The 104,568-nt window shown below is 36.6% G+C and overlaps 8 protein-coding genes across 16 annotated transcripts; 2 read left to right on the top strand and 6 right to left on the bottom strand.

The window, feature by feature from the left end:
• Positions 1 to 16,690: 16,690 nt before the first annotated feature.
• On the bottom strand, positions 16,691 to 36,187 carry LOC135945409 (uncharacterized). Its single transcript, XM_065493088.1, has 3 exons — positions 35,891 to 36,187; positions 25,708 to 25,958; positions 16,691 to 17,204 (listed from the first exon to the last, which is right to left on the bottom strand). The coding sequence occupies exons 1-3, from the start codon at positions 36,185 to 36,187 to the stop codon at positions 17,075 to 17,077; spliced, it is 678 nt and encodes a 225-aa protein (XP_065349160.1). The 3' UTR covers positions 16,691 to 17,074.
• Positions 36,188 to 43,598: 7,411 nt separating this feature from the next.
• On the bottom strand, positions 43,599 to 48,375 carry LOC135946125 (protein dissatisfaction-like). Its single transcript, XM_065494186.1, has 8 exons — positions 48,266 to 48,375; positions 48,094 to 48,209; positions 45,401 to 45,569; positions 45,240 to 45,346; positions 44,547 to 44,680; positions 44,402 to 44,495; positions 44,196 to 44,351; positions 43,599 to 43,859 (listed from the first exon to the last, which is right to left on the bottom strand). The coding sequence occupies exons 1-8, from the start codon at positions 48,373 to 48,375 to the stop codon at positions 43,600 to 43,602; spliced, it is 1,146 nt and encodes a 381-aa protein (XP_065350258.1). The 3' UTR covers position 43,599.
• Positions 48,376 to 54,873: 6,498 nt separating this feature from the next.
• cindr (CIN85 and CD2AP related) lies at positions 54,874 to 62,389 on the top strand. Of its 9 annotated transcripts, none has more exons than XM_065493076.1 (10): positions 57,734 to 57,877; positions 58,065 to 58,372; positions 58,432 to 58,489; positions 58,546 to 58,623; positions 58,888 to 58,953; positions 59,829 to 60,080; positions 60,490 to 61,010; positions 61,437 to 61,634; positions 61,665 to 61,727; positions 62,030 to 62,389. In XM_065493076.1, the coding sequence occupies exons 1-10, from the start codon at positions 57,874 to 57,876 to the stop codon at positions 62,168 to 62,170; spliced, it is 1,689 nt and encodes a 562-aa protein (XP_065349148.1). In that variant the 5' UTR covers positions 57,734 to 57,873; the 3' UTR covers positions 62,171 to 62,389. The 9 variants fall into 9 exon arrangements, with proteins under 9 accessions (XP_065349150.1, XP_065349148.1, XP_065349147.1 ...); XM_065493075.1 differs by having other exon boundaries at positions 61,665 to 61,739; XM_065493072.1 differs by having other exon boundaries at positions 61,665 to 61,739; positions 62,009 to 62,389.
• Positions 55,947 to 57,332, top strand: LOC135945402 (transmembrane protein 203). Its single transcript, XM_065493080.1, has 3 exons — positions 55,947 to 56,172; positions 56,232 to 56,400; positions 56,783 to 57,332. Exon 3 carries the CDS (start codon positions 56,847 to 56,849, stop codon positions 57,252 to 57,254), a length of 408 nt encoding a protein of 135 aa, XP_065349152.1. The 5' UTR covers positions 55,947 to 56,172; positions 56,232 to 56,400; positions 56,783 to 56,846; the 3' UTR covers positions 57,255 to 57,332.
• A 141-nt stretch (positions 62,390 to 62,530) lies between the features above and the next one.
• LOC135945398 (trichohyalin-like) lies at positions 62,531 to 65,935 on the bottom strand. The gene is made up of 6 exons (XM_065493069.1): positions 65,721 to 65,935; positions 65,501 to 65,556; positions 63,133 to 65,051; positions 62,884 to 63,072; positions 62,799 to 62,824; positions 62,531 to 62,740 (listed from the first exon to the last, which is right to left on the bottom strand). The coding sequence occupies exons 1-6, from the start codon at positions 65,882 to 65,884 to the stop codon at positions 62,674 to 62,676; spliced, it is 2,421 nt and encodes an 806-aa protein (XP_065349141.1). The 5' UTR covers positions 65,885 to 65,935; the 3' UTR covers positions 62,531 to 62,673.
• A 1,092-nt stretch (positions 65,936 to 67,027) lies between these two features.
• On the bottom strand, positions 67,028 to 70,976 carry LOC135946123 (synaptic vesicular amine transporter-like). Its single transcript, XM_065494184.1, has 10 exons — positions 70,824 to 70,976; positions 70,453 to 70,671; positions 70,321 to 70,404; positions 69,619 to 69,804; positions 69,517 to 69,560; positions 68,997 to 69,203; positions 68,784 to 68,927; positions 67,440 to 67,629; positions 67,242 to 67,381; positions 67,028 to 67,179 (listed from the first exon to the last, which is right to left on the bottom strand). The coding sequence occupies exons 1-10, from the start codon at positions 70,909 to 70,911 to the stop codon at positions 67,168 to 67,170; spliced, it is 1,314 nt and encodes a 437-aa protein (XP_065350256.1). The 5' UTR covers positions 70,912 to 70,976; the 3' UTR covers positions 67,028 to 67,167.
• A 732-nt stretch (positions 70,977 to 71,708) lies between these two features.
• Positions 71,709 to 77,052, bottom strand: LOC135946816 (sodium-coupled monocarboxylate transporter 2-like). The gene is made up of 13 exons (XM_065495220.1): positions 76,674 to 77,052; positions 75,836 to 75,995; positions 75,719 to 75,784; positions 75,601 to 75,652; positions 75,471 to 75,538; positions 75,260 to 75,414; positions 74,011 to 74,151; positions 73,855 to 73,963; positions 73,689 to 73,798; positions 72,985 to 73,162; positions 72,846 to 72,932; positions 72,635 to 72,789; positions 71,709 to 72,379 (listed from the first exon to the last, which is right to left on the bottom strand). Exons 1-13 carry the CDS (start codon positions 76,931 to 76,933, stop codon positions 72,073 to 72,075), a joined length of 1,848 nt encoding a protein of 615 aa, XP_065351292.1. The 5' UTR covers positions 76,934 to 77,052; the 3' UTR covers positions 71,709 to 72,072.
• A 2,433-nt stretch (positions 77,053 to 79,485) lies between these two features.
• Positions 79,486 to 93,973, bottom strand: LOC135946623 (uncharacterized). The gene is made up of 6 exons (XM_065494916.1): positions 93,763 to 93,973; positions 84,017 to 84,158; positions 82,295 to 82,437; positions 81,464 to 81,617; positions 81,288 to 81,402; positions 79,486 to 80,291 (listed from the first exon to the last, which is right to left on the bottom strand). The coding sequence occupies exons 1-6, from the start codon at positions 93,824 to 93,826 to the stop codon at positions 80,181 to 80,183; spliced, it is 729 nt and encodes a 242-aa protein (XP_065350988.1). The 5' UTR covers positions 93,827 to 93,973; the 3' UTR covers positions 79,486 to 80,180.
• Between the last annotated feature and the right edge of the window lie 10,595 nt (positions 93,974 to 104,568).

Below are 104,568 nucleotides of genomic sequence, written 5' to 3'. Positions count from 1 at the left end.
AAGACCATCACGTCTGGATGTTTGCGGTGCATGCCATTAAGGCACTCGTGGCAAGGAAATGGCTGCAGAAATGTTTCACCCTCCTGAGGTTTTACCAATCCACAAAGACCGCACATCCTGATTGGAAAGAACCACCTTGGAGAATCTAATTTCTCAAAATCCACTCTTCCGTCCTCAATCAAATCGAGGGTTTTCAAGTAGAACATCGTTACTTCTGTTAGGGCAAAATCGTAGAATACGGTTGAGTCATCTTGAAAGTAGGCCGAAGCAAACTCTCTCAGGGCCCACATTTGACCATCGTTTGCTTTAGTCAGGAAGCTGTGGAAGGCGATGTCGAAGGGACTGAAGGTTGGCGTAAAAATTTGGCACCATTCGACATTTCGATCATTATTCTTTAGAGCTAGATCGAAAGTGATCCGCAGAATTTGCTTGATGGTAATTTTTGCCTCTGCAGTTAACTTACGTAAGCAGTTTGATATGTAAGTATTATTGATTGGGTTTAAAACTGAATTTAAAAGCTCCACAGGGTGCGAGAAGCTGGATTTATAATCATTTGGATTTGCGCTAACCACCCACATGAGTCTGGTAAGCTGAAACATATGATCATCAGTGACTGCAGAATTGAAAGGGTCTTTTAAAATAGATTTGTCCGTTGCGCAGGAGCGTAGCGCCTTTTCCATTTTTCTGAAGAAATCCAAAAGATGCAACATCCAAGGGATGGAAATTTCGCTTGACAAGTCAGTTTTTCGGGATGAGATCTCCAGGACTTCGTACAAAACACCAAACATGTGGTATTTTTTAAAATGCTGCAGGACATCAAAACCGCCTTCCATTTCTGCGAGGAAAGCCCTTTCGATGGTTTGAAAATAACTCGAAAGAAAAGCTGGCTCCTTCATATGGTAAAGGACATACATGGCCGAGCACCCGTCCATCCCGTCCTTAATAACAGCGACGTCATTTAATTCTTGGAATCTGGAGGCCTCGTACTCGGCAATGAGCTCGTGAATGAACAGCATGTACCATCTCTTCACCTTCCTCCTCACCTCTGGATTTTCCTTCAGGTCAAGGAAAGAGGCGACGAAACACGACAGCAAGTAGCCCATCTGCCAATCTCTCCCAACGTCCTTCTCCTTCTCGAACTTTCCAAATTTGTACTGGGCTGATATTGTGTCTATTACCAGCTTTTGTATTCTTTCCTGAAATTGGTATATGCAAAATTGATTTTCTCCTTAAATTTATAATATTGATATAAAGGGATTGTAATTTTGGACAGAAATTATATGTAATTTTAATATTATACGGTTTTGCCCATCTTTCAATGTATTTTTTAAATGCCAGAATCGTTCAATATTATAGAAAAACATTTATCTGAAGAGGTCTCAAAAATGTCAAATAATTTTGCTTTAAATAAAATAAGTGAAAGTTTCAAGATAAATATTAATCCGACTTTTTCTATGTTAAGAATTACAGGGGTCGAGATGAGGGACTGAAATCATATCAAATCGAAAAAAATATTTTCTCATTATAATTTTTCGTCTTTATCAAAAATTAAAAATAAAATTAGCGACCTGGAAGTGCTTTCCCATGCACTCAAGAGGATCTTCGAACACTTCAGGGGGTGATCGATTTGGTTCTCCAATTGATTGGCGCAATTCACGCAAAATATCAATCAAATTAAGAGGTTCGGCGAAATCTGAATATCTCAATGGTTTTCCTATGGACAATTCAGATTGATCGTCAAAAGGTTCAGGGCCCAAAGAATCACACATTTCTTCCTGCAGATCAAATCTAGTTTGCAGATCTTTTTCTTTCTCTGTCAGGTTGACTGCTATTTCTACAAGTTGCAGCCAAGCCAATTTCATATCGTGTTTTGCCATCGCGAAGAAAATGTCTCCCAGTATCCCTCGGTCCTTCTCTTGAATTCTCAGTAGTTTTGCCACTTCTGAAAGTTCAATCTTTAATTCTAAAATGTTTTAAAAATCATTGCAATATTTATTACTTTTCCGGTGATCATACTTCATAGCCCTTTCTTTCCATTCCTTGTTGCATCTCAAAGATTGCATTTCGTCTTCATCTAGAATCAATTTTTTGGAAATGCTTTTCAGCAGTTTTTCAATAGAATGATCATTGGCCGTGAAAGGAAAATAATCCTCAATGTCTCGTTTTTCGGAAGCAATTAGCGAATAGCCGAAAAAATCTCTTTCCTCCTCAGGCATTTTCCACCACAGAAAGTTGTACACAAAGTTCCTGTTGTTCAAAATCAGCCCCGAATAATTCTCGTTCGGTTTCATTTTAATTGATGTGTCATCGATAGCGGTATCGATCTTCAATATTTTCATGTTTTTGGGCCTACGCAAATCAAACCAGAGCTTGAAAAATTTGGTGATTTTTTTGATGACCTCGTTGAGTTCATCGACATCTTCATGTCCAAGTTCCATCTTGCCATTCAATCTTTTTTTAAGCCAGGTGAAACCTTTTTCCAGCCAATCTTGAAGAGAATAGAGCTCTTGGAACAATGCTTCCACAGATGTTTTTTCTTTAAGAGGAAATTTGATAAAGTAAAATTTAATCACTTCCGTCTGAATTTGCAGGACATCGTGGTAAACGGCTACAAGCCACTGGTGCAACAGGACTGGCTTGAAGGGAAGCTGCACGAGAAGGGAAAAATCCAAGAGGAAGTGCGCTGCACTCTCGCATTGTGGAATGGAATCCTGAAATAAAGTTGAATTTTTATTAATTTTCTTTTTCATGCCTGAATTTTTTATTGGCAGGTTTATGATGAAAATTGCGTTAGTAATTCTTACGCCAAAACAAATACACTTTAAATTATTTTTCAAATTTGAAAAATCACATTAGTTGCAATTTCTGCTCGATTTTCTCTTACCGGAAAAACTTCTTGCAGCATTTCGGTAGAAATATTTGGCTTGCATTTTTCCTCAAAATTCGATGCGCTGTCTTGAGTTCCGAATTTCTCCCACGCAAAAAGTGTGTGGGGATTATTGTAGAGCAAAAAAAGGGACGCAAAGGCCCAGTATTGTCCGTTTGGGCACGCTTTCCTCATTGCTCTAGCATCCATGGCATGGAACCTAAATTATAAATGATAGTTAAATTTGGATTTAAATCGTTGGACACCTACCCCGGTGGAATGTAGAAAGGAAACGTAGAATTAAAGAGGAAATATTTCCTGCTAATTTCTTCCACATTGTTGGTTTGATTTTTTAAAATAGCGGATTCCTTCAAGTCCAAAGTAAACGATTTCTCGTTGATGCTCCGGTTCCAAGGAATTCCAGCCAAAATCCGACCTTTAACGCTTTCATTTCGAGGTTAGTTGAATAAAAAGAGGTTTTTAAAGTCTAAATTATAGCTCACCTCATATTCAAGCTGATTGAAGATTATTTCAAGACAGACAGAAGGCTTATCAAATATTTAGCCTTCTCTACGCCTTCTGGAATATCGAGAATTTGCTGCTGGCAATGATTTGAATGCCAACAATTCGAATTATTCTCCAGGCTGTTAAAGAAAAATATTCACTATAGTATTCCTCTTTTTGTCTAACCATTTTATAAATTACAAAAATTCGTTCTTTTTATCTGTTCGAAATTTACTACCATAATAACAAGTTTCAATTTAATTAAATTTTTGTCATAAAAATTCCCGATTTCCAGCGGTTTTGTTGTTTATTTCAAACCAAAAGTACCAAGAAATTCGAAGTCATCACGTACAGAGTTAAAAAAATTCTTAATATTTGGTTGAGAGTGCAATGAATTAATGTTTTCACATCCGCCTTGCAGAATGGAAGAAACTGTTCCGCCGAGCATTTTTTCAGAACAGGTTGCATACCTCTCCTTTCTCTTTTCTCTTTTTTAGCGATTGTTTGATTAACTATTGGTAATTCTTATTGTATTGGGATACAGGTTGTGCTAAACTCTCTGATAGAAGATACATTCCGTTAGTAATTAGATTTTTAACAAAATAAATGTATGTCATCAAACGATACTAGGCTATTCAATTTATTGTAATTGTTTTAATTTGTTCCGGAAATGCCAGGTCTTAATGAAATTGCAAACCTTCCATAATCCACCTCGTCTTCGTGACTGTTGCTTTTTTATGTTATTATTTGTTATAGTTACAAATAAGAAACATATATATACTTGTTATTTAAAAACAAAATTATTTGCAAAGCCATGCAGTAATTTAATTTTGCGTTTTTGGTGAGGACTCGAAATAAAAATTCAAATTTATAGCATGCATATATATTTGGTCAGTTTTTTAATTTTATCTGGTTAAAATGGATAAGATCATTGTTTTACAGTTTAAGTAAACATTTTCATGCTTTTATATTTTGCAAAAGCTCGATGATCTTTGACGTGTGAAGTAAATGCGGTTCCTCTGCACTCATCGGAGCAGAAGACCATCACGTCTGGATGTTTGCGGTGCTTGCCATTAAGGCACTCGTGGCAAGGAAATGGCAGCAGGAATGTCTTACCCTGAGGTTTTACCAATCCACACTGACCGCACATCCTGATTGGAAAGAACCACCTTGGAGAATCTAATTTCCCTAAATCCACTCTTCCGTCCTCTCCAATCAAACTGAGGGCATGACTGTAGCACACGCGTGCTTTGTTTGAGGCGAACTTGTAGGACACGGTTGAGTCATCTTTAAAGAAGGCCGAAGCAAACTCTCTCAGGGCCCACATTTGACCATCGTTCGCTTTGGTCAGGAAGCTGTGGAAGGCGATGTCGAAGGGACTGAAGGTTGGCTTAAAAATTTGGCACCATTCGACATTTCGATCATTATTCTTTAGAGCTAGATCGAAAGCGATCAACAGAAATTGGTTATTGAGAATTTTCTGCTCTAAAATTAAGGTACGTAAGCCTTCTGATATGCAATGAGGATCACTGTTAGGGTTTAAAATTAAATTCACAAGTTCCACAGTATTCGAGACATTTGATAAACTGGTTTTAAAATCATTTGAATTTGCGCTAACCACCCACATCAGTCTGGTTAGCTGAAACATATGATCATCAGTGACTTTAGAACTGAAAGGATCTTTTAAAATTGATTTGTCCGTTGCGCAGGAGCGTAGCGCCTTTTCCATTTTTCTGAAGAAATCCAAAAGCTGCCACATCCAAAGGATGGAAGGTTCGCTTAACAAGTCGGTTTTTTCTCCGGCGAACTCCAGGACTTCGTACAAAACGCCAAACATGTGGTATTTTTTTAAATGCTGCAGGACATCATAGCCGCCTTTCATTTCTGCGAGGAAAGCCCTTTCGATGGTTTGAAAATAACTCGAAAGCAAAGCTGGCTCCTTCATATGGTAAAGGACATATAGGGCCGAGCTTCCGTCCATCCCCTCCTTAACAGCGACGTCATTTAATTCTTGGAATCTGGAGGCCTCGTACTCGGCAATGAGCTCGTGAATGAACAGCATGTACCATCTCTTCACCTTCCTCCTCACCTCTGGATTTTCCTTCAGGTCAAGGAAAGAGGCGACGAAACACGACAGCAAGTAGCCCATCTGCCAATCTCTCCCAACGTCCTTCTCCTTCTCGAACTTTCCAAATTTGTACTGGGCTGATATTGTGTCTATTACCAGCTTTTGTATTCTTTCCTGAAATTGGTATATGCAAGATTGATTTAATATTTTATTTTCTCCTTAAACTTATAATTTTAATAAAAAGATATTGTAATTTTAATATTAGATGGTTTTGCCCATCTCTAAAGTATCGCCAAAATCACATTTTTAATGATTGTATTATAGATTTCATTGTTGCAAAAGGTTTCAATAGGTTTTCTCGGTGAATGTCAACTGTTTACAACCTTTAAACCGACGAGACCATTAATATTGTCTCTAAAAAATAAAATTAGCGACCTGGAAGTGCTTTCCCATGCACTCAAGAGGATCTTCGAACACTTCTGGGGGTGATCGATTTGGTTCTCCAATTGATTGGCGCAATTCACGCAAAATATCAATCAAATTAAGAGGTTCAGCAAAATCTGAATATCTCAATGGTTTTCCTGTGGGCAGTTCAGATTTATCGTCAAAAGGTTCAGGGCCCAAAGCATCACACATTTCTTCCTGCAGATCAAATCTAGTTTTCAGATCCATTTCTTTCTCTGTCAGCTTGACTGTTGTTTCCACAAGTTCCAGCCAAGCCAATTTCATATCGTGTTTGGCCGTCGCGAAGAAAATGTCTCCCAGTATCCCTCGGTCCTTCTCTTGAATTCTCAGTAGTTTTGCCACTTCTGAAAGTTCAATCTTTAATTCTAAAATGTTTTAAAAATCATTGCAATAAATTTAATACCTTTCCGGTGATCATACTTCTTTGCCCTTTCTTTCCATTCCGTGTTGCATCTCAAAGATTGCATTTCGTCTTCATCTAGAATCAATTTTTTGGAAATGCTTTTCAGCAGTTTTTCAATAGAATTATCGTCGGCCGTGAAAGGAAAATAGGCCTCAATGTCCTGTTTTCCGGAAGCAATTAGCGAATAACCGAAAAAATCTCTCTCCTCCTCAGGCATTTTCCACCACAGTAAGTTGTACACAAAGTTCCTGTTGTTCAAAATCAGCCCCGAATAATTCTCGTTCGGTTTCATTTTAATTGATGTGTCATCGATAACGGTATCGATCTTCAATTTTTTCATCTTTCCGGACCAACGTAAATCATACCAGAGCTTGAAAAATTTGGTGATTTTTTTGATGACCTCGTTGAGTTCATCGACATCTTCATGTCCAAGTTCCATCTTGCCATTCAATCTTTTTTTAAGCCAGGTGAACCCTTTTTCCAACCAATCTTGAAGAGAATAGAGCTCTTGGAACAATGCTTCCACAGATGTTTTTTCTTCAAGAGGAAATTTGATAAAGTAAAACTCGATCACTTCCGTCTGAATTTGCAGGACATCGTGGTAAACTGCTACAAGCCACTGGTGCAACAGGGCTGGCTTGAAAGGAAGCTGCACGAGAAGAGAAAAATCCAAGAAAAAGTGCGCTGCACTTTCGCATTGTGGAATGGAGTCCTGAAATAGAGTCGAATTTTTATTAATTTTCTTTTTCATGCCTGAATTTTTTATGAGCAGGTTTACGATGAAAATTGCGTTATTAATTCTTACGCCAAAACAAATACACTTTAAATTATATTTCAAAGTTGAAAAATCACATTAATTGCAATTTTAGCTTGATTTTCTCTTACCGGAAAAACTTCTTGCAGCATTTCGGTGGAAATGCTTGGCATGCATTTTTCCTCTAAATTCGATGCGCTGCCTTGAGTTCCGAATTTCTCCCACGCAAAAAGTGTGTGGGGATTGTTGTAGAGCAAAAAAAGGGACGCAACTGCCCAGTATTGTCCGTTTGGGCACGTTTTCCTCATTGCTCTAGCATCCATGGCATGGAACCTAAATTAAATGCGAATTTTTAAAAATAAATTTCATAAAATTATCACTTACGCCGGAGGAATATAGAATGGAAACGTTGAGTTGAAGAGGAAAAATTTCCGACTGATCTCTCCTATGTTTCTGGTTTCATTTATGAAAATAGCAGAATCCATCAGGTCCAATTCAAAATATTGCTCTTGGAAGCTCCGATTCCAAGGAATTCCAGCCAAAATCCGGTCTTTATCGCTTTCACTTCGAGGTTAGTTGAAGTGGAAGTTTAAAGGTTAAAAAGAGGTTTTTAAAGTCTAAATAATAGCTCACCTCATATTCAAGCTGATTGAAGATTATTTCAAGACAGACAGAAGCATAACCAAATATGTATTTAGCCTTCTCTACACCTTCTGGAATATCGAGAATTTGCTACTGGCAATGACTTGAATGCCAACAATTCGAATTATTCTCCAGGCTGTCAAAGAAAAATATTCACAAATTTTCCTCTTTCTGTGTAGTGATTTTAAAAATTCATTCTTTTTATCTGTTTGATTTTTTGTACAATATAAGAACAAGTTTCAATTTAATTTAATTTTTGTCATAAAAATTCCCAGCGGTTATGTTAATTATTTCAAACCATAAATACAAAAAAATCAAAAATTCTACCAAGAGATTTCACGTACAGAGTTAAATAAATTCTTAATTTTTGGTTGGGAGTGCAATGAACATGCGGAGACACAGACTGAGGATGGAGAGACGCAGAAAATCAGGAAATTGCACTTGTTTTGAGAGGAAGAAATATTCCGTTTTTCGGACAAGACATCGAGAGGTGGTTGGGGGGTGAAGGGGGGTTGGAGAGACGGTTTATTGCGTCACAGGCTGCGAAAGGGGGCGCGCGTCGGACGAAGCGACAAATCCGCGCAGGGATCGGACGCTTCCTCAGCCGGCCCGGCGCGCGTCCCCTCGACCCCCCTGAGAGAATTCTTTTTATTGTTGTTGGTTAGCTCGATTGTTGGTCAGCGGACTCATTGTCTGTAAAAATTTCCGCCAAAAATTACATATTATTTACCGACAATAATTAATGTATTCACATCCGCCTTGCAGAATGGGGAATTTTTTCCATCCAACATTATTTCAGAGCAGGTTGCATATCGTTTTAAGCTATATTTTTTTGCTACTGCATTTGATAAATTCTTGGAATTCTTTAATACGATGAGATACAGGTTTTGTTAAACTTTCTGATAAAAATATATATTCCATTTCAATGAGGAAAATACTGCCTATAATTTTCTTGAATATTTTATAAAATTAATCGGTTAATGTGAGATCTACGGGTAGGTTTTTTAAAAAGTACTGATTTTTCGAAACTGAATAGCTTCGTCCGAAGTGATATTCGTGACTCGAAACATTTAAACAAAATTAATTTAATCGTATTGGTGGCGTTCACAAAAGGAAACAAAAGATTGACATATTGACTAGTGTATAAATTTTATTAAAAGTTAATCGATGAGAAATCAGTTATTATAAGTTTCCAAATATATTTATTAGTTTCGATATGAGTAGAATAAAAAATTAATTCCACTGCTATTTTGTTCAAAACTTACTCCAATGAAACAGAAAACCTATTCGTGCTTTTATATTTTGCAAAAACTCGATGATCTTCAGCGTGTGCACTAACTGCTTTTTTTCTGCACACATAGGAGCAGAAGACATTCACGTCTGGAAGTTTGCGGTGCAGGCCTTTAGTGCACTCGTCGCACGGAATAGGATCGAGGAATTCTTTAGTCCTGTTTTTAGGAATCACCGATCCACACTGACCGCACATCTTGATTGGAAAGGACCACCGTGGACAGACTAAATTCCCAAAATTCACTTTTTTGTCCCGTCCAACCAGAGCGAGGGCATGAGTGAAGCACATAGATGCTTTTTTTAAGGCGAAATCGTAGGGAACGGTCGAGTCTTTTTCGAAATAGGCCGAAGCAAACTCTCTCAGGGCCCACATTTGACCATCGTTCGCTTTGGTCAGGAAGCTGTGGAAGGCGATGTCGAGGGGACTGTAGGTTGGCGTCAAAAATTGGTTCCATTCGACATTTCGATCATTATTTTTAAGAGCTAGATCAAAAGCGATCCGCAGAATTTGTTTGGTGGTCATATTGGTCTGTGGAATAAAGGTGCCGAAGCTGTTTGATAGGAAACAATTATTAAAAGGGTTTAAGAATGCAATTAAAAGTTCCACAGGGTCCGAGACACTGGAATTAAAGGGATTTGGATTTGCGCTAACCACCCACATGAGTCTGGTTAGCTGAAACATATGATGATCAGTGACTGTAGAGCTGAAAGGGTCTTTCAAAATTGATTTGCCCGTTGCGCAGGAGCGTAGAGTTTTTTCCATTTTTCTGAAGAAATCCAAAAGCTGCAACATCCAAGGGATGGAAAATACGCTTGTCAAGTCAGTTTTTTTTCCGGCGAACTCCAGGACTTCGTACAAAACGCCAAACATGTGGTATTTTTTAAATTGCGAAACAAAATCGAGATTAACACTTTCCAACTCAGCGTAGAAAGCGTTTTCGATGATTTTAAAATAACTCACAAGCAAATCTGGCTGCTGCTTATAGTAAAGCACAAACAGGGCTGAGCACTCGTCAATTCCTGCATGAGTAGTTGAGTCGTCTAATTTTACAAATCCGGTTGAACTGTACTCGAGGAAGATCATTTGGACGAACTTGTTGTACCAATCCTTGGCCTTCTCCTCCACATCCGGGATTGCCATCAGGTCGAGAATCGAGGCGGCAAAACACGAAAGCAAATAGCCCATCCGCCAGTCTCTCCCGACGTCATCCTCATTCTCGAACATCCCAAATTTGTACTGGGCTGATATTGTTTTTACTACCATTCTCTTTGGGGCCTCAGGCGCTAATTTCAAGACCGAGTCTTTCAATTTATCCGCAATTTCTTTGAAGGAAAGAGTCTTTGTAGCTCCTGAATATTTTAAAGGATCCTTAGCTGTCTTGGATTCGTCAACAGGCGGCTCGTAACCAAAAACATCGTCTAATTCGTGCTCAAAAATTAATATAATGTTGGCATCCGCCATGTTTATCTTCATCAGTTCGACGGTTTCTTGGAGAAGCTTCAACAGTGACAGTTTCAATTCACGTTTGGCCTGCAGGAAGAAAATGTTTCCCAAGATTCCCCGGTCTTTCTTCTGCAGTTTCAGCGACTTCACCTTGTCTATAAATTATCATTATTTTTTAATTTTTCCATTATTATAAGGAACAAAAAAAATACCTGTCCAAAATTCATATTTCCGGGCGTATTTTTTCCAATTTATATCTCTTGACAGCAATTCGTTTGTGTTAACTTCCGGGAAGTGGTTGGTAAAACGTCTAAGTAGATGAATAATAAAAAAATCATTGGCTGTTTCGTCTGAAAGATCTAAATGCAAATTCTTCTCTTCATCATCTTGCGAGTGACCAAAAAAATGTATTCTCTCCTCAGGAATTGTCCACCATAACAAGTTGCACACGAAATTCCTCCCTTTCAAGATCGGCCCCAAATATTCCGTCGTCGTCAACGTACCTGCAGGCTTAAATTCGTAGCGATTTGGATAGCCATCAGGTAAAGTGAGCCAAATATTGAGAAATTTTTTGATTTCTGTAACGATCACATCTAGTTCATCGACATCCTTGTCTACAATCTTGAATGGCCTCTTGACTACACTTTGAAGCCAATCAAATCCCCGGGTCAAATATTTGTCCAGTTTATGCAGAGTATTCTTTAACGCTTCTTGCTTTGATTGCACGAATGGGAAATAGAGAAATTCAATCATTTGCGTCTCGCATCGTAGGGCTTCGTAGTATGCTGCTACAAGCCACTGGTGCAACAGGAATGGATTGAAAGGAAGCTGCACGAGAACAGAAAAATCCAGAAGGAATTTGGCTGCATCCTTGCATTGCGGAATCGAAGACTGGAATTTGAATTTTTTTTAATTAAACAAACTCTTGGCAACATTAAAATTGTTACTTTTGTTTAGCAGTGTCAAAAAATAACATTAATTGCAATTTTAGATCGATTTTCTGTATATTCTTACCGGAAAAATTTCATTGAGCATTTCGGTGGAAATGCTTGGCCTGCCTTTTTCCTCAGAATTCGATGAGCTGTCTTGAGTTCCGAATTGCTCCCACGCAGAAAGTGTGTTGGGATTGTTATTGTATTGTAAAAAAAGGGACGCAACTGCCCAGTATTGCCCATTTGGGCACGTTTCCCTCATGGTTCTAGCATCCATGGCATGGAACCTAAATTATAAATATGATAATTAAATTTGGATTTAAATCGTTAGACACCTACTCCGGAGGAATGTAGAAAGGAAACGTAGAATTAAAGAAGAAATATTTCCTGCCGATTTCTTCCACATTGTTGGTTTGATTTTTTAAAATAGCGGATTCCTTCAAGTCCAAAGTAAACGATTCCTCGTTGATGCTCCGGTTCCAAGGAATTCCAGCCAAAATCCGGTCTCCAGCGCTTTCATATGAGGTTAGTTGAATAAAAAGATATTATTTTAGTTAAAATTATAGCTCACCTCATTTTAAAGTCAGTAAAAGAATATATTAAAAAGTAAAAATTCGAGCCAACCAAAAATTTGGTCTTGATAAATAGGATTCTCTACAGCTTCTGGCTTACAGAAAATTTGGTGCCGGCAATCATATGAATGCCAATAATTCGGATTGTAAAAAGATTGTACACATATTTAACGCAGCACTGAATTCCTTTTCAAGGAAATGCTAGCAATTTATTTTCATATTAATACCTCAATTTTAAATCCCCTTCTGCAGATGGAAACACTCACTCTCTGTAAAAATGTCCACCAAAAAGAACATAATATCTACAATAATTGATGTTTTCACATTCGCCTTGCAGAACGGAAGAAACTGTTCCGCCGAACCTTTTTTTCAGAGCAGGTTGCATACCTGTCCTTATATTAAATGTTTTTTTTATCTATTTTTTAGCGATGCGTTTGATAAATTATCGGTAATTCTTATTGTATTGGGAGACAGGTTGTGCTAAACTCTCTGATAGAAGGAACATTCCGTTAATAATTCGATTTTTAACAACTTTTGGCAGTTACGGCAACGCTGGGCATAAGGCTTGCATTGCATGCTGTTTCAAGGTCGAGCTACAAACGGTGCCGTAATCCGCCCCATTAAATGTATATTATCAAACGATACTAGGTTATTAAATTTCATGAAAAATTACTTCTTTATTGTAATTGTTTTAATTTGTTCCGGAAAAGCCAGGGCTTAATGAAATTGCAAATCTTCCGTAATCCACCTCGTCTTCGTGACTGTTGCTATTTTTATGGTATTATTTGCTCTAATTACAAATCAGAAACAGATTAATTGTTATATTAAAACAAAATTATTTGCTAATCCGTGCGGTAATTTAATTTTACGTTTTTGGTACGGATTCGAAATAAAAATTCAAATTTATAGCATGCATATTTGTGTTCAGTTTTTTTATTTTCATCTGGTTAAATGGGTAAGATCATTGTTTTAAAACTTAAGCAAACTCAAGCCAATTATTTGCTTTTAAACTGTACAAAAGCTCGATGATCTATGATGTGTGAAGTAAATGCGGTTCCTCTGCACTCATCGGAGCAGAAGACCATCACGTCTGGATGTTTGCGGTGCATGCCATTAAGGCACTCGTGGCAAGGAAATGGCATCAGGAATGTTTCACCCTCCTGAGGTTTTACCAATCCACAAAGACCGCACATCCTGATTGGAAAGAACCACCTTGGAGAATTTAATTTCTCAAAATCCACTATTCCGTCCTCTACAATGAAACTGAGGGCATGACTGTAGCACACGCGTGCTTTGTTTGAGGCGAAATCGTAGTCCACGGTTGAGTCATCTTGAAAGTAGGTCGAAGCAAACTCTCTCAGGGCCCACATTTGACCATCGTTCGCTTTGGTCAGGAAGCTGTGGAAGGCGATGTCGAAGGGACTGAAGGTTGGCTTAAAAATTTGGCACCATTCGACATTTCGATGATTATTTTTAAGAGCTAGATCGAAAGCGATCAACAGAAATTGGTTATCGAGAATTTCCTGCTCTAAAATTAAGGCACGTAAGCCTTCTGATATGCAATGAGGATCACTGTTAGGGTTTAAAATTAAATTCAGAAGTTCCACAGTACTCGAGACATCTGATAAACTGGATTTAAAATCATTTGAATTTGCGCTAACCACCCACATGAGTCTGGTTAGCTGAAACATATGATCATCAGTGACTTTAGAACTGAAAGGATCTTTTAAAATTGATTTGTCCGTTGCGCAGGAGCGTAGCGCCTTTTCCATTTTTCTGAAGAAATCCAAAAGATGCAACATCCAAGGGATGGAAATTTCGCTTGACAAGTCAGTTTTTCGGGATGAGATCTCCAGGACTTCGTACAAAACGCCAAACATGTGGTATTTTTTAAAATGCTGCAGGACATCAAAACCGCCTTCCATTTCTGCGAGGAAAGCCCTTTCGATGGTTTGAAAATAACTCGAAAGAAAAGCTGGCTCCTTCATATGGTAAAGGACATACATGGCCGTGCACCCGTCCATCCTGTCCTTAACAGCGGCGTCATTTAATTCTTGGAATCTGGAGGCCTCGTACTCGGCAATGAGCTCGTGAATGAACTGCATGTACCACTGCTTCAGCTTCTCCTCCACCTTTGGGTTTTCCTTCAGGTCAAGGAACGAGGCGACGAAACACGACAGCAAGTAACCCATCTGCCAGTCTCTTCCAACGTCCTTCTCCTCGAACTTTCCAAATCTGAACTGGGCTGATATTGTGTCTATTACCAGCTTTTGTATTCTTTCCTGAAATAAGTATATGCAAGTTTGATTTAATATTTTTTTTCTCCTTAAACTTATAATTTTGATAAAAAGAGATTGTCATTTTGTAATTTTAATATTAAACGGTTTTGCCCATCTCTAAAGTATCGCCAAAATCACATTTTTAATGATTGTATTATAGATTTCATTGTTGCAAAAGGTTTCAATAGGTTTTCTCGGTGAATGTCAACTGTTTACAACCTTTAAACCAACGAGACCATTAATATTGTCTCTAAAAAAATAAAATTAGTGACCTGGAAGTGCTTTCCCATGCACTCAAGAGGATTGTCGAACACTTCTGGGGGTGATCGATTTGGTTCTCCAATCGATTGGCGCAATTCACGCAAAATATCAATCAAATTAAGAGGTTCGGCGAAATCTGAATATCTCAATGGTTTTCCTGTGGGCAGTTCAGATTTATCGTCAAAAGGTTCAGGGCCCAAAGCATCACACATTTCTTCCTGCAGATCATATCTAGTTTTCAGATCCATTTCTTTCTTTGTCAGATTGACTGCTGTTTCTACAAGTTCCAGCCAAGCCAATTTCATATCGTGTTTGGCCGTCACGAAGAAAATGTCTCCCAGTATCCCTCGGTCCTTCTCTTGAATTCTCAGTAGTTTGGCCACTTCTGAAAGTTAAAATTTTAATTCCAAAATGTTTTAAAAATCATTGCAATAAATTTAATACCTTTCCGATGTTCATACTTCTTTGCCCTTTCTTTCCATTCCGTGTTGCATCTCAAAGATTGCATTTCGTTTTCATCTAGAATCAATTTTTTGGAAATGCTTTTCAGCAGTTTTTCAATGGAATTATCGTCGGCCGTGAAAGGAAAATAAGCCTCAATGTCCTGTTTTCCGGAAGCAATTAGCGAATAACCGATAAAATCTCTTTCCTCCTCAGGCATTTTCCACCACAGAAAGTTGTACACAAAGTTCCTGTTGTTCAAAATCAGCCCCGAATAATTCTCGTTCGGTTCCATTTTAGTTGTGTCCTTGACAGTGGAATCGTACTTCAATTTTTTCATCTTTCCGGACCAACGCAAATCAAACCAGAGCTTGAAAAATTTGGTGATTTTTTTGATGAGCTCGTTGAGTTCATCAATATCTTCATGTCCAAGTTTCTTGCTATTAAATCTTTTTTTAAGCCAGGTGAAGCCTTTTTCCAACCAATCTTGAAGAGAATAGAGCTCTTGGAACAATGCTTCCACAGATGTTTTTTCTTCAAGAGGAAATTTGATAAAGTAAAACTCGATTACTTCCGTCTGAATTTGCAGGACTTCGTGGTAAACTGCTACAAGCCACTGGTGCAACAGGGCTGGCTTGAAAGTAAGCTGCACGAGAAGAGAAAAATCCAAGAGGAAGTGCGCTGCACTCTCGCATTGTGGAATGGAATCCTGAAATAAAGTTGAATTTTTATTAATTTTCTTTTTCATGCCTGAATTTTTTATTGGCAGGTTTATGATGAAAATTGCGTTATTAATTCTTACGCCAAAACAAATACACTTTAAAATGTATTTCAAAGTTAAAAAATTACATTAATTGCAATTCCGGCTCCATTTTCTCTTACCGGAAAAACTTTTTGTAGCATTTTGGTGGAAATTTTTGGCCTGCATTTTTCCTCGTAAATCGATGCGCTGTCTTGAGTTCCAATTTTCTCCAAAGCAAAAATGGTGTTGGGATTGTTATTGTATTGTAAAAAAAGGGACGCAACTGCCCAGTATTGCCCATTTGGGCACGTTTCCCTCATGGTTCTAGCATCCATGGCATGGAACCTAAATTATAAATATGATAATTAAATTTGGATTTAAATCGTTGGACACCTACTCCGGAGGAATGTAGAAAGGAAACGTAGAATTAAAGAGGAAATATTTCCTGCTAATCTCTTCCACATTGTTGGTTTGATTTTTTAAAATAGCGGATTCCTTCAAGTCCAAAGTAAACGATTCCTCGTTGATGCTCCGGTTCCAAGGAATTCCAGCCAAAATCCGACCTTTAACGCTTTCATTTCGAGGTTAGTTGAATAAAAAGAGGTTTTTAAAGTCTAAATTATAGCTCACCTCATATTCAAGCTGATTGAAGATTATTTCAAGACAGACAGAAGCATAACCAACTATTTAGCCTTCTCTACACCTTCTGGAATATCGAGAATTTGCTGCTGGCAATGACTTGAATGCCAACAATTCGAATTATTCTCCAGGCCGTTAAAGAAAAATATTCACAAGTATTCCTCTTTATGTCTAACGATTTTATAAATGTCAAAAATTCGTTCTTTTTATCTGTTGGAATTTTACTACAATATAATCCCAGGTTTCAAATTAATTTAATTTTTGTCATAAAAATTACCAGCGGTTATGTTAATTTTTTAAAACCATAAATACAAAAAATAATAAATTCTACCAAGAGAGTTAAATAAATTGTTAATTTTTGGGTGAGAGTGAAATGAAAGAGCATTGGTGTTAAATAAAGATAAACTGTGCTAGACACTTTTATTGATCGATAAACGAAGCGAACATGCGGAGACACAGACTGAGGATGGAGAGACGCAGAAAATCAGGAAATTGCACTTGTTTTGAGAGGATGAAATATTCCGTTTTGCGGACAAGACATCGAGAGGTGGTTGGGGGGGTGAAGGGGGGTTGGGGAGACGGTTTATTGCGTCACAGGCTGCGAAAGGGGGCGCGCGTCGGACGAAGCGACGGATCCGCGCAGGGATCGGACGCTTCCTCAGCCGGCCCGGCGCGCGTCCCCTCGACCCCCCTGAGAGAATTCTTTTTATTGTTGTTGGTTAGCTCGATTGTTGGTCAGCGGCGGCGGCGACGGGCGGGCGGGCTGCTCCTCTCACTGCTGCTGCATCAGCTCCTCGGCCGACAGCCGCTCGTTGTGGTCGGCGTCCACGAAGCGGCGCAGGATGGCCCGCGCCACCTCAGGGTTCGCGCTCAGCTGCGCCGCCAGCCACTCCACTGGCAACCTGCAACACCAAACGGGACACTGGTTAATTTTTTTCTATAAAGAGACAGGGTTTAAAAACGAGTTTTGCCAAATGAAAATGACTGTGAGGCTGATTCACGGGAGTTTTTTTAATTATTTTATTTTTTATTATTAAAGATTTGATAATTTAGTTTTTTTTTTTCAAAACATAAACTATATCAGCCTTTAATTCCTGATTTTAACAACATACGTTGATAAAAATTTGTCGATGATTTAATATTTAATTTAAAAAAAAATTTATTTTCAATAAAAATTATTAAATTAAATAAATTCAAGTAAAAACTTTCACCTACCAATTTTACTCTGAATAAATTTCATCGCTTTTTTAATAAATATCTATCAGGACATTAATACAAATTCAACTAATCGTAAATATCTGTCAAGAAAATTTGGGGAATTTGCGTATGGATTAACTAATATTCTAGAAAATCTGAAAAAATTTGAATTTGAACTGTAGAAAGTTCCTGTTTTATTATTGCAAATTTTTGAACAAATTTTTGAATCGATCATCTGTTTATTGCGTCCAACAATTCAAATAATTATCAATTGTTGGCCTGTATCAATTCACTTTTTCGTGCTATTGCGTTTATTGTACATAGTTTTAATAGTTTTTCTACTGTTCCCATGCAAAGCGAGTTTTCCATGAAGTCCATTTAGTGAATTATTCCAATCCATTAATTCATTAATTGCAATTGAAAGCGCTTTAATTACATCCGATTGCGTGCCCTTCTATTATCTGCTGATTTGAACCGTATTTTTTTATTTCATTGCAATAATTACCTGTGTCTGTTATTTAATTAATGCTCCACTAACCGTTGAGCAAAACTGTCAATTTTCCTTAAATTATTGCTTTGACAGGCTTTTTAGGAATGAAAAATAAGCATGCCCTAAAAAATATGTGTTAAAAAATATCCCAATATTGCAATGCGGAAAAGCCAACCTATCCGAAAAAGGAAATCCCTTAAACCTTTCGCATTTGAAAGAATCAATGATTAATTAGTCCTTTAAAATTTAAAAAATAAAATGAGATAAAATTCTTAAAACTAAGGGAAATTTCCTTTTTCAATTTCCAAAAATGTTTTGAAATTAAAAAAAAATAACACTGAATATTTAAAAACAATTAAAATATTTCCAAAAATGTATTTAAGAATCTTTTTGCATCATAGAGCCCATGGTCAATTTTTTTCTGGGCCCATATCTTACTACAAATTCGTAAAAATAGGAAAAATTAAAAAATACACATTCCCAAACTCTCTTTTCTACTAATTGTAAGAACCAAGTAGCAGTCTAGCTCGCTTAACAGGCATTTTCCACGTACTTACGCAAGTAACCTAAAAAGCCTCTTTTGCTAAACTATAACAATGTAGCTCTTTAGGTCACAATTTGAAGCCATATCCCACTCAAATGTATAATTAGTAGATCACAAATGCAAAGCAATTGTGATCTACACAATACACAGCAGTTCCCGAAATACAGTTTGCTTTCCTTTGAGCAGCATTGCGTCCGGTGTGGCTATTCAGACTTTTAGAAATGAGGCGGCTGGCATGCAGCACGTGTCGTGTGTCGCTTGATTGAAATGGCAACAAGACCCGCTCGATTGGCTCGTTATAATGCGACCGTGAGCGTTGTGCAAGCACCCATAATCATCCTTTGCCCTTTTATTTCCGTGTCCGACCGCCGGGACGGGACGCGGGGGCCGCAGGTCGCGATCGTCTCGTTATCCAAGCCTTTCACGTTCTTTCTTTCTTTCTTTCGCCCCGCAATCGCCGTTCGACAACTGCCGCGAGCGAGCGAGCGAGCGGCGAATTATAATCGAGTCAAATGGGGCACAAGTCTCGGCGGGAAACTCGATTTGCGAGCGGCTTGAGGTTCAGAGCCGCCAGCTTTTTCGGTCCTTCTGCGCCGGCCCACTTGTTAGCATCATCAATGGACCCGCTCTGTGAATGGAAATGTTTTTTCCAACGTGTTTTCACACACGCACACGGCACAAAAAGTACCACCACTGGCTATTTTTATGCTGCGGCTGATTTTTTGTCGATGAATGGACCATTATTTTGGGGTGCCTGCAGTCGTATTACGTCAAATAGGGCAGTGTGCCATTCCCCACAAAATGAATAGAGGAATGTTTTTTTTTTTTTTTTTTTTTTTTTTTTTGCTCTTTTTATCCCTGTCCGAGGACCGGAGGACCGGGAAGGGCGCGCACTGCACTAGCACGAATGCTGAAACCCGGGTCCCAATAACACCGCGAACGGATAACATGGGCGCACCAGGCCGCACAGGGACCCCGCCCACTCAAGGGCCACTTGCCTCCGCACCGAGGACTGCTTTGAAACGCTAGACATTCGTCCCGTGAAGCCAAATCACGCATGCTGGAAAGGTGCAAACCAGCAAGTAGCGAGTCGGCGCCGGTGCGCCTCCCAGCCCGTTGAGCAATTTGAGCAATTCGAGTCACTAAACTAACCACTTTTTGCCATTTCTGACATTGGGTAGCCAGTATTAGATCTCCGAACTGCTCAAATACCTCACATTGCTTTGACACTCCTGAGAGTGCCTTAACAATGCGAGCCAACGTTTTGTATAAGAAAAATGGGTAATTTTCTGAATAAGCACATATTCTCTACAATATATTGCAATAATGAAAAAAATATGTAGGGGAATTGATTTAGGGCAAGAATTGAAATTATTTTCATGTGTTGATTAAAATTATTTGGCATTTGTTCCAACTATTGAAAGAGGAATGATACTGGAAAAGCCAGGAAAATGCTTGTTGCCAATGCATAAACTCGTCCCTTAGGATTCAGTTAAAGCCTAAATTGACCTAGGAAGCACTGTAATTTTTGGAGAGAATTGACTGGAAAGTTACCGCGCTTTTCAAATGGTAAATGGCTGTCTCCTTACTTGAAATCCGATTTTATTTCAAAACCAAGAGTTTCCCCAATAAGTGGCGTACACCGTTGGACAGATCTCGACGAGAGGAATCGGAATATGCCAAGAAAATATGTTCAAGCATTGTAAATTTTGGAGAAAATTGGCAAAATTTGAATTTTTACTGTAGGAAGTATCATTTTTTTATTATTTCAAATTGTTGAACAAATTGTTTATCGGTCAATTGTTTAAGGCATCCAACAATTTAAATAATTTTCAATTGTTGCCCAGTATCATTCCACTTTGAAATGAAATCAGGGCCAATAAAAAATTAATAATCTCTTTCGTGTTTCTTCCGCTTGATTTCGACTCCCAGCACGAATTCATCGCAATCTATTCAACGGTATGCGAAATTTGATGACAATTTTCTTAATTTTAAAATAAACCGTGATTTTACAATAGGAATTTCTTGAAAATTGAAACGGAAACCTGGAAAAATTGTAGCACTTCCAATTTTCAGAGAATATTTATGGTAATAAGGAAAAAGTTTTAGAATTTCGCAGTTAATATATCCACTTCAAGAATTTTTTAAAGGCCTGGTCTTTATTTAATAAATTTCCGTGTGGATAAAATTGGGATTTAAGCTACATTTTAACATCTTAAAAATGGTCACTGTTCCATTAATTCAATACTCAATCGCTAATTACGACGATGCATTAAAAAATTTAAAACCGCGAATATCACTGTGGTGCCACAATAGAGACTCAATACGTTTATGAAAAAAACAGTCCTAATATAAGAACACCAAATTGAAACATTAAAAAACCAGTTTAATTATATTTTTCTCTTTTCATTATTTCACTACCTAAAATTTTTCTAAATTTAATAAATTTCATTTCATGTCAGCTCCCCAAGGAAAAATAATTTTTTGAGTCTAAATTTTTAAGGCTAAGCAACTATCAAAGCCTTTGGTTTTTCAATCTTTGTACTGGCTCAAAGTTCCCTTTAATCTTTTAATACTGGATTCATACCACCGGACAACTTTTTCTGAGCTCTATATAGATTGTAAAATGTGAGTGAGTTGATCGAAAATTTCAATAGAAAATCGACTTAGTGGTCGAAATACGGACAGTTTTTTTATTTAAAAATCTATAATTTCTCTCAAAGCTGGCAATTTTTTCACAATAGAAACATTTTATACAGGTATTTCAGGTAATTTCAAAGGTCCTTTAAAATTTAATATTTTTTCTTTTAAATATTTATATTTAAATATAATTGCTTAGTTGATTTCTGAATCTCTAAAAATTCCCAATTTTTGTCTAGCAAAGACACAAAAATAAATTTGTTGAAAATGTATGTTTATCTCAATTTTGGTCTCAAATGAAAATTTGAGTGGCCAAAAAATCTTAATAAAGCCCTTATTTATATGTAAGCCGACTGTTTTAGCATGTAGAAAACGACTAGAAAATCCTCAGACAAATGATAAAGTTTTTTTCGTAGATTAATTAACATTGTTTACTCGCTCCTACTCTTTTCCTACACAAGAATGCAATCCAATTTAATTAAAATTCTATTCCTGGGCCGCAGGTTTGCGATTTAATTTATTTGTTCAGCTATTTAGATGATAAATTCCTTGCTAAAATGTGGCCTGAAGTAGACACTGGAGCAAACCAGGAAGTAAGTCTCTCTGTGCCCTTTCAAAATTATACAATTTTGAATATAAAACAATTTTGAAGCAAAGTTCATGTAGAAATTAGTATTCCTGTCAACAAGTGTTCATTTGGATGAAATTTCCAGTTTTTCCACGTCCCTCGGCAGCACACTCGACAGTTGCGCGGGATGAAATTAAGGAAAAGCACACGCGTTTGTTTTGCCAAGCAATTAAGAGCGGTAGAGAGGCGCTGCTTTTGATCCGAAACCCAATTACCACCTCCCCATAGAGCCTTGTAAAACTCGACTTTTCTCCGGTCGAACCAATCTCATGGCCGTAAATTTCTCGTAATTTTAGTTTTTATTGCTCCTCAGATAAATCGGCGTTCTAATCAAGCTTTTAGCGGCCGAGCAAATAAATAGCTGCCCGCACGCATTAACCAGATTGGCTCGTGCTTTTCATCACCGGCGAACCGGAAGAAACGCGTGGAGCTAAATGGTCGTTGCGACGAAATTCATCAATGAGGTCGTGGATTTGACCTTCTACATTAGGCTATAATGCCAAATCATCAAATAATGTCATGCGTTGGATCGAGTTTTGTAGATATTTAAAATAAATAATTTGCAATTAAATTTTCCGTCATTCGCGGTTCGAAAAATGCAAAATTTATTTGAAGAGGATTTTGATACTGCAAAATCCTGATGCATGAACTGTACCCTTAGGATTCATTTGAAGCCAAAATTGACCTAACTAGTACTGTAAATTTTTTAGAACAGTAGCTGCTGCAAAGTTAGCATGCTTTTCAAATGGTTAGGACTGTCTTCCTACTTGAAATCTGATTTTATTTCAAAACAAAGAGTTTCCCTAAAAGGTTTCATACGCTGTTGGACAGATTTCGACGAGAGGAACCGAAATCTGCCGAGAAAATATGGTCAAGGGGCTGTAAATTTTGGAGAAAACCTTGTGATAGTACTATCACAAGGTCATTTTTTGATTGTTGCAAATCGTAGAACAAATTCTTTATCAAACAATTGCTTAATATTTCATCCAACAATTAAAATTATTTTTAATTTTTGCCCCGTATTAAAGTGGAATGATACTGGGCAACAATTGAAAATTATTTAAATTGTTAGATGCCTTAAACAATTGACCGATAAACAATTTGTTCAACAATTTGCAATAATAAAAAAATGACCTTCCTACAGTAAAAATTCAAATTTTGCCAATTTTCTCCAAAATTTACAGTGCTTGAACATATTTTCTTGGCACATTCCGATTCCTCTCGTCGAAATCTGTCCAACGGTGTATGCCACTTATTGGGGAAACTCTTGGTTTTGAAATTATATCGCATTTCAAGTAAGGAGACCGCCTTTACCATTTGAAAAGCACGGTAACTTTCCAGCCAATTTTCTCAAAAAATTACAGCGCTTCTTAGGACAATTTAGGCTTTAACTGAATCCTAAGGGATGAGTTTATGCATTGGCAACAAGCATTTTCCAGGCTTTTCCAGTATCATTCCTCTTTAATCCATTTTAAATCCAGGTATGTATAATTAAGAAAATTTCTGTATCTAGTCATTTGCCTTCAATTTGGAACAAATTTAAAGGAAAGTAAACAATTTAGTTCCTATAATCTTTTATTAAATAGACACTATAAAGAGCCAGATAGATTTTACATTCAATTAATACGAAATGTGGGAGGTGTTGTAACAGTATCTTTTATGACGAAATGGGGTAGCAAATATAAAGTTATTTCAATCGGGAAATGTTTGTCGTACGTAAATCGTGTCCAATTACAATTGCTTACTCCGCGCGGGAAGCACCTACTGAGCACGCATCCTGAGTTGCGAAACAAACAATACCTGCAGGCGCATTATTTTCCTCCTCGCCTTGTCGGAAAGAGACGAAGCATTTCATTACTTCCAGCACTCGCTCTACTTTATTTCGCTTCAGCATCGCTCGAGTGAAATTCGCGACGCAACTTTCTAGGTTTGAAATTTGCTAACTTGGTTTGAAGTTTGTAATTTGTAAGGGTTGACTGATTGCGGGGGAACTAATTTTGCTGCAATTTCAGAATCTCAGATAAATTACAACGTATTTGCTGTAAAATGATTTGGTTTGCAACAACAGTTAACTAATATTTGTTTTGGCAGTTTATTTAATTAACTTTTACAACATTAAAAAGTATTATAATGCGAAAAGCAAGCATTTTTAAAATTTCCTGCATTAAAAAATTATTTAAATACATTTTTATGAATTTATTAATTTATTTTCTTTATTTTATTTCACTGCTTGAATTGTATTTTTCTTAAAATATTGTATAAAGTTGAATAAAAATTAAATAAACTTACCCATGCAGGCTTATTATTAATAGCTTGTATCACCACACAGAAATAAGAGTTACTTTATCAAAGCCTTAAATAATTCTGTTTTAATTTATTAGAATTCCTTGAGACAAAAATTTCAATGAGATACAAGTCAAGCGTGGAGATCCGTCGTTCTCAAGTAACAATCTCGCTCTACGAAAATTACCAACGCACCACAGAAGCAGCAACTAGGCCGTTTAAATGTCAAGTTTCCCCCTCCCCTGCCCAGGCCTTGTTAATTAACAGCGAAAATGACACGATCGGACTGCTTTTTGTTTTGCTGACGAGAAAAGCTCTTATTGTTTCCCCAAGTGGAGAGCAAAAAAGGGTTTTGCGGAAATTCAAAATCGTAATTAGAAAAGGTGTTTTCGCCGTCACCGCGCGCGGAGTCAATTAAGGAAGGGGGGTGGAAATTGCCTCGGCGCTCTTTGTCAGCCGAGGAGAAAAAGGCCGGCGGCCCAAGACAAATAAAAACGAGCGTCGCGCCTGCCACGCCAAACCTAATTTGCGAGCGCGCGCGGCGCCGCCTTTCACGGCGCCGAATTTTCTTATCGGACGTACGCGCGCGTGGATTCAATTCGTTCCTCGTTTTAAAAGAAATATTTCATTAGAGCAGCCGCGCCGCCGAATTTTTATGTTTAACTCGATTATCAGTAAAGGCTTTTTGCCAGGAGGCCAGGAATGGAATAAATAGCTGGGGCTTCTTTCACTGGTTTAAAGCTTTACGTGCTTCGGAAGCCAAAATTTTGTGTTTTTAATTTAATTTTCAACGGAAATAAAATTATCGACACTGAATCGTAAAAATTTCAATAAATATTATAGAGTTAAAGGCAAGGATGAGCTTTTGAATTTAAATTTAATTTTTACGGGCGATATTTTGAAAGTTGCGAGTCGTATTATCTCTTCTCCTCGTGATCTAATTTTAAAAAGTAGGTATGCATTGGATTCTTCTCTTTAAACCCGATTGAATCAACACCGAAAAGGTCAAAAGTTTTAAAAAGGTTCATGTTAGATGTCGTTTGTGTTTTTACAGTATTAAATCTTTTGAAATCCTCATAAAAGTAGATCCAGGGCACAAGTGAGCTTGTGTTTGCTTGGGTTTTTGAGAAATTCCATTTTAAAACTAGAAAAATCCTAATTAAACCCTTTCAAACCACCCCTATGAAAGAATATCGTGATTTTTTAATCCAAAATTTTTCTCTAAACGTACGCCAATAATTTCAAACAAACGCTTATCATAGCCAAAAGGTCTAAAAATGCCTTAGGGTTGATTTAGGGGGTGGTTATGGGTTCAAAGTATCAAATGGTTCCATAAAATAGTCAAGGTGACCAGCTTAATGTTTTAAATAATCAAGAAAATCGGATAAACGTGATGAAAATGAATGAAAACAAGAAATTCATTCTGAGGGTTGGTTTTAAGGGGATGAATTAGGGTTGAAAGAGGAGGATGGTTGAATTTTCATGCATGATACAAATTTAAGGCGAAGAAATGTTACAAATTTCTCTAAACAAAAGACCGCAAAGGCACAAAAATGCTTCAAGGGTTGATTTAGGGGATTGTTAAGGGTTAAAACAATTGTAAAAAATCATTTTGAAACTCACTCTTGCTGTTGCTGCTGCTGCGGGGCCGGGGCGTAGTCGGCATTGGGCGGCGCGCGCTTGCCGAAGCCCCTGGCCGTCGAGAGGGCCATGTTCTTGAAGCCCCTGATGGTGCGTGCCACCTTGGCGTGTCGCTGCAGCAGCGCCGAACCCAGCGGCCCGTTGTCTCCGAGTGGCCGCTGTTGCCCCTCACAGACGACCACCGCCACGGCCACCAACACCACCACCTGCACCAGCACCGCACTACGCATTTCCTACAAAAAAAAATAAAAGAATTTAGGTTTAATTATTTTATAAAGTTTAAAAAAATTGCTAAATATATACAAAGTTTGAATTAAAGAGAAAGTTTCACATAATTTTAATCAGTTTTGTGATTTTGGTAAACAGGAAATATTATTTCATATTTTTGACTAAATAAACTAAAAATGAGTCACTTGTCAGTTTTACTGTGATAGATTTATTTGACAAAAATCATTTAAGATTTAAGAGCGCCATATTGCATATTTTTTAATAATTAATTAATTCAGCTGTCCCAGAATTAAAATTATATGTGATTAATTTTCAATTTCAACTTCCTTGCTAAGTATATATTTATTTTTGACTGTCTGAAAATGACATTTAGGTTGAATTGAATCGATTAAAGGTATTAAAAGAGAATTCTTAATTTGCTACGACAATTTATCGAGCTTTGTGAAGGCTTTAATATCTCAAAAAGGTTTAATTAACTTAAAATTTGGAGATTTGTGCTTACTTAAGAGTTTCGAACTAATAGAAAAAAGGTCTAAATTCCTCATTATATTTTTCCTTTTAACATTGCAAGATAGAAGATGCGACCCGCTTGTCCTGCCTGTTGGACCGGTTGCATACCTAAAAAATTTGCAGGAGCCAATTTCCTATACCAATTAAATTAATGCAGTCGATCCTGCTGAGTAAAATATTTTAATAAAATAATTTTCACCGAATTAGGAAAATTTTCTCAAGTTATTTTTTCCCTTTTTGAAATTCGTTGATTTAGACATAAAGGAAAGTCAATTGAATGGTTAAGTTAAGCAATTTTTTGGTCATTATATTTTCTAGACTTCAATTCACAATTTTCCGTGGTTTGAAATGGAAAAATGTTATAAAAATGATCTAGACTTTTGAAATATACTCAATAATTTACTCTTTTGACCTTTTCAAGCTGACAGTTTATGAAATTGAGAGAAAACTGCCTTCTTTTGCCTGAAGGAACTGCGAAATTTTCCCGCCAGCCCACGCTTATTGTTCTAACAGCTAAAATTCTCTTGGCAAAGAAAAGGAAATATTGTTGTTTGCCCGCGTCCTTTATATATATTTTTGGCACTATATATTATTTGCTCGTAATTGCGCGGCATAAATCATGACTAAAAATGACACTTGATAGATAAAGAGAGTGGAACGTGCGCTGCAGAGCAGTCAGAGAGTCGCGTTTGATCTCGTGGCTGTAATTGAACTGAAATGCTGTTTGCGCCGCTCGTACACACAATATCGCAAAACAAACAAACAAACAAACGAACGAACTGCACTACTTGATGATCGGCGCCAAGTTATTAAGCATGCAGCCCGCTGGAACGAACGACGCTTATTAATGTTTGCCAGCCGCGATTAGCCGCGGTTCGCATAAATCTCACGCTCGAGGTGAGAGAGAGGTCAATCTGCATTACGGCCAATTTAAACAAAGGAATTGAATATTTTTCTGGTGCAATTTTACCTAAAAAGACAGCGCATCGATATTAATTCGAAAATGATGGCGTTTTTCGCTAGCAATCAAGATCGAGTGTTCCGCAATTTGCTAAAAAGCTCTCGTTATTTATGGTTCGCAGGAAATTGATTGAAAATTAGACTGCCATTATTTCTTGAAATTTTTATCATCTTTCTAAGTTTGACAAATCGCTGAATTAAAAAAGCCAAACTCATGCTCCTTAAGTAATCAGTAATTCGCATTATTTGTAATAGTAATTGATTTTATTTATTTTTAATTAGAAACTTTTGTCAATCCAGAATCTAAATTTCAAAATTTTAACCAAATAGCTTTTTCAGTCGTAGAGATACTTCAAAATTCAAGACTCAACCGTCCTTAGCCCAAAAATAACGGAATATTTCCTTTGAAAAATCTATAATTTCAAACTCTATATAAAAAATCCGATTTATTGGCGTGCTATCCTTAAGTGTTTTCCATTGCTTAAAATTTAATAATAATTCGTCTTTATTTTTACTCCAGTTCTCTTTAAAATTTAGTAAAAAAAATTATGCACAACTCTCACTCAGAATGAAGATTTATTGTTATTATTATTAATGGACTCATTTTAAGAAAAAGCTCGCGTAAAATTTAATTAGTCATTTGCGAGGAAATTATTTATCATTCAGGATTTCAGTCAAGGCCGGAAAATGACAAATTTCATCATGAATATCTAACCAGTACCATTAAAACTTAACCTACCGCGATTCCCGATTCAAAATCAATGTGATAATTGACAATTTATATACCTTTTGTGCCAACTGTCTCTTTTGTAATGAAATGAGGCACGCGTGTGTATGTGTTATATTCATTTTTATTAAAATTGACAAACAACCTAGTTTCGAAACACGTCAAAGCAATGCTCTCTGTCATGTTGCTCGGTGAAAATTATGTTTTGCGCGGATAGCGGCTCGTGGCCACGTTCCCTTTGCTCACGTGTTGCTAAAACGGTGAGTGGAAAAATCCGCAAACACTCGGCCTGATTATTTCACTTTGAGTGGCAGCTCCTGTCAATGTTATTTCGCAATCACACGAGTGCTTACTGCTTAGACGTCACTCTCAAATCCGATGAGGGGAAATTTTTTTCTGAATAATATTTTTTTATATTTCTATATTAAGATAGAAAATTAATTGATTGCATAGTTCCACGTATGTTGAAATGTTCGAGAGGTATTAATTAAAAATGATGAAATTTATTAGGATAATTATGCCGCATGCGCAGTTTGTAAAAATTTACAATTTTCTTTTAGCCATGCAATTATTGTTGCACCAAAATTAGCTTAGCTCCTTGTCAAGCCGAGATTTTAAAGAGGAATGATACTGCAAAAGCCTGGAAAATGCTTGTTGCCAATGCATAAACTCATCCCTTAGGATTCAGTTAAAGCCTAAATTGACCTAAGGAGCGCTGTAATTTTTTGAGAAAATTGGCTGGAAAGTTGCCGTGCTTTTCAAATGGTAATGGCTGTCTCCTTACTTGAAATCCGATTTAATTTCAAAACCAAGAGTTTCCCCAATAAGTGGCATACACCGTTGAACAGGTCTCGACGAGATGAATCGGAATATGCCAAGAAAATATGTTCAAGCACTGTAAATTTTGGAGAAAATTGGCAAAATTTGAATTTTATTGTAGGAAGGTCATTTTTTTATTATTGCAAATTGTTGAACAAATTGTTTATCGATCAATTGTTTATGCCATCCAACAATTTAAATATTTTCAATTGTTGCCCTGTATCATTCCACTTTAAGTTGAAAATTTATTTGAATGTGTAAATTTTGAAAATTCATTCGGCAGGAAAATAGCAGACCCAATCATAAATATGCTGAGTTTAATACCATAAAAATATTAAAATAGGTTTAATTTATAACAGGAGGGCTTATCCGATATTTTTTGGTCATCATAGACTTATAGTCTCATGGAAAAACCATCTGAATTCAACTAGTTAAAAAATTTAATCTGATAATTTGTCGAGGAAATCGGCACACGAGTAAATATCGTCTTGATGGAGCCCAAAATCGTCTTTTAAAAAATGTAATGGAATCAAACCAATTTCAATTTATTAATTCTTTTAAAAATAAATCCAACCATCAAGTGACTGAGGCATTTTCACTTATTATGTAACATTATTCAACCTTGGAGACTGGAAATGTCAAGAATTCACCCTGAAGAAGAGTGTTGTGCAAAATCTGTTGCGCTTAGAATTGTCACAGAGTGAGTCCTGGAGGAGTTAACAATATATATGTATGTATGCACAGGAAAGGGGGGAACAAAAGAGTGTTTAAACGAGTAGTAAGAAATGGAGCAGCTGCAGTGCTTCGCTCTCGCGGGTGGCGAGAAGCCAGCGGGCTCGAAATGATTAAAACGGAAACTGCCAGCATTTTTCACTGCGGGCGAGAATTTGCCTTTTGGCCCCGGCTTCTGCTCTGCGCTTTCTTGTTGTTTCTTGCTCTTGCGTCACACGAGCCCGACAACAAAGCGCATACACACAGCAGAATCCTCGAGCCGCGCCGCCGACACGCTTTACCCAGAGGAATGCAAGCTAACGCGCGCGCGAAATCTCTATTCATTTCTTACTAGCACTTTGCAAATTTAAATTATTTATTGTTATATTTAAAATGAGGTTAAAAAGTCGAAAGACCCTGCGTTTTGGGTGGAAGTCTGAACATAAATTAGGTTTGAAAATAAATTTTAAAAATTAGTTGTTAAATTGAAGCAAATTTTCCAATTCATGGGAGGAAGATATGCCCATAGTTAAAATGTTTGGGAATTGCAAAACTTGCCATGATGTTCAGGCCATCAAATTAGCACGTTTCATAGGTTTTAATATGTTTTAAATAAATAAATTAGTTGTGCAAACCATTAAATAGATAAATAAATCAGGGGTTAACCTGAAAATATCCTTTAAAAAGTCAAAATTTACGAATTTCCCGCTCTCTGCGATACTTGCCACGCCTTCTTTTTATTTTTACTGGAAACTACGCCCCCCATTTCAAAATTCATTTTCCTGTGGTCACTTTAAAAAAGAATACACGCTGGACGTGCGTAGCTAAATTTTCACAAATCTCAGTCAATTTTTAAACAGTTTAAAATATGGAACTTACCGAAATAAATAAAATATTTTTTAAAAAAAATTATTACTCTCCACAAAATCGATTATTTTTGCACACATTTTTAGCATTTTAAATATTTTTTCCATATTTAAAAAATAAAAATGCCCATAGGAATGGTGAATACAGTTTGATAACTAACTCCTTCTTTTTCCAGTTTAAACTATAGCAATTTTTATCGGAAAATCATCTAGAGAGTACTTTGAAACCACGTATATAAACACATCCCTGTCTATTTCCCGTGCAAACATTTTCTCACTGACCGCATGCAACAACATTTTTACGATAGAGATTGTCACCGGCATATAATTCAAACTAAACTGCAAGCCTTCACTTTTATAAATGTTAGAATTTACGCCACCATAACTCACGCTCGCAATAGTGGTGGCTTTATGCCTTTTTCCACCCTGTGCGCGTAGTTTAATGTGATTAGTGCGAATAACATCAAAGGAACGCTCTGGAAAATAATTTTTCTGGTATAGTTAAAAATCAATAATTGCACACCAAGAGTTTGAATTAAATGTTTATATTTGTCAAAAAGGTTTTATTGTTTCTCTTGGTACAAACGAAAATATCCATATTACACATCATGCGACTGCTATATAAAAGAATTATTTTTATCGCTCTCTTTATTGTGTTTGGGAGTTAATAATGCGGATGATACGATTATCATGCAATATAATGATATTTTCACTGGGCTTCATTTGTCTTCCCTACCAAAGCCGTATTATCTCCCGAAAACCAATATTTTTAATCCGAAAAAAATTAAAGATATTAAAATAAAAATTTTACCGGCCTTACTTTTAACTTTTTGTTCGAGAAACTAATTTTTTGAAGTCCAGCAAAGTCCAAAAAGATATATTACGTGTGTTACGTTCCATTGAATACAATTAACTTTCTTTAAAATAAAAAAATCACCCAGTTCATCTTTGAAATCGACCAAAACTAAGACTCACTATCAATGATTGTAAAATATACTCCACCAGCATTTACATAAATTTTCCTGCCATTAAAGATCTAATTTACGAAATAATAAATTTATACAGTTTCCCATCAGAGCAGAACAAACAACATTTATATTTCTCAGTGCACGCTTAATGAGGAAAAGTATTAAAATATTCCTCTGCCGCGTGGAAAAGAAATTAATAACTTTCTTTCTTCCTTCCTTCCTTCCGTACAATGCATTTTTAATTAAAAATGGCAACGTTTTTATCAGACAAAGTAAACGTATCGCAATATCAGTTCATTTCACGCTTGTTCGCTCGCTAGACAATCAAGTTCGATTTCTCAAATACCCCCTGCCTTCTACTCTCACTTGTTTTAAATACTTTTTCTGCGTGCTATACTTTCTGTTTCCCTTTAAAATGGTTTGTTTGGATATTTATAATTTTTGTTAGCTAATTTTAGTTTATGTTGAATGGTAAAATTCATAATTTATTTATCGTATTATTTATAAGAAAGCGAGAAAAACATCTTCATTGTTTGGAAGCAATTTTTCAATCAAATTAGTATAACAAGACTGAAGCAAAATTTGACCATTTTAATAAATTTTAAACTAATTTTCAAATTCAACTATCTGTTTCACAATTTTCCCTGAATATAAAAACAGCTTTTGGGGACCATTTTATCGCGCTAAATATTAATTAAAATATTGTTTTTTCATTCTAACACTTATAAATAAAATCACAATGAAATAGTTTGAAAGCAAGAAAAATTCGGAGAAAAGGATTAAAATAGGTAAAAATTTCCCTTCTTGTTATGAATTGTTAATTTTCAATAAAATTATCTCCAGCTGTTAACTATCTCTTTTTTAATGAGCTTCCCTAGAAACGAATTATTAACTAAATTAAATTTTTTTAAAAGCATTTGCTTTGTCAGCAACCTTTTCAAAAATTGCAGCGCATGAATCAAAGCAAAGCAGCAAGTTTGAGATTGATTGCTTCTCGAGGCGTAATAAAATAACGGCTGTGGCATCTATACTCTTGTTAATTACACACTCGCGCGTGCAGTGCTAATCATGATTGATCGCTGCAAACTTTGCCTCGGTTGCATAATTAAACACTAATTATTTTGCAAGTGAAATTCATCTTTTCCAGGCGTGATTAGAAAAAAATCTCCAAATCTAATCTGGCGCGACGGTGAGATTTCATAATTCGAGCGCATCATCGCCGTAATTGCGATCGGCCGTTTTAAGAGGCCTCTCTCATTTTCATTCATGCGCTTGACCCATTTCCGCGGCAAAGAGGGAAAAAATGCCGTTTTAATAAGGTCTCTTGCTGCGGGAGGTTGTGCGCAGCTGTTGCTTTTGTGTGCGGTTAAAAAATTTTCACGCAACAGGTTTCCACACACAATAAAATATATGACATGCATTGTGAAGATGTTTTATAACCTTTATTATTAACTATTTAAAATATGGATACATAAATTCTAACATGTAGGGGAAATTTTCATATAGCTTAAATTTGTTTCAGTTAAAGTTAATTTTCCATTTAAGAACATTAACATTTTTTATTTAATGTCAAGAGTTTAAAAAAATTAAAAGGAATTAATCAAGATTTTTTAAAACGCAACAAAAAAAGACTAAAAATGTAAAAAATAATAATTACAATTAAAAATGCAGTTCAAATTTAGTACAAAAGAGAACAAAATTCTCAAGTTGTTTTTGTTATAATTTCGCAGTTTGAAAGCAAAATAAAAATTATTCTTTATTTATTTTTTATTTTCTTTTATGAGAAAAAGACGTTTTTATTGAACTTGCGATAGTAACGTCAGGTTTTTCAAGAAGTGCAAATTCAATCGAAAAAAATTGTATTTAACTCAATCTTTGAGGCAACAAAAAACCATTTAAAATAATAACCGGACTTGTCATCGTTGTGTTTTCAAAAAAATTCATAATTAGGTGTGTGGAATTTTCCTGTTTTCTTTGAATATATTATTTAAAAAAACGTTTAATCCAGGATTATTTTTATGCAATTTTTTAGTCTTTCGTTTAAAACTACAGGGAGTGGCCAAAACCTGTTAGAGAAGAAATAAATTCGACATATTTGAAAACACGGGGAGAAATTCAGATATTTTCTCTCAAATTCAATTCAAAATACTTTTCTAATTCTATTAGTCCAAAAATTTCAATTGCTGCATTCCTCAAATGAAGAATTCTTTGTGAATTGGCTCAGAAATTGGCTAATTTGCATAAAAAACGGTCTAAAAATAGTCTAACAAATACCTTCGTAGCTCAGATAGAAAAAAAATAGGCAATCGGCTTAAATTCACCAGTCAATTTTTACTTCCAGAAATTTATATAACAAGCTGTTTGAAAATGAACTGTTAGAAGGTCATTCACCTCTTTGAAATTAGTCATAAAATATTACGATATCAATTAATCAAAGCTCCTGCGTGCCCTTCAGTGCTTGCTGGCAGGTTTTATTGAGTTCCGATGCAAGTATAGAAATTCACTCTCGAATTCTCAAAGTGCTCGCTCGCTGTCGTACTTGTGTGCGATTTCTACGTTTTTTTGTTCGTGCGATATTGAGTTTCCCTCGCGTTTCTCCGCTTTCAAAAAAGTGAACCCGGGTTTCAGCTGGCTTCCTTTAACACATTTTGGTTTCTTGCCTACGATTTATCTGGAAAATTCTAGTTGACGGGGGAAATCGATTGGAATCTATTCAAAATAAATAGAGTGAAAAGAGTCTGGGAAAGTAGATTGAAAAATGATCACTATGATCAGTTTCAAGTGCCAATAAAGAAGCACTTGAACATCTATCAACGCGCAAAACAATGCAATGCAATTGGAGACAGAAAGCCTTACATTAAAAATTTCTTAGGTTCCAATTATTACTCTTGCTTCACAAGAAATTTCAATCTTAATTAGCATAACTTGCACCCGGTAATTATGCGAACTGTATTTAATTACGCAAATTAAAAGAGAGTCTGTCCAAATTGTGCAATTAAAAATCAAATTTAAAAGGACTTGACTGACAGAGAACTCCGCGGATATTCGATGATGCAACTTTTCAGAGATTAATTAACCTGCTAACCAAGCAACAATGGGGCGCTTGCTTGTGACACATTGTTTGAATAAAAGCTGGAGGAGGCAACTTTAGAAGTGGCAAAAAGTTTGGGTCATACAGTTTTTAATTAAATTTATAGAGGCAAAATGAGGAAGTACGCGTTTTAAGGAAAAAATGTGGATTAAAATATAGCAAAACTGTTTAAAAATTTTTGCCAGAGAAGTTTTGTTTACTTAAAAGTAGAATAATTTCTGGCTCCAACATGCAAAATACGGTTGGCAATATGAAAATTCTGCTAGCTCGGTTAATTAATGAATTTTTTTGGACATTTTTAAATTTAAAAATGGAAATAGAGCAAAAAATTTTGTTAAAGGTCAGAGAATATTTAATTTAGCTATGAAAGTTTCAACAGTTTATTACATTTTTACCAAAATTTGTGTGTCTGGAGGACAGGCACGCCTAATTCCTAATTCTACAACAATCAGTGAGTGGTTTCGTAAAAAATAATTAATTTAAAATGCCGAATAATTATGTACTAGTATATATAATGTCTCCAACCCTTCAGTTGTACCCGCTGGTACATGCATTTACGCGAAGAAACGTTTTTTCAAGAGAAACTGACGTGAAAGCCGCCTAATACGGCGGATTTGGTAGAGAGCACATCAATTTCAGGTCTGCCGCGCCGGATGTCTCGCCGATTTTCTCGAAATAAAAAAAAAATGTCATCACGAATTTTACAGAAAACATTACCAATGAGCTAGACTTGAGAAGGAATATTTTTTTAAAATGATTTCCTTTAAAAAACATTTTGAATAATTATTTGAAATTCAAAAATCTAAATTAAAAAGTTGCAGAGGAAATCAAATCGCAGATTTAAATATATATATATATTTTTCGAAAAGTGCCAAAACGTGGTAACATTGAATATCTCTGGAAACACCATATTTTAGTATGAAATTTTGGCAAAAAAAACCTAAAACATCTGTGAAATTCAAAAGGATGCTGTTAAAGTTTTAAGGTTTAAAAAGTACATAATATTCCGGCATAAAATATTGTTTTATAGCCCTAGAATCAGAAGTTTTTCACTATTCAGTTAGTTTTAAGTCCAAATTTAATTCTCTTTAATTATTGAAATCAGAAATCAAAATTTAAAAAAGTTTAAAAAAATTAAAAACTTCAGAGAACGCTAAAATATCCATTAATTTTGCTCTATATCAAATGTTTAATTGGTTTTTGAAATATAAAAGTTTTTTAAAATTTAAGGCAAAAGAGTTTTGAAGAACTTCAGACGGAGGTTTGCAAAGCAAATAATACGTACCTGTGTGATGTCGAGTTGGAAGGTAGGGGTTTCAGCGGTGGATTGGGCGAGAGTGAGGTCCTCCAAGTCTGCGGCCCTTTTTGTAGCGGCCGCGTCCGCTCGCCCGCCCGCCCCACCGCCTCCTCCACTGCCGCCCACCAGTCTGCCTGCGCCGGCACGACCCTCTCCGTTCCGCCACAGAGTCGGCGGAAACGGAAAACGAGGCACGCACGCATTGTGCCACACATGCACGCGCGCGTGGCGCCCGCGACGCTGCAAACAAACGCCCTCAGGGTGCGTCTCGAATTTAATCAGCATAATATATGTATATTGATTGAGTCGTCTGTGCAAGTGATTGCTGCTCATTTGTCCGTCAAATTGGCTTGTCTTTGAGGAGGTAAATGTCGAGAACATTCCAATATGCGCGGGTTTGCTCATTTCCGAGAATATCCTAATCCCTTAAATTCCTGATTTATCTTTGAAAGGAAAATAAAAAGGGGGAAAACTGTTTGGATTCAGAGAAATGATAAGAGCAGGAAAAATCATCAACTAATTGCTTTTTTAGTTTAACATGAGAATCGTGGTAAATTTGCACATCATAAATTTAAATTAAACAAATGGGGCAAAATATTCCTGTGGAATAATTATAAGGATGAATTTGAACATACATGACAACATGATGGTTTTAATTGTGTTGTAAATTGAAAATTTGATGTAATTCCTCCTGTAAATTTTATATTTCAATCCAAATCATTTTCTAGGACACAATAATATGTGTACAAATTTCAGCCTGAAATCCCCTAGAGCTTTTAACAACCAGTCTTTCCCAATTCAAACGGTTTTCGAAACAGCCAAACCTACTCAAAGTTGCACAGTACATTCACATTCGCATTATCTCTTCGGATTTCCTATATACAAGGCCCACACACTGTGTGCGTTTTCTCTGGAAAGGATTGAATGTTTACTCAATAAAATTTCAGTATGAAAACTAAGCAGTAATATATCACTGTTATGTAATCATTCCGAAATCTTTAATATTTTCTTTCAATTTGTTTCAAACGACATGAAATCAGTCACGGTTATAAATTCTAATAAGGAATCGTAAATTCGGTCGTTTATTTCCTTATTTAACGGTAAATTTATTTGCCCAGTTATTTCCTCATTATATTTTCCCACCAAACAGTACAACAACTTTAATCACCGCGGTTATTTAGCTATCGCTAGAAATTAAGTGAAAAAATATTTTTTTTTCTTTGAGATTTTATAAATCATCTTGCAATTGATCCGTTAGTTGAAATAAATATTTGATTCCTTTATGAAAATCATTTTTTCATATATAATCAGGATGAAGGGTGGTTAAATTTCCTAAATTTTCAAGGGATGGAGAAAAAGGATAAAAAGGATAAAAATACATATTTCCGAAGTACAAAAATCCAATAAAATACTCTTCTCCCCTAAAAAACGCTTTTCTACTAATATCACTGATTTTAGTGGAGATTTTTTGCGAATTTAGAAGGTTGTTTTATACGGGCTTGAATGTTTTACAATTATGATTGATGTTAAATTGACGGAAAGCTTGCAAAACCAATTACATTCCTGAGCAAGAATTTTTAAGTCTTTATTGCAATTTCAGTTTTGGCTCTGTTAGGTTTAGACTTCGGAATTTTAGTTGATCGTCAGATGATTATCCTAATAACCTGGGTACGTTCCGCTTTAACATACAAATTTTTGCCTGGAACGAGCAGACTATCATGAAATTAGAAGAAAATAACCTCTAGTGCAAGAATTTTCAAAACGAAATTCTAATTTAAAATGACGTCTTAAAAATCTACTGCTTTTTATTTTTGCCAAAAATGAATAAATCAGCCTTATTAATGCTAATTTATTTTTGCTTTTTAAATTTCTAACTTTTTTGCTAACCCTAATTTTATATTTATCTTACGAAAGGTTTGAGAAACTGAAAAACTCGTAATTTAAATAGTCAAGCATATTTAGAACAATAATAAGTATTATGTCATCTACATTTTGGATCATTAAGGAAATAGAAAATATCGCTAAAATAATTACTATAGTGCGTTAAAAAATGATTAAAATCTATACCATAAATTATCCAAGGAAATCGGTGAATCTTTCCTTCCGTGCATATAGATTACGCTTGATCCCTTTCGACTTTGCGTCGCGCGTAAATCAGCGGCACAAAGCGGTCGCGTTCCTGGAAGCGGGCGTAAATCTCGAGCCCGCACGCGGCTGCGGCGAAAGGCAGAAAGAGAGAATTGCATTTCCGATTTTTATCCCAGATTTCAACCTAAATAGCAGTAAACACCAGTCTGCAATCCCCGAGCGTCGCTTAAATCTTCAGCGAGGCGGGCAGGCAGGCATTCCGCCGGTTGCATACTTTTCGAACGGCGGGCGGCGCGGAATGCCTTTGCTCTGCAGACGTCACCGCCGCCGCCGCCGCCGCTCACGTGCAAATCGTCAATTCGTGGCTCGCGGCGAAAAGTTCGGCTGCTCAGCAGGAAAATAGACTCAATTTGTTGTTTGCACCGGCGCTAATGACGTGTCTGCTTAATTTCTGTGTATTATTTTGGGCTCGCGAAACCGCGAAACCCGAAAAGTGATCCTTTCGTGAACAAATTGGGTATCTAAATTTAAAGCAAAGCTCACGGCGAAGAAAACTTTGAAAGCTTATTCAAAAGTGATTACAGCTGCATAGGGTTGAATTTCCTGGCGGCGATTGGAACACGAGATTGCCGAGAAATTGTCCGCGTGGGTGTGGATGCGGCAATAAAATTCCGTCCTCATCCCATAATATGACCCTCCGGAAAATATGGGGGAAATATTATTTTCCGGAGGGTCAACCTTTTTATGTAAAGATGCAAAATGAAATTGAGTACATGGCCATAAAATCTCAAAATAATCTCAGCGAAAATAAGTATGAAAGACCTTGGGGTTTTAAAAATAGCTTAAAATAAGGAAAATTAATAACGCAATTCTGTTTCATTTCGATTTGAATGAAGGCACGTGTACAAAGAAAAATAATAACATATTTTGTCGGGATTTTCTTTGGAAATCTCATTATGCCATAACTTATAAAATGCCTCAGGCTGTACAATTTTTGCGGTCGATAAATATTTTCTGAGTGCGGCTTCCAATTTGCTCGAACCCTAATCGTACATTTAATAAATTTGCCACGAGATATTGGTATTTGCATGATTTTTAAAGGTTTAATTTGGCCTGGATTATTGTTGTAATTTTTCCATTCTTTTTCTTCAATTTTTAACGGAGCTCAACTTTTCTTCTTCACGCGGGAGGAATTCTTTTTAACGGTTTCATTTAAAATATTTTTTATCAGTTTTTTATTCAAAACAGTTTGGATTCTTCTCTTTTTTTAACCTTCGTGGTAAAACAGACAGAACTGTTCTAAATTTGGTTAACAATTAATTTACACCCATTCAGACGCTTTTCATTTCTATTTAGGTTACATTTCAGCAAAGTAAATTCTGCAATTTTTGTACACGTTCAATGAATAATTCACGCTTTGATCGTTTTCGAGGTAGTGCGAAAAGTTTACAAAAGAGGCACACTAACGATTTATGGTAATCCAACAAAAAATAGAAGGAAAATCGTATCACACTTCCTTTGTTACAATTTTTTTAGTATTGATAGAAAATATTTATTTTTAAAACTCACTATCTGTATTTTTTATCAAGTTTGTGAATTTGGGACAGCTCTCCTTAAAAAATTAACAAAAAGCAGGAGATTTTCAAATAAAAATGCTAAATTTTAGCAAGAAAATAGTGTCAATTGGCCTAAACTTATTTCTAAATAAAACCATCTAATTAGCAAGGAAGATCAGTCTAAAAATAAACGACGATTTTCTGCAAACACCGTCTAAAATTCAAAGTCTTATTTATAATTTAAAAAGGGACCAGTTTCAAATTTAAAAACAGTAGCTTGACAAAATTTCTTGAAACAATTTTTGTATTTAATTTTTTATAAGCTTATGACACATTTTTATCTAAGCTTCTTATGAGTTATTAAAATTTGTATCATAATTTTTATCGCGGGTAACACCAAAACGATACTTTGTTGGTCTATTCCTTTTTGGCCAACTTATTTAATATTAATATTATGATGCAAAGACTTGATTGAAGTGCAATTTCAACAATTGAAGTTTTCCTTAAAACTCTTTGTCTTGGCCGTGTTTTTTTTTATTCTCTTGTGTATAAAGTGTCATAAAACAGACGAAGTTAAAATAAGAAAATCAAAAGATTTTTATTTCACAGCCGTAACTTTTAACAAAGTTTCTTTTTAAAAGGTCTCATTGAACGTTTTTCGATATGAAAGTTTCTGTGCATTATTTATCTATTAAAAGCTTATGTTGAAGCCGTTTCCATTTAACTTTCCCGATTCCTCTTTTGTTTTCCACCCACGAAATCTGATCCAGCCCGTCCAGGTGCTTTGAGTTGAGGCCAACAATATGCACAACTTTTCGACTCGGGCTGATCGATTGATGCGGCGGAGGGAGGTGCTGTTTGTGTATTGTGTTTGAGCGTGATTACCTTCAAGGGAGAGAAAACGAGCGTGTAATATCGCTCCAATCATCATCACCTGAGCTATTTCCACCCCCGATGTATGCATCATCCCCTCTATGGATAAATTATGTTACGCGCGTCTCGACTTATATATATAAAAAAAAATATCACGCAGCCTGACAGATCGATTTGAAATTTATATATAAATTGCGCGAGAAGTGACGGAACTGTTCCCGGCGCCAAAGTGGTCAAATATTATTTTTGCATTTTCCTGGGGCGAGAGAAATTCTAAACACACGCGCGGCGTGTCACCTGCTGCTTCCAAGAGCCCTTGTTTCGGCCGCAAATCATCCTTCGCAAATGACGCATTTCACCACACCTGCGCACTGACCCCACGTTCCGATGGATATTCGATGGGTTAATTTCAATATACGTAACGCTCATCTGCCGTCAGAATGATTTTAATTAAGCTCATCATGTAGACTCAATTCATCGGCTGTAACTCAAATTCTGGAGTGGTTTCCCGTGGGAATTGATTTGAATGAGAACTGAATTCAATATTTTACTTAATTAGTCAGGGGAAATAATTTATTTTTGCCTCGAATTGAATAGTTGTTGAGCAATTCCAAGTGAATTTGAACGTTAAAATTATTGAGTGACACTCAATTTTAATTAAAAGCACTATAGCAACCCTTGGGTCGTTTCGCTCTGACGTGCAATGTTTTCCTCACTTTTGTGTCCAAAGTTTTCAATCTAGTTTTGCTTTTGAGTTTCGAAATGAATAAGGTTTAAAGTAAAATTTTTGTAAAGCCGCCTGATGGTTTTTACAAGGCGAATCGATCGACGGTTCATTATTTTAATAAATAAGAAACGCCTGTAACGTAATAATTATTACAACATTTTGTTAATAATCTATTATTTAAAGGCTGATAAAATATTGCTATATTTTTTATTTTTTTAAATTTAAATTCATTTAACTACAGAATGGGTTAAAATTATCTACTTTAGTTTCTTTATACAGATTTTTGATCCTGTGCAGCTCAAATTTACTCCAAATAAATAATTAATCTCATTGCTCAATCGACGTTGTAAAAATTAAATATTTTATGAGACTTGGTTCTTCAACATTATGATTCAAAACTTCAGATTTTTTAAATAACACATTGTTTTCTAATGAATATTAAATGCCTATTTCCAATTCAAACCAAAATCAAGTTCTAATTCGTGTCTAAAATCCGGCGCAAAGCTCGCATTTAATTTAATTTGACGTTACACGTCTCGCTCGCTTTAGCTTTTCCGATCACGGGCGGTGCGCGAAAAAGTTTTGCCCCGCTCGAAGGCTAGCCATTAAACTGAAAGCTGCACTAACGCAAATTAAAAAGCAGAGGTCGCGCGCTATAAACAAATAAACCGATTAACTCCATCTTTCTGATGCATGTTCGATGCGTGCGCGCCCGCCGAGGCACAGTCACACACAAATTGAGCCAACTCCACGTGTCTCCCTGTTTGCTCAGCTCGACGCCCGCAGCGCATGCTTCTTTCTGCCTTTTCCCTTTTATTTCCAGCCGCTGACCGAGTTTCCTCCGCGGAAAAGACGGTGTTGCATTTATTATATATGCTAAGAAAAATGAAGAAAAAAATCAGCAACTGTGTAATGTGTCACGTTGCTTCAAAAGATCGTTTTACCATGCACGGTTAAAATTGTTTTCAAAACCTTAAAAGCTTGCAATTCCGTTTTTATTCTTACTATAAAAATTCCAGATTAAGTCTTGAAAATATAAAAAAAAAATTAAATTTTTGCCAAAATTGCTATCACCAAATCTCGAGTTTGAGCCATAAAAATTACAAAACCTGCACACAATTAGACGTGTCTTCACCTCCCCATAATAGTCGATGGAATTTGGAGCTGTTTTTTTAGTAATTTAAAAGAGTTGTGATTAATAAAAAAAAATGCTGAAAGCTATTTTTACCGTTCGTGCAATGCATTTGGCGGAAGGGGGATGAGGGTTGATAACCCTAAAAATCCCTCGGCTATCTAGGGGAGGTTGAGACTAATTTTTTAGATCAATATTTATCTTTGGAATCAATCAACTTGCAATGCTGTATAGATAAAACCGAATATTCTCAGAAAAATAAATATTCAATTTTCCTCTGATATAGGAAAAATGTTGGAGAAATCTCTCTCTCTCTCTCTCTCTCTCTCTCTCTCTATTTCATTTTATGCGTTCTACTTTCAGCGGGTTGAACTCTCTCAAAGTGCCACAATAGAGGGTACTTTTACGAGCGAGGAATTAGCTTTTTCAAGATGTTTGAGCTTTTTGCATCTTTCTTTGATCTTCCAAAGGAACTCAATCCGGCGTGGCTTTGAGAGTGCAGGGGAGCGCTGCCAGAGCGAGCAGTCGTCCAGGGCTGCAACCCCTATGAGTGGGAACGAACAGCCGCACGCTAGCTACCCCTGCTGGCGGCAACGTGTGGCGTAGTTACGTCATAAATTTAACGGCACTGCTGGCGGAATCGGGAACTTGATTCGGTTTTTGGCTAATATTCTTTAAAAGGCATTCCTTACATGTCAAAAATTGGATTAACATGCAGTTGCAGAAATTATTGCTGAGAAACTTTACATAGTATTGTAATTTCCTCCAACCATTTAAAAATTTTAAACAAGGGTTTAATTTTTAAATTTAAGAAAACGCAGAGAGTATAGGCAGTAGAGGCTTTTAGTTTTTCTGAAATTTATAATTAGATTTTAGTTTCTAAAAGAAAATATTTTTAAATCAGTTAAATCAGAATTTCTGAGATCATAATTAATAACTAATAAATTTCTGGATCTTACTATTTATGTAGAACAATATATACAGCATTAATATACAGATACCCAATGACTTCATTACATTAGAATATTGAAACTATGATTGATCAATGACAGTGAAGGGTTTATATTTTATTTTTCTAACTTCCACAACGTCAAATCTTGATATTACTGTGTCAAAATTAATTCTGTAAGCTTCAAAAATTGAAAATAATCATGATTTTAAATATTTCTAGCAAGTAAAAATAATTATTGCAATTGACTTTTTAATTATTCATTGCCGACAATTTTTCAATTTACATTAAAACTGAATTAATCAATATACAAATTCCACCCACAATATCATTCTCATCTCAACATTTTTATAAATCAAATTCGAAAAAACTTCAGCACGGCGGGGCCGCCTTGAAAATGTCCCCGAGCAGTCTCTCGATGGGCACCTGGCCGACGGTTTGGCTGAAGAAGAGCTCCTGCAGCGCCGCCGCCTCCAGCTGACGAGCGCCGCTCAGCAGCAGCAGCAGTCGGCCGAGCCGCCTCCGTGCCGCCCCCTCGCAGCCTCCGCTGCTGACGCAGTAGTCGCCGAGCAGCAGCTGACTCTGCTCCTGCAACGCCTCCACGCGGATGCTGTCCCGCAGACCGGACAATTCTAAACAATCGAAAATAATTTTGTTTTTTTATCTATTTATTTGGAAGGAAATGGTTGGTCAGGAATTATTCAAACTGGTCTTTCTAATTTATTTAAAATTTTCGTTTGAAAATTTTAGGGAAAAAATATCAGTTAAGATAATTTCTTAAAAATCCTTTTTTTAATTAAAAGACACTTTAAGTAGTTTTATTTTTTTTAAATATCTATAGCGTGAAAGTGAAGACACGAAACCAGAAATAGGTATCAGAGCTTCTCATGATTGAATAATACCTCTTTGCATTTAGAAAAATCGCAACCCATCTGATAATAAAATTTCGGAAAAATAAAGCTGTTTACCTGGAGTGAAAAGGGCGAGTGCCTTGAGACAGGCAAACTCTGTTCTGTCCATTCTGTGACTGGAGCAGCGGCCAATGAACGTTCTCAGGGCCCGCGCCTGTTCCAAAAGGGTGCGGTGCCGGGACGACGGGGCCAGGGAATTGCGCACCAACACCTCTGGATAGTGAAATTTAATTTAATTAATCATCAAAATCTCACTCTCTCACCTTCGCTTATGGGAAAAGCCCATTCAGCCGCAGTGAAAACGAAGAGTTGAGCCCAGGAGAATTCGAGCAGCAACTCCTGGTCTGCCGGAAGCAGCTGAAGGAGAGGATTTTTTAATTTAAAAACCATTTAATGGATGTATTTTACCCGCATGAAAGACGGCATTGCTCTGGCCCACTTGACCGCGATGAACAGAATTCGCGCCGCGCTCTCGTTTGCAGTTTCGATGGCTGGTAATATCGTCGACGCCGAAGCGTAGGTCACTGCAGGGACTATCGGCGCTACGGAAAACAAAATTCCTTGGAAATTTTCCATATTCGATGGCATTAATAGTTTGAAGTTTTGCTTTAAATAATTTTTCTCTTTTCTTCCGAATTATTCTACTACAATTCGTAATAAAACAGGATTTATGGTTTTTCCAGGAAAAAAATGTAAATTAATCATTAACGCCTATGGTAAATTTGTTTCTCATCGCAAAGAGTAAAATTGTGAAAGTGAAAGCAGGGCTAAGATTTATTTTGAAATATGTTTGATATTGGTTGAAAGTATATATTTAGCATTGAAAAGACAAAATCAAATCCTGAAAACTACTAAAAACTTTAAATTTGCTATTTTTAAAACAATATAAATTAAAAATAATAAAAAATAATAATTTCTCAACAAAATGTCATCATAGAAATTTCCACGGTTTGAAACAATGCTTTTAGCGTTAATTTCTGATAGTGTCAGTTTGCTCGCAAAGCACAAATAAATCATTTAACTATATTAAATTTATTAAATAATGATTAATTTTTATATCACTACACATCTGTTTTAATTTATTTTTGATTATTGAATTACTTCTCTTTTCGTCGCTCTGGACGCTTGAGCTTGACACTTCCTGCTCTGGAGCTGGATCTGCAGAAATGCTTATGGTCGGACTGGTCATCGGCACTGGCCAATGGCACCTAGAAATCAATTCAAATTTAAAAAATCTCTGACTATCATAATAGTTTTTTAACCTCAGGCTCGGTCCAAGGGGCCAATAGTGCTGGAGAAGGTCGTGCCCTGGCAAGAGAAGGGTGGCCATCGTGTTCGGCATGTGCGGCGTCCTGATGCGCGTTGTCACCGCAGAAATATTCGAGCCTGCACTGCCGACTGGAGCCCTAGGCGCCCGTTCGTGCTGCACGGCTAAAATCGTAAAGACATTGTAACCAAATTAATATTCTTAATATTTAACTTAAAAACTATTTAACTGGGGGAATAAAAGCATATTTTAATCAAATAATGAATTCAATGTTAAAAACACTCGAATTTATAAAGAAAAGTGAAACGGAAAAATGGATAGTAAAAAGTTAAATAAAATATGGAAAAATCTTTAATTTCATATTTACTTAGAGACATATATAAAACACTAAATGTTTACAAAAACCTTTAGCAATTTTTTGTGCTTTTCAAAGGAAAAATATGGCTAAAAATGTATATGTTTTAAAAAGTATATTTTGTAGCGGGGGCCAGATGTGCGATAAAATTGGTTCGCACTGCGCAGATCCAAGATGGCGTGTGAATTTGGGAAACAAATAGCTCTCTTTGGATTCGCGTACGAGTGTCAAGAGTTTGTTTTTACGATCTAAAAGACACAATTAGTACAAGGAATGCAAATTATGTCACAATATTGACGAAAACTTGGTTCTTTTCGCGCATTTTCACGTGACCGTTTTTTCACGCCATACTCCACCGGACGCCATATCTGCGCGTCGCACGAATCTGGATCCCGCTGAACTTTTGTATAATTACTTAGTTAACAAAATAGTTTAGCCAGATATCTTTAACGTACAATAAAAATGTTAAATTAAATGTTGAATATAATTAAAACCAGGCTTCATCCTCGTTGTCAATTAAAGAGAAATTCGTCTGAAGAAATTGATGAAGCCTGGTTTTAATTATATTCAACATGAAAACAACCTCGAGTGGTCGCACTTTTCAAATGTTAAATTAAATGTTTGAACTTTTAGGGCGGGTCAACCTTGCTAAATTTCTTGAAGTAGAGATATTTCCAACGTGATAATAAATATATATATATGCCTTTAAGTCTAATAAATATTTAATAAAAACATCAATTTCCTGTAGGTCCTGTGAATGAAGTTGGATTTAATTTTCTCAAGGCAAAGTTTGATTTTTTTGTCTATTTTAAATGCCCACAATCATTTTCGAATACATCTTTATTTTAATTCTTCTCTCTCTCTCCTCGATCAATTCAACAGTTTCACTCCCACTATCAGCAATCGGCACTTTTCACGCGGGCGACGGGGCAGGGTGATGAAATTTTAACGAGAGGCGTGCGCCGTGTCTGAGTCAGGTGTTCAAACACCCACTATAATATGCCCTCGCTCCGCCGCTAATGACAGGGCAAATATTTTGTGGCCAGGGGCGCTCTTTGCTTTTGTTGGGGACAGCCGGCCGACCGACTTTTGCGTGTCTCTCTCTTGGCGACTCGGGGAATTTCAACACGTGCTGTGCTCACCGCAAAGTCAATTTCAGCCCCGTACGGCCGTGGGCTGATAATTTATTTATCTATGCTATGCACTCAAAGTTTGTTTGAAGGAGAATAGCGATTTTTTAATCTGATTTTTCAGAGCCATTTATTGTTATGTCTTAAATCGTACTGTTTTAAGGTAATATGTTAAAATTAATAGTTTTGAAAACTTAAATATGATATTTAAACTGGTTAGTAAATATTGAAAAATCATTTTTAATTATAGCGTTGAACGATTTCCATAAAAATGTAATTTGATACAAATTGGAAAAAGACTGTCAACAGATGATATAATTAAAAATTTAGGGTACATATTTTGGAATGCTTTTCCTGATTAAATCCTGTTACCTGAGCTTGTTTGGCGTAAAATATTTATTTTGACGTGAATGAAAATCAATCAAGAAAAAAAACAGGCAAATTTTTCTATTGAAACCTTTTTCCTAATTTTTTTATACAGTCAGGGACTAATTTAAAATAATTAAATTTATTTTAAAAAATTAATATATTTTTGTTCTCAGCCTCAGACTTTCTCTTGAAATTATTGACGGTGGCGTCTTGCATTCAGGCAGACACAAACTTTGACGGAGAGAGAAGTTGCACAGTGTTATAATAAAGAGTAAACAGTTCAGCTGCAGACCTCTCGTCGCGAGTTCCATTGTTAATGTCGTCGAGTGGCGTACGTAGAGCGTCGCTGCGCGCTAATGCCACTCTATGTAATAACAATGTGCCAGAAAAATATAGATCGCTTTATTGAGAGAGAGAGAGAGAAGGAAACAGTGTTCGATGCGCGTGACATATTTGGAAGAGGCACCACTTGGCTTTAGCAGTGTAAGTAAGAGAAAATATTTCTAGATCGGATTCAAACATCTTAAATTTAACAGAGTCAAAGAGATTCGAGCAATTTAAGTTACAATTAAGTAGATATAATCCAGGTAGGTGTGGAGGATCCAAAATGAATTATTATTACATTTAAATAGAAAACAGAGATATTTAAAATATAACTTATATCTTTAGTAAATTAAATTTCAAGTTATTTGTAAAACTGTTTAATAAACAAAAATAGACAATTTTTAAATTTTTAATATTAACAACGTTTTTAATCTTTACAAGAAAAGTATATATATGCCTTTTTAAAACAATGTTTTAGTTTGCAAATAAAAATCCCGCGGTTTTACTCACCGTCCCTTCTCATATTGACTGCGAGACACTTTTTGAAGCGGCACGCCTGGCACTGATTCCTCCTGGCCACGTCGACCGTGCACCTTCCGCTCTCCTTGCACACGTACTCCAGGTTTCTGTCGGCAAATCTTTCAATTTTTCGGATTAAAGAGTCGCACTCGGCACGCCTCACCTGCGGATGGACCGCTTGAAGAAGCCGCGGCAGCCGTCACAGCTGGCCACGCCGTAGTGCTTGCCGGACGCCTTGTCGCCGCACACTTTGCACAGCAAGTGCCGATCCATGCCCTGTGAATTCATTTCATTCCTGTACATGAAAATTCGAGTTTCTTTATTTTAAATCACTTCTATAATTAGTTTAATGAAAATTATAATATTTGATCCATCTGACCCACGTTGTTATATTTTTTTTTAAAATTAAACTTGTATGAATACGAGGTGTACGAAATATTTAAATTCAAGCACAGCTTGCTCAAAACTGTCTAATTTTCCCCTAAAACCATTAGAATTTAATTATTTTGCATATTCTTGTGGATACGTGGAGCCGTGACAGAAATGCGTCTTTTAGTAGCTTAAGTCTTTTATTCATGTCTAGTGGTTGAGGTATCAGTAATCAAGATCAAGACTGGGAAATTACACAAATAATAAAAAATCACAAATACCGACGTATGGGAATTTGTTAGAAAATTTCACTTGGAAATATAAAAAAATTTTAGTTATTCAATCACGTATTTGGGGGAAAAATGTCACTGTGCTTCCACTCAAAAGTTTACCACATTTTGTTCTTCTTAAAAATTGCAGGAGTTTCATCTTCTGCGCTGAATTTTGAGGGCTGCGTTGAAATCGGAATTTCGTCTATCCGACTTCTGACTAAATATTTGAGGCTTGGCTTGCATCTCAAATTTCCGATTGTTCGTCCTTCATTCTCTTTTTACTTTTTATTATTATTTCGATCATTTTTTAAATTTATTATCTCTAAATTAAAAACCCATAGCAACATTAATGATTTTGACGAAATAATCCCCTTAATTATTTATAACTAAAATAATTTATTCATGTTCAGTTTTTATAAACATTATTTATTAGTTCTTCATTACTTGGTGAGTAAAATGTAAATTAAACTGTTTCAATTTTGTCAAGGATTTAGTTTTAATGTATATATTCTGCTTCAGAGGATATATTGTTTCAATGCGCCGCAAATAAAAGTTACATCATACAATAGGCATACAATTTTCATAAGTTAAAAATTAAAAACCAAAGAGACCCGTCCCTGACTATGGAGGAACAAAATTTGATTCTATAATTCAATTGCTAAATAGAAAGGATTTTTTTAAATGTGTAGTGTAGTCGGAGAGAGTGTATCCATTCGTTCATTTAAAATTTATCTAAACAAATTTCCAGCGACTTTTATTCTTCGTCAGTCAAAATAATAACTATCATAATATTTATCTAGTCAAATACATTTTTCAATTTTAATTTATTCGATTTTTATCTTATTTCAGCTGCATTCTTAGCGATCGAATTCATAAATTAGACTTTGCCCTATGAAAGCAGAAGCGTGGAGGCGCCTAAGAGGCGAAGGTCGAGGGTCGGGTGGCGCCGCCCCGAGTCAAAAGACGCGGCCAATGGCGGCGAGTGTTTGCTTGTAACCCCGAGCAACCCCTACATCCATAAAGTATATGTGCCCTTGCTCGCTCTCAAATTGCCCCCTACCCCCGCGCGCGCTCTCTGCTCTTCTTGACAAACACGAAAAAAATGACTCGCCAATTTTTTTCTCTCTCTCTCTTTTGTTCGGCGTGAAATTTATGCAGCGCCGTCGAATTAGATTGATGGCTTTTTGATCCGCCATGCAACATCTTGGCGGGGAAAATTAAAAAATGCAAAATTTTTTCGACATGTTGCTGAATCACCTTTTGATTGGCGGGGGAAAGGAGGTCGCCGCGCATCTGTTGTTCTTTAAAAAAATTGCAAACATCTGACGCCCGTGCTCCTTATTCCCGCATGGCTAATCAGATTTTGTTGTGCGCGGATATTTATTAAAAACTAAAAACACAGACCGCAAAAGAGAAATTATGAAAGAAAAAAAAAATCAAAGAAGGAGGAATGTTTGGTATAAAAAAAATGCTTTTAATTTTTGTCCAGAGACATCTTTGGGGGTTTTCTCGAAAAGGTAACCTTTCAGAATGTTTAAAATTCGATTCATACGGTTCATTTTACCTACTTCTCTGATCATTGCGATGCAAAACCACTTTAAAATTAGAATTTAGTTTAAATTCCGCCTTCCAAGCCCCAATTTCGCGTGACCTATGCTACAAAGGTTTCATTAAAACGGTCTAAATTGAACAGGAACACATTTTGATCTGAAAAATATTGCAAAATAGGCATTTCCATTATTTTAACTATTTTTTCATAACAAAAAACAGCTCCCCCGTTTTCAAGAATTAAATCTACATTTTAATCTAGGCAAGAGATTTTTAAAATAAATAATTATTAGAAAAAAATATTCTTCCATAAAATATGATAATTGCCGGAGAAGGCGTCTTTGCGACTTTGGCTTTTGGCTGGGGTTGGGGGTAGAGTCTGGGCGCTTATTCGTATAATATCAGCGTCGATCGCCGAGAGCGTGTCGCTAATTGAGACAAAAAGCTGCCGCGGCGCCAACAACAAACAGAAACACGTGCCGCATTCCCACGCACTCACGCGCGTTCGCACCCCCGGCCCGGCACCCCTGTCTTCAGCCCCTCAGATGTGACAAGTGACAGCGAAAAGGGCCACCCTACCCACCCCCCCGATGCAGTGGCGGCCTGCTGAAATCACACTTGATTATTCAATAATGTAATCACATTTCACGCCAACACGTCGTGTGCACTCGCTTTGGCTCTCGAGCGCGGGCAACAAGTAAACATACCTCACGGATAATTATTATCACAGAGTGGTCACCGCTTTATATTATTTTAAAGAAATTAAATTATTCCTCTTTTCAAGTGTTTCTAATTACATAAAAAATGTTATTTTGATAATGGATTTTGGTTTTAGTTCCTATTTAATGATTGAAACAAAATTTGTGAATTCATTGTACAAATTTTCAGACATATCTTGCCCAATGTTAATTTAAATTATCTCAATATAAGTCTCAACCCTCACAATGATTTCTTCTTGATTAAATAAAATTTATTTAATTGCATATTAACAAATGAATATTATTTCTTTATTTAATAATATAATAGTATTGAAAAATATAACATTCTTGATAAATAAAAAAATATTTTGATTTTTTAAAAACTATAAATATACAAAATTGATTAAAATTTATTAATTTAAAAAATATAACGGTTTTATTTTTTACTTATTGGCATTTAAGCTACTTTATTTGTATAAAATTAACAACACGTTAATTATATAACTTTCAATTACGATCTTTTTAATATCTTACGTTGGCTGCCTATCTAGTCTTGATATGAAAATGAGAGAATATTCACCTTCGCTTGCCTGAAATTTCATTTATAAAAGATTCATTGTAAAATTTTAATTGTTTTGAGTTTATGGTTGATGAATTTAGACAATTATTCCAAGAATTCTGAAAATGCGGAAACAAAATTAATTTTGTTCTTCATCCTTTTTCATAATAACTACTGTTCCAGATTTTGAAAATGTTAAATATAATATATCATGAAAAATCTGATGTCATTCCGCACCAAACATGTAATTTTGCATCAAGCATCTTCCCTTTTGTGATCTAAGCACGAATCACAAGACAACTTACATTGTTTTCAAGCAACGAACTTGGAAAAATTATTTAGAATTACTTAAAAATAAATTTAAAACTCAAATTTTTCGTCAATCACGATGACTCTTGGTACATAAATTCCCTTTGGTTATTAAGTTTTCATGTATTAAATATGAAATATCAATTTATAACTGTATTTTTACTTGTATGTTAAGGAAATATCCCTGAACTTTTACGAATTCCTATAAAAGGGTCTTGAAAATATTGCAACCCCTTCGTAAGACACAAAGCAAACTAAAAAAAAACTGTTGAAAATCGTTTATGGTCAAAATTGCAAAATTGTATATCGATCAATTTGCCTCCCGTCAAGGAGAGTGTTCATACCAAATTTCAGAATAATTATTGCTCTTTTTAAAAAATAAAATTAGCATGGCAATCCCGTAAGACCTTATCTGGAAGTTTGCCTCCATAGCTCACCTATAAATTTTTCATCGGTTCGTTTTACTTTCATGAAAGTTTACATGTCTAACGCAGAAAAAATGCTTTTAATTTTGTAATGTGTGCAGGGACTGCAGGGTTTACTATTATTTTTGATGGTCTCAAACGATTTCTAACTCTTTGGCACCCCGCGCGTTGAGTTCTCCCGTTTATTTAGATCACAGGCGAAGAATACACACACGGACAATCATTTTACTCATTGTCTAGACTTCGTATTCCTCGGAGATGTAATTAATTTTTTAATTTTGGCACAAAATTCATAGCAACCACGAGCGCCTGAAATGAATCGAATCAATTCCGTGAGTTTTAAAGTGGATTGATATAGGGCCAAAATTGAAAATTATTTGAATTGAAAGATGCAATAAGCAGTTTATCAATAAACAATTTCTTCTACAATTTGGAATAATTAATAAAGGCAATAAACGAACTTGCTTCAGTAAAAATTCAAAATTTTCAAATATTCTTCAAAATTTCCCACGCTTAACCACATTTTTTTGGCAGATTTCGATTCCTCTCGTCGAGATCTATTCTACAGTGTATGAAACATTTTGGGGAAACTGTGCTTTGAAATAAAATCAGATTTCACGTAGGGAGAAAAGCATGCTTACCTTGCAGCTACCTACATTTCTAAAAAATTTACATGCTACTCAATTTTGGCTTCGAATGAATCATGCATTGGCAACAAGGATTTTCCAGGGTTTTGCGGTATCAATTCCTAATCCTCTTTGAAAACAAACGCGTTGTTTAAACTAAGCTGACAAATTTTTAGTTTTAATGTCCAAAGAGAGAGTGAGGGACTATGCAACCGGCTTGCCTGATTTGTCGAGCAATTTGCCTACCTTAAAAAATCAGGTGCACAAATATCAAAATTTAAATGGCTTCTCTCGTTCTCTCCTATAAACCTTTCATCACTTCTTAACTTTAAAAATTTATGAAATTGCTTTATTAACAAATCATGGGGGCTACCTGTTCAAGATACGATTTTAATAAAGTTGCTGAAAATTTTCAATTAAAATCTTCAATTTTTGCGGGCAGTATCCTCTGAAAAAATCTCTTATTTCGCATTTAAATTTTCCTAATTTCTGATTACTGGTCTAACATACATTTCCTCCCCTACAAAGTCTTTTTAAAATTAATAAAAATCAAATAAAAAACAAGCAGATTTTTCTGCACGAAAATTTAAAAAAAAAAATGCAAAACTTACCACAAATGAAGCTATTTCTGAGTGTGGATGAAAGAGTGAGCAGTGGTGGTCTGCGTGTGTGTTCAGGTCAAACCGCAATCATCGTTGCGATCTCCGAGCGAGCCGTGACCCCGTCATCGGAGGCGTGAACCCCGAGGGCGGCGCCAATCGCGGCGGCCGGAGGCGGCGCTTCCCAAACCACCCTTGAGGTATTGATTTCAGATCTTTTGCCCCCGACGCCGCCGATGACACTTTGCGTGAGAAAAATTCAACTTTCGCGCCGGCTGCCTTGCAAGAACGCCGGCCGGATGTCTGCAAACGTCATTCTGTTCATGCTTGTGGTGACTGATTTTTTTATTCATCCCTTCGTTCAATACTAAATTTGGATGCTTTACTTTATTCTTAAATTTTATTAATTTGTTGTTAAAAAATTTTAAATTATTTATTGACTTAAGTTAAGGATTTTATTTAATCTTAGATATATAAGTTTCAATTTTTTTTCTGTTTTTTCCACATGACGCAGGAAATTAGGGTAATTTTTAATTTAAACAGAGTTACCTAATACTTTCAGCTTAATTTAAATTTAGCAGCCTGTTTCATGAAGAGATTATTATATTATTATTCTCAGGATTAATTATAAAATTGTATTTTTAAATATAGATAAACCTTCTCTCTGTCTCTTTAAGTTCCATCCTCCATCCCTAACGTTAACAGACTTTTTCTGTGAGACAGTGTTACGAATCTATCGAGGCAAAATTGCATCGTGCGGTATTTGCTCTTCTTTTTTCTCGTTTGATAGGGTATATAGAAGAAGTAGCTCTCGTGTCGCGCGTCGTCTCTGCGATTGACAAGTCCGGGCGGTTTCGGTCTTACAAGAGGAGAGCGAGAGCATTGTGCGCGGCCATGGGAAGAGGCATGTGCCGCTCTTAATGGTCTCAGATGGAAATGTCGTGTTCAAGCACCAGAGACCACAACACGTGCATTCGGCAAATCCATTTTCATCCGCGCGCCACGATTTTTTTTATTGTCTCCGCGAGCTTTTGATATTTTCTATTCTGATTATTTGTGAAAATTCCTCTGAAACCAGCAGACAGAGGAAAAAATGAAGAAAAAATAAGTGGTAAAATTCTTGTAATAGAAATAATTCATTTCGAACTGGTTTTAAATTTTATTAACATAAGAATGTGGCACATATTTCCCCTTTTAAAATTAATTTTCATTGTAACCTAGCGATAGAGAAATTAATGAAAATCTTTTTTTCTCTCTCTCCATGATAACGGAATTCCTGGAATATTTAAAAAATTAAGAGGAGAGTATAGTAGACAATTTGAAGAATTGCATCTATTTTTAAAGAATTTTTCTCTCTTGTTTGCTTGTCTTATCAAAAGCTAGTTCGATCAGTCTTTTCCCTTTACAGAGTGAGACTGCATCTGGCACCACAGCCCTCTCCAAAACGCTCTTTGATTTGGAGGTAAGATTTAATCCATTTTTTCCCTTCTTCAATTATTACTCTTTCGAGATGGGCGATCCCCTGATAGCGAGCATCTCACAACTGCTCTGTATCCCCATAGCATCGCGAGCGAATAACGTAGGCCTCATTTGGGGAAGTCCAGTCCTGAAAAGGATCAGCATAGCTCTTACTTTCCCCCGCATCAGGGGGTTTTACTGATAAAAACAAAAATTTTCATCCATCAAACTCACGAATGATACATATAGGTGCTAGAGATTCGGAAAGCCGAAAGCAAACCTCCAAAATCAGAATGGACTCGTCATTGAAATATGCAAGAAATTCAAATATAAAGGCGCAAATCAGCCGGCACTCGACCCCTTAAAATCGCTTTGGATTCTCACACAGCAAAGTGCACGCAAAGCATGCGCCCAACAATGCGAGCCAACGGCAATGTTGCATTATTTAAAAAGTCTGACAATTTGAAACCTGGAAATTGCAATAGCTTTGAAATTTTCTTACCCATTTGGTGTTAATGTTCCTCGTCTCTGTATATTCCAGATGTAAATTTTATTTAATTTAAAATATTAACTAAAATTGAAACTGTGGTAATAGTGGCTCTTATTTGAGCGAGCAAGTGTTTTTTTTTTAAAAAAAAAAAAACACCACAAATAATTTACAGAAACCATTCTGGCTTCAAAAAGTGCATTATTTTAAAGAAAACAAAAGCAATTGCTGCAAAGTGTTGTTGGATTGGTAAGATTAAGCAATTAAATGAGGAGTGGGTCATGACAATTAAGCTTTAATAACTTTTTTTACCGCCATTAACGTCACCATGTTCAATTAAAATGATTAAAATTGCTGCCGTCATCAGACCAAAAATGAGAGTTAGAGAATTTTCCCCTTCCGCCACAGTATCTTGAGCCTCTCTCAAACGGACCAATCAGAACAAGCCATTCGCGTCACATGACGTATTCCTTGGTTACGCCCACCATTGTTTTGATCATTCCGCTCTAGTCTTCTGTGTTACGTACGTCGCCGATATATTGTGAATTATTGGGAAAATTTCCAATAATATTCAACGGCATGGTTTTAAACCAAAACTAAAGGGTCCGAATGGGAGACTCCGCCAGGGCAACGGAGAAAAAGCCCAACAGGAGGCCGAAAAACCGGAACAAAAACAAAACTTGCCGAGACTTTTACGTGTCCGATGTGACTCCTTTCCAGGTAAAATTTTTCACAAAATCCATCAATGTGGCGAGAATTGATATATGATTTTTTATTAGATTCAACTAGAGTCTTGCGAGCAGCTGCTGGAGAAGGAGGGCGAGGTCTTTGTCCACGGCGTCGGCCCGTTGATTTGCTCTGCAATTAATTTGGCTCTCCAGATTGAAACAGGACACCCTGAGGGCACTTATAAAACCAGCACGACCACCTCAACTGTCGATACAATAGGTTAAATTCTTAAACTAAATAAACCAGGCATTTTAAAGTTGAAAAAATACGGAGTTATTGTTAAAAATTAGTGATGTTTTGAAAAAAATGGGTTTGTGGCTTAAGATTTTTTTATTTTGTCTTAAAAGAGTTCATTTTTAATTAATTTAATTTAAATATTATATTTAACTGTTGAAAATTAGATTTTTAGCTAAATTTTAACCTCGATTTCTTTCAATGCTATCTTAAACTTGAGTCAATTTTGTTTGAAATTAATTTTACAATCAAAGAATTTAATTTAAATCAATGAACGGTGCATTTTTTATCTTGCAAACCTGTTAATTTGGTTAATTTAAATTCTTCTGAAATTAATCAATTAATTTAAGAAAAAAATAACTTCCAGACGAAATCGGGGATCGCCGACCTGGTTCTGCAGTCTCAATCAGGATTATCCGCCTGGCAAAGCCATGATCTTCTCCCTGAAGGAAATAACCCTGTGGCTGGGCATCACCCTGTTTGAAATATGGATCGGCTTGCTGTCCCTGCTGGTGTTTGTGATCCTTTTAGGCCTGCGCTCCGAAGAATACCTCACCGGCACCTCGTGGTGGCTGATCTTCATGCCTCTGTTCATGGCTGACGGACTGAACGCCTACTTCTGCATCATTGTGCTCATCAGAATGTATTTAGAGGGACTGTACAAAACCGCCCTCTTCAGGGCTTCGTGGAGCTTTGCCCTGCTTTCTTTGGTTTTCGTGTTCCAGTTTCTGCTCTGTCGCAAACTGGCCATGGCCAACACGTTCGAGTACACGGAAATCATGTCTCCGCTCTTCATCGTCCTGCAACTTATTGCTGTCAGAGCCTGTCAGATTAATTAGATGCTATTTGTGTTCTGTGATCGTTTCCCTATGCTGAGAATAAATGATTCATATATTAAGTCACTATGTAGGAAAGTGCGTTTATTTTTTTTATTTATCAACATACTCCAAAAGAACGTAAGCAAAAATTGGTTCAATACAAAATTTCATTAAGAATTTAAAACATCCGTTGCGGTTGTCCACAAACAAAGGGAAAGAAAAACATGTTAATATTCTGACCACGCTCACGCCCTATCTTTTCCTCCTTATGTTATCGCTTTTGACACCGCAGTTGGTTTGTAAGGAAGGGAGTACAATAGTTCCGGGTACTAATATGTAATTAGTGTCATTAAAATGACTTAAATTTAAACAAATACGGATGAATGCCAAAGTTTTATTATATTAATGGCAATTTTAAAACGTAAATCGATCAAAGAGGTCAAAATCTTTCAAGAATTTTTTAAAAATTCCCCCACTCCCGACCGATCATCCGCCTCGGGAACCACCCGTGTAGAACACTGGCAACAACGCCGCGAGTCACTCTATCAACATCAGCTCGAAGATGTTGTAATGAAGTTTTATTTCCTGGGAGCACTTCCATCGCGCTTTTTTATGTCTGCAGCAAGAAAAATCTGACAAAATGGGTAAGGACCGTACATTCTTGAAAACTTTAATCAAGAATCCGAATTTTGTTGGCGGCTTGATATCAATTTTATATGAAAAATCGATCTGGATCAACAACGGGGCGTGCATTCCGAGTGCGGCTGCGGCATTCCTTGATTTATGTATATAACTCTTTCACTGAGTTTGCATTCTTCGTTTCGTTCGCAGTGGAGGCAATTGTGGAGTTCAACTACAAAGCCGATCAGCCGGACGAACTGACCCTGACCAAGGGTGACATCATCCAGGGCATCGTGCAGCAAGAAGGCGGCTGGTGGACGGGTATGCTGAACGGACGCAAAGGGGTGTTCCCCGACAACTTCGTCAGGGTGCTCGAGAAGAAGGACCGCAGAAGGTGCGTGGTGCTGTTCAGCTACGCACCGGTCAATTCGGACGAGCTCGAGCTTCAGGTCGACCAGGAACTCGAAATTATCGATGAAATCGAGGAAGGCTGGTGGAAAGGAAAACTCGGCGATAAGGTTTGTGTTATAAAATAGTAATAAATATGGAATTGACTTAATAAAAATGTGATTTGCAGGTTGGAGTGTTTCCCTCCAACTTCGTAAAAGTTCTTCCCGAGGCGAAGAAAAATGACAGTGAGTGTGAAATTGAATGATTAAATTATATTTGTTTATTATGTATGTATGCGTAGTTCCATTGAAAGCAGAGGCTAAGCAGGAGAAGCGGTTGTCGCCCAAGCCTGTTCAGAAAGCCATGAGTAAATCCGCTGGTGAGTAAACATCGCTTCTTATCAATTTTACAGCTCGACAAATAACCCATTGGCTTGGGAAGTCTGGCTTTTATAAACAACGCGCTGTCGAACGGATTAAAATTTATAGGCTCCGAAAATTTTAATCTTTTTATCTCTAATAACGATTATTTAAGCGGACCAAAAATATCAGATTTAATTGTTCGAGGGCTATGAGTGGATTTTCCTACAACCTCTCGTAGCCTTTGAGAATTTTTAATCACTTTAATTTTTTTCTGTGAGCAGAGGATGCTCGTCTAAGCTCAAAATCCAAGATGCCGGAACCAACTGAAGTATCCAGTTTGCCCTCAGGTTGTCGAAACGTTTCATTTCGTCAGAATGCTTGGCTTTTGTGGAAATCTGTGTTTGGATGTTTTGCTTTCCCAGCATGCGTGGTGTGGCAAAAATTTATTTTCTTCTTTAAATTTGGCATCCAGAATAAATCGATTGGTAATGGAAAGTATTTAAGAGCTTAAATAGAAAATTAATTTGGCGTTATGTTTTTTGTATGAAATTGTGGTTAGACAGCAGAGTTTCTTAATTAAAAAGTAATTAGGCGAAGAATACGTTCGTATATTAAATTGTTTTTAAACTGAAAGATGTTATTCTAGACGGTTAAGTTGTTGGGTTGGAATTTTTCATTGCGCAATTCAAAATTAATCTATTTCTTTTCCAAGTATTTTTTAATGTTTGAGTCTAACTCCATTGAACTGTTGCTAACGAAAAAGACTTCAATGCGCAGTATTTTTTTATTTGGGTTACTTTTTTAAATGGGGGAATTTAAGGCAAATTTAAACAACAAATTTACTAGTTCATTCAAACAATTGAAAAATGCTTATCTAAATTTTACCAGTTAAAAAATCCTGAAAAGATTAGATGCATATAATCAAATATTTTAGATCTGAGAAGGGCAGGAATTTTTAAAAATAAAAATGTTTCAAAAATGCATGTTTATAACAAAAAAAATCTAAAAATAATTAACTCAAATTCATTTTCCGGCTTTTAAATTTACTCTGTTTAAATCCCTGAAATTTTCTGAATCTCTGCAGTCGCAATTTCGCTTGCACAGTAAATGAGTAATTTTTAAAAAGCAACATTAACATATATGCCTTTTTCTGTTTTGCTTTGCTTTGCTTCCTGACTGTTTGAAGTGAGCTTCTCTTAACAAAACAAAAATAATCTTTCAGAGCGCGAGCTGTGCCGAGTCACGTTTGGCTACAATGCTGTGAACAACGACGAACTAACGCTTCAGGTAGGCGAAATCGTGACCATCCTGAACAAAGACACTCAGGAGAAGGGCTGGTGGAAAGGCGAGGTGAACGGAAAGGTCGGGGTCTTCCCCGACAACTTCGTCGAAATCATCAAGACGGATTCTGCGCCCTCTTTGCGAAAGAAGAATAGTGAGAGCAAAAAGAAAATTCCTGATCCAGTCGTGGAAGGTAGGAAACTGAAAACTGGTATTTTTAAATATTTCAATATTTATTTTTTTTAAATGAATGGACATTAAGGAAGCTCTGATATTTGTTTTGAAATATTTAGTAATAACTTTTCGTTTCTAAAAAAGTTCAGCTCCCAACACTCAAAGATTGTCTGAAAGGGTTACTTAAAGGGAATAAATTTGGGTTGGTGGATAATTACAAAACTATGAGGCTTGAAAGACTGTAATTTACAAGAAATTTTCTTATTTAACGAAAAATAAAAATTTCCTTATTTAAGATTAAAACTTGTAAAGATCAACGCCATAATTTTGATATTTTTGTAACACAATTTCATGCAAATAGAGACATAAACTATTACTCTATGTAAAAATATAATTAAGCATGAAATTAATTTAAACCAATTTTCTAGACAAGTCAAGCGCGGCGTCAAAAACGCCGCCACTGCTGCCGAAGAAGCCGAAAGCGCCGCCGCCGCAGGAGGTCGAGTTGAAAAAGATGAGGCCCGCACCCGAACCCAAAATGAACATTCCTGACATGAAACCGAGCATTCCCCCGTCTGCTGCGCTGGACGCCAAGTCGAAAATCCTCGCCCCTCCGCTGGACCCTAAGTCAACGCCTCCAGCAGCGTCCGAAACCAAGAGCGGCCAGCACAACGAGTTTGATAGCGTGCAGCGCAACGATATGCTGGTGCAGCCCGAGCGGCCCAAGGCGCCCAGACGCCGGCCCCCGTCGACGGTGCTCAAGCAGAATGGACACGCGGATGGAAACGAGGAGGAAGCTGTTGATAATGGCGTAGTAGAGGATATCAAGGTTTCCATCGAAATGAAGCCAAGGGAGCAGAAGAGTGAGGAGCCGGCGCTGCGCGAACCGCAGAAAATGGAGATGAAGAAGTCGCCGTTCATGGAGGAGCTCAAAGGTGCATTTAACCAGGTGAGAAATCAATTATTCATTAATTTCTGAATTAAAAGATCTGAATAAAACAATCTTAGATTCCTAAGCCCAACAAAATAGCAAAATTTGAAGAGTTTCTTGAATACAGAAAAAATTAAGTAGGTGAAAAACAGGTGATTTTCACGCATGCTGGCAAGCCTCATATTTATTACATGCCGTAAATAATAATGGAGTGGTCCAAAACAATAGATGATATCATCGACGGTGACGCATCAGACAATAATTCTTTGCTCCTTCTTCCTCGTTCACCTCACGCATTCTTATTTGTGCCATAGCTCATTGTAAAAGATTAAATTGTTATAAAAATAGTTATAATTATTTTCATTAATAAAAATTATAATCAAAGTCAAAGTAGTTCAATAAATCATCTCTCTGATGTTGTTTTCCGATGTGACTTTCCTCCAGACAAAGAAAGACAAACCACCTCCCGCAAAACCGCGTCCCGTGTCATTCGGCTTGTCGATCACGGCGCCGATGACCAGTCCCCGCAAGTCGCCGACGACGGACGAACTGAAGGCGCAAGTGAAGCCCATGCCAGAGAAGCGGCCGCCAAGCGTCGACCCGACTGCCAAGCCGGAAATGCCCAAGCCAGAGCCCCCCAAATTCGAAATGCCCAAGCCAGAGCCCCCCAAAGTCGAGATGCCCAAGCCTGATATCGTGAAGCTGCCGCCGCCGAAACCAGAGGATCCCAAAAAAGTGAGCTTTAAGGTACTAGGAGTAGCTGCACACAGCACAAAATTGCATCTTCTGTCCTCTCACCTTTCTCTGCACGATTTTTTTTATTTAAGGTTGCATGAAATTAATATTAGAGACATTCTTTTTTTCCTACTGTCCGAAAATAATTACGTGCATAAAAAAATCGGACGATAAAATCCTGAATTTTATGTTAGTGGTGTTTGTTTTGCTTTTGACACAATGTTTGCTTCAACTACTTCTCTTCATTCTGAATTTCTTCAAGTATTCTAAAATAACTAAAGTGTCACATTGAAATGCATCAGCCATTGACGTTGGAAGAGCGAGTCAAAGAGCTGGAGGAGACTGTTAAAAAGCTGGCTTCCGCTTTGCGCGATGAAACGAGATACCGACTGAGGCTAGAAGAAGAGGTTGAACGACTGTCAAATCGAGTGGTGCAAATCTAAGTAAAGTTAATATTGCCTTTTAATTTTTTATGACTAAACCGTGAATTTGCTATACATTGCATTTTAAAAAGTTTGTAACAATGAATGAAAGATGCCGATCTCCCAAATATGGCTTGATACTTGGAAGGCTGTACATATACAGAGTGTGTCATGTAATCATATTTTTAATTGCACATTCCAATTAAATCAGTATTTGAAATAAACAATAATAGAAAGCAAGTTTTTCTTTTTGTGCGACCTCGGCTATTGGAATGGGTCTTAGTGTTCGGCCTCCGTTAATTTTGATTTTTCTGATGTGATTTTAGTGGTAGAGATGACAGCAAAGATGAATATTTTAGGCTTTAATTCAAAAACAAATAATTCGATTCATCGCATGCAGTTTATTTTAATACGTTTTCATATACATATTATTTTAATATACACAAATGCTACGCAGAAATTATATATGTTCTATTTTTTATTGTTATATTTTTTGTGAAACTTCTATTTTGCTGAGAGTATGATTAATAAACTGAAGCCAGTGCCAGACCAGATGCAACTGCGGTCATCGCCATAGTGTCAATCGGCATGCTGGGGAAGAAAAAATATTAGTAAATTATTTATTTATCCCCCGTTTGCATAATCTCACCTCTTGATTTGGTTCACGATGCTCGTCTAAAGAAAATTGGAATAAATTTAAAATTTCATTTAAATCTCATGCAATAAATTGATACCTTTTTATTTCCTGCAAAAAGTAGAGACATGAGGTAGACTGCGGTCAGTGTGTTGGCAGCGTACTTCATGTAGTTTCCAGATGCCATCAACTCGACAGGAGCGAATGCAGACACCTGTGCTCCCAGCAAAGACAAAGAGTTTCGTTCAGTCTCAGGTTTTTCCAATCGAATGCTCCTCCTTTCAGCAGCCTGTAAAAAATACATCCATATTTAGCGTGGTTGAAGACAGTTTTTTTTTTGTAAATTTACCTGATCTTCTCTGCGATTCATTGTCAGGCGAGAATCCCTTGCTTCACGGGTATCCTGGATTTCTCGTTGAGAGTCGCGAGATTCTTCAAGACGCCTTTCTGCAGCTCCTTGGCGCCTGTCCATGTGGGTATCCTTCAAATCATCAACTTGCCGGCGAGAATTGCTCAAATCTGCTCGTTCCCGGGTGTCTCTTGCGTCCCTGGACTCTTCGACTCGTTCAGCTCTAGAGCGGGAAACTCGGGCTTCTCTCCTTGATTCCCTGGACTCTACAACTCGTCGAGATTCAGAATCTGTTCGTGCCAGAGCGTCATCACGTATTCTAGAATCCCTGGACTCGACGCGCCTGGCCTCACGGCTCCTCTCCATGATTGTCTGGCGTGAGTCTCTGCGAGACTGCTCCATTCTTCGGTCCTTTGAAAGCTCGATACGTTGGGCATCACGCCTGGAGTCCCTGGATTCGTCCAGTCGCCTCTCAGTACGAGTGTTTCGTCGATTTTCCCTGTCCTCTAGGACCCGTTGAGCTCTAGAACCTTTAGCTTCTCGTGTGTCTTCAAGTCTCCTTGAGTCCCTAGACTCTTCAACTCGCCTCTCGACGTTCCTCTGACGTGTACCCAGGCGAGAGTCTCTCATTTCACGGGTGTCTCTGGACTCAACAACTCGTCGAGATTCACGTCTCTCAGAATCCCTCAAGTCTTTTCGTTCCATGGTGTCGTCACGTGTTCTTGAGGAGTCCCTGGACTCTTCAACGCGTCTGGCCTCACGCCTCTCCATGATTCTCTGGCGTGACCGCTCCATACTTTGAGAGTCCCTAGATGCCTCAACTCGTTGGACGTCACGCCTCTCCAAGCGGATGTCTTGTCGCCCGGAGTCCCTGGACTCATCTAGACGCCTTTCAATCTGAATGTCTCGTCGATTGTCCCTGGCTTCTTCGACTCGTCTAGAATCTCTGGCTCTTGTGTCCTCGAGTCTTCTGGAGTCCCTGGACTCTACAGCTCGCCTTAGATGTGTGCCCCGGTTAGAGTCCCTCATTTTTGCACGCACTCCGGTGTCCCTGGACTCATCAACCCGTCTGGCCACACGCCTCTCCATAATTTGACGAGAGTCTCTAATAGATTCAGACCGCTCCATTCTTCGAGAGTCCCTTGAAAGTTCGACTCGTTGAGGGTCACGCCTCTCCAAGCGGATGTCTTGTCGTCTGGAGTCCCTGGATTCGTCAAGAGAACGGGTGTCTCGTCGAATTTCCCTGGCCTCTTGGACACGTTGAGCTCTTGAGCGGGAATCTCGGGCTTCCCTTGTATCCCTGGACTCTTCAACACGCCTCTCCATGACCCTCTGACGAATCTCTCGGCGAGAGTCCCTCATTTCTGAACGATCTGCATCCACTCGTCGCAAAGACTCACCAACTCTTTCAACTTCCCGCTTCTCAATGACTCTGGAGTCCCTTGAATCACGGAAGTCCTTGGTCTCCTGGACTTCACGGCGAGAGCCGTTTGAGTCAGAGTCTTCTCGACGGACATCCCTCCTCGCGGATTCCTCCCGTAGGGAGTCCCTTCTGTTTTCTTGGATGCGGGACTCTCCCCTGAGATCTCTGCGGGACTCACGGGCCTCCTGTCTGCGTTCAAGTTTACGAGTGGTATCGGTTCTTTCCCGATTTATTCCGTCCAGCTCCTCTCTGGTATCGCGGCGGGAGTCCAACCGAGAGTCCCGACGAGCTGCGCCCATCGTGTCTGCCTCACGGCGGACCTCGCGACGGACTTCCTGGGTTGCACGGCGTTCGGACCTCCGCAAAGTGTCCTCCCACCTGGAGTTTCGGGAGTCCCTCTCGTCCAAGCGTCGGCTGGTAGTGTCCGACTCTCTGGACAGCCGTCTGGCGTCCTCCCTTTCGTCAAGCCTTCGTGAGCCGCGTTCAAGATCTCTGCCTGTTAAAAATTAGAAGAGGAATTACATTTCAAGCAGTTAAAAAACTAAAATAATCGCCGAAAAAATCTCGTTTTTTTATTTAAAGATTGTTCAAACTATTTGTTTCATTCATATAAATTCAAGCGTGTGGTGAAACTGTCCTTTTAATTATTTTAACTCTCGGTAATATGTTCTTTTGTGAAGTCCCGTCAATGTTAATAAATAAGTTAAGCAAATTTTCAATCTATCTAGAAGAAGAGTGTTCTTTTCAATTCAATACAAATTTTAAAAATAAAACCTTCAGTTTCAGGATTTTTAGAATTATTGTCTGGATTTTAAAGCTTTAATTCCTCAACTCAATCAACATTTTTTTCTTAATTCTCCTAAACATTAAACAAGAAAAATAAGTTAAACGTGTCTAAAAGCGTCCGAAGTTTACTGAAATTATAAATAATTGCCTTCAACTCACTTTCATCAGTCCTGGAGGCCCGACGTGGTTGCAGGTCGTCAGCTATGGATTTCATTCTGAAACAAATTCATATTATTATTTAAAACAACGAGTCAAGTGCGGAACTTTCATAAAAAACGGATTATCAGTAAATTGAAAATTTTGTGCATGAAAAAAGCGCAAAAGCCAACAAAGAAATCTGATTTTTACAGAAGACCTGAAGATTTTTAAATGACATTACCTTGATTCATATAGAATGGTTCGATCTTCAGAAGTGATGAAGTCGTGGTCCGTCGGAGTCTGGCCGTGCAGCTCTGCGAAGGCCAAGCCCGTGAGGTAGGCGAGCAGGAAGCCCAGCGCCAGGCGGCAGCGGGAGGGCAGAATTTTGTGCCTGGTGCGTCGCATTTTGCGTCTTGCTGTGATAGTCTGCTAGTCCTTCCTTGGCTGAGTCTGGAGTTGGAGTGTGCCTGAGCGTCGCAGGACGGCCGATATATAGGAGCGGAGTGCCTGTGTCGTGGGTGGATTGCGGCCAAATTCAATTTCGATTCGATTACCACTCATTTCCACACCAGTGGTGTGCTCATTCTGGTCTTCAGCGCTGCGGAAGGGAGGATAGCGCTTCAGTGACGTAAATGCTGAGTTGAATTAACGCCTTCCATTCATGGATTCAATACCTCCGATGAATCGAGAGTTGGGGAAAGTTCCGGAAATTGTTTTAAAATTTTCCAGATAGGTGACTATTGCTTTATTTAATTTAATAAACGTGATAGAAAATATTTGACGGTTTTTGCCCTAATTTAGACGGGTTTTCATTCATCTTTTCAGATCTAATTTTTTCCCAAGAATCACGCTTTTAATGTTTGCCTATTATTTATTAAAAATAGAGGTTTAAAACTAATTCAGGTGGTTTCTTGATGAATTTCGGCAGTTTTAGATGAAATTTTACTTGACCAAATTATCCTTTTTCGAATAAAATAACCGAATTGATCGTGGAAATGCGCGGCAAAGTGCAACAGTGCCCAAAGTAGCTAAAAAAAACTCCTGTTAAAGTGAGGTTCAGAAGTGTTAATTTTCCTAAATAAAAATCAAGGCATAGGAAACAATTATTCGACCTTTTTAAATTCTTATCTTTAAAAAAATCTAAAGAGTTTAAATTACAATTGCAGATTTGACGTCAGTAGCAAACTGATAATTAGATTTAAAGCTGTGCGAATCTGACTTATTTGCAAGGATTTGCTGATCTAATCAGAGGAGCAATTCCGAGTCGCATCTGTGTCGGTAAGTTTGGTGCTAAATCAATTATTTCCGAAACGCTTCCAGTTTATTGGATGCAACGAGTCGAGATATCGACAACAACCATGAATGCCCCGTTTGAGCTATCTGCGTCACATAAATAGCCCTTCAGAGTGAGGTATTGTAAATTTTCTTAGTTACATAGTGAAATTATTTCTATTTTTATACTTAATTAACGTGATTTCTAATTTGCAAAGGAATTTAAAATTAAAATACGATTCGATTAATTTCAATGCACTTTTTATTTGTTTAACTTTGAACAATTACATGATATGCGTTTGTACAGAGTAGAAATGCTTAATTTGAGAGAATTTTTATTTTTTTTATTGAAACTGTCACATGCAGCATTATTTTATCATATAGTTGTATATTATGGAAAGCCCTTCAACTCTCCACTAGTTAAGGATCTGTAAAAATTTAAAACCATGAAAATATTTTTTCAATCATTTATTTAAAAAAAAATACCCACTTGATTCTGATATTTTGCGGAGTTGTTGCTCATTCCTAAGGTGGGCAGGAAGAAGCAGTAGCACAGGTTTGCCGTCCCGATGAGGCCCATCAGCACCGGAAAGCCAACATAGTCCACTCCGAGACTTCCGACAATCGGTCCTGATATAATTCATTAAATTACGAGAGTCTTAAATTGTTGCTTAAATTAATTTAGTACCTAAGAAGTAGGCGAGGCTGACGGCAGCCTGTTGCAAAGCGTAAACCGGCCCATACTGAGCCTTGGTCGAAGTGGACTGGTCTACAAACTGGGCCATCAGGGGAACCATGGTCGCGTCGACGACTCCGATGCCCAAACCGAGCCCGAAATGCGGGATCAACAGTTCGAGGACACTCCTGGCGAAAGACACCTGAAAAGCACCAAAAGAATAGAGAATTATTTTAAAAAAATATGTGTTATATAGTTTTTATCGAGGTTAAATAAATTAAAAAAAACACATTTTGGGGGAATTGCACCAGTAGGCAAATTGCTCGTCAAGCAAGACCAGCGGGTTGCATATCATTGGAAATCACAGGAACGTTTTCTTAAAATCTGTTCAATAAATTTTACTGGGTTTGCAGTTTTCCTTTTTTAATCCAGGAAAAAGAGCAAGGAAAGAAGTCCCTTTGTAAAATTTTTGGAATTTATACGATACTGTTTTAATAGAAAGATTAGAACCAAAATATATCTTTCAATAAGTTTTATAAATCAAAGGTGTTAATTAATACAAAATTGTGCAAAGTAACGGAAAGTTTCTAATTTCAACTAATCTTGAGCAAGTCTCAGCACTTGCATTCTAGGGGTGAGAACGAGGAATGACTGAATTTTAGTCATTTTTACTTGCATACACACGCTCAATTTATTTCCAAATTGTATTTTTCTAATTTTTTATTGTTTTAAATGGGGGTTGACTTCATTAGCTATCTCAACAGGTGGTTATGATGAGCCGAACGGTGTGCAGTTTTTGCAATTATGACGCTCAGAAGTCGTGAATTGGTAAAAAAAACATTGTTGTTGTTCTGATGAGTGCATTTTAATAATAATAAAAAAAACAGCGTGTCAGCAAAATCTGGAGTCCTAACAATTACAAATACCAAAACTGAATACCATTTGAATCATCTTCACATCTTATGATGTGCACTGAAGTGGTTTAAGGGCATTAAACACACAACTCCGTTGTGCAGTGAGGTGCAAAGCATAAAAAAAATTGAAAAATATTCCGTTTTTTAGGGTGGAAAAAAGGGGATGAAGAATGCTATGGCTATGTAGAGGAGGTTTAAACTAGTCTAGTGGTGTGTGGGTTTTGAAATTCTAAAGCTTAGAAGTCGAGATTTGGTGAAAAACGTATTTTTTCTGAGGACGTTGTTCCACTTGACGGTGTTTGAATTTTTCCTAAACCCCCAAAAACCTGCAAATGTGGATTATTCGTGATTTTAAATAAATAAAATAAATTTAAAAAACTAGATGCATTGAATGGTATGTTTAAAATCAGAAATCAGCTCGAAAAATGCTCATCTTTCGTACCATGAAGGCGCAAACCCCGACGAGCAGCATGGCCGCCAAGGCCAAAAACCCGAATCCGAACTTGTAGGCGAGCGGCCCGAAAAAATTTGTGCCAAACAAATATCCGAGGCTGTCCGGGATGAACACCGTTCCCAGCTGCCACTTCTGCAATTAGAACAGAGACTCGATTAAATTTCCAATCACCTCTCACTCAGAATTAGCTTAAATTCAGACCTTTGGCTTCATCGTCTCCATAAGCCAGAGGGGCAGACAGGGCTCTAAAACGGCCATGGCCGAGGTGCTGATGAGAATGGCGCCCGCCGACAGCATGATGTTTCTCTGGCGGAGGATTTGCAGAAAACCAAACTCCTCGTCCCCCTCCTCCTCCTCGTCATCGTAGTTTGCAGAACGAAATTGGTACCAGGTCGCCTCAATGCAAGCCTCAAAGCAGAAAATTTTACTGTTAAAATAAAATCACAATTTTACCTTCAAAAAAGTGAAATAAGGTTTTATCCAAGATTTTGCAACCAGTAAAACGGAGAATAATTGAAATTAATGTGCAAAAAGACTAGAAGGATTGTTGTTATGACTTCTATACTAGATAATTTTTTTCCTAAATTAAATACATATATCTAATTTTAATTTAAATAACGGGTTGAATCAGATTGTTTAATTAATTCTTATTATGACACAATTTGTCCATTCTGATTTTCTTTTTTTACTTGTTAATAGTTATTACTCATTTTCAACCAACCTTGAAGTTTCGACAGGAGAGCTCAAGCCGTCGGCACTGCAAAACTAATATTTTAACATTCAATTAAACCATTTTAACAATAAAAAATATTTTAATGCATACCGAAACAAATTGCGACCAGGAAAGCGATCAGGAAGAAAGGGGCTGACTTCCTGGCCAACAGGTCGTAGAGAACGGCGCCCAGGGGATAGCCTAAGAGCACGCCGAGTGCCATGCTCCCCAACACCAGACCCATCATTTTGCTCCGTTCCTTTTCTTCGACAAAGTTTTCGGCGATTCCGCACATACCTAAAAATACATTTCAAACTATAAAACAAAAGTTGTTGGTAAGAATACATTTTTATTCAAAATATTTGTTTATTTTTTAGGGCTGCGCGTTTAATTTATTTAAAAAAATACTTTATTGGACAGAGTAACAAGGTATAAAATGTTATAATGGACGCACAGTTCTAAAAACTACTACTAGAATTGTGCTGTGTGAATTTTTCAATCAAAAGAAGGTTGTTTTGACAAAAAGTTTGCAAAATTCGGATAGTTTTGACATTTTAAAACACATTTACGAAGCATATTAATTTAAACAGACTGGCAAGTTCGATGATTTTTCTTCCTTTTTATATTTAAATTTTATCGTTTCAGTATTTCAGTAAAAATTATTCCACACAACAAAATTTTAAAACCAAGACTTTTTCTAAATTTTTTATTGGAAAATCACTCCTGTACTAGGGGTTTAAAAGTGTTGAAGATTTTTATTCAATTTCACAGCTTACAAAAAATCAGGTTATAATATGACGCAACATTTTTTACCTGACACAGAAATGCTTGCGGACGCGATTCCGTGCATGCTCCTCGCGATGAAAAGCCACAGGTAGTCGTCAGCCATTGCAAACACTGCGTAAAAATTGTCAGTCTCAAATTTATATTTCAAAAAATATTTACCGAGAGAAACGATGAAGAGGAAAAGTGTGCCGAAGAGGAGCGGAATTTGATATCCGATGCGGCTAATGACAAATCCGAGAGCAGGATTGGCGAACAGCTGAATCAGCGCCTTGGACGACAGCAAAAGGGCCACTTTCGAGTTCTCCGCCACGACAGGCAGAAGGAGGTTTTCGCCTTTGACCGAGTCAATCGAATACAGGTAGTCCGGTATGATTGGCACTGCGGAACAAATTCAAAAATAAATTATTATTAAATTTTCATGCTCTGAACTTTCGAAATTCCTCTAAAGAAATTTATCAAGGCACAAGGAATTAAATTTAGTAAATTTTTTCTATTTTTCGTTTATATTTTTTAGTAAAAATTTTACGTACCGACAACGGTGAGAAGCACATTGTCGAGCAGGTAGGCGAGGTAGACGACGACGACCAACGAGAACTTTTCTCCCGAACTCGACTCCATGGCGGGCCACAGGTTAGTGCAATGCTGCCGCCCCCGCACCGACTCTCGCTCGCTATCAGTCGGGGCGCAGATGCCGCCTTAACGCACCAGAGTGGATAATCGAGCTGTAATCCAATAAAATCTCGCGCAGAAGCTGCCACCCCAGCACACTAATTTAAAAAGAAAAAATGCTACACACTGCCCGGAAAATCTGCTTCATTTCCTGGAAGCATCTAGTTATTTCATCCTGGTGTGAATTTACTCCAAAAACTGTAAATTTTTCCACATCATTTGTTTAATTTCCAATGGAAGTTAAATATTTATGCAAAAAGAAAAGGATTTAGCAAAAAAAAAAACAATTTTTTAAACGAATTAATGTAACAAAATATTAAAAAAAAATTGAAGAGTTACAATTTTCTCAGGTCGCGAAACAACTGGCTAATCAAGCGAGGAGAACTGTCTCCAAACTGAATAAAATCACGATTTTTTCACAATCAGAGTGATTTACCTCAAAATTTGCACACCGTTGGATAAATTGCGACCAGAGGGATCGGAATCAAGCGGAAAACATTGATAAGCAGTTTAATTTTATGAATTATTTGGTATAACCTAAATTTTAATTACTGTGGTTGCTGTTTTGTTGAGTATTACAAACAAATATGAAATTAAACAACAGCCAAAAAATCAAAATATTGTTAAATGCCCTGCTGTTGACCAATTTTAAAATTAGAATTAGAATAAGACACAATAGAAATTACCAAAAACCAGAATTACTTTATTTCAAAAGTTGTTATTACGTAAAAGCCAAATTTCTGAAATTAATAGTGCTAAAAAAATTTTATTATTATCTGCTGTTCAAAGAAAAATACAAACTCCAATCCCCAGCATCTTATGATGATTTTGAAAATAAACAGATTTAAAAAAAACATCTACAATAAGTTCAAACAAACGCTATATTTGTGGATGAATCCACCAATAAAAATTTCAACTGTCAATTTTTTTATAAAAGGCCGAGAACAATTCAGCAATAAATGTTTGCCTTGGATTATCAAGTTAGGCAGCGTGCTGGACCCACAAGAGCAGCGGGTTGCCTATCTAGCATTCATAATTATTACAAAATCTCACAAAGAAAATCACAAGGAAAACGGCAGTGAAAGAAAGAAAGAAACTCCACGCCCCTCTCTAATGGCACCCATTTCCATTTAATTTTTCAACCGCTTTTCCATTTTGGACCAACGGTGACGAACGATTTTCGTTGTTTTGTTCTGAAATTTCTTTCAATGGCACTGCCTCAGGCGACGCGTCGTCCTGGGGCAACCACCTGTGCACTAAAGGCGAGTAGAGCTCCTTCCTTTGCTGCTCGCGGCTGATTTCTTCGCTACTGAACAGGCTCACCAAATAGCCCACGGCCAGCATGATGAAAAAGCCGAACTCCGCGTAATACATGTAGGAAATTCGGAACATGAAGAACACGTCGTCGTTGTTATGACTGCAAAGGAGACAATAAAAAGAGGTCAAAAAGCCAAAATAATCGAGAAATGTGATTCGAAAATTTGTTTAGGTTGAATTTCCTCTCAAGCTCGGTTTTCTGTCCTCCCATTTATTTTTTTACCCTCAAAAAGGGTTCTCATGACATGCAAAAAGTTAAAAATACAGAAGAAAAATATTAACAAATCCCTAAAACAAAAAATTAATTTTTTTCATTTTTGTCAATTAGAAAAGCTATTAATTTAAATGTTCTCACCTTATTTGGGGAGGAAGGGTGACATTTGCAGCGCACTGATCGACGGAGATGGGGAGGGCGGGGTGTTTCAAGTAGCCCTTTTTCAGGTTGTACTGAGCCCCGGCCACCACGATTGCAACCGAGATCAAAGACACAACTGCCCCCACGATTGCACCCTGAGAAAGATGTGATATAATTTAATTCATTCGAAAGCTCCAATTCAGGTCATTACCCTGGGTGTCGCTCGAGGGAAAAACATTCCGAAAGTGAAAAGACCGAGCATCGCTCCTGCCGTGATTCCATTCAAACTCAGAGCCAGCTAGGAATACATTTTAAATTAATGTAATTATTTTGAAAAGGGTGTTGGTTACCTGCAGAACGTGAGATTCGAGGACGGAAATGCAAGCGACCAATCCGGAGCACACGACGCCCATGAAAAGGGTTAAAATTCTCAGCCGATTCTTGTGGTCAGTGCATGCCAGGAGGAAGTTTTTCGGAAGAAGGTCGAGGAGTACGCCGGACATCGCGTTCAAGCCAGTCGACATCGAACTAATTCATTTTTTTTCAAGATTTTTAGACATTTTTTATGATTTTGTTTAAATATTTAGTTTTGAATTTTTTAAATTATGTAGCCTAATCTCATAAGATTAATTTATAGCGGGATTTTATTATTTTCTGTTTGACAAAACGACAAAAGGTCAACTTTCTGGACATATAATTTAAAATTAAAATTCCCAAAAATTCTAAAAAAGTGTTTTAGGTCTTTAATTTGTCTTTATAGATGAAGGTAAATTATTTTGTAACTATATCAGGATTTTTAAATCCATTAAAAACATTAAAAAAGTCATAATTAATTGTTATTCAATTTTAATTAATAAAAAACCAAAACCGTCTCAATTTTGCTCAAGTTTGCCAAAGCTGTTTGTTTTTTTTTTAAATAAAGGAACCAGATTAATTCTTATCACACAAAAAAACTAGTAGAAATTGTTTTCAAGAATTTCAATAAGATGAAAGAAAATTAATTTCCATAACTATAATTAAAATGCTTTTTTACATTGAAAAAAGTTGAGGTCACCTGATTGACGCACTAAACACGCCTGCAATCAAGACTCCAGTGAACCCTGGCAGCTCTCCAAACACACTCTTGGTGTACAGAGGCAGAATCTGGTCAGGTTTCCTCACAGCCTGCGCAAAAATCACGTGTCAGTCACACTAGAGAGTTTGCTAATCAGAAGACGGACTCCAGCGGTCAAAGGGTCACAGCCGTAGTAGGTGGCGTAAACGAGCATTCCGATGGCAATGCTCATGATCTTGCTCAGGGTGAGGCCGATGGTAAACCAAACGAGCGTCCTGAAGAGCAGTGTGAGTATTTTAATTGTAATAGATTTTTTTGTTACCATTTGGCGGCTTTCATGTCGGGAACGGAAAGGTAGCGCTGCACCATGCCCTGACTGACGCCGCACTGAGTCAGCCAGCCAAAGTACTGCCCGATTGTCACCGTCCAAAATGTGTGTCTGGTCAGTGGACTAGGGTCCAGACTGAAAATTCAAATTGATTTATTTTATATAATATGTTGAATCTTATTTTTATGTTTAAAATGAAAAAAAGGAAAACTGAAAATTTTAATTTGATTTGTTTCATTTTATTTGCCTGTTTTTATGTTTTAAAATACTCTTTGCACTTTTAATTGTTAAAATAAATTTATATCAATTCACCAGTTGCATAAACCCTAAGTGTTCGAAGCCGCCAACAGATGGCGCCACCGTAGACTTTCGATTTTAAGGCTCTTTCGCTGCGATTTCAGACTCAATCTAGCTACTGTGCATTCTTCAATTAATTTGCTAATTTTTGGTTTTCAGCACGTCAAAAAAAAGCAAATTAATTAAAAAAAGTAAAATAGCTAGATTGAGTCTGAAATCGCAGCGGAAATGCCTTAAAACCGCTTAAAACAAAATTTTTAAGAAAGTCTGTGGTTGCGCCATCTGTTGGCGGCTTTAATAACTAAGGGTTTATGCAACTGGTCAATTCAAAATTAAAATATTTAATTCAGGGATTGCCATTTTTGTTTATTAGAATTCAGTGTGAGATTGAAAAGGTATGTTTCTTCCAAATTTAATTCTTATTATTGTTATTTATTCTTGCCAGTCATACAAATAAGACAAGTAATACAAGTAGTTTTATATGTTTTCCAATATTATCTTGAAACTAGAAAAAATGCAAGGAGAAGCGATCATAATTACGATTTAATTTCAATCGTAAATTGGAAATTTAAGTTTCAAATTACTATATTTTAAATAAAAAAGGTAAAGGCTATAGCACCTTGACAATGTTTGCTAAATTGTGCAAAATTTTCAGGGTCAGATAACTTGAATAAATTAGCTAAAGGTTTTGATTCATGAAATACCCCCTCCACACTCCTTGTCACCCCCTCAACCTTCATTTTTGTGTTTTTTGCCAATCGAACGCAAAATAGTTGCCTATCATTGATAATTTAGGGTGACTTTTGCTCCAGTTTAATCAACCCCTAACAAACCTCTTCTTCATACTCACAATACAAATGTTTGAGCTGCAATTTTGGTTTCTTTTTAAATATGAAACATCAAAATTGATAGGGGGGGTTTTAAGGATGATTATTTATACACTTACTTAAAAAGTTCAGTCCTTCCTCCCTCCTCGTTGATCTGCCAGACATTGCCCCATCCTCCGGCCTTTTCAGCGCCCAACACCATCAAAATCCCCATCGAAATAAACATGATCAAAATTTGCGCAGCGTCTGCCCAGACCACGGCTTTTAAGCCTCCCTGCACAAGATCTTAAATAAATTTCCTTTTATTTAAAAAAAAAATGTGTATGTTACCAAAGTCGTGTACGCCACGCAAACGATGCAGGTTGCTCCGACGATGAAGCTAACTGGGATTTTCGTAACTGAAAAATAAATAATTACAAATTTATAATACATGTTTGCTGATTTAATTTTTATTACTAACCTTGGCTAAACGCCAGCGCAGGTCCGTACATCACGATTGGAATATAGGCAAGCTGCAATAAGTTAGCGCGGAGAAAAGAAATATTATACGCAAATCGAATATGCTAAGTTAATTTTACTTGCGCAATCACGAACAGACCGGAGGCCAGCCTCTTCACCCATTTGTTAAACCTCAGTTCCAGGTACTGAAAAATTTATAAATTAATTTTTTTAATATATTTTATATAAATCCGTACCTGGTAGGAAGAGGAGATTCCAAGCGAGGAGAAAATGGGAAGGAAGATGTACGCCACTGACAAGCTCACGAAAACGCCTGAAATCATTACGGCCCAATATTGCAGGCCGTGTTTGTAGATTTCGGTCGGAACGCCCAGCACCGTGATGGCTGATATATGACTGCGAGAAATATTAAAATTATTTAAAACAAAAAAAATCGGGAGTAAACATTTTGCTTACTGGCTTACACAATTTTCATTCACGCGCGTTTGAGGGATCAAAATTTTGCGTGACACCGAGATAAGAAAGAACACGGGCATGATTTACGAAATAATTTACAATCGGCGCGCCAGCTTTTGTGTGTTTTACATTCTGAGTGAACGAACTTCGAACTTACTCAAGTTTGAACTTCGAACATTATCAATGACCATGAAATTTTTATGCTGATCAACCTATTTTTAAAAATTTTAGATCGAAATGTGTTATAAAAAATTTTATTTTAAATATTAAAAAAATTAGTAAGGAGTTAGATTTTAAAATAATCTAATTTTGCTAAAAAGAGGGCCTTTTCTGTAACAGTAATTCATATTCTCCTCAAATTACAGCGCTTTTGACAGTAACATCTATTCTAATTTTGATTCCTCTTGATGATATATATCCAACTTGTGAAATAAAATTAGATTTCAAGTTGGAAGACAGTCCTTCCATTAGCAAACTATGCCTTCACTTTTAAAAATAAATCGATGGATCCTAATTGTAAGAACAAATTGGTTTTAAATAAATATTTTATAAATTTTTCATTATTTTTTTGCACTTAAGAATAATTTCATTCAATTTTCCTCATTACATAATGCTCACCTGGCGATGAGAGACAGCGACACGGGGAAAATACTCATTTTCTTCCCTCCCATGAGGTACTCGTTGGACTCGTCGGCATCTTTGTCCTGCACTTTGTACTCGTCCTTCTTGCCGCAAGCAGGCCATACCTCTTTATACGAGGCAATCACGGCGATCACGGCGGACAGGATCATCAACGCGTAGAACGCGATCGAGTCCGCGTTGAAATACAAATCCGAAATGGAATCGGTTTCGGTTGCGTTATTGGCAGACTGCTCCATTTCGAATTGGCGACTGTGATTCTTTCGGACGATATTTCTGGACCGTGTCCGCCTAGCCTCATCGGAACAACCACGGACAATGGTAATTGATAAACGCGCTGTGGCGAAGGAGCACAATATATATTAGAGCAGGAGGCAATCTCTACGCGTCACCGACACGCACACTCTTCTTCCCCTCGTCCGGGACATGCACAAACAGATTTCCTTCTTGCACGGAATGGCGAAAATCTTGCATTGAGATTTTTATTAAGTTATATAATTAGATTACAGTTCAGACGGTTTTACGGAGAAATAATTTGTTTAATGGTATATCGATCGTTGCATGGTGGTTTAGATAATTATTTGACAAATCCTAAGACTCTGTAAACTCTTTAAAGATTTGATTTTGGTGAGCTGATCTTACAATATAAAAAAAAAACTAAAAAAATATTGATAACTGATATTTTTTATTCGTACTGATTTTGTCATATATAATTACGCTCTATTTATAGATCAAATTATATAATCGCATAGAGGGAAAGTGTGTTTCCCTTATCGAAGCTGAGTTTTAATTCGGAAATATTATTAGATTTTACAAAACAACAAAATACAGAATTTTATCCAGAACGGCTAAAATAGTTTCTTTTTTAAAATTTAAAAAAGTTCATTTTACGCCATGAACCTTTAATTTCATTGAAATTTTATAATTATATAATCTGGCACTGGCTGGCACTGAGTTAAAAATTCATCCCACCAGTTGTGAAGAAACGACCTGGAGTGTTTTTTGGTGATTTAGAATAGTTTTGGGTGATAAATGAGAAATGAGCCTTTTATTACGAAAAGAAATCGTTTTTCTATTATCAACGGGATTAAAAGGGGAGTGAGAATACTACCTGAACCCTTAAGATCGTCAGGAAAGATCAAAATTAGTTTAATGATCTGGAAATTTTGCAATTCTAACGTTGAAAAACTGAGATTGGTCAAGATACAAATATTTGAAAAAATAAAAAAATACCAACTTTTTTAATTTTTAAAGAATAAGTTCATGAGAACTAAATTTACTTGAAACTTCCACAAAAGTTCATACGTGCCTTAGAACTGCTGAGGGTCTTTTGAGATTTGTAAAAATTTCCTTTCTTTTAAAACTTACGAAAAACGCAAAATATTTCAATAAAATGACCCAAACTGTTCTTTGACCTAGACTACTTTAGTGTTCATTTGATTTGGGTTTCGAACTAATTAAAATTTGACAAAGAAAATAAACTTTTCTAAAAATTTATCTCACACCATATGTTCGTTTTTTAAACACTTTATAATATAGAAAGTATTTTTCACCGTCATTGGACATATTCGGCGCTGCTAATAGGTCTTGACTTCCTTGTTGCTCGTTTTTCACTTTTTGATGATGCGTCCAATATTTATGCTGCACTCGAACTTGAGCGTGTCGTGAAACCTGATTGCTAGGCCGTACCCAGAAAATTGTGCCTTTAGACCCCACGCTTTCTTTTTGTGCTTTGCTTGCACTCAATTAACACTCTTGCAACGATTTAACTAATTATGGCGTTCATCTTAAATGATTTTTAACCAATAATTCTCTCACAGGTACCCTCCAAAGTTCTAGAATGAGAGTAAAATGTATGGAAACGAAGAAATGGTGCGAGATATATTTATATTTGAATTTCTGGTAGCGACAAACCAAATGAAAAGACGCCAACGAACGTCATTTTTTGAGTGTTTTAAATTATAAATTCAAAACCCATCCCCAAGGACTGGGGGTGAGTTCCAACCTCAGGCCCAGACCTCCCCAAATCTCTTAATCTATCAAGTTATAATCAAATTTGCCTAGAATCTGAGCAAATTGATTTAATTTTCAAGGACAAAAATATCACGCTTGTCAGCCGTAAGTCTAAATCCCTTGAAAAAGAGAATAAAAAAGGAAATGCAATTTTTTACAGGTTGTTCCACCATCCAGTATCAGGCTTTTATGTACTACTCCATGGGGGATTTTTTTTAATTTGTTCACCTGATTTAAGTGACCCTGACCTCCGACCTACGAGATTGATCAACCTAGCCATGTTTTTTGGGATTTTTAATTCTAACACTTTAAACAGCAACATTATAAATTTTTCTCACTCAAAACAGAAGTTGCAGCTGAAAGAAAATCGCAAACTGTTGTAAAATAGGCATTTCAGGGATTTTGCCCGAATATTTTAGGGTCCACTAGAGCAATGTTTCCACCAAATTTTATCAAGATCTGAAGACACGTCATGCCAAGAGGAGGGCTTCCTAGTTTGTCATATAAATTTAATATTTCCTTTCAATTTTGAAGTTTGCAAAAATTAATCCATGACTTTATTTAAAATCTATAACAATTGGATTACTTGGAAAACCCCCGTTTCTATTTATTTTAAACATATTGAAACCCAAAATGGCCAACTAATCTGTTTATTTTATTATTAATAGGTCATGTTAGTTAATACCTTGTTCTAAATATTAAGCTACAATGATATAATCGCATGAAAGGGTTGTGCAAGGGTCTTGCCATGCATTGAATAAATGAAAGCAGATGGACATCCTGTCTATTCGGTTGTTTATTAAAAAAGAGGTCTATAATTATATCATTTAGGACGTTGCAGTGCTGCACACATGTTCATACAGCAGCAATTTCGAGAATAATATCGATCTACAACAACACAACGACGCCTATTCATCTTTTTGCATGTGTGTTTGTGATGCGTGAGCAATGAAAGTAGCAGCTACTTGCACAATAAATATAATATTAATCAATTGCTTTTTCCTGGAGTAGAGTTCGGACAAAATAAATTCACACTTTTCGAGAAATACTTTCACGGTTCGCTGGCCTGGACAAAAATGAAATAATATGTATACATATATGAGATACAACTAATCAGACTTTGCATTAGTTAATAGCATGAGACACGTACTAACTTGAAAAAGAGGTATTACGCTAAAATCAATAAATATTACATAAAATATTGAATTGTTTTGCGGCATAATTAATTAATTTTTCTTCTCCTCCTGCTCTCGGTCGTGGACAAAATTGTATTCTAAGAGGAACCTATATCACATTCACACTGAGGAAACGCGAATAATGCAGCTCGGAGCTTTCCTTCCTTCCTTCTTTCTTTCTCTTGTCCGGCCGGCGCGCCTCTCCATTTGGACGACTGCGTGCGATTGAGCTGGCGGCTGGTAGAGAGGCGACCAACGGCCCTCCGAAAAGGCACTCTTTTCACGCCGCACGCAAATTTCAACTGCTCAGCGCCACCAGCACGAAACTCGAGGCCAGCAGCCACTGGCTCACGCGGGACACCCACCCAGAGCTCGTTGGACAGTCGTTCGAGTACTTTTTGCAGTATTTCTGGAAAAAGAGAACATTCAAATTAGTCATCAAGGAAATTCTCCAAAATTATTATGGTTTCAGAAGCTGAAGAAAAAATATTGGCCATAGAACCTGTTTAAAAAAAATTATTTAAAAAAAACTTTAATATAAATACTGGTAGATAGGAGTTTAGGATGTTTTTGACAGGTTTTAGGTCCAAATGCAGTGATTTTAATTTGGGCTGAAATTTAAAATTGCTTAAAATTACTAGAATTTTTTGGAAGCAAATAAAAATTTTAATTTTAGATTTCAATTATTGCTGTCTAGATATTATTAAAAAGATTGTGCTTTTCGTTGTACCAAAAATATAGCAAAAACATGAAAAAAATAGCGTTAAAATATTAATTAACTTAGAGTTTCGCCAAAAATATTAATGAAAATCATGAAATTAATGAAATTCTTTGAAATATTTTCACTCAAATGGTCCATATTGACGCTCTTAAATATGTGGAACACTACAATAATTTTTTTCAAGGTGCCCTATATAAATATTTTTACTAGAAAGAGATAAAAATGCTCCAGTTAAGTCCAGAAAATAAATTATGCAAAAACCTTTGAAAAAACATTAAATTGCCCAAGATATCATTAATATTATCTTCTTTAAAATCTATGAATATGTCAATTTATGCCAAACAAAATTGGCTATTTTGGGTCAAAATTTTATCTAGAAAGTAATTAATTACCAGAAAAGACTAGCAATCGGCTGGTACAAAGTTTAAATTAAATAAAATTTACCAATTCTTATCAATTTAAAGAACCGATAATTAAATTTCGCAACAAACTCCCGCGAAAATTGTCAGAAATGAAAAAAAGACAAATTAAACATCGAAAGAATCTGAGCCAAATAGCTGACCTGCTTTTTAAATTGGTCTGATTAATAGAGGATCTATATTGTCGGGCCAAGAGAGGTTAAAAATCTAAATTAACTCATTCAATTTATGATGATGCCTATTAAAATGCAAATTTCATACTCACATCAAGAAAAGGGTTGCCCATGCGGTTGAAAATGTGGTGAGTGAAGTTTGCCGACTCGGCGCCGCACTTGGTGGAAACGACGTCTTGCGAACAGCCCACATACGTTTGGAAGGAACTGAAATTGAATAATAATTCTTCAATATGTTTTATTGGAATTGGTTTTCTTGGAAACATACCAGCAGAGTGCTTTCATTTGCGCCTCGTTGTTTGAAGAGGACATGAGGTTTTCGGCCTGAGCGTTGATTCTCTGCAATTTTTCCTCGTAGTCGCGGGCGCAAACGCCGAAATCAGATCGAACGTCACGTATGCAGGGTGCGTGTCTCAAAAACTCTGCAAATTTAAAAATTGTCAAAATATTTTTAAATTGAAGAATTTTCGGAATGATATTAAATTAAAAAAAATCCAGGAAGCGCAGGAATGAACGGAAGATTATATGTTAATCTTTTAAAAGCGTCAAATTTGTAAAACAATACGACTATCGTAAAAAATGGAAATAGTGCAATTTAGTTTTAAGACAGTTTGTTGGTGAGAAGTGCCGTAATTGAATTACATATATGATCTAATTAAGAAATTGCCGCGCAGAACACAGACTGCTACCGCGTGTTGCGCGTGTGGTTCGTTAATCTGTATAAAAGCCTGTGCTGCAAATAAGAACAAACTGCCAAGAACACACAGGCGACAACTTGCTCTGTGGTCTGTTCGCCGCAAATGGGCCACAGCAAATTCCTTTTTGCTAATTAGTATTTTCCTTATTAAAAAATTTCTCATCAACTTATGGGAATTATAAAAGGCATCTTTGGCAGGTGAAAATTATTTTTTTAGCCTGGCTTTTGGGACAGCAAATTAATTGAAATAATAAATTATTCTAAAATCATTGAATTTTTAGCACTTAAATTCTCTTAATATCCAACTAGAATGGGCAAATTTATATTTTCCTCATTCAAAAAACCTAGACTTAAATCCAAATAATCCCTTGCGGACAAAAAGTTCATTTTTTTATTGTTTACCTTTTTGGTAACTTCCTTCGACGCAAAGGTCCTGGATGACTGCGTTTGTGCCTGCGTATAGCTGAATGAAATATTGGCGTTCCTGAGGTGTCATACAGTTCAGGGTGAAGTTGTCGATGCACTTGAGGCCGGCAATCAGTTGTCTAAAACACGTGAAAAATTTCCTTTCAGAATGACTTAAAATTTTGTGTGACGTTAATTCAGACAAACACAATAATTTTATAAAAGGTTTGCAGTGAGTTTTTTCTATCAAAATTAGGCTTAAAATTGGTGATTATTTGATTGTTTCTTCGCTAAATATGGAACTTTCCGGTTTTAAATTACACGTACAAAAAGAAATTGACAAATAAATTGTATTCAATTTTTTACATCTATTTATGAAATCGAAATCTATTGAAATACCAAACATAATATTTTCAGCTATATGCATTAATAAATAATTTTTCATTTTCAGAGCTAATAATATTTTTGTTTTTAAGTATTAGTATTTTTTGAACTTTTTAACTGAATTAAAATTGTATTTTTGGTGCATTCTGTCTAAAGTCGGATGAATTTTACAAGTAGTGATAATATGAATTAACAGGTCTGTGGCCAGAAATAATATTAATTTCATTTTTATTTGATTAAGACATGATTATAAATAAATGCATAAATTTTCCGTTCTGAAAAAATTGCTACTGTCCATTGTGTAAAACAAAATAAATTTATTAAATCTTAATTTTTATTTTAAATAAAATAACAAAGTTTTTTAAACTTGAACTAAATATTTTTAATACATTTGGTGTTTCAGCTTTTAGTAGCGCCGCGCCCTCCGCAGTGCGCACTGTTTTCCCACAATTACCAGGACTAACTTTTCCGAAGTCAAACATTTTCAGCATGTTCAACTCCACACAATTCAGTTTAATAGCGCAAATTGAAATCGATAAGAGGGTCACTGCGGAATTGACGCGGCGCATGAATTTGCATGGCTGATTGCTAATTTCTTGGCAGAGGCGAGGTGTGTTTCAATGAGCTCTGTCTCTCTCGCTCTCTCTCATAATCACAGCTCATATTTGCAGTCGAGGGCGGCAAACAGAGCAACGAGAGCGTGAGCGTGTGTGTGCCCATGTGATTATTATTGTGGGCACAAAATTTGACGGGCCGCCGATCGGCCCAAGGCACGTAAGCACACATCAAATAACCGCGCGCGCAAAATCAGACGTGATTCATTAATATAATCAACAACGTGTACTAATTGAAATGCAACCCCTTCGCTCTCTTCATGAACTCGCTCGCTCGCTCGCTCGCTCCTCATTAAATTCTGCAGCGATACACTTGAAAAATGAGAAGAGACGAAGCCGCAGTACTTCCATGATTGCATGTTTCGCAAGTTGATAAATCAATTATGGAAATCTTTGCAAATGATGTGTAATGTCTAGAGAGTTCTTGAAACGGATTTTTTTAAAATAAATAAAAATAAACGAGATGGAAACAGTCAACGACCTGCTTCAATAATAATTACTCGTATGTGAAGGTTGTTTACTGAAAAAGTGAATACGTAAATGCATACCTACACTCAGTAAAATCATCGCGGAGAAAATTCTTCGTTTTTTGCTCAGCAAGGAAAATATTTAGAAGGCTTTTCTGCTCTCCCACTCTTTTACGTTTTGGAGGAAAAGTTTGCACAAGCGAGAGACCGTCCTCGAAAGAGAAGTTGGCCAAGTGATAATTGGTTTGACTTACGGGCACTGGAGGTCGAGTTCCTGCTTGTTTGTGATAAAGTTGAGATCACTGGAACCGCTGATGGCCGAGCACTTGAGCATCGCCTCCTGCCGGCACTCGTCCGAGAAGGCGGCGTTCCCCGACCAACGTGCCGATCGAGCCACTGAAATCACAAAATTAAGCGTTTCTTTAATATTTTCCAAGAATTTTAAAATATTTGCATCAGTTGATTTCAATTCCTTAATACATTCAAAATTAAACAAGAAATTAATTTTTTAAGCTAGAGTTCGGATTCACCACGGATTTACCCCTGTTACCAATGCCGGTGGATCTAGGTGGAATCCCGGTTGATTCAATGTTATTTCTCCCTATGCCGCGTGTAAGAGAAAGTGTACAAGAGAGAGAGATAATATCATTGAATTAAAAAGAGAGGGGAATGAAAGCAAGAAAAATGTGGCAACTGGAAAAAGGTTTCAATTTGTTTTCAGCACGTCAAAATAAAAATATCCTTAAAAATTCACCAGTTGCATAAACCCTCAGTGTTCGATGCCTCCAACAGATAGCGCAACTATATACTTTCGTAATAAATTTAATTTTAATCCACTTCCGCTGCGGTTTCAGACTCAATTTAGCTACTGTGAATTTTTCCCTTAATAAATCTTTTCCAACGATTCTACGGCGAATGGCTGGACTGATTTTGGTTTTCAGCACTTCAAAAGAAAGCAAATTAAGTGAAGAATGTACATTGACAGGATTGAGTCTGAAATCGCAGTGGAAGTGCCTTAAAATTAAATTTATTACTAAAATATACGGTGGCGCCATCTGTTGGCGGATTCCAACACTGAGGGTTTTTACAACTGGTGAATTATTTTTAAAAATAACTTTAAATAGAAAAGAACTGGAGAGCAAGGGTTTTCATTAAAAAATTGATATATTTACTTTCCAAAATCGATCAATGAATCGGTTAAAATGCCATTTGGTGGGGCGCAATCAGTAAAAATGTATTCAGCGCTGAAAGGCCGTAAAAAGTGAAGTGGCTCGAACCATGGAAGTCCGTAGATATGCATGTTTCCATGCAAATTACACGAGCCTATTATACGCCGATTTTTTCATAATGCACGCGCCGCTGATTGAAAAAGGCTGTTCGCTTTTGCCTTTGATGAATAAATTTATCACACGCGAGCGTCAAAGCGGGTGTGTGTGTGCTTTTAATTAAAGCTAGAGGCTGCCCGCCAATTAAGGTGTGCCGACCCTCGTTGTTTGCCAACAATTAACCCTTCGACGCCGAGAGATCGAACCGCGTATTATACGCAGCACCCTTTCCTTCAGGGATAGTCGCAAATTGGCTCGACCCACACCGAAGTGACGCACATACGTTTAATTATTTCGAATAGAGGCAGGGACGCTTGGCCGCGGTTCAACTTCGAGAGCACCACCTCTCGGGTGACACAGCTAAATTGCTCGTGTTGGACAACGTGTTTCGCATTCAATTAGGGAGAAATCTTTGGCGACGCAGTTTCAAAAATACGGTTTAAATAGGAAAAAGAATGAAAGCTAAACTTTAATTTAAGATTCACTAAGTTAAATTTAGTTTCTTTATTTTTTCAGCAATATTTAAATTTAAAAGCAATTTTTAACGCATTAAAAACTGTTAACGAATTTTTATTTTTATTAATTTTATTAAAAGAAAAAACGGAAATTAAATTATTAGTAATATTTTTTTAATCTGTCAAGGAAAATTTAATGTAGATTCAATATTTTTACAAATTTAAACTAGAACGGTAATAACACATTCATCCTTATAAAAATTATTACTGCTCCAGTGTTTTGCATCTATACTGAATAAGTAATTCTAAAACTACGAGAACTGACGGTTTAAAACTTATCTGATTCTTAAAATAATTAAAAGCCACCCAAATTTTATTTTATATTGTTAAAAGTGTTTTCTTTTTATTTAAAAATTCCGGCTAGTAACATAATTCTCAAGAAAGCTATTTAAATTTAACAAATCTGGCTAAATTTTTCCTTCAACTAAAATGCCAATTTAAAACAAAAGCCTGCTGATGATTTTTCATGTGGCAATTCTGGTACTTTTTTACACTTCCCCTTTTGACCCGCTTTTCTTTCCCCAGAACTGCAATCGTTCCATAATTCCTCGGATTCTTTCCGCCCTTGTTGTTGACAATCGAAATGAACTGCAACCCCCGGGTGACTGTTCGTTCTTTCCTGCTGTGCGGTAAAACAAAACTAGAGGCACGCTATCTGCCCGATTAGTTTTGTGAGAACGCGCGCGGCCGTCGTGCGTCATTAAAGCAGAGGAGGTCATTCCAATTACCATCCACACTCGCGGCTCCGAGATTAGGCACCACTTTTGCGCACCCCTTCTCCTCAACCGCCGAAAAACAACAAAACAGCAATAAATAAAATGCAAAACAGCAGATAAAACTACGGCACACGGCTATATGGCGCTTGTTTCTTGTGAAAAATTGATACGTTTTCCCTGGATAAACACGAGAGTCAATAGTATGACAAATTCGTGACTTTCCAGCCGGATTTTACAACTGCCGTATAATGTTTTGATAGTATTTTATGTAAAGAGTAAAACAGGAAATAACTCTTTTTGGGTTTTGATTTACAGGCTTAAGGTTAATTTAAAGAGGAATGATACTGGAAAAGCCTGGAAAATGCTTGTTGCCAATGCATAACCTCGCCCCTTAGGATTCAGTTAAAGCCTAAATTGACCTAGGAAGCACTGTAATTTTGCGAGAAAATTGGCTGGAAAGTTAGCGTGCTTTTCAAATGGTAATGGCTGTCTCCTTACTTGAAATCCGATTTAATTTCAAAACCAAGAGTTTCCCCAATAAGTGGCATACACCGTTGGACAGATCTCGACGAGAGGAATCGGAATATGCCAAGAAAATATGTTCGAGCACTGTAAATTTTGTAGAAAATTGGTAAAATTTGAATTTTTATTGTTGGAAGGTCCTTTTTTATTATTGCAAATTGTTGAACAAATTGTTTATCGGTCAATTGTTTAAGGCATCCAACAATTTAAATAATTTTCAACTGTTGCCCAGTATCATTCCACTTTAAAAATAGTGGGAAATGTCACAGCGTGACATTTTATATTTTCTCAATTCAAAAAAAGGTTGAGTCCTCCAAGAAAATTCAACTTTTTTAAAAAAAAATCGCAAACTTTAAGCTCCTGTACAATTGGCAATTTAAGGAATTTTGGCCCAATATTTTATGGTGCGACCCCTCCAGAATTTCGTCCACGAGATTAAAAGGATTTACAGAGAATTTCGGGGATTTAGGCCAAATTTGAACTCTCCAGACGATTTAAGAAGAATTTGAGTAACCAAAAAACAATTTGGAGGCGAAGAAAAATTAAAATAAATAAATAATAAAACAAAAATTCTAATTAATTAGTAAGAAACGCAACCAATTAAATTAGAAAAAAATTAATTCCCAAAAAGTCAGGTCATAATCCTAGATCCTAATATGCTCGCAATGAACTGGCAATCAGTGTAATTGAGAATAAATGACAAGGCCGAAATCACCGAAAAGTGTGACGAACATTAAAAATGCATTTTTTCTTTCTCCTGCCTTGACCCAGGCGGAGTGAAAAAGAAGTTGGCACTGAAGGTGCGCGGCGGGCAAAATAATAAAGGCGATTTGTTTCTGCGCGACTCTCGATGTGGCTCGCGTGAGCGTCGATCTACGTAAGCGCGCTGTTACGTGTCCGTGTCAGAAGTAACTTTACTGCGTAGTACACATATACGCGGCCAGCCCATATTAGCAAGTCGTCCATTGGCTACCACTTATTATTATTATTGCGACGAGAGATTATAGAGACACGCCTCGGCCAATTTAGAATTTCGCTGAAAGTAAAAACAAGAATGTAGTTTAGTTTCCGCTGGCTGCGGCGTCAGCGCGCCAAACGGGCAAGTCAGCTTAATTGGTCGGCGCGCCGAATCAATTAAATGTAATTGGCTCAGGTGAATCGTGCAAATTTGCGACTGCTACGCACGCGGCAATTAATCTGTTGACTTACATACACGCGATTTAACTACTTTTCATAAAACAGCAAAAGAGAATTTGCAGCGGAGAGAGCGGCTTTAACTACTAATTTTATGTACTAATTAAAATTTGACAGTTTTAGGAGAAACAGAAATATGTATGAGAGATTAGCACGGCATGTTTTGCCTGTGTAATTATTTCTCTTCATATTTAAAACGAATGGGATGTAAATTTTACAACTGCTTGCCTCTGGCAAACAAATTTAAATATGCATCAGCCTTCCATCTAAAAGGTTTACGACTGCCTAATAATCTTTATCGAAGGTTTTTGCTTGAATTGTGATTTATTTCTTTATTTATATGCGTATAATTTTATTAACTCGAGCAATTTCACCAAATTTTGACGAAATTCTAAGAATTGTTTATTCATAACTTATTTTATAGAAGTCATTAGGAGTTGAAAGTTTGCAACGCTTCGAAAAGACTGTAAATTTTTGTTTTTGTTGAGATAAATAAAAAAATGTTCTACTGATAATGATTTTTTACCCAACAACTTTCCCATGATGACCTTATTCGTAGTTCAAAGTTAAAGAAAGTATTAAGTAAATGTTTAAAAAAAAAAATCTCGCATATTGACGGAATAGACAATTTAAAATTGCTAAAATGATCCTATCTTAATAGAAAACTGTATAATAAATCAGTTTTGAAATTGTTGCTATTTTTATAAAAACCTGAAAAGAATTCCTGAAATTATCAGATCGATAAATTTAATCCCCCTAGCTTGAAAATACGGTATTCAACTAATTCCAGGCATTTCTTTCAGGTGGAAATATTCGGAAAATTCTATCACCGAAAACATCCCAGCCTTGATTTCTGCAACACTTCCGGCACGAGCGTTTTGGCATCATCCATCTGAGCATATATGCTGTCAATGACATTAGTTAAGTGAGGCCAATAGAATGAGTATTAATAACGATTGGCCGCGTCTCTTGAATGGTCGCGATCGGGATGGCGTGATGCGAGCCAGCCAGAGAGACGATTAAAATAAAATTGGACGGCCGCTGGCCGTGTCGCCTGTCGCCGCCGCGTCTTTTTCTGCTTCATTCATCCAATCAACGAGAGAGCCAATTCACATAGCTCTAATAATTAGACGGGTTCGTGCACCACCGAGAGGACAAAGTAGCAAGCAGATATTCGTGTTAATTGAATGGAAAACTTTCCCTGTCTCTGCTCGGAGGAGATGAAAGGCACAACTTTTGTTGACACGCCGGGTTTAATTATTTCAAAAATGGTAATATTGCTGTAGATATGGAAATCTGTGACTGAACAAACTGAAAAAGAGGAAAATCTGATTGTTAAATTAAAATCTACCTTGAAATTGTGAAAACTCAAAATTTTAGTGGATTTTCTTGATTTCAAAAATTTAATTTTAAAATATTGTGACTGAGAGTCGAATTTGATTTTAAAATTGAATTGGATTTTCAGTGAGTAGACAAATCGATCAACAAATAATTTTTTTAACCTTTCGAAGACAAATTGAAATTATTTTCAAGGCTTTTTTGGAATATTAATTTTAAAAAATGAACGAAACGTGGTTTTAAAATTACCTATTCAAAAATTAATCATTTCCACCCCTTTCTCTATTTCTTTTCAATCCAAAACCGTTTTTTTTTCATATTCCTCAGCTGCCGTTTGTAAAAAAAACATCCGTGCTTTGTATTGTCATTGGAACAAAGCTCGTGAGTCGCGTGATGTTTTCTTTCTCGAGCAAAGATAACATTTCATTCCATCGTCCCGTTTTAAATTTTGGGAGGAGCGTGTCTGCAAATTATTTCTGGGCGTCTGTCTTTAAAATTAGCACCAAGCGCGTCGAAAACGTCCCTGGCACATCCGACAGAACAACTTCTGCGTCGCATTCCGAAACGAGAGCCGAGACGCGCCGTAATAATTATTTTGTAAACATTTTCGGCTGCGTTAATTCGGTTATCGGACGCGCTACCGTGACCTTGTTGCGTTGTTTCTTTTTATAAACCTCGTGTTCTCCATTGAGACGAAAGAAATCACGGAAATATACGGCTTCAATGGACGCGTGTAACCGGCCTCCCCTTTCTTCCTCCCCCAATTGAATTTAACACGTGAGCGCCAGAATGCGAATGCGTGTCTCGTTTTCTGCCGTCGTTGAGAGATATTCGATCGAGCAGCCCCTTTGTCATGCAAATTAAGTAATTACAGTAGCGCCCTGCTGAGGACGCGATAAATCACCGCTCGTGAATTGTTAAAATTAATCACTCAGCATGCCCAGTGATTAGGCTTGAAATTAGTTCAAAGGGTGCGAAATGCATCAATCATTCTTCAGCCAAAACTTTAAACAGCTGCTTTTAGAGATGGTCAGACTCAGGAGAGAATAAAATTCATGTCAAGTGTGGAAATAAGGTATTTCTATAGGAAGGTTTTGAATAAATAAAAACTGAAATTATTTTAATGAAATAAAAACAAGGAAAGGGAAAATTTGATTCTGTACATGAGGTGCGAAAAATGAATCATTTTTCTAAATGTGCAATTATTTAATTTCTCTTCATTCATCAAAATCCTTGATTTCTCGGTGTACTTTGGATAAAAAAGCTCTGTTAAAGTTAAATAAAATGGCGATAATTCACCAGTTGCATAAACCCGAAGTGTTCGTAGCCGCCAACAGATGGTGCCACCGTAGACTTTCGATTTTAAGGCACTTCCGCTGCGATTTCAGACTCAATCTAGCTACTGTGCATTCTTCAATTAATTTGCTATTTTTTGACGTGCTGAAAACCAAAATCGGTTCAGCCAATCGCCGTAGAATCGTGAAAAACTATTTTTTTTAAATAAAAAAATATTTTCCAACGTTTCTACGCCGAATGGCAGAACCGATTTTGGTTTTCAGAACGTCAAAAGAAAGCATATTAAGTAAAGAATGCACAGAAGCAGGATTGAGTCTGAAATCGCAGCAGAAATGCCTTAAAACCGCTTAAAACAAAATTTTTAAGAAAGTCTGTCGTTGCGCCATCTGTTGGCAGCTTCAATAACTAAGGGTTTATGCAACTGGTCAATTGCCTAGCTATGACTGTGTCTCCGTTCGGAAAAATATTTTTAAAATGACTAAAAAATGATTTACAATTTGTTCTGTTTAATTTCTTATAAATCATTGAAATTTAGTAGAAATAAAAAAGGCAAGGTTAGATATAATTGCTTAAGTTCAAAATATCAATAAATGAAGCAAAACACATTGGTATAATTATTTATGGTTATTTAAAAACAAAAATAATGGTGCATTGTCAAAATTAAATGTATGGACTTTTTATAGCATTCTAAATTTTATTTATGGAAAAAATTGTGAAAATGACTGCTTAAAGTTTTTCTTTTAATCACAATTTTTTTAATACATAGTTGAATTCGTTAAGTTGTTCATTTTTTTCTTTGATCTTAGCAACTGTTTCGCATCTTTAAAGTTCTGCAGACGCGGTCTGAAAAGACAAGGCTGCCTCCTAGAGCGATAAATTTTTCCCTTCGTTTAAATTTTTTACAAAAGGAATCAATTCCTTGGATATAACAAATTCGCTAATAAATTGATTTGATTCGAGCAGCCTAAAAATTAAATAATCTAAAATTTCAAAATAAAATATTTGATTGAGGGTGATTATCATTTTTAATATTCCTAAAGAAATGGACTTCACATTATTTCGGGCAGAAACTGGTAGAGTTAAATTAAATCACTCTGAATTCAACGAGGATGAAGCCTGTAATTCAATTTCCACTATGCGCGTGAAAATTTGTACTTAAAAATTAATTATTTCATTTAAGATAGACTATTCAGAGCGAGATGAAAGAGTTTCTCCTGAATGACACGCGACAAAAAGTGGAGAGCAGCAACTACTGCGTCAAGAAAGAGTGACCGACCACAAAACAAGAAGCAATATAAGAATTGCATCTCATCTTCTACGTTGGACGATGCGCGTGTTGTCAATTGACATAATAACCGGAAAAGGGGAAAGAAAGAAAGAAAGGCGCGGCAATGACGTCAGAGCAGTCCAGTATAGCTGCGAGTCCAAGTCGCGCGACTCGCGAAGCAGCGAGAGCGCGTAGTTTCTTTTCGCTGTCGCGCCGAGGCCGCCGCGGCCGCGCGCGCTTACGAGATCACTCATCCACGTGTGGAGCGTGCGGGGCTTTTAATCAGCCGTTTGCGTCAGCTGCCGCGCCGTGCCTCCCGAGCTGGTGCCTCGTGATTGGCCGGCGAAACTCACGCGGCACCTCGGATGATTCAGGTGCGACCAATGGCACAGGGTCCGCGCCATCCGCAGGAATTCCATACAAACAGCACGCACGGACTGGATTTCAACGACTGCGATTCCCGCAGTTTTAGTCACAAACCGGATTTGAATTAATTGTTGTTTGGAAAATTGAGGAATGCTCTGAATTTTTTAAAAACTGAAAACAATATTGTGAACTAAAATTTTATTTTTTGTATAAATTTAAGAAATTTCAATTTATTTTATAATTTTAATAAGGTGATTTGTAATTTTCGATAAATATTAACCCTTTAGGCCCTCGTGAATTGTCTTTAAATAATTATATTTTGTAATTCGAACCGGGTGTGGGGCAAGCTGAAACCACTATGACTATTCAAGACTCGGTGTCACACGCGGCAAACTATTTCCCAGGTGACCCAATCGCGGACCGGATGCGCCGCGACCTCCCAATACACCCAATATATGCCTCCGAAATTATTCCAGCACGCTCGGCCATCGTGATTGATTAATTAGATCGCCAATTACCGCCGGGGTTCGATTGTGAAGCCGGGGATGCGGTTGTTTGCAACTTGCAGGCGGGAAGGTCTGCTCCAAGGCGAAATACCGCGGAGGATTTTACACAAGGCTTTCAGGAAAATCACGTGAGTCATTCTGGTTTTGCCAGCACTTGGTGGGAAAGTGAAAGACTTGTTTAGTTGGAATTTAGAGAGGCCTTTTCTTGTGGAACTATTAATTCATGAATGGAGGAAATTAATAAAACAATGAAAGGATTTTAATTTTAATTCATTGGAGAAAAATTTATATTTTATTTATTAAAATGAAGATGACCATGATAATATGGTTGAACTTTGAACAAAAAATTATTGTTCTAATTATAGCAATAATTAATCCTTTAACATGCATTCTTAGCTTGGGAATAATTAATATATAAAGTGCTTGAAGCCTCCTCAGTTCTGCAAATCGCAGTAAAAACCTATAAATAGAATATTTCAAGGTGAAAAATCTTCGATGTTGCTTCTACCGCAATAATTGGCTCAGCCGACGATTAAATTATTTTTAAGCCAAAATTGCAAAGTATATTAAGGAAATCTTTTGATGTCTACTAACCTTGATAATTTTCCTGAATTGAATAATTTTTTTCTAAAATAATTAAATTTTGAATTATTAGTTTTTTTAATGGTTTTATTTTCCTTGCTTTCCAGTACTTTTATCAAATCGGAACAAATTGATCATGAAGCAGTGCAAGCACGCTTTCGTGTCGTACTCGTTATCAAGGGCGGCAACGACAACGCGGGGGGTGCACACCTATATAATCCGCAGAAAAACGCGGTCAAGCCGCCGCGGCAGACAATGCTTTTTGGCTCCCCTCCTGAATATTTATTATTAGAACACGGCGCGAAAACACAAATGTCACACAAAATAAAAATAAAAGAAAAAATGTCAAGGCAAAAGGGCGAAGAGAACTCACGAGTGAGCCGGAAGGCGCAGGCCATCAGGAAGAGTCGGACGAACACGTTTTCGGACTTTCGCATCTTGTCGAAATAAATGATTTCTTCTTTTCGGGTGAACGCAAAAACCACCTGTTTCGAGAGCCGGCTGGTTTGTCTGTCAGAGCTGCTTGCTGCTTGCGGCCTCGCTCGAGCGGCGATTGCGTCCAACTGAACTCGAACCGAACCAACACACAGCGCGAGCCTCCTGCCTGCCTCTGGCGCCTCTGCTTCATTATAAATAGCTAGCAATCCCCGCAGAGGGCCCTGCTAGCTTTTCAAACTTTTCCCCTCTCCGCGCCGGCTGCTAGAGACCCAATCCGCCGACGCTAAAAATGGACCATCGCCGTCAATTATGGGACCAAGGATCTCTTATAATTATAATTACATTATGCTCATGGAAATAACGCAACGCATTATTTTGATATATCCAATGCAAAAAAAATAAAAATAAAACAAAATGAGGAAAAGGAAACAAAAACTTACCCTTGTTGAAAGCAGACAGATTTATTTGTCTAGACCATAGGGTGAGCATAAAAAATGGATGGTTTGGGAGATGAATTAAGCTGACTGTTTGCTTGGTTAGTAAAAAAATTATGCATTCCTCAAGCGAAAATATCCACAACCATATATTTTAATTGCGGTCAACAGTTGATATAAAATTAATTTTAAATGATAAACATTTATTTCGCGTTATTTATTACAAAATGGTAATTAAAATTAACTTATTTTCTTTTTTTAATTGTTTTACAGGTCATCTAATCCTTAGTTCATCAAGAGTAGTTTTAGAAGTGCGCATTAATTGCAAATGACCGGAAAACTCGTATATTTCTTAAGTTTTGAAGCGAAATTTCTCGATATTTAAATAAAAGCGTACACCACTCTGAAACTGAAACTGTCACAAGCGTTTGTAACTACAAAATATTTTAAGGAGCTTTTAAGATTTAAAAAAATTAAAAACGCATAAATACCAAATAAAAATATCAAGCCTGAACCCCGTAATGAAAACGACTTATTATTTACCTTAAATTTGGTGTTTATTCGATCGATATCAATGAATTAATAAGTTCACTTTTAAAATTAATCCATACGAAAAATGCTAGCGCGTTTTAACAGATTTCCGAATAATTCCCATGAATGATTTAAAATAAAACTATATAATATTCCTTTTGCTTGAGCGACGAAGAAGTGAAATTTCAACATTTTCAAAAAAATCGAAATAATGATAGAATCAACTGGAACATTTGGTTTGTATAGCAATTTTGGCCAATTTCATGCCTCATTGCTTTATACCCAGAACCAGTCAATTTTCGCCAAAATATTTGCTAAAGAAATATAATAACTGCGAAGAATATTTTCTAACGGGCATGCTTGAGTCACCAGCAGCTCTTCAGTCTTCCCACAGAAGAATCCAGCAAAAAATGACGATTTTTTAGACTTTTTATTGCAGTTTTTGTTGTTAGAAAAGCCAAAATTGCTACACATTTGCTCATTATAAAAAAATTACGTTTCTAGATTAATTAATAAATTTAAGAAAGATCTCATGATGATCCTTAAATGAATTAGGCTATTTTCGTTTCGCTGCCTCTCATTTTTAACATGAACGTTTTTGTTTTCCCACCAACCCTGAAATAAAAAAAATAATAATAAGGAGTTTTTTCTGATTGAATGCAGGTTTTAATTTTTTCAATTACTCAATGGTTATTCTAGATTTTCCAAACCCTTTTCTTAACTGTCAAAAATATAAATTTATCCAGCGGGGACCAGATTCGTGCGACGCGCATATATGGCGTCCGGTGGAGTATGGCGCGAAAAAGTGGTCACATGTGAAGATGCGCGAAAAGAAGCAAATTTTCGTCAATTTTGTGACGTATAATTTGTGTCTTTTGGATCGTAAAAACAAATTCTTGACACTCGAGCGGCAATCCAAAGAGAGCTTTTTGTTTCCCACATTCAGACGCCATCTTGGATCTGCGCAGTGCGAACCAATTTTATCGCACATCTGGCCCCCGCTGAATTTATCGACAGTTGGCCTTTTCGTAAGACACACGGGATTCGGAAACGTTTGCAGACGACACCAGAATTTGTTTTTATATTTTTCGCTTCAATCTGAAAACTGCATGCTAGTCCTAAAAAGTCATAAATGTTTCCTGCAAATCGTGACAAGGACGTTTAAAAAAATAAAAATCAAAAGGTTAGGTTTCTGTCACGATTTGCTGATTCGATTGGGGCTTTCAGCTAATCAAAAGAAGCATTAAAAAGTTTGTAAAGTTTTAAATTAACTCTTTGGATTTAAATTACTATTTATTGCAGCATAAAATGCAAGCAAAAAGACACTGCTCGTTCAATATGCTGCTGTTGCTTTGGAAGGTAGCGAGCTTCGCGTTTCTTTTTAGAGAAATCAGATTCTCGCTTATGAACAGCCGAGCTTGCGTCTAGCGTCTCAGGTGTCTAAACACCGCACCGACGGATTTTGTTGCATTCTCGCGTATTTTTCCGCCCCCGTCCGCGGCCTGGAAAAACAACAACTTGATGGCCCTTAACAACCAACTAGTCCACTTTGGCTCGTGCGGCGGCGGCCGGCTGTAAAAAAGTACATAGTTCGAGGCAGCAGCAGCAGCAGCAGCAAATTCCCACAGCATTAATTTTAAGCTGCATTCGCTCTGTGCTGTAGAGTAGATAGATCTGAAGTTGCACCGAGAAATGCGGCTATTTGTATTTATTTGCGCGCGCCAGCTGCTCCACTGCTTTTTCCTGTCCTTTCCACGTGATTTAGCTGAACGTTTTCATTCCCATCGATTTAAATCACGGTATAAAAGTCTAATCAAATTAACCAGTAGTATTTTGTACAGGTTTTAAATCGAAAAAAATCAGTTATTTTTGCTAGCCAGGTGCAAACCAAGATTTTACTCGAGGCAAGTTTTATTTTCTAGATGAATAGTTCCATTTCAATATTACAAATTTTCTGTTTTAGAATTAATATAATTTATTTTCTTTATTCAAATTAAAGGAAATTCAGCTGTTAATTCAACCAAAATTTTTATATTAATTGTTTTATTATTATTGAAATTTCATATTTAATTCATCCTGTATGTATGTATTTTATATTGTAAACAGGTTTTTAAACACATAATACATTAAGATGTCTTCCAATATTTTTATTGAAAATTAAAGTTAAAAATTTATTGACAGTAACAGCTGAATGTCTTTATTTTGATTTAAGAAAATAAATTATGTTGATTCTATACAGTAAAAATGTTATGTTGAAATGCAACTATAGGACTAAAAAATATAACTTTTGCCTCCGAAAAATCTTGGTTCATATCTAAAAAGCATTAATCAAGTAATATAACAAAATTTCAAACCGATTTTATTTTTATTTCAATTTAAAATTTTTTTATTTTGCAACATTCTTAAATAATTTAACTTATATTTGACATAAAAGTTAGGCAAGCGATTCTTCTCAGAGGTCTACTGAGAAGATCATGTTCATTATTTGCTCCAATGAACCACATTTTGGCTATTTTGGATTTTTTTAATTTTTATGTATCAGCTCATGCCAGATTTTTTTTTTAATTTTGTGACCATGATCTGAGGACCATACCAACAGTATAATATAGATTTGTGATTTTGCTTACAATTTGAAATTAACATTGTCGACGCCCTGTTGGTTTGGTTCCTCAGATCTAGGTCACAAAAATCAAGTCAAATTTCAAAAAAATGAAAATAAAATACATCAAATGAAAAATGAATTTGGCATACACTGATACATTAAATTTTAAAATAAAATCCAAAATGTGTTCCATACATGAGGCAACAACATAACAAAAATTTAATATTTACTCTTCACTCTTTTTTGAGAAAATTGAATTTAAGTTGAAAAAACGTGGTATTTTTATTTAGGACAATTTTTTTGCAGATTTTGAGCGGATTTGATCCGAATTAGATTGTAAATCATTAATTTTGCCTTTTTGAGGTCATGGTCGGGAACTAAAACCCACCCCCTGCCCCTTAAGGATGGACTTTTTGAGTTAAATTAACTTGGTCAGGACTGAGCGTTCTTGGCGTCGCCGCTAGAAACTAAATTCCAGACTTAACTTCATCGGAATCGATGATCGAAATATCATTGTTAAACCCGTTAAACCATCCACCTATTTTGCAGGATCACATTGCCAGTTAGTTTTAGCGTTTAAACGTGCTATTTCTGGGCTTCTGAAGCAATGAAGGTCATTTTGTCATTAAACATGATTGGTTTTTACATTATTTTATCAAATTTCTTTTCAAATTTTGAATTTAAAAATATAGATTATCTTTAAAATATATTTATTTATTTTTAAAATTTTATCCTAACATTTCAAATTTATTTCAGATTGAGAAAATATTTCAATTGAATTGTGACAGGTATAATTATATTATATACAGGAATCAACTGCAAGCCATTTAATAGCACTATTTGAAAAAAGAAATAAGCAGCACCGTTCATATTATTATGTAATCAATTCGATATGACCTTTCCTCCAGCTATCACACCCACATGTTTTGGATTAGGATGTTCACTCCAAAAATTGGTTTGGTTTGGGAGTTCTAATTAACCGTCGTCTGTTTTACTGGCAAACAAGAGCCCATTCATTATTCGTTCATTTTCCACCCACGCTAAATGGAATATAGCAAATAGAAACACTCTTCACGTTAAAGGTCGCGTGAAATTTAATCTAATCAACGAAGAGCTATATAATCAGCCCAATTTAGGCGCAGGTTCCAATCAATAAAATTCAATTCGCTGTGGGAGAGAGAATCATACAAACATGGTAAATTTTTCAACGTGCGTCAGAGAGAGAGAATATCCTTATTTCCGCGGCAGGTGAAAAGTGCAAAGCAAGCAATCAAAATTGTAAAAGAGAATTATTTGTGTTGGTAAAAAACATTCTTTCATGACAGCACAGGTGGTGCGAAATAATGCAAAATCATACTCGCATTGTTGCTTGTACGTTCGCCTTGGAGCAAATAATGAACATGATCTTCAGCAGACCTTTGAGAAGAATCGCTTACGTAACTTATTTTAAATTAAAATGTATAAAGCTATGTATCTAAGTGCTGTAAGTCTAAAAAAGACTTAAACATAATTTTCTTTCTTTTAATTAAATTAAAAAACCATTTTTTGTTTTAACATAATTTTATAACATTATTTTTTTAAATTGTAATTTTTGTTTTAAAATTTTCTTGTATATGTTAATTTAATATTAAATATTTAGCAGCTTTAAAATATTTTTAATAATATAAAATAAATTTGTTGCTATTACTACAAATTCTAGTCTCAATTAAAATTAATTTTACATTCAAAGTCCTAAGCGTCGGTCACTAATGTTAGGTTAGAAATTAATAATTAAATCACCACATGAATAATTGGCCACCACCCACCTTAATAACCATATTTCTTAGTTTGATTTAGTCCTTCGACGTTGCTCTAACTGATACGGAATCATTCTTATCGATAAAAAATTTATTTTGACAGTTATTAGTTTCTTGTTTCGTTTTTTCAATTCGAAATATTGCCAATTCATCAATCACACAACCAGAACCAATTTAAAATTCGCCCCACCCTAAACAAATCGGATGGAATGATTTTTAATAATGCCAGATGCGACGTCGAGCCTCCTGCGCAGTGCATTTAACACACAAACGTGTACGACTCATTCGCAGAAAGGGACGAGCAAATAGCGTGACATTGTTGACGTCATTTATCACGACATCACGCGGCAATTTGGCCAACGCCGCCGAATCGAGCTTGCGGTGTGTGCGATGAAGAAATACGTGTATATCACCGCGGTCTTTGCCAAAGACTCACGTTTATGACTGCAGTGTCGTTTCGTGTCTTATCAAAATTATGCGGAGAAATTTATCTCGTGCAATTAATTTTATTTGCTCTCTTAAATTCCTGTTAAAGTTTCATAAATGAATTTAGATTAGGCAATTAATTTTTTTATCATTTAATAATGCTTTTAAATAATGCCTTCTAAAAATCGTGATTTAATTTATTTTGAGGATAAAGGACTCCCTCTCAAGGATACTCATTTATTTAAACAAACTGCGTGTTTAGAAATTGGAAAACATTTTTGAGAATATTGCAAAATCCTAATAGCTATAAATATTCAAATTTGACAATAGGGCGGAAATTTGGCAAAATGTATTTTTTATTATTTCGGAAATAACCAAACTTAAATTACTCAGTAAATTTTGGAATAATTAGAAACTTGAATTCCAATTTTTTGCTGTTGGAAAATCTGGAAAGTTTCGTAAATATTTTTAATTTGCTTTTTCCTGCAAGAATTATAGATTACAGATTTATTTGTGTGCTGGTAATTTTTAAATTTCTTCTTCCCACTTAAACCCACCAAATGTTTTTTTGATAAAATGCACAATTTTGCGTTCTTTCATGCCATTTTTTTCATTTCGTATTTAATCATTTAAAATCTTTTAACATTCAATCATTTTTCCTCCAACCTTAATTTATTGCAACTTTCAAGCTTTGATTTTTCATTTTCATGACTAAAAAATTTAATAGACAACACAAATATAACTTCTATTTGCGTCCAATATGTAATTTTTTGTAAAAATTAAACAAAATTACTGTTTATTTTCTATTGGGAAATTTCCCAGACGGAGAAAAATGCAATCCCTGTTTAAATACCGCAATAAACTCTTTCCATTGAAAAGGCAAACAAACGATTATAAATCAGGGCACGTCACTCCCGCACAATGGAACTCAAGCAGCCCGGCGGCGGCGATATTTTTTCCCCATCAACAATCCAATAGGTTGGTTTGTATTAATGAAAGGGAGCAGCAATTCACTTCCCCTAGATTGGCTGCAGTCATTCACTGGGGCTGAAATGCACAAAACACGACGCTTTTTTTCTTTCTTTCTTTCATTCGACATAAATATTGAGCGACGCCGAGAGTTCTGTGAAATCGGTGCTGGTTTAAGTGTCACGGAACATGAGAAAACGATCCCTCCGCCTCTCACGACACAAAATAATAATAATATAACACGTGTAGTTAGCAGTCCAAATGCTCAGAAGCAGCGTGTGTGATTAAAGGGCATTACGGGCGCAGTTGGAAACCAGTCCCGAGGAGTATGTGTATCAAAATACATACAAATGCAAGAGGCCAGGGAAAACCACGACTGACTTTTCCAGAACGTTTGTTTTAGTGCGTATCTGTAAAATCAGTTCTTACGAAAGGGAATTTGCTAGATTGTTGTAGCCTGGTGGGATTTGATTTCAGGCTCGAATTTGTTAGTTGGAATTGGAAATTTTGTTAAGCGAATTTTGGAATGTAGAAAATATTATTTAAAATGAGACGAATCATTTTATTTTCTTGAAAATTTCTGAATATTTGACTTTGGCTGCCGGGAAAATTGCAAATAATAGCTAAATGTTCAATATTGACTATCGATTTTTTCTTTGTTGCTTGTATGATGTTCAGACCATCAAATGAGCGTTCTAACTCAGTATAAAATAAATTATTTTCGATTAATTCCAGTGGAAAAAGCGATTATTACCTGGGAATTTTAAAAGTTAGTAATTTATTCCCAAAAATTGGGAAAATTTTGACCATTTTTAAATTTTCCACTTTACCAAATTGTGATTTTAAATAGCTTCTCTCTATAAAATGTGAATACTGATTTTATAAAGACATAAATTATGGCTTCTCTGTAAAAGTTTGTAGTGTTAAGAGCCGTTAACCGATGGCGCCACTATTCAATAAGATTTTTTGGAACTTTTACTCCTCTGATTTCAGATTCAACCCTCCCTTGCTGTGCATTCTGAACATAATTAATATCTTTGGTGTATTCTAAAATTAAATCTACCAAGTTAATCGCAGTAGATAAATCTACATCAAGACTATTTTTCTCGTTTCTGGCGCAAAATGTTTAAAAATGCCAACGAAAAGTAGGTCTCCGGCATTCCCAACCGCTTAAGCAATCCACCAGGCCAAAATGTGGTTAAAACTAATAATATCTTGAAAATATTTTCTTCACACATATTATCCACCGGGGTCCGGGTTGCGATCTGTCTTGGTTCCCGCCGGTCAGAAGTCAATATGGCGTCGAAATAATGGAGGCCAATCAGGAGAAAGTCCAGCGGCCAATCAGAAGCGTAGAAAAAGAGGCGTGCCGACGTTATAATTTCATTTTCCCGCGTATTTTGTTACATTTACATCAGCCCGATATTGCCATCTAACGGTCGATTCGCTAATTTCCGGGCTAATCAACTGTCAGTAAAGAAATAACAACAAAAATATTCATTGTGCTGAAGGAATTTTCATGATAAATTTCCAAGCCAATTTCATTTTACGTTTGTAAGTTTTCCCGCAGTACTCAACTAGACGCCATATCTGCGCGTCGCGTGAATCCGGACCTCGGTGTTATTATCCTTTCCATTTTTATTTTTAATCTAAACAAACTAAAAAAAATTTGATTAATTTTATATTTAATAAAAATGTACCCCTGTGGTGTTGTTCCCCACTTATGAGAACGGGTAGCCTACCCCTGTGCACACACACTCGCACAAATACTTTTGATCTTATCGCTGGTAATGATGATGCAGGCTTGGCATGACCGGCACTCACACACACACACACGCGCGGTGTTTAATTGGAATTCAGCAGTCATCAATATAATCAGTGGAACAAAAGGGGGTGACAAGAATCAATTATTAGAAGCTGGCGCATACATGAATATACCGCGCGGATGATATTCTTGATATAAAAGGGAATAATTCCCTAACAAGAACGTCTAATGGCATATTAAGCAGCCCTTGAAGCAGGCTTCGATTGCACGCTGTCGCTTCCGTGGAATCAATTCTATCACTGCGCTACGAGGAAAGAATTATTTTCCTTCTCGCCGGAAAGGATACAGGAAAAGTGCATTAGGATTTCCGCTGAAGACTAAAAGTTCCTTCCTACTTTACTACAGCGAACTTTTGTCCTATTCGTGACTTTTTTATCTAAGTCATTAAATATTCTAAAATACACATTCTAATTTATTAAATGATTTTTTGAAAAACGTTGTGAAAAAATACCTTTACTTTCTACAATTTGTGAAAGATCTTAAAATTTTCCCAAGCTGCCGCGTTTAAATTTTGGTCCGGTGAGCTCTTGCTGTTGGAAATCTAGATTTATTTCCCGATTGCAGAGGGGCTGTTTATCTCAGAATTCTCACGAACCGGTGGAAAGATCGTGACAAAAGAATTCTGAGCCAAAAGAAAATCCACTTACCAATCGTTTAATTTTTCGAGAAGTTTGGTAAGTTATAAAATTTAACTGTTGTTCGATTCTAATTTGATTATTGCAAAATGTAGCGAGATAAACACACTGTAGCTAAATTCCCCAAACTCAATAATGAATCACTTTGCGATAGTCAACAACATAACGTGTTCCTTACTGTGGGCCAGCAAAGCACTACTTAAAAATTTGTTATCTTCGCATGCAAAGAATAATTAAATAATCTACAATGGCATATGTCAATATCAATCAGTTGACAGTATAGTCAATATAAAGAATTAATTTCACAACTATGATGGGAACCAGAGGCATTCTAAGACGGCGTAGCGAGCAGCTATTTGACTTTTGATCTTTAACTGGTTAAGAAATATTTTAACGGCTGCCCTAGCCAAGGTGACTAGACCAAAATCAATTTGTTCTCATTTGTTTCATGAGAAATATTTTATTTAGCGCTTCGTTCCATGCAGTTTCTGCCTTTTTTATTTTCATTTATTTTAATCGTAATATTTTTCTTTGACAGAAAAATTTTAATCATAAAACAGTAAACAAATATATTGCGATATTATTTTGTTTGTTTTTTAAAAAATATTAAACCGAATTCGCCTTCCATTCCATTCATTTTAAAATTAATTAATATCGGTGAACGGTTTATTTATACATTTTTCAAAATAAAACCAAATTCTCCTATTACGAAATACCCACGCAGCACAAAAATGTTCACAGTGTTGGTGGAAAGGAGCAAAGACGCGATAAAATTGCTCTGCGGTACATTTATCAGCGGGCATCTGGCGTTGCAAACGCGAGTCTTACCCGCGCTAATAACATGCCAACGCAAATGTGGCGACGAGAGGGATTAAACGCGCGCGCTCTCTCGCACGGGGGAGAAAACGAAGAGGATGATGATACATATTATAATGAGCAACGCTAAAGCCCCAACAGCGGTGTTGTTTCATCCGCATTGGAATTAATTCGTTTATTCTCGCAACAAGACGAAACGCCCTAATTAAAATTAAATTTTTCCCAGCTTTTCCGCATTTTCCCCCCTAGGTGCGAAAAATCTTTTTTTCTTATAAATATAATCGGGCCATTAGCGCTGATGACATGCGGCAGGCTGAAGTTTTCTTTCAGCCGCCACACCCTGCGTCTTCAGCAGGTGCGTGTTTTGCGGAAAGCGCGATTAATGGCTGGGCTGGGCCGACGATTTGGCCCGTAAACATTTGAATAGCGCATAAACTACTTTCTTATAATGCATAACAAGCCGGCAACCTTCTCCTTTTTATTGATTGCTTCGTTTGACGTGCGTTCTCTGATTGACCTATTTACAGTAAACATCTCTCAGCTGGACAAAAATAGTGCACTCCAACAAATTTCACGATTAATAAATCAATGGACAGGGTTAACTATTATTTTCTGAGCTGCCAATTGTCACGGGACCAAGACATGAGCTCCACTCATGCAATTCATAGAAAAAAATCATCTAAATTTATCTAAAAAAAATTCAAGCC

This window comes from Cloeon dipterum, chromosome X (assembly GCF_949628265.1).
Source record: "Cloeon dipterum chromosome X, ieCloDipt1.1, whole genome shotgun sequence".
In the NCBI taxonomy this organism is placed as follows: Eukaryota; Metazoa; Arthropoda; class Insecta; order Ephemeroptera; family Baetidae; genus Cloeon; species Cloeon dipterum.
The sequence above is the reverse complement of the archived record's forward strand: the minus strand, read 5'-3'. Positions and strand labels throughout refer to the sequence as shown.

Excerpts from the sequence above, each read along its gene's own strand:
- LOC135946623 (XM_065494916.1), bottom strand. The coding sequence starts at position 93,826 with ATGCGAAAGTCCGAAAACGTGTTCGTCCGACTCTTCCTGATGGCCTGC. Across the intron at positions 81,618-82,294 it reads CGAAGGAAGTTACCAAAAAG|AGTTTTTGAGACACGCACCC; the intron begins GTAAACAATAAA and ends TTAAATTTGCAG. Across the intron at positions 81,403-81,463 it reads CAAATGAAAGCACTCTGCTG|TTCCTTCCAAACGTATGTGG; the intron begins GTATGTTTCCAA and ends ATTCAATTTCAG.
- LOC135946816 (XM_065495220.1), bottom strand. The coding sequence starts at position 76,933 with ATGGAGCAGTCTGCCAATAACGCAACCGAAACCGATTCCATTTCGGAT. Across the intron at positions 75,415-75,470 it reads GCGTGGCGTACACGACTTTG|GGAGGCTTAAAAGCCGTGGT; the intron begins GTAACATACACA and ends GATCTTGTGCAG. Across the intron at positions 73,964-74,010 it reads GACATGAAAGCCGCCAAATG|GACGCTCGTTTGGTTTACCA; the intron begins GTAACAAAAAAA and ends ACTGCTCTTCAG.
- LOC135945409 (XM_065493088.1), bottom strand. The coding sequence starts at position 36,187 with ATGCTGATTAAATTCGAGACGCACCCTGAGGGCGTTTGTTTGCAGCGT. Across the intron at positions 25,959-35,890 it reads TCCAACTCGACATCACACAG|GAAATGCGTAGTGCGGTGCT; the intron begins GTACGTATTATT and ends TTTTTTTTGTAG. Across the intron at positions 17,205-25,707 it reads CAGCAGCAGCAACAGCAAGA|GTTGCCAGTGGAGTGGCTGG; the intron begins GTGAGTTTCAAA and ends TTGGTGTTGCAG.
- LOC135945402 (XM_065493080.1), top strand. The coding sequence starts at position 56,847 with ATGATCTTCTCCCTGAAGGAAATAACCCTGTGGCTGGGCATCACCCTG.
- cindr (XM_065493070.1), top strand. Across the intron at positions 58,624-58,887 it reads AGCCATGAGTAAATCCGCTG|AGGATGCTCGTCTAAGCTCA; the intron begins GTGAGTAAACAT and ends TTCTGTGAGCAG. Across the intron at positions 61,011-61,436 it reads TCAAAGGTGCATTTAACCAG|ACAAAGAAAGACAAACCACC; the intron begins GTGAGAAATCAA and ends ACTTTCCTCCAG.
- LOC135946123 (XM_065494184.1), bottom strand. The coding sequence starts at position 70,911 with ATGGAGTCGAGTTCGGGAGAAAAGTTCTCGTTGGTCGTCGTCGTCTAC. Across the intron at positions 67,630-68,783 it reads TCGGGGTTTGCGCCTTCATG|GTGTCTTTCGCCAGGAGTGT; the intron begins GTACGAAAGATG and ends GGTGCTTTTCAG. Across the intron at positions 67,382-67,439 it reads CAGCCTCGCCTACTTCTTAG|GACCGATTGTCGGAAGTCTC; the intron begins GTACTAAATTAA and ends GAATTATATCAG.
- LOC135945398 (XM_065493069.1), bottom strand. The coding sequence starts at position 65,884 with ATGCGACGCACCAGGCACAAAATTCTGCCCTCCCGCTGCCGCCTGGCG. Across the intron at positions 65,052-65,500 it reads GGCCTCCAGGACTGATGAAA|GCAGAGATCTTGAACGCGGC; the intron begins GTGAGTTGAAGG and ends AATTTTTAACAG. Across the intron at positions 63,073-63,132 it reads TGAATCGCAGAGAAGATCAG|GCTGCTGAAAGGAGGAGCAT; the intron begins GTAAATTTACAA and ends TATTTTTTACAG.
- LOC135946125 (XM_065494186.1), bottom strand. The coding sequence starts at position 48,375 with ATGGATCGGCACTTGCTGTGCAAAGTGTGCGGCGACAAGGCGTCCGGC. Across the intron at positions 45,347-45,400 it reads CCCCTTGGACCGAGCCTGAG|GTGCCATTGGCCAGTGCCGA; the intron begins GTTAAAAAACTA and ends ATTGATTTCTAG. Across the intron at positions 43,860-44,195 it reads ACTCGCCCTTTTCACTCCAG|AATTGTCCGGTCTGCGGGAC; the intron begins GTAAACAGCTTT and ends TCGATTGTTTAG.